At 41.7% G+C, this 120,110-nt stretch overlaps 1 protein-coding gene across 5 annotated transcripts; it reads left to right on the forward strand.

Moving 5' to 3' along the window:
* Positions 1-749: 749 nt before the first annotated feature.
* On the forward strand, positions 750-113,394 carry LOC125452355 (WD repeat-containing protein 26). Of its 5 annotated transcripts, none has more exons than XM_048530626.2 (15): positions 750-2,185; positions 7,012-7,111; positions 7,204-7,260; positions 26,177-26,313; positions 36,774-36,871; positions 46,275-46,431; positions 68,352-68,490; positions 72,793-72,933; positions 73,534-73,653; positions 81,648-81,793; positions 84,743-84,821; positions 89,051-89,098; positions 93,547-93,676; positions 96,392-96,577; positions 101,866-107,589. In XM_048530626.2, exons 1-15 carry the CDS (start codon positions 1,848-1,850, stop codon positions 101,889-101,891), a joined length of 1,902 nt encoding a protein of 633 aa, XP_048386583.1. In that variant the 5' UTR covers positions 750-1,847; the 3' UTR covers positions 101,892-107,589. The 5 variants fall into 5 exon arrangements, with proteins under 5 accessions (XP_048386583.1, XP_048386584.1, XP_048386585.1 ...); XM_048530627.2 differs by having other exon boundaries at positions 101,869-107,589; XM_048530628.2 differs by lacking the exons at positions 89,051-89,098; positions 101,866-107,589 and adding an exon at positions 113,269-113,394.
* Positions 113,395-120,110: the final 6,716 nt, after the last annotated feature.

Genomic DNA, 120,110 nt, shown 5'->3' on the forward strand with positions numbered 1-120,110 from the left:
TACAGTAAACTTATGTATAACCATTGGAGAAAACCCACGTGGTTTACTAAAATCTTTTGGGATGGAAATTGTCATTCTTATATAAAACAAAGAACTGTACATGCTGGAGACTGAAATAAACAATAACAGAAATTGCTGGAGAAACTCAGCGATCTGGCAGCATTTGTGAGGAGAAAACAGTAACCATTTCGAACTTAGTGGCCCTACGTCATTACCTGTTTTCCTCACCTTGTCTGTCTTAGGTGCATCTCCAGACCCGGAGCAATGTGGAGGACTAGTAATTGACCAATGGACAAATTTGGCATGGGCAATAAATACTCGTCCAGTCGATCATGCCCACCCCGCAAATGAATAAAAAGTGGTCTGAATTGATAGGTATTTCTTTCATGCTGTGTCTTTTGCAGCCAGATGTGATACAGTTCAGATTTAGGTCATGGGATCCATCCTTATTCTTGCTATATAATATATATAATTCTCTCATGCACTTTATGAGAAGACTCAAGTTTCCAGCATACAGTTTTCCACGCTGCAGTTTGCAATGTAAATGTAGACATATTTATATTTTTTTAAAAATCTTTTCATGAACGATCTATTATGGATATAACATATTGATATAGAGCAGTGCAAGCGAAAAGAGACAGGCTGTGGGGTGGAGAACAACATGCTGGGGCGGGGCTACAATACGTTATGACGTACGGCGAAGACGTGCCTACAGGCCCCGCCCCACGGCTCAGCGGAAGTCTGGAGTGTGGGAATTTGCGCTGACATCAGGCTTGCTTGGTGTGAGGACTCCATTAGCGGCGGCAGGAGCGACAACAACAAAAAAAAACACAAGGGAGCTGGCTAGAGACAGAAACCACCGGCACCAGAAAGGGAGTGGCAGACTTGAAGGATGTACCTATGAGGAGAAAGAGGTGGCGGCGGCGGCGGTGGGACGGTTAGATTAAGACACTGACCTGAGGGATACCAGCGGCGACTGCCCGAGCCCCCAGAAGGGGAGACGGACCTCGCGAGTGTCCGGCGCCAAGGGGCGCAGCCGCGGTCACTTCAGCCACGCGAGGCAGGCGGCAGGGAGTAGCCCGAGAAACCCCGCTTTGGGTGACCGTTAGGAACCCGCTCGCGCCCGAACCCAACTGTCGACCGGAATCAACCGATATCTCCCAACCCCCACACAGACAGACAGCCGGATACCTTCCTACCCCCTCCCCCACTCCCCACCGATACCCCCCTCCCCCCAACCAACAACCCCTTCCGCTTTCCCCCCTCCCCGTCACCAAATCTACCCCCTCCCCGAGCCCTCCAACAGATAATTCCCCCATCCGTACCGAAACATTGCGTCTCCCTCCTCTTCTATCCACCCCTTCCCGCCCCCAGTACCACTGGACATCCATCTTTCATTCTCTTCCATCATTCTCCTTCCCCCAACACACCGGACACCCATCCGTTTCTCTCGCCACCCCAACCACCTAACAGTTCTCCAGGACTCCAGAAGCCCGCCCCTCCTACTCCGCCCGGTTTGGGCAGAAGAGGAGGCCCCGAGGCCCTTGTGGCGACTCGTCCCAGTGTACGGGGAAGGGAGAAAGCACCGAGCTACAAGCACCACCACGGCGGCAGCTGCGGCCGGAGACACGCCGTTCACTCTGGCCTCCTCCTCTTCCTCCGACTCGGAGACCGGCGGAGTGTCTCCGCCACCGCGGAAGAAGCAGCGAGCGGCGGAGGGCGAGGGTGAGCCCGGGACGGCGGCGGCACTCGGAGGAACTTCACTAGGCCCCAGCAGCAACAATCCCCCGGGCAGTTTCAGCGGCCTTCTTCTTCTGGGCGGCATCGGGCGCCAGGCTCCTGGCGTCATGCAGGCCAACGGGAACCAGGCCGGCGGAGGCGAGATCCCCTCCGTAGGGGCCCAAAACGGAGATGTGACAGGCCGGGATTCGAGCCAAGCCGAGCCCGGAGATGAGCCGACTTCCCACGGTACCGGCGGATTCACTTTCTCCCCATCTGCCCAGAACCCGGCCGCTCATTCCAACGGACTGCCGTCGTCGTCTGCTGCCACAGCTATTTCTCTGGTTCCTGGGCCTGGAGGCATTAATCCAGAGCAGAGCTCGCTCAAGAAGAAAAAGCGCCTGTCGCCGAGCGACGAGGATGTCATCCGCCTGATTGGACAGCACCTGCACGGCCTGGGCCTGAAGTGAGTGAAACTCTGGCCTGGTGCTATAGTCAGGGATGGGCAACAAGGCATAAAGAAATTTGAGTAATCTGAAACTTGGGGTGTAAAGCGGAGTTGTGGTGGAGCTACGGTCGGTGGGGGCTGGTCTGGCGATGAAGTCAAGGGCTTGGGGGTAAAATTTATTATTATTATTATAGAACATTACAGCTCAGTACAGGCCCTTCGGCCCTCGGTGTTGTGCCGACCTGTCATACCGATCTCAAGCCCATCTAACCTACACTATTCCATGTACGCCCATATGCTTATCCAATGACGACTTAAATGTACCTAAAGTTGGCGAATCTACTACCGTTGCAGGCAAAGCGTTCCATTCCCTTACCACTCTCTGAGTAAAGAAACTACCTGACATCTGTCCTATATCTTTCACCCCTCAATTTAAAGCTATGCCCCCTCGTGCTCGCCATCACCATCCTAGGAAAAAGGCTCTCCTTATCTAACCCTCAGCTGAGGTATTGGATTAAATCGGGATACATCTAGAATTTTCTGAAGGGTCCAGACCCGAAACGTCAGCTTTCCTGCTCCTCTGCTATTTGGCCTGCTGTGTTCATCCAGCTCTACACCTTGTTATCTTATAAAACTAGAATGTTTGTTTAGGTTGCATAGCATTGTGAAGTGCTTGTTGTGAGGAAACTGAAAGAGACTGACATTATTAAGACTCATTGCAGCGTGCAATGTGGGTTCACTGAGTCATTTAATGATCAGTGAATAATGTAAACAAAGGAAAAGTATTTATAATTTGAAGAGCGGCGAGGTGCTGAACCTATTGGGAACGTTAAGTATGAGTAAATATTAGTAGATGAAATGTTTGTAACAGGTCTTTAAGATGTTGAGAGCAAACCCAAGATTTAACTGCGACGTTTGATATCGGCCGAAGTGGAGTAATGTCAGAAAAGTTGTTGCATGACTGGGAGTAAAAGCAGGAAAATGTTAGTGAAGAGAAAAACAAATGTAAGCATGTCGTCACCATACCGTGCACCACGATGAAATGTACTTATTTTGAATTCAGGGATCCCTTTTTATTATCGAGTGGTGGTCTTTCAAATTGACGTGTTCTTTGGCGCAGTATAACTACAAGTTCAGAAGAACTTCATGTACTGCATATGGTTAGGGAGTAATTGGAGACTGGTGATGCCTCACGGAATTTACAAATTCCCTATTCAACCTGTTTAACCTTTGCTTGTGAGTCAGTCCCTCCATACCAGGGATCATCCATGTAGAATAAAATAATGTGGGTGCTGAAGAACTGAAACAAAAACAGCACTTGCTGAAGAAAGTTAGCGGTCTGGCAGCATATATGGAGAGAAAGCAGAATTAACATTTCAAGGCCAGTTACCCTTAAATTCCGAGTGAATCTTCTCTGAACTGCCCCCAGTGAAATGGTGTCTTTCCTTAAGGGGACCAAAACACTATCACCACTTCAGGTGTGTCTCACCAGCACCTTGTACGGTTGCCATAAAATTTCCCCACTCTTATACTCCAAACCCCTTGAAATAAAGTCCAACATTCCATTGGCCTTCTTGATTACCCGCTGCACATTTGCCAGCTTTGTGTTTCATGCACAATTACCTCCAAATTCCTTTGTGTTGCAACTTTCTTTTCTCAATTTAAATAATATTGCTGTTTTGTTCTCCCTTCCAAAATGAATAACTTAATTGTCTCACTTGTTCTGTTTGCTAACTTTTTGTCCACTTAATCTATCAGTGTATCTGTAAACTGTTGGTACCCCTCTTGCAACTTGCCTTTCCACCAGCTTGTCATCTGCAAATTTGGCTACAATAAATTTACTTCTTATCTCTGGGTCATGAACATATATTGGAAACAGTTGTGATCCCAGCACTGTCCCTGTAGAATCCCACGGTTACAGGTTGCCAACCTGAAAAGAATCTATTACTTCTACTTGCCATCTCCTACCCATTTGCCAGTTCTCTTTCCTTGCTAAGATACTACCTCCACCATGAGTTCATATCTTATGACGTGACAGCACGTCTGGTATCCCTCCACCATGGCTGAGACTTCCTCAAAAACTAACTAACTAGTCAGTCACTATTTCACTTCCATGCAGCCATGCTGACACTGCTTGATTAGATTATGCTTTTCCAAATGTGCTATTGTTACTACCTTAAATGATTCCAATATTTTTACAACAATCAATGTTAGTCTAATCTGCCTCCCCACCCCCCACTTTTTTTGAACAGTGTCATACTGGCAGATTTCCAGTCCTCCAGTATTTCTCCAGAATCCAAGGATTTTTGGAAAATTACAACCAATACATTTTCTATCTCTGTAGCTATGACCTTTGGGTTTCTTGGATGCAAGACACCAAGGCTAGAGAACTTATCTGCCTTTAGCACCATTAGTTTGTTTAATACTACTTATTCACTGGTGATGATACTTAATTCCTTCCCTGTATTCTTTAATATTAAGATGTTTATAGTAGCTTCCACAATAAGGACTGGTACGAAATGTCAGTATAACTGTCATTTTCTTTGTTCCCCATAACTATCTCGTCAGAGACATTTTCTGAGGGGTCTCTGTTCACTTTGCTAACTCTCATCCTTCGTTATTTATGTTAGGAAGCCCTAATTGTCAGTTTTTATATTCCTTGCTTGTTTTCTCGTATTTATTTTCTCTTTTGTTTTAGTCCCCTTTGCTAGATTCTGAATTTATCCCAGTCTTTAGGGCTGTCACTGACCTTTCTCTTTTAACTTAATACTCTCCTTAATTTCTGTGGTTAGCCATGGTTGGTTTTTCCTATTTTTCCTCCTTCCTAGGATATATTTTGCTGAGTCATGAATTACCTCCTTAAATGTCTGCCACTACTTTTTTGCTTTCTTTTTGCTAATCTGCCTGCCAGTCCAATCTAGCTAACCCTGTCCTCATTTCATTGTTAATTCCCCTTCATTAAATTAATGATGACAGTAGGGTTCACAGCCACAAGATTTTTGGAACAGGCTTGAGAGATTTGCTCAGGGAACCTGCTGCACATTTGTAATGGCCGGGTAACTAGTTTTTTTTAGATCAACCTGTCCAGAGATGTTATTACCTACATCTGGAGTAGGTGTGATTTGAACCTGGACCTCCTGGTCCATAGGTTAGCACACCAACACTGTACCAGAAGTGCCCTGGTCATGCATTGTGCACAGCTGGATATAATTTCACATCAATATAAACAATATGAATTCTAGGAAATCTACATCCTCACCCATTATAACTTCAATACTGTCAGCCGTAGGATCTTACCTGTGTAGAATAGGAAATATGGATAAGTGATTGTCCCAGATTTTCTATATCATCATCTTTAGGCTTCAGAAAAATGTTAATTTTCTGTTCCTTTAAAGTTATTGCATATGGTTTCTCAGCTGAATGTTGAGTTAGTATTCAAGTCCAGATGGAAGGTGGTGGCCTGGTGTTATTATCACTGGATTGTTGATTCAGAGACTCAGTTAATGTTCTAGGAACCTGGGTTTGAATCCTGCTATGACAGATAGTGGAGTCCTTACCTGGTCTGGCCGACATATGATTCCAGAACAACTGTGGTTGACTTTGAGATGAACAATAAACGTTGGGGTAATCAACCTAACCACCTAGTCAGTGACACTTTTATCTCGTGAATGAATTTCTAAAACCAAAGCTGTCTGTACTTGATTTCTTAATGTCAACACTGGTATCTTAGAGTGTGATTTTAACACTATATATTGATATAGGGAGCCATTTTGGTTAGTGAATCCCATCTTTTTATTTCTTTATTCATTCATGGGGTGAGGGTGTGGCTGACCAGGCAGCACTTATTGCCCATCCCTAATTGCCCAGAGAGCAGTTCAGAGTCAACCACATTGCTGTGGGTCTGGAGTCACAAATTGGTCAACTGCAAAGGTTGCAGTTTCCTTCCCTAAACCAGAGGGGTTTTTCCAAACAATTGACAATGGATTCATGGTCACCATTAGACTGTCAATTCCAGATATTTAATGAATTTAAATTCCATCATGGAATTCGAACCTGGATTCCCAGAACATTATCTGGGCTTCTGGATTAACAGTCCAACAATAATACCACTAAGCCATTGCCTCTCTATCGATAGCTCATTATTTCGAAAATTGATATGTTTAACTTTTTAAAAAGTAGATTCTGCAATAGTATATTGTAGAAAATTGCCATGTACTCAGCTTTAAAGATTCAAACCATTTGGTTTGATTCCCTCTTTGTATTGTAATGATTCTGTTTAATTGATAGAGCACTTGGAATTGGGGAAATAGCTGAGGTTTCATATCTGGGAAATTCTGGCATGGTTTTTTTTCCTCAATGTTCATAGGGACCCTTGGGATGCACATTTTGTGTTCAGTCTATTGATGGAATTAAACAGTGGCCTATTGATGGTTTATTTATAAGAGAATGAATGTAAGATTTATGGCTATGTGTCCACACATTATAAGGGCTGTAAGTTGGATGTAATGATGCCTTCATACTTTTAAAGGAACAGATTTAATACAACTGTCATGTGTGTGGAGCTAACATATGGAGCTGGATGAACACAGTAGGCCAAGCAGCATCTTAGGAGCACAAAAGCTGGCATTTCGGGTCTAGGCCAGAAACGTCAGCTTTTGTACTCCGAAGATGCTGTTTGGCCTGCTTTGTTCATCCAGCTCCACACTTTGTTGTCTCGGATTCTCCAGCATCTGCAGTTCCATTATCTCTGTGTGAAGTTTTGTGGTTAGGTTGTCATTATGAGAACTGTTCCAGATTTCCCCTCCAATACCATTGTTAGGCTTCAATTGTTTCTCCTCTTGCAGCCAAACAGTTGACCTTTTGATGCAGGAATCGGGCTGCCGCTTGGAACATCCTTCTGCAACGAAATTCCGCAATCATGTAATGGAGGGAGAATGGGAAAAGGTAACCTTCTGTCAGATCTGTATTTTGTGAAAACAGTTTGTTTGTTACAGTAGTGCCTGTACTGAGCTAATTATTCCTGTCTTTGTTAATAGGCTGAAAATGATCTTAATGAATTGAAGTCTTTGGTGCATTCGCCTCATGTGATTGTGGTAAGGAACAATGAATGCTGCAGGGTGAACTTTTGTTTTGCTTTTTTCTGTCCATTTAAAATACATTTGATAGTATAAAACCTAATAGACATATCAGGAGGGTAGGCTGGTGGTTGATAAATGATCTGTGCAATTTGTTTGTGGGGTGAAGGGTATAGGAAAGGAATGGAAAAGGCCTGTGTAATGGATTAGAAGGGAGAATAAACAAAGATGATCAGCTGCTTGCATGTTCCAGCTGATTCATTTGTTTTGCAGAGGGTTCAGAGAGCTTCCTGTTTACGTGGGGGAGGTTTGGGTTGGATTCTGAACAGGAGCTGACGTCTTAAGCACACTCCCATCTCTGTAACTTAACCCTTTAAGGACTTTTGTGGTTGGCATTAAAACTAGATTATTTATTTTGTATAGATTTTGTGAACCTGGAATTGTGTTGGCAATGTACAGCATTTACCATAAGAAATGTGAATTGTGCTGTATAATTCCATTAAGTCTTAATTGTAAAATTAAGATTTTCATGGTGCTGTGAAATTTTTGTTATGCAGCGTGCTTGGCAGGGGGTGGTGTCTGTTCACCAAACATTCTCTTCATTCTTACATGGGATGTGGGCATTTTTGGATAGGTCATTATTAATTACCCTTGAAGGTGGTAGTGAGCTGTGTTCTTGAACTGCTACAGTCAAATTGTTGCAGGTAAATCCACAATGCTGTTGGAGTTTCAATATTTTGGCTTGGAAGGGAACTTGCGGGTCATGGCTTTTTCTGTATCTGATGTTCCTGTCCCTTCTAAATTGTCGTGGTTCTGGGCTTGGAAGATGGTGTTTAAGGAATCTTGGTGAATATCCACAGTGCATCTTGCAAATGGTCCACACTGCTGCTATCAGGTGTAGTGATGAATGCAGTGAATTTTGTGTATGTGATGCAAATCAAGCAGGCTTCTTTGTCATGGATGGCGTCAGGCTTCTCGGACAGAGCTCCAATCACAGACAACAGGTTCATATTCTCTTACTTCTGAGGTGTGAATTGTCAATGGGTCGGCTTTTGGGGAGTCAGGAGGTGAGTTACTCCCTGCAGAATTCCTAACCTCAGACCCGCTCTTGAGCTACAGTATTTGCATAACTTGTTGAGGGATTCAGTGATTTGTAATGACATTGAATGTCAAAGTGCAATAGTTAGATATTGTTGGAGACGGTTATATGCTGGCACTTCTGCGGAATGAATGTTATTTGCCAACCTAAATCTGGATGTTGTCTAGGTTTTGCTAGTTTGCATGTGTATCATTTTAGTATCTGGGGAGTCCTGAATGAATGAAAAACCAAACAACTGTGGATATTGGAAATTGGAAACAAAATCAGAAATTGTTGGAAGAATTCAACTGATCTGGCAGGACCTACGGAGAGAAAGCAGAGTTAATGTTTTGGGTGCAAGGACCCTTCTTCAGACCTGCTTGTAGCTAGGAAAATGTTCGTGTATACGCTGAAGATGGCTTGGGGGGTAAATGACAAGTGAAGATGTACCCCAGAGATAGAAAAACAGGTCAGTCTTGGAGAATAAGTAGCTGCTAATGGGGACCATTAGTGGCAGATGATGAGTTGTTTGTGCTAACTGCTGTGATGAAAATACACAATAGGTGCGGGAGTAGTCCATTCCACCCTTCGAGCCAGCATCACCATTCGTTATGATCATGGCTGATCATCCATCATCAGTATCCTGTTCCTGCCTTATCCCAATAACCCTTGATTCCACTATCTTTGAGCTCTATCCATTTCTTTCTTGAAAGTATCCAGAGACTTGACCTCCACCGCCTTCTGGGGCAGAGCATTCCATATATCCACCACTCTCTGGATGAAGAAGTTTTTCCTCAACTCTGTTCTAAATGGCCTAACTCTTACTTTTAAACTGTGTCCTCTGGTTCTGGACTCACCCATCAGCGGAAACATGTTTCCTGCCTCCAGAGTGTCCTGTCCCTGAACAATCTTATACGTCTCAATCAGATCCCCTCTCATCCTTCTAAACTTGTGTATACGAGCCCAGTTGCTCCAATCTTTCAACATTTGATAGTCCTGCCATTCCTGGAATTGACCCCATGAACCTACACTGCACTCCCTCAATAGCAAGAATATCCTTCCTCAAATTTGGAGACCAAAACTGCGCACACTTCTCCAGGTGCAGTCTCACCAGAGTCCTGTACCGCTGCAGAAGGACCTCTTTGCTCCTGTATTCAATTCCTCTTGTTATGAAGGCCAGCATGCCATTAGCTTTCTTCACTGCCTGCTGTACCTGCATGCTTGCTTTCATTGACTGATGTACAAGAACACCTAGATCTCGTTGCACATCCCCTTTACCTAACTTGACTCCATTGAGATAGTAATCTGCCTTCCTGTTCTTGTCAAAGTGGATAACCATATATTTATCCACAGTAAACGGCACCTGCCATGCATCCATCCACTCTCCTAGTCTGTCCGAGTCACCCTGTATTCTCATAATGTCCTCCTCACATGTCATACTGCCACCCAGCTTTGTGTCATCGCAAATTTGCTAATATTACTTTCAATGCCTTCATCTATATCATTAGTGTATATTGTAAACAGCAGCGGTCCCAGCACCGAACCTTGTGGTACCCCACTGGCCACTGCCTGCCATTCCGAAAGGGACCCATTTATCCCGACTCTTACCTTCCTGTCAGCCAGCCAATTTTCAATCCAAGTCAGTATTTTGTCCCCAGTACCATGTGCCCTAATTTTGCTCACCAATCTCCTATGCGAGACTTTATCAGAGGCTTTCTGAAAGTCCAGGTACACTACATCCACTGGCTCTCCCTTGTCCATCTTCATAGATACATTCCTCAAAAAATTCCAGAAGATTAGTCAAGTACGATTTCCCCTTTGTAAATCCATGCTGACTCTGACCTATCCTGTTACTGCTATCCAAATGAGTCGTAATTTCATCTTTTATAATTGACTCCAGCATCTTTCCCACCACTGTCAGGCTAACCGGTCTAGAATTCCATTTTCTCTCTCCCTCCTTTCTTGAAAAGTGGGACAACATTAGCCACCCTCCAATCTGCAGGAACTGATCCTGAATCTATAGAACATTGGAAAATGATTACCAACGCGTCCACGATTTCTAGAGCCACCTCCTTAAGTATTCAGGGATGCCGACCATCAGGTCCCAGGGACTTACAAGCCTTCAGTCTGAACAGTCTATCCAACACAATTTCCTGCCTAATATAAATTCCCTTCAGCTCATCCATTACCCTAGGTCCTTCAGCCACTATTACTTCTGGGAGATTGCTTGTGTCTTCCCTAGTGAAGACAGATCCAAAGTACCTATTCAACTCTTCTGCCATTTCCTTGCTCCCCATAATAAATTCACCCGTTTCTGTCTTCAGGGGCCCAATTTTAGTCTTAACCGTTTTTTCCTTTTCACATACCTAAACATGCTTTTACTATCCTCCTTTATATTTTTGGCCAGTTTGCCTTTGTACCTTTTTGTTTTCCTCTGCATATTGCCTTTTTAGTTATCTTCTGTTGCTCTTTAAAAGCTTCCCAGACCTCCGGCTTCCTGCTCATCTTTGCTATGTTATACTTCTCTTTTATTTTTATACAGTCCTTAACTTCCATCGTCAGCCATGGCCACCCCTGCCTCCCCTTACAATCTTTCTTCCTCTTTGGAATGAGCTGGTCCTGCACCTTCTGCATTATATCCAGAAATACCCGCCATTGTTGTTCCACTGCCATCCCTGATAGGGTATTGCACCATTGAACTATGGCCAGCTCCTCCCTCATAGCTCCATAGTTCCCTTTGTTCAACTGCAATACTGACACTTCCGATTCTCCCTTCTCCCTCTCAAACTGCAGATTAAAACTTATCATATTATGGTCACTACCTCCTAATGGCTCCTTTACTTCGAGGTTCCTGATTAAATCCGGTTCGTTGCACAACACAAGATCCAGAATTGCCTCCTCCCTGGTAGGCTCCAGTACAAGCTGTTCTAAGAATTCTAAGAATCCATCTCGGAGGCACTCCACAAACTCCCTTTCTTGGGGTCCAGTACCATCCTGACTCTCCCAGTCTACCCGCAAGTTGAAATCTCCCATAACAACTGTAGTGATACCTTTGTGACAGGCCAATTTCAACTCCTGATTCAACTTACACCCTACATCCTGACTACTGTTTGGGGGCAAGTCATCGTGTGTAGGATTTGGGGTAAGGACATGGGAGAAGGTGCTCAGGCCCTAAAATTACTGACTTCAATATTGATTACTAAAGGCCGCAGGATACCGAAGCAGAAAATAAACTGTTCTTCCAGCTTGCGCTGAGTATCACTGGAGCACTCCAGCAAGCCCAATGTGCTGACCAAAGAACATAGGTGATGTGTCGAAATAGGAGGCAGTAAGAAGCAGACAATGTAGGTGTTCGGCTAAGCGAATGCCCACTGTGCTTCATCTTCCCCCATGTACAGGAGACCACACTGTAAGCAGCAAATACAGTAGACTAGTTTAAGTGAAGTGCAGGTAAATCACTCCTTCACCTGGAAGGTATGTTTGGGTTGCTGGACAGTGAGGATTGAAGAAGTAACTGGGCAGGTGTTACATCTTGTACGATTGCATGGAAGGTGGTGCAGGAAAATGTTGGGAGTGGATGAGAAGTGGACCAAGGTGTCCTGGAAGAGGTGGTCCCTGAGGAGGTGAGGGAAATATGTCTGGTAGTGGCATTCACTTGAAAGTAGCAGAAATGGCAGTTCATGATTCTTTGGAAGTGGATGTTATTGGGATGATAAGTGAGGACAAATGGAACTCTGCAGATGTGGGAGGGAAGAGAGGGAGTGAGGGCTAGAGTTCTGGAGATGGGTCTGACATGGCTGTGGGTCCATCAATCACATCTGAAGTTTTTGAGGATCTAAGCTATTGAATTGTTAAGGGAGATCCAATATTTGAATTTTTAGAGAGCTTTTTATTAAAGTGTCACAAGAGATTGGAGTGCAAAATAAAAGTATGTGGGTTTGTTGGAGAAATACTGGCATGGATTGAGAATTGGATGGTAGACAGGAAACAATAAGGAATGAATTGGTCTCTTTCAGAGCAGAACATGGTAACTAGTGAACTTGAAATCGCGGCACGGTGGGTCAGTGGTTAGCACTGCAGCCTCACAGGGTCAGGGACCCGGGTTCGATTCCAGATTCGGGTAACTGTGCAAACTCTGCACATTCTCCCCATGTCTGCCTGGGTTGATGTACAAAGCTACCTGACTGTCCTTGTACATTAATCACTGCAGGTGCTGCAAGTACTAGGAGGGAATGTAGTATGTTGGCGTTCGTTGTAAGACAGCTGAGTACATGAACAAGGAAGTCTTATTGCAGCTGCATGGGAGCCATACCTGAAGTTTTAAATACTATTTGGGTCTCTTTTAACCAAGAAAGTATATACTTGCTGTAGAGGGTGTGCAGAGAAGGTTCTCCAGATTGTTTCCTAGGATGGCACACTTGTCATATGAGTGATTTGGCCATCTGGGCCTGTATTCATTGGAGTTTAGAAGAATGAGAGGTGATCTCATTGAAACATACTGGATTCTTAAGCGGTTTGATGGGGTAAGTGCTGAGAAGATGATTCCCTTGATGAGCGCAGAAGGCACATTTTAAGAATAAAGAGGTGCCAGTTTTAGATTGTGATGAGGAAAATCATTTTTGTGGGTTGAGCATCTTTTGAACTCCTTGCCGTAGGGAACTGTGGTGGGAGGAGTTCTTGTACATATTCAAGGCTGAAATAAGTTTTTTGATCACGGATAACAGGAAAAATGAAAGAAAGTGAACGTGGCGATTGTTGGATCAGCCATGATCCTTTTAAATGAGGGCATATTCTTGGTTCTGTTTCTTATTGCCTTATTAAAATCTAAAGATATGATGTCTCCTGCTTTCCCTTTATTCTGCTTGTTGCCACCTCCAGAGATTTCTAGTAAATTTTTCAGGCTTCATTTTCCCCTTCTTGAAGCCATGCTGATTGTGTTTGCTGCCAGCTTTGACAAGGGACCCTTCAGAATGTCAACCTTCTTCCTGAACTGAGGATACCCCAGCACTGTGGTTGGTATGTCCCTCAGTCGTGTCCAAGCTGTCTCCTGAACCTCGGCTCTCACTCTCTTTCTTCTTTCGATAGCGATAGCATTCCCTTGTCCTCACCTACCATCCATATTCACATCCAAAGGATTGTTAATTCCTTCTGTTTCTGCTCTACTGTCTCCTATGCTCAGCTTGCTTTCCAATCAACTCTGGCCAGCTCTTCCCTCGTCTTTGATACTTACCTTTTTATTTAATTGTAATGCCATTACGTCTGATTCAAACTACTCTCCTTCAGACAGCAGGGTAAAATCTACCTTGTGGCCACTGCCCCTTCACCTTCAGCTCCCTAATTAAGTCTGCCTCATTTCATATCACTACGTTCAGAATTGCCTGATAACAAAGTGTGCAGCTGGATGAACACAGCAGGCCAAGCAGCATCTCAGGAGCACAAAAGCTGACGTTTCGGGCCTAGACCCTTCATCGGAGAGGGGGATGGGGAGAGGGTTCTGAAATAAATAGAGAGAGAGGGGGAGGCGGACTGAAGATGGATAGAGGTGAAGATCAGTGGAGAGGAGAGTATAGGTGTGGAGGGGATAGGTCAAGGAGGCGGGATGAGGTTGGTAGGTGGGAAATAGAGGAGCTACTTGAGGTGGGAGGAGAGGATAGGTGAGAGGAAGAACTGGTTAGGGAGGCAGGGATGAGCTGGGCTGGTGTTGTGATGCAGTGGGGGGAGGGGGCAAGCTGGTCTGGTTTTAGGATGCAGTGGGGGAGGGGGAGTTTTTGAAGCTGGTGAAGTCCACATTGATACCATTGGGCTGCAGGGTTCCCAAGCGGAATATGAGTTGCTTTTTCTGCAACTTTTGGGTGGCATCATTGTGGCACTGCAGGAGGCCCATGATGGACATGTCATCTAAGGAATGGGAGTAGGAGTTAGTGGTTCGCAATTGGGAGGTGCAGTTGTTTATTGCGAACCAAGCGGAGGTGTTCCGCAAAGCGGTCCCCAAGCCTCCGCTTGGTTTTCCAATACAGAGGAAGCCACACCAGGTACAGTGGATACATTGGCAGATGTGCAGGTGAACATCTTAATATGGAAAGTCATGTTGGGGCCTGGGATGGGGGTGAGGGAGGTGATGTGGGGGCAAGTGTAGCACTTCCTGCGGTTGCAGGGGAAGGTGCCCGCACACCTAGAATCATCTCCCTCTCTGATGAAGGGCCTAGGCCCGAAACGTCAGCTTTTATGCTCCTGAGATGCTGCTTGGCCTGCTGTGTTCATCCACCTACACACTGTTATCTTGGATTCTCCAGCATCTGCAGTTCCCATTATCACCGTTCAGAATTGCCTGTTCTCTTCTGAACTGTACCATATGCAACTCCAAAAAAATTCTTAGATGTTCCACAGATTTCTTTTTTGATCTGCGACTGACTTGATTTTCCCAGTTCGCCCATGATAATTGTAATAGTGTTTTCCTTGTATATCTTTTCTATCTCTCCATTTATTTTCTTCCCCACATCCTGCCTACTAATAGAAAGTCTGTATGTGACTCCTAAAGAAGGTCTGTCTTTTCCCTTTATGGTTGTTCAGCTCTACTCACAGATTCTACATCTTCTCACCTTCTTTTCTTGCTATTGATCTAATTTCATTTGTTACTAACAAATCAACTCTGCTCCTTTTGCCCATCTGCCAATGTTTCCAACAGAATGCGTATCTTTGCATGCAGCCATGTCTGTGATACCCACAGATCATGTTTGCCAATTTCAATATGCACTATGAGCTCATTTACCTTGTTTCTTATACTGCATGCCCCTAAATACATCCTGTGTTGACCCTTTCTATAATCTCTCCCCTATTGCTTGTTTTGGAAACTTTAAACTCTGTCAAGCCCACTCCCAATTTAAGTTATTCCATAATTTCCCATGCAGCTGCGCCCCATCGCCACCCCCCCCCCCCCCCACCCAAACTCTTTTAGGCCCTATCCACAGCCAGTTCACCAGGACTATGATCCCAGCATGATTCAGGTGGAGCCCATCCCACCGGGACAGCTCCATCCTTCCCCAGGACTGGTACCAATGTCCCATGAATTGGAATCCCTTTCTCCCATGCCAGCCTTTGAGCCATGCATTCACCTCTTCATCTTGTTGACCATATGACAATTAGCTTGTGGCTCGCATAGTAATCCATAGTAAACCTTTTAGTTTCTTTGTAATCTAGCTTCAGGCTGCACATATTCCCTCAGCAGAACCTCTTCCGTCTTTCTACCTTCATCATTCAATACCTAAGTGGATCATGACAACTGGATCTTGCCCTTCCCACTCCAAGTTCCTATGCAGCTTAGATGATATTTCCCGAACCTGGGCATTGGCAGACAGCACAGCCTTCTGGACTCGAGCATGAGCAAAGAGGACAGTGTCTATTCCCTGACTACATTATCTCTGACTGCAACTATAGTTCTCTTTCCCCCACTGTCCCTTGTGTAACTCTGTTTCACGGTGCTGTGCTCAGTTTGCTCATCCTGCAGCACCCTCTCTCATCCATATAGACAGCAAGAATCTCAAACTTGTTAGACAGAAAAAAGGGCTGAGGCCCTTTCAGCACTACCTCCTAGATTCCTCTGGCTGCCTGGCTTATAGTCAAACTCTCATATTTCTGATCACTGACCAAATTTAACATACATAGGATACAGAACTGTACGGCACAGGAAGGCCCATGATGTTGTGCTGAACATGACGCCAAATTAAACTTCTGCCTGCTCTTGGTCCATATCCCTCTGTTCCTTGCGTATTTATTTGCTTATCTTGCTTCTATCAAGTTTTAAAAAACGAAGTAGACAAAAAGCAGGTAACTATAGGCCAGTTAACTTCAGTAGTGGAGAAAATGCTTGAATCTAGCATTAAGGAAGAAATAGCAAGACATTTGGATGTAAATTGTCCCATTGGGAACACCCAGCATGGGTTCATGAAGGGTAGGTCATGTTTAACTAATTTGGTGGAGTTCTTTGAGGACATTACTTGCATGGTGGACAGTGGGGAACCTGTGGATATAGTGTATCTGGATTTTCAGAAGACATTTAACAAGGTGCCAAACCAAAGGCTGCGACATAAGATAAAGTTGCACGGTATTACAGGTAATGTATTGGCATGGATAGAGGATCGGTTGACCAGTAGAATGCAAAGAATAGGGTTAATGGGTGTTTTTCTGGTTGGCGGTCAGTGGCTAGTGGTGTGCCTCAAGGATCAGTGTTGGGACCACAATTGTTTACAATTTACATAGATGATTTGGAGTTGGAGACTAAGCATGGTGTGTCAAAATTTGCAGATGCCACGAAGGTGAGTGGTAGAGCAAAGTGTGCAGAAGACATTGAAAGTTTGCAGAGGGATATAGATAGTCTAAGTGAGTGGGCAAAGGCCTGGCAGATGGAGTATAATGTTGATAAGTGTGAAGCCATCCATTTTGGTAGGAATAACAACAAAATGGACTATGTTTTAAATCATAAAAAATAATTGCAGCATGCTGCTGTGCAGAGGGACTTGGTTGTCCTTGCCTGTGAATCGCTACAAGTAGGATTGCAAGTGCAGCAGGTAATTAAAAAAGCAAATGGAATTCTGTCTGCCATTGCTAGAAGGATAGAGTTTAAAAACAGGGAGGCTATGCTGCAGCTGTATCAGGTCCTGGTGAGGCCACGCCTGGAGGACTGTGTGCAGTTTTGGCCTCCTTACTTGAGAAGAGAAATACTAGCTCTGGAGGGGGTGCAGAAGAGATTCACTTGGTTGATTCCAGAGTTGAGTGGATTGGATTATGAGGAGAGACTGCGTAGACTGGGATTATACTCATTGGAATTCAGAAGAATGAGGGGAGATTTTATGGAAACATAAGATTATGAAGGGGTGATAATGGGAACTGCAGATACTTAGAACCCAAGACAACAAAGTGTGGAGCTGGATGAACACAGCGGGCCAAGCAGCATCTCAGGAGCACAAAAGCTGACGTTTCGGGCCTAGACCCTTCATGGGTCTAGGCCCAAAACGTCAGCTTTTGTGCTCCAGAGATGCTGCTTGGCCCGCTGTGTTCATCCAGCTCCACACTTTGTTGTCTAAGATTATGAAGGGAATAGATAAGGTGGAGGCAGGAAGGTTGTTTCCGCTAGCAGGTGAAACTAGGACTAGAGGGCAGTGCCTCAAAATAAAGGGAAGCAGATGTGGGACTGAGGTCAGGAGGAACTTCACCCAAGGGGTTGTGAATCTGTGGAATTTCTTGCCCAGTGAAGTGGTTGAAGCTACCTCGCTGAATGTGTTTAAGGCAAGACATGATAAATTTTTGAACAATAAAGGAACTAAGGGTTACGGTGAGTGGGTGGGTAAGTGGAGCTGAGTCTCCAAAAGATCAGCTATGATCTTATTAAATGGCAGGGCCGGCTTGAGGGGCCAGATGGCCTACTCCTGCTCCTAGTTCTTATGTTCTTATCTTCTAAGTGTCCTGTCAGCCTCCACCATATCCTTCCAGTAATGTGGCAACCAGAATTGAACGCAATATTCTGAGGTCTAACCAAAATCGTATAAAGTTGCCTTCTAGATGAAATCCTGTATCTTGTACTCACTTCCCTGACCAATATATGGCATGCTTGACTTTTATCACCTTTACCACCCTATCTACTTACTTAGCCACTTTCAGGCTGCTATGGACTTGAACCCCAAGATTCCTCCGTACATCAATGCTGCGCAGAGTCCTGGCATTAACTGTATACTTTTCTATAACATTTGATCTCAAAGTGCTGCACCTCTCACTTACCTGGATTAAACGCCATCTGCCATTTGTTCACCCATATCTGCAACTGATCTATTTCCTGCCATATACTTTGACAACCTTCTCCACTATCCACAAATCCACCAATCTTTGCCTTGCTGCAAACTACTAACCCACCCATTTATGTTTTCATCCAAGTCATTTATATTTCAGAAATAGCACATATCCCAGTTGGGATTCCTGTGAAAGTCCACGAGTCACGGACCCGGACCTCCAACCAGGAAATCATCCTTTTATCACGATCCTCTGCCTTCTTTAAGAAAGTCGATTCTGAATCCATCGAGCGTAGTTTATCTAAGGGATGTGACTGCCTTCTGAAAGTATGCAGATAACTCTTTCCTTCCCTGATGTGTCAGTGTTCAAAACTCAACTGATCAACTCTGGGATGAAGTTCCTCAAGTAACCAAGACTTGCTACAGATATGGTCAATACAACCAATGTGGCCTGGCCCAGCATTCAATGTTAATTATTTGGTTCTTAATTTGGCTTCAAAAAATTTTTCGTACTGGTGTTTTGTTTGTACCCTGTAAATATTTCCCCTGTTTGCCTTCAGTGTGAAAGTAACCACTGTCATCAAATTAATAGCTATCACCAATCACTGATCTTACAGTTTACCTGTGTCACACTTTTGTGCTGGGCACTGATCCTGAGCTTCAATTTATCCTGTTTTTAAAAAAAAAATACAAACTGTGAGCCTAAAAAAAAGCAAAAAGCACTTCTTTCCCTGTGCACTAAAATTCCCACGTTGCCTCCAAATTTCCCAAACTCTCTACTCTCACTAGATGGGATCTCTTCTCCCTGAGGTCCCTTTTCTAAACTGGTTTTCCTAATCAGGCTGTTCAGAGATTTTATTACACACCTCTGGAACAGATGAGACCTGAATCTAGGGACACTGCCACTGTATCTCAAAAGTTCCTAGCAGGCCCTTCGAGTTGAGCTAAGATGACTTGTGCTATGGGGCGGCATGGTGGCTCAGTGGTTAGCACTCCTGCCTGTGTCAGGAACCTGGGTTCGATTTGGGCAGCTCAGTACTTGACGCTGTTGCCTCTCAGTGCCTGAGATCTAGGTTCATTTCATAGAACATAGAAAAGTACAGCACAGTACAGGCCCTTCGGCCCACGATGTTGTGCCGTGGAATAACCCTAATCCAAAAATAAAATAACCTAAACTACATTCCCCTCAATTCACTGCTTCAATTGTGCATGTCCAGCAGTCGCTTAAATGTCACTAATGACTCTGCTTCCACGACTACCACTGGTAAACTATTCCATGCGCTCACAACTCTCTGGGTGAAGAACCTCCCTCTGACATCTCTATACCTTCCTCCTAACACCTTAAACTATGACCCCTCGTGGCAGTCAGTCCTGCCCTGGGGAAAAGTCTCTGGCTATCGACTCTATAGGCCAGGGAAACAGACCCTTTGTTCCAGCTTGTCCATGCTGACTGGATATCCAAAGTAAATCTAGTTCCATTTGTCAGCATTTGGCCCATATCCCCCTCAACCCTTCTATTCATGTACTCCTCCAAATGCCTTTTAAGTATTCTCATTGTATCAGCCTGGCATTTCATACATGCAGCACCCTCTGCATGAAAATGTTGCCTCTTGGGTCCCTTTTAAATCTTTCCCCTCCCACCTCAAACCAATGCCCTCTAGTTTTAGATCCCCTCCCCTCACCCCAAAAAAAAATCAGGGAACAGTCCTTGCCTACTTACCCTATTTATGCCTCTCATTATTTCATAAACCTCTATAAAATCACTACTCAATCTCCGATGCAGCAGGAAAAATAGTCCCAGTCTATTCAGCCTCTCCCTATGACTCAAACCTTCCAACCATGTCTCCATCCTTGTAAATCTTTTCTGAACCCTTTCAGGTTTCACAACATCTTCCTTCTAGCAGGGAGACTAGTATTTCAATAGTGGCCTAACCAATGTCCTATAGAGCTGCAAGTCCTATACTCCATGCGCTGACCAATAAAGGTAAGCGCTGTCTTCACTGTTCTATCTACCTATGGCTCCACTTTCAAAGAATTATGAACCTGCATTCCAAAGTCGCTTTGTTCAGCAGAACCTTAATTAACTTTTTTAATAGACTACCGAATTTCAAACTTTTTAAAATAGAGAAGGATGGATACATTTACTAGTTCTATTCCTACACTACTTCGAACTAGATACTCATAGAATTATGGAATTGCTGCAGTGTGGAAAGAGGCCATTTGGCCCACTGAGTATGCTTCAACTCTCGGAATATCCTGCCAGGACCCAACCCCTGATCCTATCCCTGAAACACTGTATTTATCCTGGCTAATCCACCTACGCTGGACACTAGGGCAATTTAGTCTGTTAATCCACCTGACCTGCACATCTTTAGACTGTGGGAGGAAACTGGAGCACCTGGAGGAAAAGCGCCCACACAGGAAGAATATGTAAACTGGTAGTTGCCCAAGGGTGAAATCAACCCCAGATTCCTGATGCTTTGAGACAGCAGTGCTAACCACTGAGCCACTTGGGCTGTCTCATTCCAGATAGGATCGCTGTTCCTGACTATGCAATGCTCACTGATTATATTGGATTTTGGAAGTATAGGCTGGTTAAGAACAGCCTGTATTGTACTTACTAAGAACAAATGAAGAAACCTGCTGTTTGGTTTAACCAACCAGTCAAAGGAGTGTGGTCTAACCTTACGCTCACCTGGACTATCTTCAACACATCCCTCGCTTCCTGGACCCCTCAGTCTCCATCTCAGGCAACCACCTACAAACCGATGTCCATTTCAAGCCCAGTGACTCCCACAGCTATCTGGAATACACCTCCTCCCACCCATCCTCCTGCAAAAATTCCATCCCCTATTCCCAATTCCTTCGCCTCCGCCACATCTGCTCCCAGGATGAGGCATTCCGCTCCCGTACATCCCAGATGTCCTTGTGCTTCAAGGACCACAACTTCCTCCCCGCAGTGGTTGAGAGCACACTCGACCATGACTCCTGCATTTCCCACACCTCATCCCTCACACCCCGCAATAACCGCCAAAAGAGAATCCCCCTAGTCCTCGCATACCACCCTACCAACCTCCGGATACAACACATCATCCTCCGACACTTGCGCCATCTACAATCCAACCCCACCACCAAAGACATTTTTCCAACCCCTCCCTTGTCTGCCTTCCGGAGAGACCACTCTCTCCGTGACTCCCTTGTCCCCTCCACACTCCCCTCTGATCCCACCACACCTGGCACTTAACCCTGCAACCGCAGGAAGTGTTGCACTTGCCCCCACACCACCTCCCTCTCCCCCATCCCAGGCCCCAAGATGACTTTCCACATCAAGCAGATGTTCACCTGCACATCCGCCAATGTGGTATACTGCATCCGCTGTACCCGGTGTGGCTTCCTGTACATTGGGGAAACCAAACGGAGGCTTGGAGACTGCTTTGCAGAGCACCTACGCTCGGTTCGCAATAAATAACTGCACCTCCCAGTCGCAAACCATTTCAACTCCCCTTCCTATTCCTTTGACGACATGTCCGTGCTGGGCCTCCTGCAGTGCCATAATGATGCCACCCGTAGGTTGCAGGAACAGCAACTCATATTCTGCTTGGGAACCCTGCAGCCCAATGGTATCAATGTGGATTTCACCAGCTTCAAAATCTCCCCTCCCGCCACTGCATCCCAAAACCAGCCCAGCTCGTCCCCACCTGCCTAACCTGTTCTTCCTCTGACCTATCCCCCCCTCCCGCCTCAAGCCGCACCTCCATTTCCTGCCTACCGCCCCCTTGACCTGTCCGTCCTCCCAGGACTGACCTATCCCCTCCCTACCTCCCCACCCACGTCTCCTCTCCACCTATCTTCTCCTCTATCCATCTTTGGTCTGCCTCCTCCTTCCTATTTATTTCAGAATCCTCTCCCCATCCCCCTTTTCTGATGAAGGGTCTAAGCCTGAAATGTCAGCTTTTGTGCTCGTAAGATGCTGCTTGGCCTGCTGTGTTCATCCATCTCCACACTTTGTTATCACATGCGTGTGGTCTGTTTGCTTAGTATTGCACGTCGTCTGAAATACATACACGGTATTGTTCAATTTTGTCACAGGTAGCACTTTTTGGACTGATAGTGGAAGGTGCAACTGGTCTAGCTACTGAATGGCAGCCACGTGAAGTTACTTGTTTAATCTATTGATGAAAGTTTTGAGGCATTTATGAACATATGAGTTAGAGACTTGGCAAAGCCTCTTGGACCCCTGAACCTGATCCAGCATTCAGCACAATCATGTGATCTGATTGGAATCTCAAAATTCGCATTCCCAACCACCCAGATACATTTCACTCTTTTGCTTCTCAAGAATCCATGCACCTCTGACTTATAAATGTTCAAAGACTGCCTCCTTTATGTTTTAATTGAGGGAGTCGCAACACGCGCACACACAGGCATACCATATAAATACCCCCTACAAAGCAGACACATACACCTATGAACATGTTTGGAAATGGACAGTGGGGAAATAATGGGCATGATGGACAGCGAGAACACTGAGAAAGCAGTTCACTGATCATGTTCTATGGGATCTAATGATACTATTTTAATGCTGGTAAGAACACTACTCAATCATCCTTCTCCAGATGCTTCAATTTTTCCCAGAGACATAGGGTGACTGATTCATTTATTAAAAATATATCTCACTTAGCAGTTAAAAGTCTCATCTAACAGTAACTTGAAAGGAAATTAATTTTTTTCAGGCCTGAAATGGCTTGCTGCTGAGAACAGAGGAAGAGCTCCTAAACAAGTCAGTCTGAAAGCTTCTCTGTCTTCGCAATCCTGTGCTGTTCAGCTACCTCCCTGAGAACCAAACAATAATCTACAAACAAGTGCATTGCTTGTTGCCAACCAAAATTTGTAGTTGTACTCAACCCTTTGGCTGTACACTAACTGTTACCCCTAGCTGTACAAACAATGTTCACAACGTGTATCCAGTTACTTGTTTTCAATCATGCAGCAATCCTTCCAGTCCCTGGTTTTAAAATAATTCTCATTTCACATTTCAAACAAAAAACAATGAGAAAGTCTGTCTGAGAGCATAGATTGAGCAGTTAGCATTGCATCCAGTAGTCAGCATTTCCAAGAATGTTCGTCTGGCACTAAATTAGTCTAGAATGTTTATTTGTTTGATTAATCAGGCGGTGTTGCTATTGTATTAACTTTTATATTAACTTGAGTATTTCAACATGTTCCCTTTGTAGTGGTTTGATGCAACTAAGTGGTTTTTTAAGGGCTTTCAGACACTGGTTAATCAACCATATTGCTGAGAGCCTAGTTACATAAAAGCCAGCCTGGGTAGCAGTATTAGCTTTCTTCACTTAATTGCATTTTTAATTACAACGTGAGAGTCTTCATGGTTATTCCAGATTTGTGAATTTAATGGTGGGCCTGAACTGTGCCCAGATTCTTGATCTCCAAGCCTCTGGAATGATCGTACAATAGCGTATTCATTCAATTGTCCATCTAAACAAGATCTGCACTAGACAATCAACCATTAGCATCTGAAGGGGTGAAAATAAAAGCACACCAAATATACCAGACTTTTCGGTTAGGTTTCAGTATAATTTTGTGGTAAATGTGTGAAACTTAATTCGAATGGATTCATATTTTATCTATGAAAACAAAGTGCAAGTATTTATATTTTGTGTATAAAGATGGTAGATGATTCTTGACCTATTTCAGTTGTGATCTTGAATAGAAAATGTCAAGGCTTTGACTCTGACACATCGTAGACAATGTATGCGTTCGAAATCAGGATAGTTTACAAAAGTCCATTAAATTTGGGTGTTCGTGGCTAGGTCATTATTTGTTGCCCACCCTTAATTGCTTTTGATGGTGTTGAGCTGTCACTTGAATCCCTGCAATTCTTGCCACATAGGGATGTCAGCTTTGCTGTTAAGGAGAGTGTTCCTGGATTTTGACATGACACTGAAGGAACAACACAGTTCCAGGTCAAAATGATGCATGACTGGAAGAAGAGCGTGCAGTTAGTAATGTTTCCATGCTTGTGCCTTTATCCATTTAGATGTTAGCAGTTTCAGTTTGGAAGCTTTTGTTGGAGTAGCCTTTGAATTTTTGCAGTGTATCTTATAGTTCGTTCACTCCCTTCACCACCACCAGCGGCAGCAGTGTATGGTGTGCCAATTGGGTGGGCTGCTTTATCGTGGATGTTTCAAGCTGCTTCTGTTATTGGAGCTGTGCTCATCTAGGCAAAATTAGAATTCTCTTGTGATGCCAGGTTACAGTCCAATAGGATTATTTGAAACCACAAGCTTCCTCAGCACTGCTCTTTCATCAGGTAAAGTAGAGGGGAACTCACAGGCACATAATTTATAGGTGGAGAGATAATTGGAAGAGCATTCCTGGTAATTAAGAATGTCAATGTGAGTAAAGTGTCAACAGCTGAATAGCAAGTGAGGGATGACCTATGATTTGATCAGGTCAAAAGTCAAATGACCCTTCACTTGACAAAGGGGCAGCACTCCCAGAGCTTTGTGATTTCAGATGAACCTGTTGGATTGTAACCTGGTGAAGGGTCACCAGAGTTGAAACGTTTATTGTTTTTTCATTCACAAATGCTGCCAGACCTGCCAAGCTTTTCCAGCAAATTCTGTTTTTGGTTGTCACTTTTGACCTTGTCCACCCCAGCCAATACCAACACCTCCACACCACACTATGATCTGATTAATTAAAGGCAGAGAGATAAATACAAAAATCCAAAAATAAGATGGTGCTAGAGACAGACCAAATGGCTGATATAACATGATAGGTATGATTCACATGAGCGACTAGCCAAAGTAACAAGTAATCCAAACTGTACAAAATAATCAAGGTAGAGAGATCGTAAGTTGTCAGGGTGATGGTGTCAACAGAACACGGACAGTATGGTGAGGTTACATGTAGCGCAACACGAACCTGAGATCATGGTTGAGGCTGCTCTTATGGCTACACTAGTTGGCTGTCTGTTTATGCTCGGTGATTCTGTGTTGTTGTGTATCTCTCATGCTGCCTTCAAGGACATTTACCTGAAGATCAGAAGCTGAATGTCCTTGAGTTTCTGGTTCAATGTTAAACCCCAGCCCCCACCTGAATGTTGACAGTGGGGTTTTCAACAGTACTGCTGTTGAATGTCATGCGGAGATGATTAGTTCCTCTTGATGTTTCACTTAACAGTTGTTTAGCACAGATGTTCATGATTGCAAAAGGGCAGGACTTGCACAGTTAATGTTAGAGTTGCAGGGAGTGTGTCGAACAGAGACCTAGGAGTGCAGCTGCTAGTTCCTTGAAAGTGGTGTCACGGGTAGCCTGGATGGAGATGAAGGCATTTGGGACACTTGCCTTCGTTGGTCAGAACATTGAGTATAGGACTTAGGACGTCGTGTGGTGTTGAGAGTGGTTCATGTGTGGATGAATCTCCAGGGGAAATGATGGATGCTGGGACAGTTAAATTGTTTAAAAGATGTTTGGATAAGTACATGAATAAGAAATTTTTGGCCAAGCTAGGACTAGTGTAGTTTGGCATGCAATTGTAATGGACTGGTTGGACCCACGGGTCTGATTTCATGCTGTATGACTCTGACTTCGATCCAAGCCAAGAAACTATCCAGGTTTTGCAGCATTTTTCAAGGACTTATGGGAGCCCACGTATAGTTTTTTAAGGTTCCTCCTTTATGCCATATTTGGTCAAAGATAGTAGCCCTCTCTTAACCTGTGGAGTTCAGCGCTTTTATCTATGTTTGAACCAAAATTCTGAGGTCCATCCCACAGGCTTTGATTTTGATTGTGTTCAGCTGCTTTTTGAACTCGCATGAAATTATTTATGTAAAATCTGGCAACTGTGATGCTGTGGTCCTCAGAAGGAGGCTGAGACTTTAATTGTTAAACCATGTAGTTCTGAAAATTAGATATAGAAGACTGGAGAGAAGCTATGTGATCTAACTCTACCATAACTCAACATAAAAATCAAAGCTCAATATAACCTAAATTTACAGATTAATTGTCATATTCCTGGTCTTTGTTTAATGCCAAATGTCTTTTTCTTTAGAAGATGAAGTTCTTGCTTCTGCAGCAGAAGTACCTGGAATATCTGGAAGACGGCAAAGTTCTGGAAGCTCTTCAGGTCCTGCGCTGCGAACTGACTCCTCTGAAATACAACACAGAGCGAATCCACATCTTGAGTGGGTAAGAGAAAAGCAATTCCTGATAGCTGCAAACATTTTTTTTTATTGACTCATTGGATGTGAACATCACTGGCTGGATGTAAGTTTATTATCCATCCCTAATTGTTAAGATTTACATATAGATCAGACCAGGTAAGGGTGGCAGTTTCCCTCACTAGGGGACATTGTGAACCAGGTAGGTTTTTCTGACAATCGACAATGGATTTGTGGTCATGAGACTCTCAATTCCAGATTTTTTAATTGAATTCAAGTTCAACCATTTGTGATGGTTGATTTTGAACCAGAACCTCCAGAACATGCCATGCATGTCTGAATGAATAGTCTAGCGATTATAAATCTAGGCAACCACTTTCCTGTTAAATCACGTTGCTCAAAACTCAAATTGTGCTGTTTTTGGTACTTTACCATTAGTTCACACCTTGTTGAGCACTGTGAGGAGCCGTACAATCATTGCTTTATCTTTGCTTGGAGCAAATAACAATGCTGTTAATAAAATTTGTGACATCATTCTATTGAAGAATGGTTATTGGTGGGCTCCTCAATTCATTTCTAAAAGGCAATTAAAATTTAGGGATTTTTGAATTAATCTTTGGTGTGACTGATGTGTTGTTGATTTTGAAATTCCTCAGTGATAAAGATGATGCTTGTTTTAGATATTTTTAATTTAGCTGGGCAGGTGTAACTTGATCCCAGAACTTGTGGGTGAGAAGTAGGAACACTACAAGAAGAACCCTGTATGCTGAATAATTATTTTTAGTTGACACTTTCATCTAAATGGCCTGACGTGTGTTGGTTGTAATGGGTGTTATCCATTCTGTTTTTCTTTCCGTGGTGAGACTAGCTCAGTATTTCTGAGAAAATGTGGAAGACTTGACTTCCATGTCCTTTGCATATGGACTTGCTGAATAACAAGCAGAAACCTCATTTTCTGCACCTTGTGGGATCGTGCTCAATAACACCTGAAATTGGTGAGTGGTGAAGGCCGCCTCTTTATTGACCATCAGCACTAGCATAGTTCAGCGGCGATTGAATCCAAAGTGCAGTTTTTCACTAGCCTCCCTTTATATGCTGTTTTTACATACAGTAAAATTTTAGCACTTTGGCGTCACGTAGTTGTATCTATTGTAAACAAGTTTGCATGACATCTCTCCTAGGGAAAACAGGAGATAATTTAAGCACTTCTGAATGCTGGCTGCTACTCCTGATTAGATTAGAATGTCTGAGGTAACAAAGTGTGAAGCTGGATGAACACAGCGGGCCAAACAGCATCTTAAGAGCACAAAAGCTGACGTTTCGGGCCTAGACCCTTCTTCAGAGAGGGGGAGCCCTCTCTGATGAAGGGTCTAGGCCTGAAACGTCAGCTTAGACCATAAGACACAGGAGTGGAAGTAAGGCCGTAAGGCCATTCGGCCCATCAAGTCCACTCCACCATTTAAATCATGGCTGATGGGTATTTCAACACCACTTACCTGCACTCTCCCTGTAGCCCTTGATTCGTTTTGAGATCAAGAATTTGTCGATCTCTGCCTTCAAGGCATCCAATGTCCCGGACTCCACTGCACTCTGTGGCAATGAATTCCACAAGCCCACCGCTCTCTGACTGAAGAAATGTTGTCTCATTTCAGTTTTAAATTTACCCCCTCTAATTTTAAGGCTGTGCCCACAGGTCCTAGTCTCCCCGCCTAATGGAAACAACTTCCTAGCGTCCACCCCTTTTGTGCTCCTAAGATGCTGCTTGGCCTGCTGTGTTCATCCAACTTCACACTTTGCTATCTTGGATTCTCCAGCATCTGCAGTTCCCATCATCCTACATTAGAATATCTGTGTGGTCTGAGCTTACATAATTAAGAGGTGTTGGTCCTTTTGTCTTTAAAGTTAGTAATGTTGGATAAAAACACCAGACCTCTATGATCTAAGTAAGTGAGAAATTATACATGTACTAAATAAAAGTATAGAGGATATTAAACTGATCTCCCACGGCTGGGTCATGAGATTTTATCTACTGTTGCCTCTTTGTGCTATCTCCTACGCATTCATTCGTGCAGCTTCATGGAAGTGCTGTTTTGTAAGTGAGTTTCTTAAAGAGGAAGTGGCCCTGTTTAATATGCATTTAAAAGGCATAAATCTGTGCGTTAGTATAAGATGGTAGTCCTAAGTAAATGTTAGAAATAGGTAGTGTATACGGAAATTTCAGAGATAAAAGTCAGCAGACAGTAGGGACGTGCTGATGGAGGAAACTGATGTCCTGTAGACTTTTCACGTCCCAGGAGATGGTTGCTGAGGGCTAATTAATATTGTAATCTTTCCATAGTTTTGAGTGAGTTATGGAGACATGATGGCAGGGATGGCGTTGTTCTGAGTAGATTTCAGTATTAACACTTATTCAGGGGTAGCCTTTGTTACAGAAACAAGTCTAAGCACTGCTTGCAGCATGGGGCTGATAAGAATTGAAAGTTGTAAAGAAACAGTAATGGGTTGGCAGCCTAAGAAGGGATGTTAGTTTCATGGATCTTATAAGAGTAAAATGTACTATAAAAATGCAGTTTTATAAATGAATGGAAACGTGGTATAGTAAACATAGTGCTTGTGAGTGAGTTAGTAAAGAGAATCATAATACAATATCTCAATCTGTTATTACCCTATTGGGAGGAGTGCACTAGTTATCAAGCATCCCAAAGGTGTATATTTTACGTAATCACCAAAATACTACCTTTTTGATTCTCTTAATTTCTTTTATTCTGATCAGTAATAATCACCAGTTTGTTCAATAAACTCAAATTTCTTAAACACAAACATCATTACAAACATTGTCAGTGATCACTCACTAACGAGTATGATTGTCCACTTGGGAAATTTCTTGTCATTGGTCATGGGTTGTGTGGGTCCTCACGTGATTACTGAGTCTGATCCTAGAGCAGCATCTCTGACCACACAGTTGGCAGATGTTTCTGGGAGATGGAATTAGTCCTTGGACTTGATCGCTAAGAAAAGGTCCTTTCTCAGGCTCCTTTGTACCTTGTATCACCAATAGGTATTCTCAAAGAATTGTCCTTTCAGAAATGAGGTTCCTCCAAGTGTGTTTATTCTGAACAAGAGTGGTCCAGGCATTGGTGTCATCGTTGTATTTCTTGAGGCAAGCTTTCAGGTAGTGCTTCTCAAGCTGGGCCAAGAAGATTTGCTTTGGGAGTCAGAACTTGAACGTTCTAACCTCGTGGCCAGCACAGTGATTTTGAATAATCGGGGCCTTGATACTGGTGCTGTTGGTTCCTTCAGGGATGCTGATATTAGTATGCCTGTCTTCCCAGCTGATGCGGAGAACCTGTCTGTGTTGTTGATACTTCTCCAGGGCCTTGAGATGATGTCTGTACATAGTCCAACCTTTTGAACCATATAGAAGAGTTGGAATGATGACTGCGTTGTATACAACGATCTTAGTACCAGCACATTATCCTGGACGTCGAAGACTTTCATCCGTGGGTGTCTGAAGGTGGCACTGGCGGATTGGATTCAGTGTTGGATCTCTGCATTAATGTCAACTTTGAATGAGATGTGGCTCCTCAGGTAGGAAAATTGTTCCATTTTTGAGAGGATTTCTTTGTTCTTAATGGCTGGATAAACTGGAACTTGCCCAGGCATGGGTTGGCAAAGGACTTGAATCATCTTGATATCAAGGCTGAGACCAATTCTTTGGTATACTCCTTCAAAGGTGTTAAGCAAGACTTAACAGTTCTGTTGGAAGAGAGCAGAGACGATGTTGTAATCACTTGCTGCAGTTCCACAAACAATGTCAGTGTTGTTTTCTTGGATTTCCACTGGTTAAAGTTGAGTTTTCCATTCCCCTTGTAGACAATGTCTGCACCCTTGGGAAGCTTCATTCTGACAAGATGAAGGATGGTGTTGATGGAGAAAAGGTAGTGAAGGTGATGACGAATCCTTACTTCACTCCAGTCAAGGCCTCAAAGCTTTTGTCACATTTCCATCGATGAGGGCTATCACCAATATCTTAAAGGAGATGGAGAATGTTGATGAATTTCTCTGGGCAGCCAAAATTTGACAGGGTTTCAGTAGCGCTTCCTAGTCGACGGAGTTAAAATCCTTGGTCTTAGTGTTGGTGATCCTGCAGTTCTTTTTGTGTGGAATTGTCGAGCAATTAAAGTAGTTCCATGGTTTGATCAGAGACCACAGAGGCTTTCTGGAAGGGTTTCTTTAGAGACAGAGGATGGCTACTGAGGATTCAGACATTCAATCTTCATAGAAATGGACAGAAGGGAGATTGCTCAGTAGTTTCTGCAGTCCACTTTGTCTCCTTTTATGAAGATTAGCGATGGTGGAGATTTTCAGCAACAGTTGATGGATCTGATGGGTGTGCTCTGCTTCCCCAAGTTTGAAATCTCTCCTGGAATCCTGTCTAGCCCTGCAGTATTTACATTCTTCATGTGTTTAATGGTGACTTTGACTTATTACATGTGCCTGGGAGTCTGAGATCATCTTTGGATTGTTGGAAGTTTCCCTTGAACATGTCCTCATCTGCGATTGTATTGTGATTTACAATATATGGTTACCAAACAAGCTGTTATGGAGTGAAACTGTCCCATTAATTGCAGATATTCAGAACCATGAGGTGATAGTAAAATTCTGCAGAAATGATGTAGGTTTAAGTTTTTAAAAAAAGAACACCCACAGAGTGTCGGAGTAGAAGGCCTTGGGCTTGACCATCAACATACTGGGTGTTACCATTGACCCAAAACTCAACTGGATTCTCCATATAAATACAGTCACAATGAACAGTTTAGAGGCTAAGAATACTGCAGTGAATAACTGCCTCATGAACCCCCAAAGCCTGTCCTCCATCTACAAGCAAACATCAGGAGTGTGATGGAATACTCCCCACTTGCAGAGATCACTGCAACAATGGCACTCAAGCTTGACCCTGTCCAGGACAAAGCAGCGACCCCACATCTATGAACGTTCGTTTCGTCCACCGCCAACGTATGACATGCGCTGTTGCTCCTATTTGCACTGCTTTTTCACCATCTTAAATGGGTGGCTTCTTATCCTGAGATTATGCCCTGTGTTCTGACTTTACCCTGCCCCCCGCAAAAGAAAGGGGAATATCCTCTCCCTTTCTATCCTGTTAAGACCCCAAGAATCTGTTAAGTTTCAGTGGAATCTCTCATTCTACTCAACTCCAATGATTACGAGCCAATCTACTAAACCTCATCTCGTAGGAACCCCCTCCATGCTCAGAATCATCCAGTTGAAACTGTTGTGGGCTAACTCCAAAGCCACTATGTCTTAAGGCAACAGTGTAGTCTAACTTAAGATAATAAAATGTGAGGCTGGATGAACACAGCAGGCCAAGCAGCATCTCAGGAGCACAAAAGCTGACGTTTTGGGCCTAGACCCTTCATCATAGGCCCGAAATGTCAGCTTTTGTGCTCCTGAGATGCTGCTTGGCCTGCTGTGTTCATCCAGCCTCACATTTTATTATCTTGGATTCTCCAGCATCTGCAGTTCCCATTATCTCAGTATAGTCTAACTAGTGCTTTATATAATTATAGCAAGACCTCCACAATTTTATTCTCTGTTCCATTTGAAATGTGCCTGCCCTCTTATCCAACCCTATTAGAAAAGTTGAGTGGCATTTTTGTTTATGATTTATGGTTGAAGACCCCCAAATCTCTTGACCTGCAAGTTTCTGCAGTCTTTCAACATTTAGATATTATTCCTGCCAAAGCGCACATCCTCTTAATTTCCCACAGTATATTGTATCTGCCAACTTTTAGTCTATTCCATGGAGCTTTATAAACCTTAATAGACTCTCTTTATCCTTGCAACTTGCCCTTCTGCCTATTTTTGTGTCATCTGCAAACCTGATAGTACAACTTACTGTATCATCCAAGTCATTGATATGAATTGCAGGTACTTATGGTCCCAGCACTGAACCCTGTGGTGCTCCAATTGTTACAGTTTATCATCTTGAAAATACCTTCTTATCCCAAGTCTATCTTATTAGTTCGCCAGTCCCCTCTCTGTGCTAATATACTGCACCAGTTCCATGGGCTGTTGTCTCAAATATCCTTATGTTCAGTACATACATGAGTGGCTTTAAAATGCTATTTTTGTCTTCTACTGTGAAGACACAGGGTATTTATTGAACTCCGCTGCATTTCCTGGCTCCCTTAATATTTCCTCACACTCTAAATGTTCTGTTTTGTTACTTGCTATTTCCTACACCAAGGGGCGCCTCTTCCTTTTTATATACAATTAAGAAACTGTTTTAGTTTTTATTTTGCATTGTAGTGTATCTTCTTGCATGCTAATATATCTGATTTTTCTGGCCATCTTCTGGTGGCTTTTATAAATCCTCAAGCTAATCATAAACAACAGGGAAAATGCTCTGCTGGGGCCAAGCATCTGAATTCAAAGAATTAAAATGGAGTTGTCATTGTCTGGTTGATTTCCTGTTGTCAAAGCCTCAATGCTGGCAGCTATAGTATCAATGGGAGATACTTAAATCCAACTTCAGTTTTGATGAGGGTCAAACTTATAAGTTGGAATGCCAGTACCTGTTGAGCTTTCAGAGTTGAAGTATTTAAAATCCTGATTTCTGGAACTTTACTTGTACCTAGAAGTTATTTTGACGTCTGTGCAGCTTGTTCTAATTTAATGTTTCTTCTTCCAACTGACACCCAGGACTTTTTTTAAAAATGCTGTTGTGGGACATGGGTACAGCTGGCTGGCAGTATTTATTGCCCATCCCTAATTTGCCCTTGAGAACATGTTAGTTAGCTGCTGCCTTGAACTGCTGAAGCCCAGATGCTGCAGGAATACCCCCAGTGCCGTTAGGGTGGGAATTTCAGGAATTTTACCCAGTTATGCTAAAGGAACAGAAATATATTTCCAAGTCAGGATGGTGAGTAGCTTGGAGGGGATATTGCAGGTGATGATGTTCCCACATATGTACTGCCCTTGTCCTTCTAAACAGAAGTGGTTGTGGGTTTGGAAGATGCTATCTAAGGATCATTAGTGAATTTCTGTATTGAATCTTGTAGATAGTATTTTGTTAAGAAAGCATATGGTGTTTTGGCTTTCATTAGCAGGGGGATTGAGTTTAAGAGTCGTGAGATCTTGTTGCAGCTCTATAAAACTTTGGTTAGACCGCACTTGGAATATTGCGTCCAGTTCTGGTCGCCCTATTATAGGAAAGATGTGGATGCTTTGGAGAGGGTTCAGAGGAGGTTTACCAGGATGCTGCCTGGACTGGAGGGCTTATTTTATGAAGAGAGGTTGACTGAGCTCGGACTCTTTTCATTGGAGAAGAGAGGAGGAGAGGGGACCTAACTGAGGTAGACAAGATAATGAGAGGCATAGATAGAGTTGATAGCCAGAGACTATTTCCCAGGGCAGAAATGGCTAACAGGAGGGTCATAGTTTTAAGCTGGTTGGAGGAAAGTATAGAGGGGATGTCAAAGGTGGGTTCTTTACACAGAGTGTTGTGAGAGCATGGAATGCGTTGCCAGCAGCAGTTGTGGAAGCAAGGTCATTGGGGACATTTAAGAGACTACTGGACATGCATATGGTCACAGAAATTTGAGGTTGCATACATGAGGATCGATGGTCGGCACAACATCGTGGGCTGAAGGGCGTGTTCTGTGCTGTACTGTTCTATGTTCTATGTTTTATTGCTTCTGATCGTCTGTCGTGGAGGGAGTAGATGCTCATGGATAATGTTCCAGTCAAGCAAGCTGCTTTGTCCTGGATGATACGAAGCTGCTTGTGTTGTTGGAACTGCACCATTCTAAGCATGTGGGGGAGTATTCCTTCAAAGTCCTGACTTATGCCTTGTCGATGGTGGACAGGTTTTGGGGAGTCAGGAGGTTAGTTACTTGCAGCAGAGTTCCCAGCATCCGACCTGCTCTTGTAACCACTGATTAGGTTGAATCTAGTTGACTTTCCTCTGAATGGTAATCCGCAGGATGTCGATAGTGACAGATTCAGTGAGGGAATATCAAGGAATGGTCTTTTGACCGCTCCTATTAGAGGTGGTCATTGGCACAAATTACTTGAGTTTGAGCCCAAGAGTGGATACTGCCCCAAGTCTTGCTGCTTTTGGATATACTGCTTCAGTATCTGAGGAATTGTGAATCATACTGAACATTTGCATAATTATTGGCAAACTTCCCCAATTCTGACCTTTGTCAAGGAGGGGGCAGATCATTGAAGTAGTTCAAGATGGCTGAGATTAGGATGCTACCCTGAGGAACTCCAGAGATGACTGACCTTCAACAATCTCAGCCATCTTCCAATATGTGAGGTATGACTCCAACCAGCAGAGTGTTTGACCCCTGATTCTTGTTGATACCCATTTTGCTTGAGCTCCTTGATGCCACACTTGGTTTATGCACTCTTAATTCAGCTGTTTTCTGTTTGAATAAAGGCTGTAATAAGATAAGGAGTTGAGTGGCCCTGGCAGAATCCCAACTGAGTTTCACTGAACAGGTTATTGCTGAGGAGGTGCTGCTTGATAGCGCTGCTGATGACACCTTCCATCACTTTGCTGATGTTCAAGAGTACACTGATACAGTAGTAATTGGCTGGCTTGGATTCTTCCTGCTCTTAGTGTACAGACCTGGGCAATTTTCCATATTGTCAGGCAGATGATAGTGTTGTAACTGAACTGGAATAGCTTGGTTAGGCACGTGAGAAGTTTCAGAGCGCAAGTCTTCAGTACTATTGCTGGAATGTTGTCAGTGCCCATTGTTCTTGCAGTATCCTGTGTCTCCAACTAATTTTTCTATCACAGGGAGTTAATCTAATTTGCCTGCCTGTGTTTAAGGGACCATGAGTCAATGTTGATGACACCCAAGGCAACTCCCTGTCAGTTGTATAGCAGTGAGCTGCCACATCTGCTGGGTCTGTATTGCTGGAGGGACATGGCATGTCAGGGATGGGGATATCTGGGACATGGTCATACCCATGGAATCATATCTTGCAGGCAGTGTTGGAATTTAGCCTGTCTAGTTTGAAACAGCTCTCTCAATTTTGGCACAAGGCCCAGAATGTTAGTAAAGAGGACTTTGAGTGGGCTGACAGGGCTATTTTTGATATTGTTGTTGGATACCAAGATTGATGCCAGGTGATCTGTCTTTGTTAACACTTTGTAACAATTGATATGACCGACTTGCTGGGCCATTTCTGAGGGCATTTGAGATTCAGCCATATTGCCCTGACTCTAGTTTCAGATTTAGGCCAAATCAGGTGAAATGGCAGATTTCTTTCCCTGAAGGACATTAGTGAACCAGATCAACTTTTCTGACAAACAGCAATGGCTTCATAATCTGGAATTAAGAATTTAATGACTCTTTTTACGCAACTCAAATTCTACCATCTGCTTTGGTGAAATTCTAACCCAGGACCCAAACTGAGTCACTGGATTAATAGTCTAGAAGTAATACTGCTCGACCATTGCTTCCCCTACAATATATGTGCTGAAGCAGCAACTGTAGTTCAAAGGCTGTCGCTAGGCAAATTTCAGGACAGATCCCCAACTTTTTGAAGCTTGTAAATCCACATGACTCCTTAGTTGTCTCTCAAAAGCTTGTGGCTTACATTCTTTCCACACAGTCATTTGACTTTTAACGGCCAGTAGATGAACAACAACATGCCAACTTTAACTCTCTTTAGTTTCATGTTGTCGCTAATTTAAGTGTAGCAATTACCGAAATCCTTTCGTCTCTTTCAACTTCCTTCACCGTAACATTTGAACAGACTTTGTATTCGTAATACTGCTCATGATATTTTAATGTATGTATCTGGACTCATTGGCCCTTTTTTGAGCTCCTACTGTTTCTAGCTCTTCACCCTGTACTATTCATTTTAAGGCCAAAGTAAGTGTTTTCTCAGTTGCCTGCATAAAATCCATTTGTCACATTTTGCCCATTTACCTAAGCTACCAATATCTCTTTGCAATTCTGTTCTTCACTGTACATTGCTCACAATATTTTTATGTTATCCAAAAATGTGAAAATATGGCTCGAGTTCAACATTTGCATTGATAGGCTAAATAAATGATACCTCAACACTGATCCATGATGGCTACCATTAGTCACATCTTGTCAATTATGTTTCCTGATTGTTATTTCCCTACTTTTTCCTGTCCCAAAACCAACTTCCTAACCAGGTCAATACCTGACCTCAGTTTGAAATTGACAAATGTTCTCTTGTGAAGGATTTCAAATACTTATGAGATTTCATTTAAGTAATGGCTCTTTGCCTACAGGACTCAAGAAACTACAACTAAAGAGAAAACAAAACCAAAAGCAGAACTTACTTAATTTTAATTTCCAAAGAGTTCTTTTTATGCTACCTCCGTTGTGGTACTTCTCATCATCCATATTCACAAAATTTGACTATCAGTACAGCTGCTGAAAATCTCGTTTTTGTGTCATATCTCTACAGGTATCTAATGTGCAGTCATACAGATGACCTGAGAGCAAAGGCAGAGTGGGAAGGAAAAGGGACTGCTTCACGATCAAAATTACTTGACAAACTTCAGAGTAAGTTGATTCTTTTCATGAAGGTAATAGAACAATGTTGAAACAAATTCATAAATTCTAGATTATTAGATAAATTAGGTTTAGGTTTGAACAGTGGCTATGAAATAATAGCCATAGTGGCATTGTGTTAATTGACTGCTTAGCTCACTGTGCTGTGATATATTGATATTCTGGCAGATTGTGCTATGGATTACTTGGACATTGCAGCCACATGATGTATGGTTGCAGTGTTGACAAACAGTTAAAGGTAATGTGACCCTATTTTTATTTGGGGTTATGGGCTTTACTGGCTGAACTAGCATTTATTGCCTATCCCTTATTGCGTTTGAGAAGGTGGTGGTGAGTTTGAACCACTGCAGTTCATTTGGCATAGGCACACCCACAATGCTGTTCGAAAGGTAGCTTCAGGACTTCGACTTAGTGACACCAAAGGAGCAAGGATATATTTCCAACTACCTGTCGTTAGTGCCTTGGGCAACTTGGAGGTGGCATTCTAATGTAACTGTCGTCCTTATTTAAGATGCTATTCATGGGTTTGAAAGTGCTGTGTAAGGAGCAAGGTCCATATTGTAAATGATATACTCTGCTGCCGAATGTTGGTGTTGGAGGTAGTGAATGTTTTTGAATGTGGTGTTAATCAAGTGGGCTGATCTGTCTTGAATAGTGTCAAGTTTCTTGAGTGTTGTTGGAGTTACTCTCCACTTGCCTGGATGAGTACATTTCATCACACCTGATTTGTGCCTTGGACAGGTTACCTGAGCATTGAGGTTTATCAGGTAATAGAAATTGAAATGGATGATGTCCTTTATCTTAAAAGGAATGGATTATAACAATAAGGATGTCTTGCTAAAACTATACAAGGCACCAGTCAGATCATACCTGGAATGCTATGAACAGTTTTGGTGGCTAGTTATGAAAACATAGGTAAGAGAAAGTTGTTTGATTCTGGGTATAGAGGAATTCTTGCATGAAGAGAGATTGAGTAGATTGGGCTTGTACTCATTAACTGTCATTCTCCTTTGTGGGAGAGACCAGAATAAGCAAGTGCAAGCAGAGTCTAGTCTTGCCCATTTTAAGATTAAGGTGAGATGCTTACTACTTGGTGAAGAGGTAGTCAAATCTGTGGAATTCTTTACTGCAAAGGCCAGTGAGACTGGACAATTAAGTATATTCAAACTGTGATACTGACTTTTTAGAATAAAATCATAGTATGAAGGTTATGGGGCTATGGTAAGAAAGTAGACTTTAGGATTGTAGATCAGCAACTATCTCATTTAATGGTGGAGCTGACTTGATGGACCAGATAGGAGCAGAAGACTAATCTTATGGCTTTGGGAGCAGAAAGTATTACTGCAAGTCTCCTGAACATGACAGATGCAATATGATGTGAGAAAGTGTGAGGTTACTCATTTGAGTAAGAGGAATAGAGGAACCTACGTATTGTTTAAATAGGGAAAGACAGAGGATTTGGGGGCCCTAGTGTATGAACCACAAAAATGCTAGCATCCAAGTTTTAGGGGATAATAGTGAATGGAAATGGAAAGTTGGACTTCATTTCAAAGGAAATGGAGTCTTGTTAAGTTTCTGAAAAGTTGTAACCCCCGGAATGATAGTGTGGGATTCAGTGATGGTAATGCCACTGAATGTCAAGGGACAATGGTTTGATTCTCTTGATGTTCATTGCTTGACATTTGTGGCACAAATGTTACTTGCTGCATGTCAGGCCAAATCTGGATATTGTCTAAGTTTTGCTGACTTTTGGCATGGACTGCTTCAATATCTGAAAAGTTGCAAATGGTGCATTGGTTGAACAATGAGCATCTCTATTTCTACCCTTATGATGGAGGGAAAGTCGTTCGAAGCAGCTCAAGATGTTTGGTCCTTGGACACTACCCTAGCGAACTCTGCAAATGTCGTAGAGGGCTGACATCAGTGACCTGTAGCATCCAGAGCCATCTCCCTGTGTGCCAGTATGACTCCGACCAGCAAAACTTTTTTTTTTCCCTGATTACAATTCACTACACTTTTGCTAGAGATCCTTGATACCACACACAGTTGAATGCAGCCTTGATGTCAAGGACAGTACTCTCACTTTACCTCTGGAATTCAGCTCTTCTGTCCATGTTTGAACCAAGGCTGTAATGAGGTCAGGAGTTGAGTGACCCTGGCGGAACCCAAACTGGGCTTCGCTGAGCAGCTGCTGCTTGATTGCACTGTTGATGACATCTTCATCCCTTTACTGATCAAGACTCGACAGATGGGGCAGGAAATTGGCTGAGGTGTATTTGTCCTGCTTTTTATGTATAGGGCATACTGGGCTATTTTCCAATGCTAGTGTTGTAGCTGTTTAGGAATAGCTTGGCTTCGGGAGCCACAAGCTTTGGAATGCACATGTTCGGAGCTGTTGCTTCTTGTCAGAGTTCTTAACCTTTGCAGTTTATAGTGCCTGCTATCTATATGGAGTGAATCAAATTGACCTTTTCTGGTGGGAGAGTTGTCTTAAGGCATGGTAACGTAACTTTTCAATGCTTTAAAAATTCTCCTAATGAGGAAAGCCAGTTGATCAGTCAATTTACAAATTTCATTTGTAATCATTGCAGATTTGCTCCTGATATGCCTGGCAATGCTGAATACATCAGGCCTGTGCCCTTTTTAATTTCAAAGAATGCGAAGTGCTCTTGTTTCAAATTGCACCTTCAATAGGGCCTGTGTGCTACAGTAGTCAACCAGTCAGCCCATTCGACCTACTTTGTCATTTAATAAGGTTAGACTGTGTTCCAAGTTCTACGTTTCTGCATACCCCCAAAATAAACTTGGGTTCTTTGTTAGACAATGGAGTCATTCTATTTCTGCCTTGAGATTATTCAATGACCTTGATTCCACTGCTTTCTGAGGCAGCATTCCAAAGTTGCTCAACCTACTGATCAAAACAAATTCTCTTAATCTCTGAATGTGAACAAGAATGTCTGCGAGTTCAAAACCTTTGTTCTCTGCACTAAAAAGGCTGAATGTACCAATACTAGAACTTGCTTGCAATGCGGCACTTTTTAAATGCTCATCCAAACAGGAGTGGGGAAGATCAGGACTGAGGGAAACTGCATTCAGACCCAGAAGAAGCAGGAACAGCTTGGGGTAGTGTGGGAGAACAAGGACAAAGCACCTGGGTCCCCCTCATCGCTGTATCTCCAAGCTTTTGCGGGCCCCCGCCCCCCCCCAACCTCAAGTTCTAGGGATTTTCCCCCATCCCACATTGCCTCTCCTCAATGCACAACTCACTTCAAAATACATATAATTTTTATATAGTATTTTTATGTAGTATAATTATGTAGTATAAATTGTAACTCCATTTGAAATTTAAGATCAAAAGCTTCAACACCAAGTCTGATTTGCTAAGTATTATTCTCTGCCCAGCAACATCAGAGTATGCTTTGCATGAGTAGCTGGGAGAGCACATCCAGAGTGAGGCACAGTCTGCATGTGTTTTTCTGGGAATTTGGAGGACCCAAGGGAATTTGGTACAGAGGGGAAAAGGTGCTTCTTGCTTCTTTTGGTTCAATAGATTGGGGCCCAGCAGAAAACAGTGACATCACAGGAAAACCGTAAACTTGTTTGTTGGTAATAGCTGATAATCTGACTATTATAAACTGCTTTCATATAAAAGGTACACAGAATAAGTAGTTCACAGATTTTAAAAAAACAACTAATTGAAAATGTAAAAACTTGAGTAAATATAGCAGTGATGTGGGCCAGGTAATGTCTTGAACCTGCAAGTTGTGGGAGTTGGTGCGGGTAAGAGGAGTTGAAATGCCTATCAGCCATGATTAAATGGTGGAGTGGACGCGATGGGTCGAATGGCCTTACTTCCATTCCTGTGTCTTATGGTCTTACTGTGGACCCCATTGTGGTTCGTAGTGACTACATCTGTAGCAAGTGTTGGTTGCTTGATTAACTCTGGCTCAGAATTGATGAGCTGGAGTTTGATCTTTGAATACAGTAACACAGCAGGTATGGGCAGAGTTACATGAATGCTGTATTTAGGAGGCAGTCACACTCAGATCAACTACTTTAAATTCAGTCAGTGGACAGGGACAGAAGTTGTGACTGATGCGGTTAGAAGGATCCAGGAGGTAATATGACAGAAAACTCAGCAAGTTTGACATTCTTGGTCTCCAGATAAGAGGTGTGACTGGAGGGAAGATGAGCAGAGGACTGTGGTGCAGGAAGCCATTGAAGAAGGAGGAGATAAGATATGGTTGTATTAATATATGGTTGTAATAAGGTGGTGTACTGTCAGTGAGTGGATGCTGTTCTCTGGTCAGAATCAAGAGTTCTGAAGGCTGTGTTGTCCACCTGGTGACAATTGGGATGCAGAGGAACTTGGTTAGGAAGCTTCCTGTTGTTGAGGTCCACATAGCTACAAACCATGCAGGCAGAAAGAAGTTCTGCTAAGGCAATGAGTTTTTAGAGCTAAATGTAAAAATGCCACCAAAAAGGTGGTAATCTCTAGATTACCTGAGGCAAGAGCTAATGGTACATAGTAAGATTAAAGTGTGGCACAAAGATTGGTGTGAGGAGAAGTGGCTAGAATTCATAGAATATTGTCACCAGTAGTGGGAATCAGTAGGTGGGATTAAGGTGTTCTTTTTCAGGTTGGCAATCCGTAACCAATGACGTTCCACAGGGATCAGTATTGGCATTGTAACTATTTACAATGCCAATATTAATGACTTGGAAGAAGGAAGTAAGTATACTGCAGTCACACTCGCACATGATGGGAAAATAGGTGGATAGGCAAGTTGTGAGAAGGCTATGCGGTTTACAGAGCATCAGGTGGGAAAATGTGAGGTTCGTTTTGGAAGAGAACTAAAGATTACTGGGAGTGGTCCCTTTAATTTATGAAACTATCAGAGGAGGTTTTCTGGGAGGATCACAGGTATGGATGGATTATCTTGTGAGCAAAGGTTAAATGTGATCAAGTCTAGAATCAGAGGGCATAATCCCTGAATAAAGGAATGCCAATTTAAGACTGAAATATGGAATCTCTTTTCAGTTGTCTTTGGAGCCCCTTGCCCACAGAACTGTGAGGCAAAGTCCTCGTGTATATTTAAGGCTGAGAGATTCTTGATCAGTAGGAGAAATCAAGGGTTCCTGTGAAAAGGCAGGAAGATGGCTGTGAGAAATGTCTGATTAGCCATGATTCTTTTCATTGGAACAACAGCCTTAAAGGAGTGAATGGACTATCCCTGTACCTATTTCTTACAGCCTTATGGAAGGATAGGCAGGTAGGAAGGAAAATAGGTATAGTTATGTTAGTAACGGAAGAGATCGGTATTGTAATGAGAAATTATATCAGTACTGAAGATCTCGACATAGAATCAGCCTGGGTAGAAATAAGCTATAGCAAAGGAAAGATGACCTTGATGGTAGTAATCTACAGTTTCCCAAACAGTAGAGTCATAGAATTGTACAGCACAAAACAGACCCTTCATTTCAACTTGGCTCTGCTGACCAGAATTCTAAATTAATCCAGTCCCCTCTACCAGCATTTGGCCCATCTCCCTCTTAAACCCTTTCTATTCAAGTACCCATCCAGATGCCTTTTACATGTTGTAATTACACCAGTCTTCACCACTTCCTCTGGCAGCTCACTGCATACATGCACCACACTCTGGAAGAAGTTGCTCCTTAGGTCCCTTTCAAACATTTCCCCTCTCACCTTAAACCTATGCCCTCTAGTTTTGGACTCCCTTACCCTGAGAAAAAGACCCTTGTCCCCTCACCTTATCCAATTTTACAAATCTGTATGTAGACCAGCAGTTGGATGCAGTATAGGCCAGGAAATGCAGGACCTTGTCAGAAAGAAACAGCAATAATTATAGGTGATTTTAATATAAATGTAGACTGGATTCATTAAATTGGCAACAATAGCCTTGAGGGGAAAATTCATTGAATGTATTTGTGTTTTGTTTTTTTTTGGAGAAATATGTTGAGAATCCACCCAGAGAGCAGGCTGTTCTGGACTTGGTATTGTGGAATAAGGTGGGATTAAATGATCCATCTCGTGGTAGGAAAAATTATCCTTGAGGGAAAGGTGACAAGGCATGCTCGAACCTCAAATTCAATTTGCAGGAACTAGATTCAGTTTTAGAAACTGGGATCCCACACTTGGATTTTGGAGTTAAACAAAGTTATTACATCGGCTTGAAGACAAATCTGGCTGTCGTGGATGGGCAGGAAAACTAAAAGGTAGGACTGTTGAGGAGCAGCGGCCATTGTTTAAGGAGATAGTAGTTGCTGCTAACTAAAACATTGTAGAAAGGAAGATTGTAAGAGATGTGGGAGGGAAAACAAAAAGCAAGGGAGCTTTTGATCACATAGGCCAGTGTCTGCTGATACTGGCAGCTGCAGGTACCTGTTCATGCGCACTTATTGAGAATGCATGGTTCCCAGCATTGTCGTCATGTAGGCATCCCAATGATTGTATTGAATGACAAAGGATGCTGGAAGGGCCTGAATTATCTTGTACTGCTTCCAGTTCTTCTGTACTTAAATCTCTGGAATTGTTGAATGGATTCATGGTAATCATTGTTGATTGTTGGAAAAGCCCACCTGGTTCCCTAATGTCCTTTAGGGAAGGAAACTGCCATCCTTACCTGGTCTGGACTGCATGTGACTCCAGACGCACAGCAATGTGGTGGACTCTTAATTGCCTTCTGAGCACTTGTGTATGGGCAATATGTGTATGGGCAGGGAGATTGAAGAAAGCATACGTCGGCAGATTTTGGAAAAGTGTGGATGAAGTAGGGTTGTTGTAATGGGTGACTTTAACTTTCCTAATATTGATTGGAACCTCCTTCGAGCAGAAGATTTGAATGGAGCTGTTTTTGTAAGATGTGTTCAGGAGGGTTTCCTAACTCAGTACGTTGACAGGCCGACGAGGGGAGAGGCCATTCTAGACTTGGTGCTCGGAAACAAGCCGGGACAGGTATCAGATCTTGTGGTGGGAGAGCATTTTGGTGATAGTGACCATAACTGCCTCACATTCTACATAGCTATGGAGAAGGAGAGGATTGGGCAAAATGGGAGGATATTTAATTGGGGAAGAGGAAACTATGATGCGATTAGACATGAGTTAGGAAGCATGGACTGGGAGCAATTGTTCCATGGTAAAGGCACTTATAGACACGTGGAGACTGTTTAAGGAACAGTTGTTGCGAGTGATGAATAAATATGTCCCTCTGAGACAGGCAAGAAGGGGTAAGATAAAGGAACCTTGGATGACGAGAGCGGTGGAGCTTCTCGTCAAAAGGAAGAAGATAGCTTACATAAGGTGGAGGAAGCTCGGGTCAAGCTCAGCTCTGGAGGATTACAGGCAGGCGAGGAAGGACCTCAAAAATGGTCTGAGGAGAGCCAGGAGGGGGCACGAGAAAGTCTTGGTAGAACGGATTAGGGAGAACACAAAGGCATTTTACACTTGTGTGAGGAATAAGAGAATGGTCAAAGAAAGAGTAGGGCCGATCAGGGATAGCGTAGGGAACTTGTGTGTGGAGTCTGAGGAGGTAGGGAAGCCCTAAATGAGTTTTTTGCTTCTGTCTTTACGAAAGAAACGAACTTTGTAGTGAATGAAACCTTTGAAGAGCAGGTGTGCATGCTGGAATGGATAAAGATAGAGGAAGCTGATGTGCTGAAAGTGTTGTCAAACATTAAGATTGACAAGTCGCCAGGCCCGGACCAGATTTGTCCTCGGCTGCTTTGGGAAACGAGAAATGCAATTGCTTCGCCACTTGCGAAGATCGTTGCATCCTCGCTCTCCACTGGAGTCGTACCTGAGGACTGGAGAGAGGCACATGTAATTCCTCTCTTCAAGAAAGGAAATGGGGAAATCCCCGGCAATTACAGACCACTAAGTCTCACGTCTGCCGTCTGTAAGGTGTTAGAAAGGATTCTGAGGGATAGGATTTATGACCATCTGGAAGAGCATGGCTTGATTAAATGCAGTCAACACGGCTTTGAGAGGGGCAGGTCATGCCTCACAAACCTTTATCGAGTTCTTTGAGGATGTGACTAGAAAAGTTGATGAGGGCCGAGCTGTGGATGTGGTGTATATGGACTTCAGCAAGGCATTTGGATAAGGTTCCCCATGGTAGGCTCATTCAGAAGGTCAGGAGGAATGGGATACAGGGGAACTTAGCTGTCTGGATACAGAATTGGCTGGCCAACAGAAGACAGCGAGTGGTAGTAGAAGGAAAATATTCTGCCTGGAAGTCAGTGGTGAGTGGTGTTCTACAGGGCTCTGTCCTTGGGCCTCTACTGTTTGTAATTTTTATTAATGACTTGGCTGAGGGGATTGAAGGATGGGTCAGCAAGTTTTCAGACGACACGAAGGTTGGAGGTGTTGTTGACAGTGTAGAGGGCTGTTGTAGGCTGCAGCGGGACATTGACAGGATGCAGAGATGGGCTGAGAGGTGGCAGATGGAGTTCAACCTGGATAAATGCGAGGTGATGCATTTTGGAAGATCAAATTTGGAAGCTGAGTACAGGATTAAGGATAGGATTCTTGGCAGTGTGGAGGAAAAGAGGGATCTTGGTGTGCAGATACATAGATCCCTTAAAATGGCCACCCAAGTGGACAGGGTTGTTAAGAAAGCATATGGTGTTTTGGCTTTCATTAGCAGGGGGATTGAGTTTAAGAGTCGTGAGATCTTGTTGCAGCTCTATAAAACTTTGGTTAGACTGCACTTGGAATACTGCGTCCAGTTCTGGTCGCCCTATTATAGGAAAGATATGGATGCTTTGGAGAGGGTTCAGAGGAGGTTTACCAGGATGCTGCCTGGACTGGAGGGCTTATCTTATGAAGAGAGGTTGACTGAGCTCGGACTCTTTTCGTTGGAGAAAAGGAGGAGGAGAGGGAACCTAATTGAGGTAGACAAGGTAATGAGAGGCATAGATAGAGTTGATAGCCAGAGACTATTTCCCAGGGCAGAAATGGCTACCACGAGGGGTCATAGTTTTAAGCTGGTTGGAGGAAAGTATAGAGGGGATGTGAGAGGCGGGTTCTTTACACAGAGTTGTGAGAACATGGAATGCGTTGCCAGCAGCAGTTGTGGAAGCAAGGTCATTGGGGACATTTGAGACTACTGGACATGCATATGGTCACAGAAATTTGAGGGTGCATACATGAGGATCAATGGTCGGCATAACATCGTGGGCTGAAGGGCCTGTTCTGTGCTGTACTGTTCTATGTTCTATGTTCTAAATGCTGGCTTAGCCTGTGGTGCCCACATCCTGTGAATGACAAAAAAAAATCCAGGCATATAAAATTGTGTATAGCAGCATCAGCTGACATTTGAACAGATCAAGTGGATTTTTTTGTGAAATTGTTTATTTTGACTTATTTTGCTAGTGTACCTGCCCCCGTCAGTGATGCTACCTCCACGACGCTTACAGACACTATTACGCCAAGCAGTGGAACTTCAAAGGGATCGATGCCTGTATCACAATACTAAACTAGATGGCAACCTGGACTCGATGTCTCTACTTATAGACCATGTTTGCAGTAGGTAAGGAACAAATCAAACATTTGGTGATTTATTCAGAGCCTTGTTACATTCCTCAAATCTTCATACGCAGTCACTGAAAATACAGCTAAATATTCACCTTTTCAAAAAAGACCATTTTGTGAATAGTGGGTTTTTTCCTTGAAATGCTGGATGAACAAATAATGTTGGTTTGATGAAGGGTCTAGGCCTGAAACATCAGCTTTTGTGCTCCTAAGATGCTGCTTGGCCTGCTGTGTTCATCCAGCTCCCCGCTTTGTTATCTTGGATTCTCCAGCATCTGCAGTTCCCATTTTCTCTGAAATAAGGTTGGTGAAACCATTAGGAACAGTGCAGAAGCAATTTAGAATGATCCAAGAATGAGAAACATCAGAAAAAGTTGGGACTGTTCTCCTTGGCTGACAGGGAATTTGGTAAGAAGTTTTCTGTCTGGCTGGACACAGTAGATGGGGTTTCAGCTCAAAGGAAAAGATTGAGAGTAAAGATTGTAAGTGCTGATGAAGCAAGAGTATGAATTTCTTTTTCACAAGGCAACTAGCTAGGGGATAGAGAATAGTGCCTAAAAATGTGCTGGATAGAAATGGTATTTCGGGATATGGGGGAAAAGGCAGAAGACTGGCACAAGATGAACCAGTGCAGACACAAGGGCCAATTGACTACATAATAATTCTGTGCTTCTGCCCCTTGAATAGAGACTAGTTCGATTGCCAGAACATACTGACAAAATTGTAGGTAAAATCGTTATCTGAAACACAACAACAGTTCCATAGCCATGGAATGACCTTTTGGATTGTGAACAAGGAACTGGTGCTAAAGCCAACAGTCATCTGACTCTGAAACTTGGGGCAAGTTAACTGACTGGAAGAGATTTCTATATTCTCATCATGTCTGTTCTAATGTTTTAGTGTGCGCATTTGTGGCAGGTAACAACTGTGATTGCGATAGTAGGACAAGATGCAACTTTTCCTTAGCTTGAAGCCTCCCATTCACTGCCTGGGCCTTGAACTGTGGAAGCCACCACTTTACTGTTTAGTTGTGATGTCTTTGTTTTGATTTGGTTATTGCATACATTGACTTGTATTGTTTTGAAATATATTGATGAGCTCTAAACACCTGTCTGAATTTTCCTTGGGATGGCAATGTAGTCATGTATTATATGGAGCTCCTTGGTTTATGATCCCAGCTGATTTTATTCCTGGAAATGTTGGATCCCTGATTAAAATCTGGCTTTAAAGGTAACAAAGTGGTCTTTTACTGAAGTACAAACGCAACGCAAATTTGGGTTGAACAAGAAATTAAGGTAAAACTTTTGACGTAACACATGTTTAACGTTGAAAAAGCATTTATATTTTCCAATCTCGTCAATCCTAACAAGACTCCTCTCCATTACTCACATCAGAGAGAATTAGCTTCTACATCAATAGGGCTTAATTTAACTATCTTAAAATTCCATTTTGAAAGCCTGAGCCTTTTCCAGGACGCTTCATACAACTGAGCGTAGATTTTCTAAGCTTCGCATAAACTCCTGCATTTTAGCCATGCAATTCTGGCATGCAGGTTAAAAGCTACATTTCCTTGCACTGAGGTTACCTTTCTCTTAATCATCCTAAAACAACCTCCCTTCCTCAGGAGCAATTTTAATGTCCACCTTCAGGTATCTACAAATGATCCAGATGAAACTAAAAAGCATTTTTCCCCAAGCAAAATAAATTGCCGAAACACCTAGCTGGAAGCTTAATGCATTGCACTATATTGCTCGCTGAAATTCTCCCAAAGTAAACAAATCCCCTTGCTTTGCAAGAAATCTCTCTCTGGTACTGTGTTTTAAGATAAATCACCATGGCTGAAGCAATACTTTTTAATCATTAAAAACCTTCAGAGGCACATATAACCCATATGACATTGGTTCAAAACTCAAAAATCCAAAATAATTTACTTGTTCAAATACATTTTGTTAACTTAGTCTTTTGAAAATGAGGTATGGAAAAGCTCCCAACTACTTGGTATCCAAGCCAGATCCAAAATCTAACATTTTCCTTTGGTGAGAGTGTAAAGCTGACATATATCCTTTGTGATGTTGAGGGTATTTACTATCATTGATATTTATGCACTTGAAGTAGACTACCTGATGCAAGAACAATACTTGAATAGGAAATTGCTAATTAATTTGTGTTGATGAATCTGTAACATCCACTTGCCAACAGTCCTTGCACTTAAACATTACTTGCAGTGCCAGGCAGCAACTGTAGCTGCAGCAGGAATGCAGGCACACTTCCTCATACAATTTCTCTTCAAAAAAGCAGCAGATCTTCCATGAATCTGCAATTTTCTATTCCACCAAATTAATTCAGAATAATAAGAATTAAATCATGTTACCCGATCTCAGCAAAATATGACTTATTGGATGCTAGCTGGACATTGTCAGTCCTCAGATTCTGTAATTTCATTTTGAGCCTTTATAACATGATCAAATGTTTACATATCAGGTGACTATTTTCTTTGACTTCTGTATGCACACCAGTGGCCATGGCCAAAAGTTTCACATGAACTTTCCTCGTGAGCCTTGCTACTTACTTTTTTGTTCTTTCATTATTTCATTTTACGTGGATGTTCACAAGGTCAACATTTGCTGTGTATGCCAAACTGCACCTGAACTAAGTGGTTTGTTTGGGCCATTTTTTGGTATTCATTTTGATGGCCTATTACATTGTGGCCAGTACAAAGACTTGGTTGAGAGGGGGACAGGAGACAGGAGACAGGACTGGCTACTCAGTGTTCCAGGGTTTCATTCTTTTAGACAAGACAGAGAGGAAGGGAAAAGAGGTGGAGGAGTTGCATTACTAATAAGGGAGAATATTACACCTGCACTCAGAAGACATGTTGGAAGCCTCATCCACTGAGGCAATATGGGTAGAGTCCAAAAATAAGATGGGTGCAATCACTCTGATAGTATAATCCTATAGTATAGGCCCCTCAACAGCCACCAAGATATTGAAGAACAAATACAGGAAGATTACAGAAAGATGCAATAAGAATAGTTGTCATAGTGGGTGACTTTAACATCCCCAATTTTGACTGGAACTCCCTTATAGCAAGATGCTGAGATGGGGCAAAACTCAAGTGCATCCAGGAGGGTTTTTTGAAACAATATGTGGATAGTCCATCTTGAGGAGGACCATACTGAACCTTGTATTGGCTGATAAGCCTGGCTAGGTGACCAACCTTTTAATAGGAGAGGATTGTGGAAACGGTGATCACAATTCCTTAAGTTTCAAGATAGTTATGAATAAGGATAAGCCAGGACTGCGAGAAGGTACTAAATTAGGGGAGGGCAAGTTATGTCAGTATTAGGCAGAACCTAGGGAGTGTTAATTGGGAGGAGCTGTTATCGTTTAACATGGAGAACTGTTTAAAGACCTGCTAAGGAGACTTCAAGACTAGCATGTTCCAGTAAGAAAGGACAAGGATGAGGTGAGAGACAAGGTGAGAGACCCTGCAATAATGTGAATTTAGGCAAAATTTTTAAAAAAGCATATGCATGGCTTAGGAAGCCAAAATTGGACAGGGCACATGAGGAATGTAAGGAAAGCACTCTAGCAGGGCAAGAAGGGACTGTGAAATGATCTTGGCATGTCAGGTTAAAGTAAGTCCCAAAACATTCTATAGATACATCAAAAACAAGAGGATTCCTTGGGAGAAGCTAAGACCACTCCAGGATAAGTGAAGGAACTTGTGCTTAGAAGTAGAGATTGTGGGTGCAATCCTAAATTAGCACTTTGCATTGGTATTCACCCAAGAGAAGGATGTGTAGAATAGTGAGATTTGTGTGCAGCATGATAATATGCTTGGGCATTTTGTGGTCAAAAAGTGGTGTTGGATCTCCTTGAGCATTAAGGTGGATAAGTCCCTCGCGCCTGCTGGTATCTTACCCTAGGTTATTGAGAAAGGCAGGAGAGGAGATTGGTCTCGAGGCCTTGACCAAGACCTTTGTATTCTCACTAGTCACTGGAGAGATCCCAGAGGATTGATGAGCAGCTGATGTTATTCCTCCCTTCAAGATAAGTAGAGGTAATCCAGGAAACTATAAACCAGTGACTCATAAATTGAGAAGCTGTTGGAGAATTCTTAGGGATAGGATTTATGTGCATTTGGAAAAGCATGGCCTAATTAAGGACAGTCAGCATGGCTTTGTGCAGGGCAGGTCACTTCTTATTAACTTGTTTGAATTTTTCAAGAACGTGATCGATGAGGGTGGAGCAGTGGATGTTGCTTACGTGGATTCTACTAAGGTTTTCAACAAGAGCCCCTCGCGGTAGGCTCATCCAGAAGATTAAGATGCATGGGATCTTGATGACATGGCTACATGGATGCAGAATTGACTTGACCATCGAAGGCCGAGTGTAGAGGTGAAAGGGTGTCTTTCAGGCTAGAGGTCTGTGACTAGTGGTGTTCCATAGGGATCCGTACTGGGACTTCTGTTTAAATCAATAACTCCCTGAAAGTGGCTGCATAAATTCTGGCAAGGTGGCAGCAGGGTAAGTCTGTCCCTCCAAAGCTCCACTCTGCTGGGCAGTTCTCTCTCTCTCTTTGTCCTTTTTTTTCCCCCCCTCCTCCTCTCTCCCTCTGTAGTAATTCTATCACCCCAAACCCCTTTTAACTACTCGCCTAAGTAGTTAGAAAGGAGTCAGGTCATGACTGGGCACCACATGACCTGAGCTGAACGTACGGGTTGTGTGTCCTGCACCGTCGGTGGATCAAGAGTGGGCCAACGAGGCAGTCTGGAGCAGGGTGCTGTGGCCAGCATGGCACGTGCTGGAAAGCCTGGAGTGGGACTCTGGCAGAGGCATGGTGAGCACTAGAAAGCCCAGAGCAGATAAGGATGGCAGTTTCTTTCCCTTAATGACGTGGCTGAACCAGATGGTTTTTTCCGACGATGGATTCACAGTCATCATTAGACTCCTAATTCTAGATAGATAGTGAATTCAAGTTCCACCATCTGCCATGGCAGGATTCGAACCCAAGTCCCCAGGACGTTATCTGGGTCTCTGGATTAACAGTCCAATGATAATACATTAGGTCATTGCTTCGTATTGGATGGTGTCAAGCTTCTGGAGTTATGTTGGAATTGCGCCCATCCAGGTAAGTAGAAGGGTATTCCTGCACACACTCTTGACTTGTGCAGATTTTGGAGATACAGAAGATACTTGCTAGAAGATTCCTAGCCTAAGGCCAGCTCTTGTAAATATTGTATTTATATAGTGAATCCAGTCAGATTAATGGTAGCCCCCAGTTGTTAGTGGAGGATTCATTGAAGGCAACATCACTGAATGCCAAGCGATGATATTTGGATTGTCTGTCTCTTATTGGATTGTCTGTCTCTTATTGGAGATCATTGCCTGGCATTTGTGTGACACGAATGTTATGTGCCAGTTTCCAGCCCTAGCCTGGATTTTGTCCAGTCATTGTTGCATTTGGACGTGGACTGCTACAGTAACAGTAGTCTTGAATGCTGCTGAACATTTATAATCATTGGCGAACATCCCCACTTCTGACTTGATGACAAAGGGAAGGTCTTTGAAGCAGCTGGAATTACCTATCAAAATAGGGAAGACTTAATAAAACTATATAAAACGCAAGTCAGACTACAGTTGGAATACTGTTGTAGGCCAGAGAAGGTTTGTTCCTTTAATCCCGGGTAGAGATGGACTGTCGTATGAGAAGGGATTTTGTAGCTTGGACTGAGCCTTGTTTGAAAATAGAAGAAAAAGTGACCTTATTGAAGCATGCAGGATTGTTAGGGGACTTGATAGGATAGTTGTAGAATTTGTTGTTCCAGGACCAGTGGGCATAATCTGAGTAACTTCTGTTCCTGCATCTTATGGTCATTTCAGTCTTGAGTGAGAAATCTCTAACATCTAACATTTCCCCATCCTGTCAGCATTCATCCCATTGTTAATGGGGAGGGCAATCAAAGCAAGTGATCACATAATAAACTGGAAGGTTTTGAGATAACTGGAGGAAGTAAGAAACCTTGAAGTACAGGTCCACAGTTCCCTAAAGAAAAGACCTATAGATGAGGTAGCATTCAAGATAAGTGGTGTATTCCTTCATTGGCTGAATGTTGAATACAAGAGCAGGAATGTAATGTTGGAACTTTCGAGTCATTGGTTAGGTTGTAGCTGAAGTTCATGTACAGTTGTGATCATCACATTATGGAGAAGAGATTCTTCCAAAGAAGAGAATACAGAAGAGATGTACAAATATGTTGCCAGCTCTCAAATTACAGATGAGGAATGATTGGATTTGATTTGTTTTCCTTTGAAGAAGGAGGGCCCAGACCCGAAGCGTCAGCTTTCCTGCTCCTCTGATGCTGTCTGGGCTGCTGTGTTCATCCAGCTCTATACCCTGTTAGCTCAGATTCTCCAGCATAGGCAGTTTCTGCTATCTCTAAGTATCTCCCTCTATATCTAAATACTGAGGTGCTTTGGTTGAGTGAGCAGAAAACCTGTTTCCTGTAGAGGGGAGGTTAATTACATAGAACATTACAGCACAGTACAGGCCCTTCGGCCCTCGATGCTGTGCCGACCTGTCGTACCGATCTGAAGCCCATCTAACCTACATGATTCCATGTACGTCCATATGCTTATCCAATGACGACTTAAATGTACCAAAGGTTGGCGAATCTACTACCGTTGCAGGCAAAGCGTTCCATTCCCTTACTACTCTCTGAGTAAAGAAACTACCTCTGACATCTGTCCTATATCTTTCACCCATCAATTTAAAGCTATGCCCTCTCGTGCTCACCGTCACCATCCTAGGAAAAGGCTCTCCCTATCCACCCTATCTAACCCTCTGATTATTTTATGTCTCAATTAAGTCACCTCTCAACCTTCTCTCGAACGAAAACAGCCTCAAGTCCCTCAGCCTTTCCTCATAAGACCTTCCCTCCATACCAGGCAACATCCCAGTAAATCTGCTCAGTACCCTTTCCAAAGCTTCCACATCCTCCTTATAATACAGTGACCAGAACTGTACGCAATACTCCAAGTGTGGCTGCACCAGAGTTTTGTACAGCTGCAGCATAACGTCTTGGTTCTGGAACTCGATCCTTCTATTAATAAAACCTAAAACACTGTATGCCTTCTTAACAGCCCTATCAACCTGGGTGGCAACTTTCATGGATCTGTGTGCATGGACACCGAGATCTCTCTGCTCATCTACACTACCAAGAATCTTACCATTAGCCCAGTACTTTGCATTCTGGTTACTCCTACCAAAGTGCATCACCTCACACTTGTTTGCATTAAACTCCATTTGCCACCTCTCAGCCCAGCTCTGCAGCTTATCTATTTCTCTCTGCAACCTACAGCACTATCCACAACTCCAACGACCTTAGTGTCGTCTGCAAATTTACTAACCCATCCTTCTCCGCCCTCATCCAGGTCATTTATAAAAATGACAAACAGCAGTGGACCCAACACCGACCCTTGTGGTACACCACTAGTAACTGGTCTCCAGGATGAACATTTCCCATCAACTACCACCCTCTGTCTTCTTTCAGCAAGCCAATTTCCGATCCAAACTGCTATATCTCCCACAATTCTATGCCTCCGCATTTTGTACAATAGCCTACTGTGGGGAACCTTATCGAACGCCTTGCTAAAATCCACATACACCACACCAACCAGTTTACTCTCATCTACCTGTTTGGTCACCTTCTCAAAGAACTCAATAACGTTTGTGAGGCACGACCTTCCCTTCACAAAACCGTGCTGACTATCCCTAATCAATTTATTCTTTTCTAGACGATTATAAATCCTATCCCTTATAACCTTTTTCACCCCTTTGCCAACAACTGAGGTAAGGCTCACTGGTCTATAATTACCAGGGTTGTCTCTACCCCCTGCTTCTTGAACAGAGGAACCACATTTGCTATCCTCCAGTCATCTGGCACTATTCCTGTAGACAATGACGAGTTAAAGATCAATGCCAAAGGCTCGGCAATCTCCTCCCTGGCTTCCCAGAGGATCCTAGGATAGATCCCATTCGGCCCAGGGGACTTATCTTTCTTCACCCTCTTGTAGGATTTCTAATACCTCTTCCTTGTGAACCTCAATCCCACCTAGTCTAGTAGCCTGTATCTCAGTATTCTCCTCGACAACATTGTCGTTTTCTAGAGTGAATGCTGTCGAAAAATATTCATTTAGTGCCTCCCCTATCTCCTCTGACTCCACACACAACTTCCCACTACTATCCTTGATTGGCCCTAATCTTACTTTTGTCATTCTTTTATTCCTTAAATACCTATAGAACGCCTTAGGGTTTACCCTGATCCTATCCGCCAACAACTGCTCATGTCTCCTCCTGGCTCTTCTGAGCTCTCTCTTTAGGTCTTTCCTGGCTACCTCTTAGCACTCCAGCGCCCTAACTGAGCCTTCACATCTCATCCGAACATAAGCTGCCTTCTTCCTCTTGACCAGAGATTCCACCTGCTTCGTAAACCACGGCACCCATGCTGTACAGCTTCCTCCGTGCCTGACAGGTACATAGTTATCTAGGACACACAGGAGCTTTTCTTTGAATAGGCTCCACATTTCTAATGTGCCCATCCCCTGCAGTTTCCTTCCCCATCCTATGCTCCCTAAATCTTGCCTAATCTCATCGTAATTGCCTTGCCCCCAGCTATAACTCTTGCCCAGTGGTATACACCTATCCCTTTCCATCACTAAAGTAAACATAACAGAATTGTGATCGCTATCACCAAAGTGCTCACTACTTCCAAATCTAACACCTGGCCGGGCTCATTACCCAGTACCAAATCTAATGTGGCTTCGCCCCTTGTTGGCCTATCTACATACTGTGCCAGGAAGCCCTCCTGCGCACACTGGACAAAAACTGACCCATCTATAGTACTCGAACTATAGTGTTCCCAGTCAATATTTGGAAAGTTGAAGTCCCCCATTACAACTACCCTGTCTCTCTCACTCCTATTGAGAATCATCTTTGCTATCTTTTCCTCTACATCTCTGGAACTATTCGGAGGCCTATAGAAAACTCCCAACAGGGTGACCTCTCCTTTCCTGTTTCTAACCTCAGCCCGTACTACCTCAGTTGACGAGTACCAAAACATCCTTTCTGCAACTGTAATACTGTCCTTGACCAAGAATGGCACACCTCCCCCCATTTTACCATATTCTCTGTTCTTACTGAAACATCTAAATCCCGGAATCTGCAACAACCACTCCTGTCCCTGCTCTATCCATGTCTCTGAAATGGCCACAACATCGAAGTCCCAGGTACTAACCCATGCTGCAAGTTCACCCACCTTATTCCAGATGCTCCTGGCATTGAAGTAGACACACTTCAAACCAACTTCTTGCTTGCCGGTGCCATCTTGAGTCCCTGCAACTTTATTTCAGACTTCCCTACGCTCAACCTTTTCTATAGTTGAACTACAATTTTGGTTCCCATCCCCCTGCTGAATTAGTTTAAACCCACCTGAATAGCCTTAGCAAATTCCCCCCCCCCCAGGATATCGGTACCCCTCCGGTTCAGGTGAAGACCATTTTGCTTGTAGAGGTCCCACCTACCCCAGAAAGAGCCCCAATTATCCAAGAATCCAACACCCTTCCTCCTGCACCATCCCTGTAGCCACGTGTTCAACTCCTCTCTCCCTATTCCTCGCCTCACTACCACGTGGCACGGGCAACAAACCAGAGACGACAACTCTGTTCATCGTAGCTCTCAGCTTCCATCTGAGCTCCCTGAATTTCTGCCTTAAATCCCCATCTCTCTTCCTGCCTATGTCGTTGGTGCAAATGTGGACCATAACTTGGGGCTGCTCCCCCTCCCCCTTAAGTATCCCAAAAACACGATCAGAGACATCACGCACCCTGGCACCTGGGAGGCAACGCACCAACTGTGAGTCTCTCTCGTCCCCACAGAACCTCCTATCTGTCCCCCTAACTATGAAGTCCCCAATGACTACTGCTCTGCTCCTCTACCCCCTTCCCTTCTGAGCAGCAGGGACAGACTCTGTGCCAGAGACCTGTGCCCCACTGCCTTCCCCTGGTAAGTCATCTCTCTTCTCTTTCTCCCTCCCCCCTGCCCCTCCCAAACTGTGTCCAAAACGGTATACTTATTGTTGAGTGGAATGGCCACAGGGGATCCCTGCACTGCCTGTCGGTTCCCTTTCTGTCCCCTGACCGTAACCCATCTGCCTTTTTCTTGTACCTGAGGAGTGACTACCTCCCTGTAACTCCTCTCAATAACCCCTCTGCCTCCCGAATGATCCGAAGTTCATCCAGCTCCAGCTCCCGTTCCCTAACGCGGTTTTCGGAGCTGGAGTTGGGTACATTTCCCGCAGCTGTAGTCAGCAGGGAACACTAGTGGTGACCCTTACCTCCCACATTCTGCAGGAGGAACATCCAACTGCCCTGACCTCCATTCCCATTATTCTAAATTCCCCAGACTGTTAAAAAATAAAGAATAAAAAATAAACTATTACTTGGGGTACAGATATAAAGCGATTGGTAGAAGGATTAGGGGGACTTGAGGAAAAACCTTTGAGTGCAAAGGGTCTTGGGAGTCTGGAATTTGCTGATCTCTGGAGTCAGTGGTTGAGTTGGAGATCTCCAACTTCTTTACAAGGAAGTTGGACAGTACCTGAAACACTAACCTGTCCGTATATTTCTTGTGTTCTCTTCACAGCTTTGTCATCAGCAAATTTGGCATTCACTCTTGCTTTTCGCCGTAGTCAGTCATGTATATAAATTGTAAATGTTTGAAGTCCCAGTAATTTTTTGGCGCACTATTCATTACATCTTGCCAATTTGAAAAGGACCAATTTACATCTATTTGGTGCTTCCTGTTAGCCAACTAATCTTGTGTCCATGTTAATCTGCAGTCCTCTGCACCATGAGCTTTTAGTAACAACAATAATATTTTAATGTGTGACACCTGATCATATATCTTCTGGAAATCTAACTAAATAATATTCACAGAGTCATCTTTAACCACAGCACTACTGAAACCTCCTGAAAGAGCTCCATAGATTGGGAAATCCTGTTTAGACTCTGAGCATTGGTTGTACCAAGTTATCAAGAACTGCATTCATGGCAACCTACACGTCCTTAGAATTTACTGAGTACTACTCTGGTAATTGTAATTTTCTGAATTCCTTTCAATTTGTAATTTATTGCTGCTTCTTGGATATTAGTCATAATGAATGCTGACATGGAAAACCTGTACAATTCAGCTGTCATTTCGTACTTTCCATTATTAGTCCTCCACTCTGACTTTTTCTGTAGTGACTCCCTGTGTACTCTGAGCCAAACAGTTTTACTTCGGCCCGTTGTGCCTGTGCCAATCAAGCACCTCTTTATTGCAGTCCTGTTTTCCAGCAGTTGGTCTATTAGTCTTGTATGGTATGGTGCTACTTAAAAAAAAATTGATAGCTCTTGCCTCCACACCCTTATTTGCAGGAAGTTTGAGATGCTTACCATCCTCTGCATGAAACAAATTTGCCCTTCATATTTGATCTGTACCTCACGTTTTTGACCTGCTCAAAAGACAAGTTTTTGTCTTATCTACCGCTCATAATTTTGTACATCACAATCTTCTCTGAGGAAAACAATCCCAGCGTGCCTGGTCTCTTCATAGCTGAACCACTGCAGCCCAGGCAACATCCTGGTGAATCTCTCTGCACCCTGTACTGCAGTCACACCCTTCCTGTAATGTGGTAACTGTGCACAATACTCTAGTTGTAGTCTGACTAACATCTTGTGAAGCACCATCAAAAGCTCGTGAGCTTGTATTAAAATAACAATGGCCTGTATCCCGTATACCAGCTTAACCACCTTATCTGCCCGTTCTGTTGCATTCGAGGATCGGTGGACATGCATGCCATGGTCCATCTGCTATTTTGTTCCTAGGATCGTGCCATTCATTGTGGTACTCCCTTGCCTTGTTGGGCCTCCCAGAATACATCAGCCGGCACTTTTCATGATTAAGTTCAGTTTTCCACTTCTGTCCACCTGACCAGTCCATTCATATTATCTTGTCGGCTACAGCTTTCTGCTTGCTATTTATGTCAACAGTTGTTGTCATGTGCAAGCATATGGATCTGGATCCAAATCTAAGAGATGTGAACATTACTGTACACTACAAAATAGCCCAGCAAGAAACCCTATGCTACACCACTGGAAGTTATTCTCAAAACACTCATTGGCCATCACACACTCGGCTTCCTGCTACTAAAACAATTTTCCACATCTCCCTGGATCGCTTGAGCTATCAGTCTGCCACATTAGACCTTTTCAAAAGCTTTACTGAAGTCCATACAGACTACAACATGCACTGCATTGCATTTGCCCTCATCCACACATTATACACGCCAAAATCCACTTTTCAAATTCTGCCACCTGTCACAATGGAATTAGAACCTGGTTCCCAGAGTGATGTCTATATCACTAATCAGTAACAACACAATGATGACATTGTCTCTCCTTTTGAAAAACAATTCTAGAAATTGTTACTATCCTTTTAATGTATATTTCTGGCTAACTTCCTCTCCTACTGATTTCCCTCTCTACTAATTATTGCTCATCCTTAGTTGTTTTTAACATTCTGTGCAATCTTCTGACCTGCCTTTGCACAATTTTCTACCGCCTCCTCTTTTAGTTCAACACTTTTTTTAATTTTGTAGTGAACCACTGCGGTTTCAGACACATTTGCAGAGCCAAGGGGTTGGTTGCAAATTTTTCATCACCCTGCCAGGCATACTGATGATGTCACCTCCAATGATGCATCAGTGTTCTGTCCTGCTTGTTATTTACATGCCTGTGCTTGCTGGGGTGTTTGGTGTTACTTCTGGCTTTGTTTCTCAGTGGTTTGTACACAGGGTCTGATTCAAAGTGTTTGGAGTTCTGGTTGGAATACCAGGCCTCCAGGAATTCCCTGGCATGTCTCTGTTTGGCTTGTGAGATTATTGAAGTCTTGTCCCAGTTGAATTCATGTCCCTTGTCCATGCGTTGTGAGACAAGTGAGAATTGGTTGTGTCTCTTGGTGGCTAGTTGGTGTTCATGTATTTTTACGGTCAGTAATCTTCCAGTTTGGCCTATGCGTTGTTTCTCTCAGTCCTTGTGTCGTATTTTCTATATAACCCCAGTTTTTGCTGGTTTTGGGTGTGGGATCCTTTACATTGATCAGTTGCTGTCGTCAGGTGGTTGACGGTTTGTGGGCCACTCTGATAACTAGGGGTCTGAGTAGTCTTGTGGTTATCTGAAATATCCTTTATGTATGTTAGGGTGATTAGTGAGTCCGTTCCTGTTGTGGTCTGTTTCGGAGATAATGACGGGTTGTGCTTTTCGAGTATTCATTTCTTTTGAAGACTCCGTGTAAGTGTTACTGTTTGCATTGCATAGTTCCCTGTTGCTGTAATGTGTGTGACTCATTTAAATAGTGTCCTGATGAAGCACCACTTGTGGGTGTTGGGGTGGTTGCTAGTGGAATTGAGTATTTGGTTTGTTTGTGTAGTCTTTCTATATATTCTAGTCTGAAAATCCCTGTTTTTGCATTCTACCATTAGGCCCAGGAAGGGTAATAGGCTATTGTTCTCTTTCATGAATTTTATCCTGATAAGGATATTGTTTGTGTCAGGTTTCTTCTAGTTTTGAGTGATTAATAATCACAAAGGTGTCATCTATGTATTGGACCCGGAGTTTGGGTTGTGTAGTGGGCTGCACTGTCTGTTCTAACCTTTTTCATTACTGCTTCTGCAATCAATCCTGATATTGGAGATCCCATTGGTGTTTTGTTGATTTGTTTGTCTTGGCTGTCTTTGAAGGTGAAAGTGGGTCGTGAGGCACATATCTAGTAGTTTCATGGTGTCCCTATTGACGTTGGTGACCTGGATTGCCTGTTGACATAATTCATCTCACAGTTTGGCAATGTTGCTTTGGCTAGATTGATGTTTATGGATGTAAATCATGCAATTACTATAGCCACTGATGGCAGGTCCATCCCACAATTTTTCCTCAGGCAGTGTATTCTAAAATGACTCCGCTCTCAGAACAACTTTCTCTCAATCTGTCTTAAGGTCACACCAGGTTTTGAAATAGTACGTTCCCTTGTTCTAAAAACATCCCTCCTAAGTCTGCTTTGTGAAGGCCATTCAGGATCTTGTACACTTCAAGTTATCCCCTGTCTTTTAAATTCCAGTAGAAACAAGTCCAGCCTGTCTTACAAAAGACAGCCCACTAATTCCAGGTATCAACCTGTTAAACAATCTCCGAACTGCCTCTGCATCTGCATCCACCCTTAAAATACACCACAGTCATAAAGTAATGCAGCATAGACGTAGACCCTTCAGCCCAAACTGGTCCATTCTGATCATAGTGCACACTCAGCTAGGTCTGATTGGCTGCATTTAGCCCATATCCCCTTCAACCTTTCCCATTCGTGGACCCATCCAAATGTTTTTTTAAATATTGCTATTGTACCTAACTCAACCACTTTCTCTGGCAGCCTATTTCACATATGCACCACTCTGTGCGAAGTTGTTGCCCATCTAGTCCTTGTTAAAGCTATCCCCTGTCACCTTAAACCAATGCCATCTAGTTTTCAATTCTCCATCCTTGAGAAAAAGACTATACATGTCCATCCTATCTATGTCCTTCATGATCTTATGCACCTCAATGAGGTCACCCCTTATTCTCCTACGTTCCAAGGAATAAAGTCCTGTGCTAGCCAATTTCTCCCTATAATTCAGGCCTACTTATCCGAGCAATGTCCTTGTAAATAATCTTTGCACGTTTTCCAGTTTATCTGTCTTTGCTATAACAGGGTATCCAAAACTCTACACAGTACTCCATGCATGGCCTCTCCAACTTACCCCAACTGACTTGTAGAAGTGTAACATAACGTTCCGATTCCTATACTCAATGCCTTGACCGATGCTAAACGCCTTCATTACCCTATCCACCTGTGACGTCGCTTTCGACAAATCATGTACATGTACTCCTAGGTCCCTCTGTTCACAGCAGTCTTCAGATGCTCACCATTAATCCTCCAGTCCTACCTTGGTTTGACTTTCCAAAATGCAACATCTCAGGCTTATCTCTATTGAATTGCATTTGACAGTCCTCAGCCCACTTCCCCATCTGATCAAGATCTCTCTGTAATTTTTGATAACGTTCCTCGCTGTCATCAATACCTCCTCATTTTGTATCATCCACAAACTTACTCATCATGCCTTGTACATTCACGTCCAAATGATTTGTGTAAGTAACAAAAGCTCCGGCACCAACCCCTGTGGCACACCATTAGTCACAGGTCTCCAGTCTGAGAGACAACCTTCAACTATCACCGTCTGTTTCCTACCATTGAGCCAATTTTGAATCTAGTATACTAGCTCTCCCTGGATCCCATGCGATCTAACCTTCGTGACTAGCCTCCTATGTCCATATAAACAACATCCACTGCATTACCCATATCTATCCTCTTGGTTACCTCTTCGAAAAACTCTAAAAAGATTTGTCTGACATGACTTTCTGCGCACAAATCATGTTTACTATACTTAATCAGTCCTTGACTATCCATATGTTGGTTGATCCTATCCCTCTGTATCCTCTCCACTGACTTGTCTACCACTGATGTCGGGCTCACTGGCCTGTAGTCCCCTGCCGCCTTCTTGCTACATTCCTTAAACAATGGAACGACATTAGCCACCCTTCAGTCTTCCAGAACTTCAGTGGCTAAAGATGAAGCAAAAATCTCTGCGAGGGCCTCTGCACTTTCTTTCCTACCTTCCCACAATGCCTGAGCATGGACTTATTTAAGTCCAGGGAATTTATCCACCTTAATATGCTTTAAGGCTGCAAACATCACCTCTCAAGAAATATCTCGTGTGTAATATCTAGTGTGGTCCAAAACCTTCACTCTTGTTTTCCTTAATTTCTTAGCATTCATGATTCTTTCTTCGGTAAACACTGAGGAGAAACATTCAATTAAAATCTCCCCATCTCCTGTGGCTCCACACATAGACAGATATGCTGATCTTTATGGGGATCTGTTCTCTCCATGACCACCCTTTCACTCTTAATATAGCTATAGAATCTCTTGGAATTATCTTTAACCTTACCTGTCAGATCCATCTCATACTCTATTTTTGCTCTTATGATTTCCATTTTAAGTGTGCTGCTACACATTTTATAGCCATCTGCCCAAACCTGAATGTTCTCCAGATCTTCCTACACATGTACAGAGTTCTTCAGTACCTGAAGGGTTGAAAATGACACTGAATATTGTGTGGACATGACCGCTTCAGACCTTATGATGGAGAGGTCTTGAAGCAGGTTAAGATTGCCAAGCCAGAACACTCACTGAGGAGCTCCTGCTGTGATCTCCTGAGCTGAGATGATTTTAATCATCATCCTTTTGTTCTAGGTATGACTCCAGATAGCAGAGTTTTCCCTCATTTCCCATTGACTCTGGTTTTTCTTCTTGATGTCATACCCAGTCAAATGCTGCCCCAATGTCAAGGGCAGACCCTCTCACTTCCCCCTCAGGAGCTTCATTTTTTTTCATGATTGGACCAAGGCTGTAATGATATCAAGAGACGTCTATACCTCAACCCCCACAAACCAGGCATTGTTATCACAGTCAACTATTTTACACCACCCATCGTTGGCCACTAACAGTCCCCATTAAAAGCTGTTCACACTCTAGCCAGATTTGTTATCCACTCCCCTTGTCCAATTGCTCTTCTCTCTCTGGATTCTATGCCCATGTTCTGTTCACTGCTTACCCCCTCCTCCCTACCCCTCCTTAGGCATATAAACCGGCATTTTCCTAGCTACCATTAGTTCTGAGGAAAGGTCACTTGACCTGAAATGTTAACTCTGATTTCTGTCCTCAGATGCTGCCAGACCTGCTGAGTTTTAACAACAATTTCTGTTTTTTGTCTCTGATTTACAGCATCCGTAGTTCTATCAGTCTTTATTTTGTCTGTTGTAATCATGATCAAAAGAGTATTTGGAAATTTTGAAGGGATGTAATTTAAGTCGCACAATAGAATAGAAACCCTTGTCTTTTTGTTGAGTTTAAATGGGTTGCAATAAATAGACTTCCTTTCTATAATAAAAATCCCATGTGAATTGTGTCCTGATTAACAGCCAGTCAGTCAAATGGATCATTTTGACAGTTTTGTGGAATTTTATAATTTTATGATGGCTTGTAGAACAGTGTTGCACTGATCGTGACACACTCTTAACTTTCCAGTAAAGTCATGGTACTTGTTTTAAAATTTTAAAAATATGACACCTGTAGCTGACACATCCCTAAGTTCTATTCTGAAATCTCTGACTGGGATTAAAATCTTAGCAGTCTCACTTAAGTGAGAAAGTTACAACTGATCTACAGCTGCCTGCGTTGCTTTCATCAAAGGATTCAAAATACATTGAATGCAAAGAATGTGTCGGAAAATAGGGAATAGCGGATTGAGGTAGATGGTCAACCATAACTGTAGTAAATGACAGCAGGCTTGAAGGGCTGAATGGCCTACCTTTGCTGTTTTCTGTTTCCAAGTTTAACCTTGAAGCATGTGGGATTACCCAGCACTGCATCTCATGGTGAGCTATACTGGACTGTTCAAAGAACAAAGAAAATTACAGCACAGGAGCAGGCCCTTCGCCCGTCCAAGCCTGCGCTGATCAAGATCCTCTGTCTAACCTGTCATCTATTTTTTAACGGTCTGTGTCCATTTGCTCTCTGCCCATCCATGTACCTGTCCAAATATATCTTAAAAGACGCTAACGTGTCTGCGTCTACCACCTCGGCTGGCAACATGTTCCAGGCGCCCACCACCCTCTGTGTAAAGAACTTTCCACGCATATCTCCCTTAAACTTTCCTCCTCTCACTTTGAACTCATGACCCCTAGTAATTGACTCCCCCACTCTGGTTGGGGGGGCGGGGGCATGGTCGAGAGAAAGCTTTTTGCTATCCACCCTGTCTATACTCCTCATGATTTTGTAGACCTCAATCAGGTCCCCCCTCAATCTCCGTCTTTCTAATGAAAATAATCCTAATCTACTCAACCTCTCTTCATAGCTAGCACCCTCCATACCAGGCAACATCCTGGTGAACCTCCTCTGCACCCTCCAAAGCATCCACATCCTTTTGGTAATGTGGCAACGAGAACTACACACAGTACGCCAAATGTGGCCGAACCAAAGTCCTGTACAACTGCAACATGACCTGCCAACTCTTGTACTCAATACCCCGTCCAATGAAGGAAAGCATGCCATATGCCTTCTTGACCACCCTATTGACCTGCGTTGTCACCTTCAGGGAACAATGGACCTGAACACCCAGACCCCTCTGTTCATCAATTTTCCCTAGGACTTTTCCATTTACTGTATAGTTCGCCCTTGAATTTGATCTTCCAAATTGCATCACCTCGCATTTGCCCGGATTGAACTCCATCTGCCATTTATCTGTCTAACTCTCCAGTCTATCTATATTCTGCTGTAATTTCTGACCATCCCCTTCTCTATCAGCTACTCCACCAATCTTGGTGTCATCTGCAAACTTGTTGATCAGACCACCTACACCTTCCTCCAAATCACTTACATATATCACAAACAACAGTGGTCCCAGCACAGATCCCTGTGGAACACCACTGGTCACAGGTCTCCAATTTGAGAAACTCCCTTCTACTACTACTGTCTGTCTCCTGTTGCCTAGCCAGTTTTTTTATCCATCTAGCTAGCACACCCTGGACCCCATGTGACTTCACTTTCTACATCAGCCTGCCATGGGGAACCTTCTTCAAAAGCAATGGAGCAACAAAGCTCCATGCTTGGTGAGAAATGGACATGCTTCAGGCAAAATCAGATTAACATTTCTCAGATACTAGTGAATTGTATAATTCTTGAATGTTGGAGGGTGATGTGAGACCTGCCTTTTCAAGGCTTACTTCTCTGTTTTCAATTCACCTCGTCAGTGGTAAACTACAACCTGACCAATCCTGAACCCAGAACAGATGATACTAGTTTACATTGATGCATTGTCCTCAAAATGTAATATTGTCTCAAATGAATCAGTTGACTTTACTTGTTCTTCCAAGCTGCAAGGAACTCTTTGTTATTCTGCTCTTTTTTTAAAATCTTGTGTCCACTTTTCTTTTTAGTTCATGGTCTGAAAATGATTTATTTTAGTTTGCATTTTGAACTAGTGGCATGTGGGTTTTGGTCTTGCATGAGGGAGTTTAATGCTTAACTCGTGCTGGGCCTGGTGTTCTAGTGAATCGAATCTTTATGACTGTAGAGAGCATTAAACTAATGAAGCATTAAGGGGTGGTCATGGGTAGAGGGAAGTGCTTGGAAGTGGAAAAATATAGGCTCACAAAGCAAGAGGGTATGTCAACATGACAGGGCAGCTATTTGGATGACAGTAACCAGAGTGGGACAGGAAGGGACAAAGTGTACAAACTTAGGGAAAAAAAGTGGTTAATAGAGTATAAGAGGGAAAGAAAAATGGTGAAAAGGAAAAATTAATAGCTCTTACATGTATATAGTATGCAGAACAAAATAGATGAATTAACAGCCCAAAGTAGGTTAATGTATATGATGTTATAGCTATTAGAGACATGGCTACAAGGAATCTAAAGGTGGAAATTAAAATTTCATGGTTATGTGACTTTCCGAAAGGACAGGTAAAAACTAAAAGGTGGTGGGGTAGCATTCTTAATATTGGATGGAATAAGTATTGAGATTGGTTGCTTTGCCGAGCTGGTTTATTGCTCCGCACACGTTTCGTTACTGTGCTTGGTAACATCCTCAGTGCAGCCTCTGATGAAGCATCGGTGTGTTTTCCTGCCTGGTTTTTAAACTCTGGGGTCCGTTGCGATGGATACCAAGCATGGTAACGAAATGTCTGCGGAACAACCAACCAGCTTGGTGAGCCAACCAACATCAACACCCACAACCCGAGCTACAAATCTACTCTAAAACCTTGGAATAAACGTGATAACAACAAGAAATAATTTTGGATCAGAGGATATAGAATTCGTTTGGCTGTAGGGAAAAAAGGAAAAGCTGATCATGATAGAAGGCGTCTATAGGCTCCCTAACTGTATCAACTCGGTTGACTCAGTTGGGCAGAGAATGAATCATAATCTAGAGGCCATGTGACAAAGGCAGTATATTAGTCATCAGTGTCTTTAATCTTTAGATTGGATAGGCAAAGGAAGCCATGAAGAAAAATTCCTAGTGATTTGGGACCATTTCAAAGAATAACATGGATCCAACCACTGATCAGGCTTCTTGCATCTGGTAATATAAAATGCGATGTCTGAAATAAACGATTTCAGAAAGGATCTTAGAGGGAACGGTGACCCATAAAATGGTAGAATTTAGATCAAAATTGGAAATGGCAAAACTCACTGCAACGGACAGGACAGAATAAATTGCAAGCAGAGTAGAACAACATTGCTTCATTGGATGCCTCACGTGATGTTGCCTAGCATGGTGACGAAACGTCTGAACAAAAACAAATCAGATTAGCGAGCAAGTCAACAACCTCAAAAACTTTATTAAAATGTTATATGTATAATGTAAAAGAAGATATAAACGTAATTTTAGAATTTGGATTTCAAAGTAGTAGCATATAGTGCTGGTTACATTTGTGGAGAACTTTTTTAGAAAGCGGGGTCAATTGGTCCATCTGGAAGTGACTTAAGCTTGTATCTGGCAGAGGACAAGTGACTGTGAGCCCCTTAAGTATTAATGAAATAAGATGTTTATATTGTGATTTATGACAGTAAACGGGCCAGTAGCTCGGTTTCAGTTCAGAATAATCAACGATTGATTTTAGTATAGAAAATCCAGAGACTGAGTTTTAATGGCAGCTTGGTTGGACACCTGACTGCTGCCAGAAACACGTTTTGTTTCCTCTCCATACATCAGTGTAGGGGATATTTCGGGGAGAGCACTGTCAACCCAATAGACAAATGAACCTTCCAGGCCAGGGGTATTTGGTCAGAAATCCGCAGATTCTTAAAACCTGAGAAAATTGCAAGTCTGTTTTGTGATATAAAAAGACTCCATAGTTCACAGCGCAGAAACTGGGGTGAATCAATTAAGTAAACTCAACAATTTTGTTGTAAAGCGGCAATTTCTCTAGATTTGTTTCTGCAAAGAATTGTGCCAGGAAACCATTTGTTTTTCTAACTATGTTCTGTGTTGCCTGTGTAGCTTGGTTTTTGTTTTGTATTCATTTTTTTTGTGAAATTAATTTCTGATCTATACTAACAGGACATCCGCAGCTTTGTGAATGTCTCAGTCACTAACTACATATGTAAAAAAGAAAAATCAAGCCAGGTTTGTTTTGGGATCTGACTCATCCAGAATATCATAACTGGAATTATAACCAGCATTCCCTCTAATTTTCACACTGGCTGTGCAGGCCTTTCTCGCTTCGGCGTGGCAGTTACTTACAGAACCAAAGGTCAATGCTACGATCAGCATGCTGACACTGATTACCGTTGCGTGGAATATTGGAGTGCTATGCATGCACGCGGCTACACGGCTTAGGAGGAATGTTGATCATAACAGTGTAGATGTTAAAAAATCTCAAAAATCTGTACCAACTGTAGGCAGTCTAATGTTTCTTAACAGAAGTGGAATACTGCAGATGTTGCAAATCTGAAATAAAAATTTTAAAATGCTGGAAATACTGATCAGGCCAGAAACATGAGAATTTTTCTGAGCTTTCATTAGAACTTTAATCAGGTGAGTATTTCCAGAATTTCTTTTTTGTTGTAGTACTGGATATGTCAGTGTCATAGTTAAAAGATACGGTGAAAAGCTTTTAAAAGACAAAAAGGCAAGTGTTTTAATTTTCGTTTTTCCTTTTTTTTAAGGAAGCAGTTCCCTTGCTATACACAGCAGATTCTCACAGAACATTGCAATGAGGTGTGGTTCTGCAAGTTCGCTAATGATGGCACTAAATTAGCAACAGGATCCAAGGACACCACAGTTATTATTTGGCAGGTTGATTTAGTAAGTATGATGGAAATCCTGGGCTTTACTTGGCCTTTATTTAGATCATTGTATTTTCAATTTGTGGTAAATTGTTTGCATTAACTCAACATGCCTATCTTTTCCAAGGAATTGCATTGTTTCAACTACAGTACTACAAGTCCCCTTTTTAACATTACCTTGTTTAGCATTGTTGCATTTTAATGTTGGGCAAAAAAATTTGGATGAGTACTTGAAATATCGTAATATTCAAAAATATGGACAATGGATAGTGGAGTCAGCATTCTTCTAGTGGTAGTTACGTTGGTGCAGACTTGATGGGTCGAAGGGCTTTTTCTGTGCCGTAATGAATCTAAGTTACTAGTGCCAGTGGTATTGTTGCACATTGCAAAGTTCATTTTGCTGTGGTTCCTTGATATGTGGGTTATGTAGCTGCATTGGCCTCATTTTAGAGTGGCCTATCCCACTCTTTAGTCTGACTTGCAACCTCTCCTTGTGACTAAATCCTTTGTCTTATTACATTTCAGAGTGTCTGGCCCTCTGTCTTGCCAAGCTTCCACTCCCTGACTTTTCCTCTACTACTTCCCTCTCCTGAATCTATGGTTTTGCTAAAGAGCCAGTTCCAATCTAAAGACCAAACATCAGGATTATGGGAGTGCAGATTTATGCAGTACAGTACAGCACAGGAACAGGCCCTTGTGCCCACCAAGCCTGTACCAATTCCTGATGCTTATTTAGATCAACTACTTATTGCCCAAATGTGGCTTCCATCCCTTTGTTCGCTTACCATTCATGTGTCTATCAAGATGTGCCTTAAACATTGCTAATACCTCCACCACTTCTGCTGACCGTGCTTTCCAGGCAGCCACCACCCTGAAAAATTTTCCGTGTCTTTCTCTCTTAAACTTCCCCCTCTTGCCCTCAATCTCCGCACTGTTATAGTTGATTTTCCACTCTGGGAACAATAATCTGACTATCCATCTTCTCTTTGCCTGTCATAATTTTGCAGACCTCTATCAGATCACCCCCTCAGCCGCTTCATTTCCAGTGGGGAAAAATCCAAGTTTATCCAACCTCTCTTCATAATTAAAACCCTCCAAACTAGGAAACATGCTGTTAAACCTTCTCTGCACCCTCCGAAGCATCCATATCCTTCTGGTAGTGCAGTGACCAGAACTGCGCGCACTAATTGAAAAGCTTTGTATGGCTGTAACATAACTTGCCAATTTTTGCATTTGATGCCCCAGCCAATGAAGGCAAGTGTGCTGTATTTGAATGGTGCAGAAGTGTCAAGCTAGGCTGTTTATAATCCATGCACTACTTTTCCCAATATTCCCACTGCTGCCTCTCTCTCCTTCATACTCACTGAACGACCTCTGGAGATTAGTCAAAGTGACAGGAGGAGCAACTTCAAATTTTTATGTAAGCACAGTCATGACAATACCAGCATGATACTTCTGCACCATTGCAGCTTACACTTCTACAATCTTGATGCTTGGGTTTGGTTCTTAATCTTGAACAGGAATGCAGGTACAGGAGAAGGAAGCAGTGAAAGGATGAGTCAGGGAGCAGTTAGCTTGTCAAAAGGCTTAGGAATGGAAAGAGGCTGCAAAGTGGGGGTTGGGTACAGTGAGATGATCTGCAGCAACCAAATGGCTTGCATTTTTCAAATTTATTTAATTTTGAAGTAATTTAGTTTAGCAATGTTAAATATTCAACTTAGTGGTGGTATTTTAATTTTGCTGATGACGAAGATCTGACTGAACCTAACTGCAACTTTTACATTGATTATAATGGGAAAGTACGATATACTTGGTCATGACGTTTGGAAATACAACAACTTACTGTACAGTACTTAAAATATATACCTTACAGCATACCTTACATAAGGCTATTCAACAATGTTGTATGCAGTGTAGCACTTTCACATTTCTTTTCTCACACCCTTTTCTCACATTAATGTGGGCAGCATTGTAGTACTTTGCGCGAACACAATGCTCATTATTTATACCTGAATTGTTTATAATGGAAGCCCATTCATTCGTAGTCAGTTGTCAGTTTAGTTCTCGACTAAATGTGATCCAGAGGAATTTTAAGTTTTTTTTCTGGGAAAGCAGAATGCAAATTTCCTACACAACCAAAGTATTAAACTCCAAATAATGGGCTTTTTAACGATGTTGGGCTCATTCTTGAGAAACCAAAAAGGTGTGGGAAAACAGTGCTCGTGCTTGGTGCTTAAATTCCAAAGTGTTTCAGTTCCACAGCATTGATATACCTCATTGAGATTCTACAGAAATAATGAAGGTATAATAGGATTTAAACATAGAATCCCTAGTGCTGAATTTATAAGATCTTCAGTACTGGGTTCACTGCAGCATTTTGCTCACAATTCTCCATCAAAATGGCCTCAAGACAATAGTGCAGGAGCCCTGATCTAAGAAAATAACCAACTATGGGCCACAGTAAGCTTGCAAAATAGTATGTCAAAAATCAGACATTAGTAATGTCATGCACTGCCTGAACAGGTGGTTGAGGCAGGTATTGTTGTAACATTTAAGCATTTGAATGAATACTTAAAATGCCAGGGTATGGGGTATGGACCAAGTGCAGGTGAAGTGTAGTTTAGTGAAAACAAATGCTGGAGATCAGAGCGGATCAGGCAGCACTCGTGAAGAGAAGGTAAGCTAATGTTTCAAGTCTTTTTGAACAGCAACACGCCTTCATTGGCTGGGGCATCAAATGCAAAATTGGCATTGTATAGACAGAAATTCTTTAACAGACAAAGTTAATAAAGGGGAACCGGTAGGTATAGTGTATCTGGATTTCCAGAAGGTATTCGATGAGATACCATGTAAAAGATTATTGCACAAGATAAGAATTCACAAAATTGCAAGTAATGTATTAGCATGGTTTGAAGATTGGTTTACACACAAGAATCCAGAGTTGTGATGAATAGGTTTTTTCAGGTCAGAAAGACATGACTGGTTGAGTGCCACAGGATCAGTCCGAGGACATCAATTGGGATAACAAGGTGTAGAGCGGGATGAACATAGCAAGCCAAGCAGCATCAGAGGAGAAGGAAGGCTGACATTTCAGGCCTAGACCCTTCTTGCCTAGGCCTGAAACATCAGCCTTCCTACTCCTCTGCGGCTTGGCCTGCTGTGTTTGTCCAGCTCTACACCTTGTTATCTCAGATTCTGCAGAATCTACAGTTCCTACTATCTCTAGAACATCAATTGTTTGCACTCAGTCCCTTCCTCCAAGTCATTAAGATAGTGTATTCAAATTTTATGATACAAAAATGGATTGGAGAGCTTGTGAAGAGGGCGCAAGAAATCGACAAGGCAATGTAGGTTGAGGTGAGAGGGAAAAAGAAATTGGTAGGTGGAGTTTAATGTGGGAAAGTGAGAGATCATTTACTTTGATAGGAAGAGTCAAAAAGCAGCTACTAATTTAATAGAGGCACTCCACAAACGCGCAGCTTAGTGGTTTGAGTGTTCTTTGCATTAAACACAAAGTTAACATGCAGGTGCAACAAGTAATTCAGGCAGCAAACAGAATTTAGCCCTTTATTGCAAGGAAGTTTGACTTTAAAAATAGGAAATTTCTGTTACAGCTGTATAGGATGATTTTGCACCTGGAGTTTTGTGCGCAATTTTGGTCCTCTCATTTGAGAAGATGTACTGGCATTGGAGGCAGGTTAAGAGTCACACTGGGTAGTCACAGAATAAGAACGCTCCCATTTAAAATTCAGATGTGAAGGAGTTTCTTATGAGGGTAGTGAAAGCCTGGAATTCTTTACCCCAGAGTGTTGTGAAAGCCAGATCACTGGAAGTATTTCAAGAGGAGGTAAATAGATTCATTTGAAGTATCGAGAACTTGGGGTCTTTGAACAGAAGTGAATTTGAGGCCTGGTGCAGATCAGACATCTTGTAGAATGGAAGTGTAGGCTATAGGAGTTGATCTACTTCCATTCTTATTTTTTACGTTATTAACATCTCATCTGAAAGATGGTGTATCCAACTTTGAGTGTTCCCTCAACGTTGCACGGGACTTTAAGCCTACATTTTTGTCCTCAAATCTCTGGAATAGGAATTTAATCTGCAGTCACTTGAGCCATAGCAAATTTAGTGGTGAAACAGTGGTAAAAATTACACTGAAGCAGAATATGGGGCTGTTTTACAGAGAAGAAACTGAAGTTGAGGCTAGAGGAACAAAGCACCAGGGTCCAAATTCCACAACTGTGTGATGTAGCACAATGCCAGTTGTCCAAAGGTAGCATTGTAGCATGGATTACTAATGGATCTTTTTTTCCTCTCTTAGGATACTCACCAACTTAGATTGCTTAAAACTTTAGAAGGCCATGCTTATGGAGTATCATACTTAGCTTGGAGTCCAGATGATACTTACCTTCTAGCCTGTGGCCCTGATGACTGCTCTGAATTATGGCTTTGGAATGTACAGGTAAACATGAATGAGAATGCAATAGCCATGCATATTATTAGCGTAGATAGTATTCCTAAGTGACTGGTGCACAGAGTTCAGTCTTTGTTCAAAGAGATAATTTGCAGGAATCAAAAGCAATAGTAAGTCTCCTAAATCTCCAGGTTTTCTTCACTGTTTAGAGTACTACTAATCTATTTAGAGTACTACTAATGGCTCTCATTCATACCGAGTATTTCTTTGGCTGGACTGTTATGTTCAAAATTGCTGATATCCAAGATCCTTGGAGTGTCTTTGCAAGTCAGAGACCTAAATAACTTCCAAGTTCCTGTTATCTGTTAACCTGAGGGAATAGCACTTGTGCTGGTAGGAGGAGAAGGTCAAAGTGATAGCCGTAGAACATAGAACAGTAAAATTGCACATTTTTCTTATTAAAGCTTATTTATTGCAACAGTAAGTTCTATGACAAGACAAGTTGATCACCTGTAAATAGATCTGCTGCTCCAAATTTGTAGCACTTAAAGCTGACATCCAAATTGAAGAAACCTTGACTGTGCATTATTGTTACTTTTGATGCCAGAATACATTGCAATCGGTGGGTTAAACTTTTCCCCTCTCCAGACAGGAGAGCTAAGAACCAAGATGAGTCAGTCTCATGAGGACAGTCTAACAAGTGTGGCTTGGAACCCAGATGGGAAACGCTTTGTGACGGGTGGACAACGTGGGCAATTTTATCAGTGTGTAAGTTGCTATATTTCCTTCTGGTCTTTGAACAAAAGAAAAGTTGCTGGAAAATCAGCGGGCCTGGTAGCATCTGTGGAGGAGAAAACGATGTTAACATTTCGGATCTGGTAACCCTTCCTCAGAACTGACCCTTCCTTCTGGTCTTTACCTTGTATATCTATTTATCTTAATAATCAAAATTTTCATTTTTGAAAATGACTGTAATTAGACTAACTGGCAAGCACACCTACAAACAAAACATGTTAATTTAGCAACTAAAATATTTGCATCATCTCCATACTTTGGAATATTATGTAAAATATCCTCCACTCCTGGGTTTCCCTGTAGGGAAATGGTATCCTTGGCTTTCTTACCTCTGACAAAGTTTGCTTAAGCTCCTATATCCCCAACCACTGGTTCAAGGACCGAGAGAACGCCTTTGGATCATCTCAATCTTTGTAAATGTTTCTGTTGCTCCTTACCCTTGCTCACCATGTCAAGCCCTTCTTTCGACTAAACATGAACCAAACCCCTGCTAAATAAACACTAAACTAGCACTAATCATGATCTTAAGTAACTTTATCTGAGGCTGTAACCATGAAAAATATATCCTACTTGACACATTATAACCTTTGATGCAATTTATCACACCATCTTTCTGCTATGCTTCGCCATTATCCATTTAAATTGGCTGTCTACAGAAACACTTGACTATGAGAATAAAATATCTCCAGCAACAGCTCATCTTGTAATCCTTGCATCTTTCCCTTTTAGAATTCTCTGAAGATGTGCTTCATTCCCTCCATGTTGCACCTTAGAAAGGTAGGAAGTAGGAGCAGGAATAGACCATTTTGGCCCATCTGTCTGGCAGCATGCTGTGCCATTCTAGATCATAACTGACCACTACCTATCTGAATGCCAATTTCCTCACTGTCCTCACGATCTTCATGGACATTTATAGCATTTAAGGAGACCAGTTGGCCCATCACACCCACACCAGCTTTTAAAGATCTGACTAACTATCCTTTCAGGCAGCGAGTTCCAAACTTCCTCCACACTCTGGTTGAAACAAATTCACCTCATCCCTGTTAGAAACATCCCTATATAATCAACTCATTATCGATTACAGTACTGAGTTTGATCCTTTTAGATGCTCCCAATGACTAGAGCACATGCATCTAGTTGCATAGTGTGTGTCATTTTGTAGTTAAGAAGCAGAAAATAGCTCTGGATACACACTCCTGACCAAGCATGAATCTGCTTTTCTCTCTATTGTGATGTGTCAGAGGATTTGGAGTTCACTCATAAATCTTTTAATATATTTTGGGTGTTGATCCTGTGAAATGTCCTATATTTGAAAATTTCTAGCTCCAACATGCTCTCTCTTCAGTCAACTGAGCAGAAGCCTACGGTTACTGTAATATCAAATACCAAACTATGACTATTTTGTCTTCAGTTTATTAGCTGGATAGGTATGTTGACCTATATCTGCAAACCATGATGCTTGTCTATAACAGGCATGGGCAACACTCTGTAAGAACACTGCCTAGCTAATGTTGGGAACCTTTTGTTTAGGGAATATTTTAATTGATGCAGTTACCAAAAGTTGCAAAGTTCACTGACCTTAATTGGATCAAACTGTATGGCATGTTTTGTTGCAGTCTGTTCTATTCGCAATGTTCTTCACTGCACATCCCCAGATAAACTGTTTCTGTTCATATCTCTCGTAGATTTATTCCTACATTTTCAAACAAAGCATCACAAGAACAATAGCATAGCTATGGGTTAACAGTGTGAACCTGGAGGAATACAGCAGGCCAGGCAGCATTAGAGGAGCAGGAAAGTTGACATTTCTGGGAGGGATCCTCCTTCAGAAACGGCCAGCTGATGCTGCCTGGCCTACCATGTTCCTCCAGCTCCACGCTGTTATCTCTGACTCCAACATCTGCAGTTCTTGCTATGTCTGAGCACATTTATGGTGCAGGATTAGTAGCCCAGAGCAGAAATTTAAATTTAATTTTTAGTTGTTTATTCATGGGATGTGAACACGCCTGGATCAGCCATCATTTATTGCATTTCCTAATTGCCTGAAAGAAGAAGGCCCTTGAGCTGTGCAGTATATGGTTTGACATATCCAGAGTTGTTAAGGAAAGATTTCAGGATTTTGCCCCAGTGGCAATCAAGGGACAACGATGTAATTCTAAGTTAGGAGGCTGTATGACTTGGAGGGGAATGATGTTCACTTCAATCTACTCCTGTTCTTTCAAGTGGTAGAGATCTCTGTTTTGGAGGGTGAAGTTATAGGCACCTTAAGTTGCCGCAGTAAATCTTGAGAATGATGCACATTTTTGTGGGAGCAATGCCATTCAAACTGGATGTTTTTATCTGGATTGTATTGTTTTTTGAAGCTGCATTCATCCAGTTAGGTGGGGTCATTGCACTGTTGGTGCACACTCTGTAGATGAGGGAAAGTTTTTAGAGAGGCAGGAGTTGACTTAGTGACTTTTTTGTGGAGGATCCAATGAAATGTTTAGCTAATGGTAATCCTAGAATGATAGTGGATGATTTTCCTGTTGAATATCAAAGGAAGATGGATAGAGACCCTCTTCAGGGCCCTTGTGGATCAGTTGTAGCACCCCTACCTCTGAACCAGATGGCCTGAATTCAAGTCCGATAACCATACGCAATACTGCAACTGAGATCTAACAACTGTCTTGAACGTGTTCAACGTCACCTCTCTGCTCTTTTACACTACACCTCTATTAATAAAGCCTAGAACACTGTTTGCTTAATTAACTGTTGTACCTGTCCTGTCATCTTCAATAATCGCATCCAGATCCTGTTGCTGCTGTACCCCCTTTAGAATTATACACCCTATCTAATTGTCTTACAATTTTTTAAACAAACAGTGATCATTTTTCTGCATTGAAACTCAACTGCAACCTATCCACTCACTCGCTCCAAGTTGCTGGTATCCTTGTGTAGTTCCACACTGTTCTCCTCAGTTTGCAGTTCTACAAGTTTAGCATCATCTGCAAACTTTGAAATTGTCTCCCCTGCACACTTAAGATCCAGATCATTAAAATGTGTCAGGAGAAGCATAAGACCAGAAGATAAAAGAGCAGAATTAGGCTATTCAGCCATTGAGTCCGCTTCACTATTCAGTGGTGACTGTAATGTTTCTCATCCTCATTCTGCTCCCTTCTCCCTGTAACCCTTTATCCCAATACTGATCCCTGGGGGAATCCATTACAAACCTTCCTTCATCCTGTAAAATATCCATTGACCATTACTGTGTCACACCCAGAAACAAAGGTGCATGGTGCAGTTGGTCCAATACAGTCATCTTAGAAACATCTAGGGACTTGCACCACAAATGAGAGAGTAGCCCCATTGTCTAGTTATGGAGCAGCCTGATGTAATACTCTCTAATAACTTTTAGGCAATGACTCAGACCCAGTCACCATCACCAGTCCAACCCCAAGTGTAGGTATAGTGATGTACGGTTCCGAGGGAGTGGCCCTGTATTTCTTAATGTTGATTCCGTACTTCGTGCATTATTCTAGCCTAAGAATGTAAATAGGCCATTTGGCCCTCAACCTTGATCTGATCCATGGCTTTAACTCTTTGTCTATCCCTTACCCAGTAACCCTTGGCTTCAATGTCACTCGAATAACCAACGAAATTAACCTTGAACGTATTTAATCACCCTTGACGGTCCAAAGAAAATCCTCCTCAACACACAACCTCCCATTCAAGATCGATTTCTAGATTCCTTCAAGGGAAAATATTCTCTCAGCATCCATTCCATCAAGCCCTTTTCAATCCTTAATTTTAATAAGGTCACCCCATGGAAACTCATGCATATAGATCTAACCTGTTCAATTTTGCTCATTTAAAAACTCTCAACCCAGTGAACAGTCTCAACTCTTTTCACTGCGAGTAGAGATCCATTTTTGTAATGGTCTTAAATGTAGTCTGAGCAATACCCTGTACAGTTCCAGCAAAACTTGACTACCTTTATGATACACCTCTCTTGTAGTGAAGTCAAATTTTTCATTTACCTTCCTATTAACTTACTGCACCAGCATGCTAACATTTATTAATCGATGTACACCCAGATTTGTCAGTTTTTCTTTCTCTCTTTGAATAATATTCTGCTTTTCTATTCTTCCTACCAAAGTGAACTATTTCACATTTTCCAACATTTTATTCCAGCTGTCAATTCTTCAGCCTTTCATTTTATTCAGTTGCAGGCTCTTTGCATCCTTCTAGTGATGTGCTTTCCTATTCACTTCTGAACAAACAGCAAATTTGGCTGTAATTCAATTAGGCTTTTCTTCCAAGTAATTAATGCAGGTTGTAAGTCTTATTGAAACGTGGATTCTGAAGGGCTCACAAAGGTAGATGAAGAATGAATGGCCCTGTTGCAAGGGGATCTAGCACTAAGGTACGGAGATTGAAAATGAAGATTCTCCTATTCAAGATGGAGATGAGGAATTGCTCCTGTCTGGGTCAATAGACGAAGAGCACTGGAGGCTGGTTTATTAAATATATTCAAGACAGTGTTGGACTGTTTTGATTGACTGGCAAATTGAGTGATTGGGGATTGTCAATAAAATGAATTTTCCATTAAGACCACAAACAGATCTGCCTGATCTTATTACATGGGGGAATACTCAGTGGCCTGGTTTCTTATGATTTTTACATAGCAATTGCTTTCAGCCCACAAAAACAAATTCTAGCAGCAAAACTAAGGACTTCTGAGCATCAGCTAACTGTGCCCCTAACTAGTCTATTCCAGGAATGCCTGAGCAATGCCCTAAGCCTAACTATCTTTGACTACCTCATCAATAATATTCACTCCATTATATGACCAGAATTGGGAACTTTTGCTGAATATAAATGTTCAGTCTCATCCATGACTCTTCAGGTAATGAAGCAGTCCATGCCCAAATTTAGCAATATGAGGAATATGTTCAAGTTTGACCTAAGTAACTTGGTGCCACACAAATATTGGGTAATGGTCTCCAGCAAGCGAAAGTTTAACTCCCTCTCCTCAGTATTACCATTGCCAAGCCCCCCCTCTATCAACATGCTGGAGGGTAACCGTTAGCCAGACACTGAATTGAAGCAGCTATTTAAATAGACTCCAACATCAGTTCAGGGACTGAATTTTATGACACACAATTCACATCCTGACTGTTTAATCCTGTCCACCATGTATGAGGTACAAGTCAGAAGTGTGATGAAAAATTCATTATTTGCCTCATTAAGTGCAGCTCTGACGATATTTGGGAAACTTGACACCATCCAAGATGAGCCACCCACTTAATTGAATCCCTATCACATTCAACTTTTGCATGGTGGCAGCTGTGTACCATTTACAAAATGCAATTCAGCAACTTCCCACAGTTTCTTGCAAATTCATGATCCAGACTACCTAGAAGCACATGGACAGTAGGCAGATAGAAATCACCATCAAAATCTCCACATTCCTCAATTTTGACTAAGATTCTGTCTTTGGAGAAGTTGCCTCTGGGGTTAGAAGTGCACTGAAAATAAAACCCCATTTCGCCACTAGCCGTACCAAAAGTCTTATTTAATCACCAGAATTGGTTTCTTTCTCTCTTTGTTCAGGTAGTCAATTATAAACTTTTACCAGGTTTTTCAACAAACTCAAAACTAATGTGCTTATTACAGGCAGACTTATTTTCAAATACATGGCAAGCTCATTATCTCGCAAACTACTGCACCATTTACTATGAATTAACTTGATTGTGCCTTAATTCTAAACACACACACATGCACAGATAGGAAGAAGAGACAGTTGACTCTAGAGAGCTATGGATGGGGTAAAATATTAGATGAAGAGGAGGAGGAAGAAACCCTATAGGTCATGTGGTGAATTCTGATGGCAAAAAGTGGGTTGACCTCTTTGTTTTTGAATTCCTTTCCATGCCCTCTGATTGCTGATAGTTGCAAAATAATATGAGCAAAAACAAAAAATGGAAAATCTTCAAACTAAATTTTAGCTCCACTTAGGAAACAGGAGCCTTGATATTTGAATTTTTCAGATCTTTTCAAATTGCTTAACGGTAGTGGTTTGGGTGTAGGGGAGGGAAGGAGAGAGAGAGAGACACCATCAGAGATAATAGGAACGGCACATGCTGGAGAGTCAGAGATAACAAGGTGTGGAGTTGAATAAACGCAGCAGGGCAACAGCATCTTAGGAGCAAGAAAGCTGACTCTTCAGCTATAGGCCTGAAAGGTCAGCTTTCCTGCTCCTCTGCTGCTTGGCCTGCTGTGTTCATCCAGCTCCACACCTTGTTATCTGAGAGAGAGAGAGACCATGTTGTTTTTAACTCCAAGCTCTGATTCTACCTGACAAAAACAATTCTGCATCCGTGCAATCTACTGCCTACAACTTCTAGGTGTATACTGAGAAGAAAGCAGATTACCTCAGTCCAGAGACTATTGCTGGGCAATGGCAGCATAAAACCAGTAATGGTTTTCCAGATCTGTTTGCGCACTCTTTTTAAAGTAATAAAATTTCATCCTTATCTCCTTAAAAAAATTGATAAACCATAGTCTAATCTCTAACTTTCCAATTCCAAACAATCCAATGAATCTTTTGCAACCCATCAGAGTCCATCCATGTCTATATTCCAATTCCTATCTGTAATTTTGCCCCAACAATTGTATTCCTATTTCTTTATTGTTAAATCAAAGTCCTGGAAACACCCTCCCTAATGGCAGTGTTTATGTTCTTACACTAAATGCATTGCAGTTTGTGGGGTGGGTGAGGCCTTCGAATTCCACTTAACAAACACAGTTTTGAGTGAATATCGTTTTTGTTCTTTTTTGTGTTGTGTCGCGCATTAAAATAAATCAACATTTATTTTGTCAAGTCTTTGGGGTTGATTTTTCAACTCTTGGCTCTTGCAAAATATCAAGATATGAGCAAAAGCAAAATACTGCAGATTTCGAAGTCTGAAATTAAAAAAATGTTTGGGCCAGTCAGTAACTGTGGAGAGATGTATAGAGTGTTTCAGGCCAATGACCTTTTGTAAAAACTGAAACATTGTGTCAATGTGATACATTAACTCTTTCACTCTCCAGGTTGCTACTGAGTATTTCCAGCATTTTCTCTGGCTTCAAACGGTAATTTGTTCTTGACTTTTGTGTCTAATCTAGGTAAAGTTTTAGCTGTTCTAAATTATTACATTTGAAAATTCCAATATGCACAGCAATTAGAATATCTGGAAAAAGGATAGGTTCACTGCACAGATGTAATCTGATTCCAGTGCAGGGCTGAATTGAAGCAACAGGCATCAGTGGTGCCGATTCCGAGCTTTAAAGCTGGGTACTGAATAATTAAAATAATAAATTGATTAAGATTATAACTTCCTTAATTGTTTGGAATACAAAAGTAGACTTAGTAATGGTATTCATGGTAACTGTCATCTGTAATAAAAACCTATCACTGATGTCCCTCAGGGAGGAAGTTTCTCATCCTTACTTGGTGTGACTTGCATTTGACCCCAGACCCCTAATTGCTATCTGAAATGACACCGCAAGTTGCTCAGTTCAAATGTATTCAGGAATAGGCAACAACTGCCTGGCCTTGCTGTGGGCGCCACACCATATAAAAGAATTAAAACAGTTTGGAAGTTGGTGACTGGGCTTGGCAGAGAAATTTCAAAGCGCCTGACCAATAACCCTTAGGTGAACGGTCTCAATAGTGAATGTTGAGTAAGAGAAAGACCACGAAGGTGGTGATGCCTTCCCAAGGAAAATACTACCAGTAGTTTACATTCCTGTAGATTATCTCAATTAGATGCAATACCAGAAAACTTGAATTGCATGTGGAATTAAATCTAGCATCCAACCTTCAGAACAGGAAGGGAAAATGTGAGAGGCAGGAGAAGAGAATTGTGTGTGGAAAGTTGGGCTATTTTTACTGATCTTCATTGTTTCACTTGTGTAACAGTTCTTTGTGTCTGGGCTAGGATTTGGAAGGAAATTTGCTGGATTCATGGGAAGGTGTGAGAGTGCAGTGCCTTTGGTGTCTAAACGATGGGAAAACAGTCCTTGCCTCGGACACGCATCAGCGGATAAGAGGGTACAACTTCGAGGACCTGACTGATAGGAATATGTAAGCCACTTTGTAATTATTTGTTTGTACTGAGATTAAAGTTCCATTTTGACTATTTGATTTGACAGGAGAGGATACAATTAATTCTGAAAGTGCTTTACCATTCCTAGTGCACTTGTTGTGCACTGACATTTACTCTGAAGCTCCTGCTGCTTAGATTGATGTGCTGAGATTAATATCTCACCTATCAGAGCTATCTTTGTTTTTTTCCTTTTCCAGTAAATGTTTTCCTTATGTCCTTTTTTGAGGTCTTCCACCCTTGCCGTACAGATTGATCTGGAACTGTGCCAGTAAACCGTTCATGAACTGCATCTAATAAAGAATATAAGTGAGAGTAGGGAGTAATGCACCATTCTATTGTTGATATATGAAATGTGGCAGAATGATTAGAAGGTTGAAGGTTGGTTGACAAGACACTAAATAGTATTAGGAAGCACTTCTATGCACAGGGCAGTAGAAGTTTGGACATCTTTTTCACAAACAGCAGTGATTGCTGCATCAGTTGTTAGCTTTAAATCTTTGATATCTTTGCTTAAAAAATTCTAAGGATATAGGCCCACAAATGAGCCTTGATCTCATTGAATTGTGGAACTTGATGTGGATGGAGTAGATTTAAATTAGCTGCGTGAGTGAGACCATCACTAACATTTTGGATATTTTGAAATATGAAAGTGAAAATCGGAGGCAGGAGTAGGCTGTTCAGCCCTTTTAAATCTGCTGTGCCATTCAGCACAATCATTGATCTGATCGTTATCTCAAATTTACATTTCTGTTTACCCTGGTTAACCTTTCAGCCCTCTGCCCTCAAAATATTTAAACTCTGATTCCATCATATTTCAGGATGAGCTTGAAAGGCGCACAACCCTCGGAGGCAAATAGTTTCATTTAAACTCAGTTTTAAATGGGCAGCCCCTGATTTTTTTTTTTGAAAAAGTAGTGGTCTAAGTTCTAGATTCTCCCGTAAGATGAAATCTCCTCCTCCTTCACATCGATCAGCCTGAGACCCCTCAGGGATTTTAATCGAGTTGTCTCCAGCATGTACAAATCTATTCTGTCCAATCTTTCCTCATAAGACAACTGTCCATTCCAGTTATTCTTGTAAATCTCTGAACTGTGCCTGTGCATTTACATACTTATGGTGACCAGTTCTGTCCACAGTACTCCCAACACCCTGAATAACTAAATCATAGTATCTTTATGTATCCAATTCTCCTTGTATTAACGGTAGCATTCAATAAACTTTTTCTAATTACTTGCCTTTCTAATTACCCTTACACTAACCTTTTGTGATTTGTGCAGGAGGGCACACAGATCCATCTGCATTCCAGAGCACAACAGTCTCACCATTTTGATAAGATACTTCATTTTATTCTTGCTGTTAAAATGAACAATTTCACATCTTCCCATATTATGGACTCAATTTGCCATATCTTCACCCACTTGCTCAACTTAACAGTTTCTTTTTGTTACCGCTTGAATCCTCTGCGCTGCTTACTTTCATCCCTATCTTTGTGTGATCAGATTTGGCAACATTACCTTCTGTCCCCTCTGAGTATTTTTCTAATCAACCTGTTCAGAGATGTTATTACACACCACTGGACCAGGTAGGACTTGAACCCAGGCCTCTCAGTCCAAGGGTAGGGGCGCTACCACTTAGCTACACTTTCCCCTCATCTAAGTCTGTTGTATAAATTGGAAACAGTTGTGGTCTGAAGCAGTGATCTCTGTGCTACCCGTTATATCTCGTCATCTTCAAAAACCTATTGAGACCACCTGTCCGCTTCTAGACTAGAAGTCAGGAGTTATCAAATCTGATTAATTTATTCAAAGTGTTGTTTAGAATATGTGCACCTTTCTAGATGGAGTATTAAAATATCTATCATATCGACCAGGAAGGTGAGGAAAAGTGTCAAGTTTCGCAAATGACTGGTAAAGTTTTTCCTTTGGTTGTGGAAGTTGTTGATGAGGTCGCAAACGTAAGATGAATGTATGGAGTTTGAAGAGGGATTTCTGGGAAGCAATATTATCAGAATATGTGAAGGTTGTGTGTTACAAATTACACTTGTTATAGTTTGAAGTGGTTGAGTTCTAATTAGGTTTCAGGCTGATTAGATGTTCTAAATATCAAATTCCGTACTGGGTATTTTATCAATTTTTAATATTTTGTTCAAACAGACTGCTTACCTCGTGGTGAAGTTCCCAAGTGGAATGTGGAAGCAACCTAAATTGAATACGTAACCAATGAAGAAACTTACAGTTTAACATTATATTAGATTAACAGTCTTTAAATTTCAGCATTAACTGTTGAATTGGGCAGCATGGTGGTTAGCATTGCTGCCTTTCAGCGCTAGGGACCCGGTTTCATTTCCAGCCTTAGATGATTGTCTGTGTGGAGTTTGCAGATTCCAGTTGTGCCTGCATGGATTTCTGCCGGGTGGTCCAGTTTCCTCCGAAGGTCCAACGATGTGCAGTTTGGGTGGATTAACTGTGCCCTGTAGCACCCAGGAATATGCTGGATCAGTGGATTATCTGTGGTGAATGTGGGGTTATGGGGATAGAGTTGGGGATGGTTGGTCTGAATGGGTTGCTATTCGGAGGTTAGAATGGCCACTTTCTGCACTGTAAAGATTCAATGATTCTATTTCGTCATACACTTGAATTCAGTAGCCTCTCTTAATTCCTGTTATCTCCCATGCTGGTGATGCTGCAAAAGAAATGTTTGGAAAGATTTCAAATGTGCATCCGTTGGATTTTTTTTCTATGTTTTAATTAAAGACAAATTTCTTCGTGAGACCTTCCTGCCCACTACTGTCATGACTTCTTGAAATTAGAAACACCAGCTAGTTTATCAGAGTTGTTTCAACACATTGCTGTGCAAGTTGTTAAAATAAATCCAGTGCATTGAGGTAGATTTTTGCTCTACTTGATTCACTTCTGATTCTATTACAGTGTGCAAGAGGATCATCCTATAATGTCTTTCACAGTTTCGAAGAATGGAAGGTTAGCCTTGTTAAATGTCGCGACTCAGGTATGTATAAAGCAATCAGTTTGTTTTACTTTTGACTTGAATTTCACTACAGCATTTTTGAGTGCATGGCTGAATAGGGACAATTTTAGCTTCTGTTTTCAAGTATTGACTGTAACAGGAGAATTTGACAGTATATTATGACTCACTTTAACTCAATAGGTAAATACAACATATAGTTCGTTGAGACATGTGCATCAGATTAGTCCTTGATAAGCTCCCTGGCCTGTTAATCTGGTCTCAGATGGAACAGTTGTGTGGTTGGTTTTATTTCTGGGTGTAGAAGTCACTTACTGTGGGGCAGAAAGTCAGCTGGGGTTTCCCACTTGTTCCTTAAAAGTGGAGACCACAAGTGTTCTTGAGTTTCCCCCCTCAGCTCCTTTCTTTTCCATATTTATGTATCGCCTTTTTGACATTCAGAAGTATTTGGCTATTTTTTTACATGCATTCTGGTAACACCAAACCTTTCCTCCACCAAATCATGTTAACTTTATTGTTATGCTGTTTGATGCCTGTAAGACACTAGCCAGAAGCTGTAAAACCATTGGCATCATCCTTGATTATCTCGAGCTAAAACCTACTGTTCTGTTTAAACTTGTATTTCATAGCTCAGATCCTCTCTTTACATTAAGACTTACTTCCACTTTTAAAATATTACCTGCTAGTATCTCTCTCCTTACTTATACTGAAACTTCTTCATTGCACAACTAGGCTTGACTTCCTCAGCTTTTCCTAACTGTCTTTTCAAGCTCTTAAACCTAAACCTAAACCTAACCTGAAAAGACTGAGCAAATTCTATAATACTTCAAGGTCCTCTGAACTATTTTCAGCTGTGGTTCAGTTGGTGATGCTATGTCTGTCAGGCACAAGGCTACCAGGATTTGAACCAAGTAACCACAGCAGAAACCTGAGAGAGTGTTGCACTGTTGACAATCTTGGCCAATCAATCGATATCATAAAGATGTTCTAGCCATTGTCAAATTGCTCTTTTTGGGAGTTGGCTGTGTATTTTTTAACTGCTTTACCTACAACAGTGACAACATTCTATAGTATTTCATTAATTACAAGGCAGTTTTGAAGTTTCCAGTAGTTGTGAAAAGCATTATATAAATGCAAGTCTTTTTTTCATGACTGTTATTGGTACTCTTTTTTTTTCCCCCAGCACATTCAATCTTAAACTATTATTCTCCGTTCCAAATCCCTCAGATTTCCTCAATCCTAATCCAGCTTCAACACTCCACCCCTTGAATCAGGGCTTTAGTGCTTTTTAATTCATTCTGCCTTGCGACACTACTCCCCACCGTCAAAAGCCTTCTTGAGATTTGTCTTTGACTACTTTGATACTTTTTTAACGTCTTAACTTGTGGAAAGTAAAGATTAAAATGTGTTTGTCAGAGGGACTTTGTTCAATTTACTAATTCTTCCTTGAAACTGCTTAATCTAATTGCCCTATTCTTGATCAATATCCTTTGCTGAAAGAATCTTGAAATTATAGTGAAGAAATTTCCATGTTCTAATAAATCATCTAGCCTATGAGGATAGATTTATAAATATATATTTCATGAAGTGTGAATTAACGCCACCTCATGTTTGCTGTTGACACTGAAATGTGTTCAGAGTAATCTTTCGGGTTGAACTTACTGTAGTTTACTCCGTCTTTCTACATTTATGGTGTGTGGAGACATTGTCATGGATGTCTTGGCAAAATTCTGCTTTTTAATTGGTTTTTGAACAATGTTGTGGCTTGTCCAAGCGGACAAGAACATACCCTTCTATAATTTGTCTTCCTGGTATTCATTTTGGAAGTAACAATTTTTATTATAATTGTGAAACTATTTCCTTTTGCTGCCAAACTGGTAACTTGCTTCAGTTCATTGTACTTCATAGTCCCTTCTGAGATTGCTGAGATTCATGCGTAACTATATGGAACTTTAGTTAAGGTTAAAAGTTTCAGACCAGATCTAATCGGTTTATCTAGACTGTCATTCAGTATGATGGCTGATTGTTCTACATTGTTAGATGTGCCCCATTTTGGTTGAGTGTTACCAGAGGTCTCAGCTGTCTAAGTAAGTAGCCAGCTAAGATGAACATTTCAAAGTTAAACTAGAGATCTACAACATTATTTGAATAGTTCTGTCAGTATACTAGTAAAATATATCCCCAGCGAATGGTACCACAAATAGATTAATTGTCCTAAATGTATCCTTAATCTTTATGCAGCAGAGCTGCTGTATTTGCCTAATAGATATCATGATACTTGAGTGGAATTCAATTAATGTGAATGTTTCAAGTGGGTGTCATACAATTTTTTTTTAATTGATTAATGTCTATCTGCTTTGTCAGGTGATGTGAGAAATGTTCCTCTTTCAAATCTGTCACTAATCCTTTCAAAAAAACTGTCCATCTCCATCTTCCTGCCTTCTCTCAATTTTGAAGCCTCCCAGATAGATGTCTTTCTCTTTCTCGACATACCATATTTTAATCCTACTGATTAGCTCTCTCTTTCTGCCATAATAATGATTTTTCTCAACCAGATTCTCGAATGGCATCCTATGCAACTGTGGCCGAGGTAAATTATCATTCCTTGTTCTCCTTGACTTAGCAACAGTTTTGACACAGTTAAATGTCCAAAATCAGCCAGATTTCCCTGCAATTAATTTTATTCCTGTTTCTATATCATTAGCTATTTGTTCTTACTCTTGCTGTCCCAAAGAATCTGTCATTGGCCATGTTCCCACTTACCACCATCTACAGGGTGTCCTCCACAAATGTGAGGTACCATGTGTATGCTGACAGTATCCAACTCTGCTACATTTCTTCAATGTCAATAAACTCTCAGGTTAGTCTGAATTCATGCACTGTTTGTTGGAAGTTTCCTCATTTAAATATTGGCAAGCCATTTCTTTAGTGCCTTTCATAAACTCTTTTCCGTCGCCATCAACTTCATCCCTCTTTCTGGCAGAAAGGTGAACTTGAAACAGACTGTTAACAATCATGGTGTTAAACCCATCTGAGATACCTACTACATGTCTGTACCATCACCAGGGCAATCTATTTTCTTCTCTGTAAATAAAACTGTTTCTATCCTGGCCTGAGCTTATCTATTGAGATCATGTGACATTGTTACAACTAAACATGAAATCCAGTATTTTCCTATCAAGCCACCCTAATGCCATCTTCTGCAAGCTTGAAGTTATTGAAACTTGCTGGTGTCCTAATTTTCACTGAGTTTTACTTGCTGCTTTGAGGTGCTGTGCAATAATTTCCTGGGTATCTATTTCCCCTATTTCCTTGTCTAAATGGGCATTCTTCTGATGAGATTGGAAGGAGTATTTCAAAAACTACAACATAGTGTTTGTGACAGGATTATTTATCCAGGAGTCTGGACTAATGATCTTCAGACATGAGTTCTAATCTGACAGCAATTTAAAAATTTTAATTCCGTTCATTCAACCGGGAATTTTAAAGGAAAGCCAATGTCATTGACGGTCTGCAGGTATACAATGGGTTTGTCTTAGAAAGCTACTTGGTTCACACATGTCCTTCGTAGAAAGAAACCTTAATGGTCTGGGCTGAATGTGATTCTGGAGTAATGTAGTTTACTCTTAGCAGTTCTCCAAAAATGCCTAGCAAGCTATTTGATTGTCAAGGCAGCTCACCATCTTAAGAACTTTGTGGAGGAAAGTAAAAGCTGACTTTGAGAGTGATGGCATATCTATATGTGGCAAAAATATGCTTGCCAGGTACAAAAATGTGAAAATTCTCAGTACTATCAATATGTACTGTACAGCTTTTGATTTGAATAGATGGGATTTATCAGCTGTTACTTCTAGGCCTTGACCAATGTAATGATGGTCATTTAATTAAAATAGCCAGTTGAATGCTGGTAATTAATGTCTCAATTTGTACAGGAAGCACTTGTTAGTTCTTGATGCTTTCCCACAATATTATCACTACATTCACTGCACTAAAGCCAGCTGTCTTTTTTGCTTCTGATGGAACTGATCACGTTAATCGGGAGGGGGTGCATTTATCACTTGATGGCAGCTTTGTGTTTTTTTTGTCTTTTTTATGTGCTTTCCCTCCAACTTCTACTGCAAGACCTCTCCGTTATATCTACCTGCAAGCACATTGATCTCTCTGGGATACCTGAAGAAGCAGACAGCTATTTGGAATTGACTTTTTAACAAGACTCATATGTTTCCCTCTGCATGGTGAAAATGTAACTGAAGATAGTAGAAGATGGAGAGAGAGGGCAGGAGAAGTCGATTCGCTCCAGAGTGAGTAGAAAGTCTACACAAAACAACCAGAAACTGATTTAAGCTTGTACTGCTTTTGACACTAAGTGGTGATGGTGACTTAGGGTCCCTGATCCAACTCCCTTTAATTATCTTTAGTAGTTACACCCAGTATGGTGGAATAAAGCTATAGATTTCACCAGCCATCTGAATTTTGGTTAATGCTAATAACCTGGCTGTTTAAGCTGAAGCACTCTGACTTGAGTGGTGCAACTTTTGAATGACTTTACCTAGCTGAAAGTAGACTTGCCTTGGTTGTTCTAGGTCCATTTTGAAGTTTAATTGCAGAAATGGGAATGTGAGATAAGAGGAAGGGGAAAACCCACTGCTGGTCATCTTAGGACAAAATGGAGCTTTTTGACCTTGGATAATGACACTGAATCTCTGCCTCTTTGACCCGTACACTCTGCTCTCAATGTTTAAACCACCAATGAAGAAGATTGGAACAATGGTGAATCCACTTCCTGGGACTGACAAACCAGATCCCCTCAAATCATTGCTGACTGACTTTATACAATTAAAACAGATCTCAATTTTTGCCCTCAATCTGTGTCACCTTGACTTCTTGTTTCAGGCATGGAAAGATGCCTCCAGTTGGTGAAATAAAAATTCATGATGCTATTTTCTTTGGAGTTCAGAAACTCCATGTTTCTTATGGTGACAATATGATGGATGTTGTCTTAAGCTGAGAGTGGCAAGGTCATGTTGCAACAATCTGATTACTGCATCACTTTAACTCTTCATAACCTGTGAGCATTGCAGGTGAATTAATTACTGCATCTGTAAGATCAGTGTTTTTCTTAAAAAAGACACTTGGCAGTGGTGTTCACTTATAAACAAGAACATGACCAGTATGCATCAATAATTAAAAAAGTGAAGAAGAGAGATCCTCAGTGACTTACTAAACACTTCAACCTCCCAAATGTTGAATATCTCCAAGTCCATGAGCAACGAAATCTATTTGAGTGAAACTGAAGTCTGCAATTGAAGATGATGCATAATTTCTGTATAGCCAGCTGCATCTTGCAGCTCAATGGACGTTACATTTCCAACAATTTGGGAATTCTACAGATGTTTGACTTTTGTCTACACTGGAGTAACAATTTAAGAAATGGCTGGATTATGGGATTTCCCAGTTAGGATTGAAACAATGCTATTTGCGATGGTAACAAGGTGTAGAGCTGGATGAATGAGATGAGTTGTTTTAATAACTTATTGAATTATTTTTTGGTACTTTTATGATTGCATTTTAGAAAGTCACGTTTCCCATGTAAAATAATACAAGGCTCAAGACAATCAAATTGATTTTGCACTTAAAATTTACACATCTACAAAATGGTAGAAGTAGACCATTTAATCCCTCAAGACTGTTCCTCCACTTGATAAGATTGTTGCTGGTCTGTTGTTCTGAATTGCACATTTCCACTTTCCACTGATTCTCTTTCTTAGCAAGAATCCATCCACTTATGTCTTAAAATTATTCAAGGACCCTGCCTCCATCACTTTCCGAGTTCGGTCTGTTCCAAGTTTAGTCATGATATGTTTATTCCCTCATCTAAGTCGTTGATACTAATTGTCAGAAAAGAAGTTGGAATCCCAGTAAGACCCCTGTGGGATTTCACTCGTCCTACCAGTTGAACACAACTTATTTGTGGGTACTTTTTAGTTTGATCAGCCAGCCAATCTTCCATCTGTGCTAGTAGGTTGCCCTTACACCATGAGCTTTTAATGCACAAAATATCTCTGATGTGGTAGGTGACAGTCCTTCTAATTTTCTTTTGTGCGAACCACCAAGGTCTGTATGCAGCAGTGACTTCAGGAACTGAAAATCAATGCTGTGATCTGTATAGTTATACCAGTTGTTGTGTGCAGAATGTCAGCACAGCCATGCAGCTTAGAGGGACTATTGGTGTTCTTCATCAAATGCTTTCTGCTCCCATTTATCCTCTGTACTTGTTACTTCAAAGGACTACAACAAAATAGTTAAAAATTGTTTCTCTTGAACATGCTAATGCTCCCTGATTACCTGTCTGTTTTGAAGTGTACAGCTGTAATCTCTTTCCTGATTGATTCCAACATCTTTCCCACATAGCGTCAAACTAACCAACCTGTAGTTTCCTGTTTTCTGCCTACCCTTGAATAGAACACTATACTTGCTGCTTCTCAGATGTATGGAACCTTTCCTATCACTAGGAAATTTTGGAAAATTAATGTTAAATTTTGTAAAATGAACAAAAATTAAACTAAATTAGTGCATCATTAGCAACTTCTTTTAAAACCTTAGGGAAAATCCATCAGTTTTCTGAGTACCATTTCCCTCATGCTTGTAACTTTGCTAAGTTCCCCTCTCCCTTCCTCCTCTTGATTTGATTTACAGCATTTATTGATGTCTTTTGTATCCTTCCTTGTTAAGAGGACCAACACTCACTTTTTTCCTTTTTAAGTACGTCGAAACTCTTGCTGTCTGTTTTTACAATCTTTGCTTCCCCTTATTTTAATTTCTTCCTTCCTGATTAACATCTTGATCATCTCTGCTGTTGCATATATTGTGATTAGACATCTGACCTGACACCTATCTTTACATCGTTTGCCCTAAGTTTGATGTTTTCCCTAACTAACTGAGATGGTGGGTCATATCTTTAGAATTTTTCTTTTATAGTGGGAATTTACTTAGTCTAGTTATTCTGAAATGGTTGCCATTGTCTCTGTTTATTGTTCTAGCTCCTAGTCTAGGGCTTTAGTTTACTTTGAAGTTTGTAAAGTTTGACAATCAAATGTACTGCAATCCTGGTCAACATTCACAGGGTCCTTAACTGAGCAAGAACACCAAGTGTTCAAAACCAAGAAATAATTTGTACAGGGGATTCCTGAATCCAGATGCTTGTACTTCTGAATGTAGCCCTGAACAAGTGTGTAATTTTAAAGATCTGACATACAAATATTTCCTGTAACTTAGGAATGGCTATATGATATTGTGCTGCATTATGTTCTGATTTGCATACAAATCGACTTGCGAACAGACTTCTATGGAATCTGTTTGCAATTCAGGGAACTGCCTTTGCCTGTTCTGATGGAAGGTTAGTTGTTTCTATCCACATATGATGACTGACTTGCTGAATATTTCCAGCACTTATTGCTTCTCAGTTGTTTTGTCTGAACTTTATCATACTACTTGTGATGCAATGCTGTCATGTGGTTTTCTAGTGACTGGCTTATGGATGCTTGGGGAGCTTTATGATAAACCCAATATTACACACTGAGTTATCCTCATCTTGAGCTGAGCTAAATTGTTGCATTAGCTTTGTTACACCCAGTTGCTGTATTGGAAGTGTGCCATTTGACAATGCTAACTTGGAATCTTATAGCATTGAGAGAGATAATGGGAATCAGCTTTTGTGCTCCTGAGATGCTGCTTGGCCTGCTGTGTTCATCCAGCTTCGCACTTTATTATCTTACAGCATTGAATCAGGTTATGAGTCTGACCTGTTTTATCCTCCTTTTTGCCTCACTGCTAACCATGCTTTCAGTCACTGGTGTCCCACAATCTTAAAATACTTTCTTAAGCCACCTTCTTGCTTTAATAGATGTTACAAGTCCACTTTTTTCATTCGGTGTTCGTTACTCTAGTAATATTTCATTCTTGAGTTCTGTGTCTGTCTATTGTGATTGACGAATAGAGAAGTAAAATCAGATGTGGTAGCTGCATGTGGTGAAAAACACAAAATTGAGTGATTCTAATCCATTGTTTGCCTAGCTGTATAATACCACACAATGTGGAAAGCCATCCATTGGGGTATGCAGCAAAATACAAAATGAGAATAAATGACAGCCTGATTTGAGGAAATAGTGCTTTATGAAGGTCTTAAAAAGTCATGGTGTAGCTGAATTATGAATATTGCTGCCTGCGAATGAGTCTGAAGTGTTATCATGGTTTGGAAGAAAAATGGGTGTATATAGCAGATTACATACAAACCTCTTAGCCACAGAGTTGGTGTGGTTCAGTGATTTTAAACCCATTGATGGGAAGATTGTGAACCACTGGTAAGCACTAAATTGAACATTTAAGCGCAGTGGTAGTTCAAGCTATTAGTGCTGAATGTGATATGTTTTCTGTGTAGTTCCTTGCAAATGTTACAAATTCAAAAAGTAAAAAGAAGTGAAGGTACTGAAAAAATGGAGCAGACTTGCCTGTATCTGTAAAGATAAGGGGTAGGGAATTGAGCACTTCTCAGAATGTGAAATTTTAATTGTTTCAGATGCTTTCTCAACCAAGATAGTTCTCCTAATCAGTTTCATGTTCAGCCATCTGGGTATCATTCCTTACTGTTTAGAGCATTTGAATTTTAATTGCATTTTTTCAGAGGCTATTTTATTTAAAAATGCAAAGAAAGAAAACCAAGTTCTGTATGACTGTCTCTCTGTGTTGTTAGGGAGTTCACCTATGGGACCTGCAGGACCGTGTTTTAGTGAGAAAGTATCAAGGTGTCACCCAAGGATTTTACACCATTCATTCATGTTTTGGAGGGAACAATGAAGACTTTATAGCCAGTGGAAGTGAAGGTAAGAAATCGGTGTATACAGCATCATAGACTCTAATATTAGTGTTGATGAAGCCAATTTGGTGTATGGATAGCAAGAATTCTCCACAATTCTGTTTGCCTGCCTCTGGTAGGCCTTGATACAAGTGTGAGGGTAAAATGATCAAAAACAGTAAATGTCTGGATACTTTGGAACTTACTGACGGAAATCCACTATGTAATCGGGACATAGAAAATGCAGAGGCATGTGTCAACAGTATTTACTGCTTCACTTCAGACACTTCAATGACTCCACCATATTGTGGTCTGCTTTTTCTATTTATCATAAACTTTTACTAACTAAAAGTTTTATTTGTGTGTAAATGCCTTCAGTTTATTCCCCAGAAGTCTGACCACATCCTGGGGGAATGTGGTGCAAGTGTGGCATCTGCTCCATTTGTTTCTGCGTTGGGGCTCTCCTTATGTGGAGGACCATCTAGAATCATTGAAATCAAAGCTGAGGAGGAGTGCACTCTGTGCCTATCAAGTCTCTGTCAGCTGTCAGAAGAGCAATCCAGTCAGTTCTGTTCGTCTACTCTAACCCCTTAGCCTTGCGAGTGTACTTTCCTCAAGTTCCCATCTAATTTCTTTATGTAATCATTAACCATTTCTGATTCTTCTACCCTTGTAGGCAGTTAGTTCCATGTCATTGCTACAGACTGCATGAAAAGATTCTTCACACCATTAACTCTAGGATCATAATCATAGAAATTTACAGCAGAGAAAAAGGCCCATCAAGTTTGTGCTGGTTTAAAAAAACCACCATCTAACTATTTAAATCCAGTTTCCCAGCACTAGGTCCATACTGTTGTAGCCATAGCATCACAAACTAACATCTAGGTATTACTTGAAAGCTATGAGGGTTTCTACTACTTGCTGTTACTGGCAGTGCTTTCCGGATTCCCATCTGGGTGGTGAAGAAAAAGTTTCCTCTCAAAACCTCTGAACCTCCTGCCCCGATCTTAAATCTACGCCCTGGTTGTTGATCTCTTCACCAAGGGGTAAAGCTCCTTTCAGTCTACGCTATCCATGCCCCTCATAATGTTACATTTCTCAATCATAGCCCCCCTCCTCTGTCTCCCCTGCTGCAAGGAAACCAGTCCCAGCCTATCCAATCTCCCTTCATAACGCAAACTCTTCAGCCCTGGAAACATCTAGTTCTGAAGAAGGGTCACCAGACCTGAAACATTAATTCTGCTTTCTGTCCACGGATGCTGTCGCACCAGAGTTTCTCCAGCATTTTCTGTTTTTGTTTCAAACATCCTGGTAGATCTTCTCTGCACCCTTCCAGTGCAACCACATCCCTCCTACGCCCTGAATTCTAGACCTGCACTCAACGCTCTAGCCATAAACTAACCAATTCTTCACAGTTCCAGCATAACCTTCCTGGCCTTAAACTCTATTCCTTGGTTAATATACACATATATCTCACTTGCCCCTCAACTATTTTATCTACCTGCTCTGCTGCCTTCAAGGATCTATGGACGTGCGCACCCAGGTTTCTCTGATCCTTGGCAGTTCCCAGGGTCCTACAGCTCATCCTATATTCACTTGCCTTGTTTGTCTTGCCCAAGTGCATCACGTCACACTTACCTGCATTGAATTACATTATCAATGATCACCCCATTTGACCAACCTGCCTGTATCCTCCTGTAAGTCAAAAGCTATCCTCACTATTTACCACCTCACCAATTTTTGTATCATCTGCAAACTTACTGATCATCCCTCCTGTACTCAATTTAAGTCACTTATATGCACCACAAACAGTAAGAGCTCCAATATGACTCCTTGGACACAGTCACACACATATTCCTCGATTGGCACCCTTTTGGTTCTTGCTGCTGAGCCAATTCTGGATCCAATTTGCCAAATGTCCTTGGATTCCATGGGCACTTACCTTTGCTATCAGTCTCCTATGAAGGACCTTCTCAAAAGCTTTGCTGAAATACAAGTAGTCTTTGAATGCATTGCTGCACTACATACCTGTTAGAAAAACTCATCCAAGTTATTCAGGTGTGATGTTCCATTTAAAACCATGCTGACTGATCTTGATTAATCAGTGCCTCTCCAGGTGCAGAATATTTCAACTAGTAGAGGTTAGCAGTTTGGAAACCAATCTCTTGCTAAAATACAAACTTTAGCTTGTGATTTTTTTTTAATATTGTCATTTGCACTTTAATTGTGATAAAGGTTGATGGAGTGCATTCAGCTCCCATTCTGTTGGTACTGGTTGTTATTGGCTAGAAAGGAGGTCTAAGATTTGGAACTTGACAAAAGTGAATGGTGATAATTGCCTGAAGGCAGCTACATAAGTGAGATAATTGTTCTATCGTGACACGTAGGGTCAATCCTATTGCATGCTATCTCCGAATTCCCTGCATTTGCTGGTACTAGGCACATTTTTCATGAGTTGATAAGGGGAAGACAAAATCTTTCAACGTGGAAAAATCACTGAAACATTGCCCTAACTTGCACTTTTGGTAGGTTGTATATAATACTATTACATATTTGCCTCTTTTAAAGATCATTGAGAGGGAAGTGGCTGAGGAGATTACTGACTGCTCAGCCTGGAAACTGCAGTGGGGTGTTAATGAGAAAACAACTGTCTTTTACATTTAACTTGAGTTAACTTGGATCTGCATGTAAGGAACTGAAATAGATTGCTTTAATTGTATGTTAACAAAAAAATCTCTTGTAGATCACAAGGTTTATATTTGGCACAAGCGGAGTGAATTGCCAATAGCAGAACTGACAGGACACACTCGTACTGTAAACTGTGTAAGCTGGAACCCACAAGTCCCGTCCATGATGGCTAGTGCTTCAGATGATGGTACAGTTAGGATATGGGGACCAGCACCTTTTTTAGACAACCAGGAGTCTGAAGGTAATGAATTTCATTAATTGTTGAAGTTAACTATCTGTTACAAAGCTTGCTAGAAAATAAGCAAAGTGTCTGTTGCAAAGAGACTGCAAAAGTTAAGGACTATTTCAGCATAGAAACGGGAATGGGCTGTGTAAAATCCGAGTTCTACAACATGGAAATAGACCCTTCTGTCCAACTAGTCCACAATGACCATGTTCCCAGACTAAACTTGTACCACTTTCCACCATTTGCTCCATGTCAATGCAAATCTTTCTGGTTCACACATGTATCCAAATGTCTTTTAAATGTTGTAACTTTACCTGAATCCACCACTTCCTCTGGCATATTCCACACAAACTGCTGTGTAATTTTAAAAAAAACAAACTTGCCCCCCACATTTCAGCAAGGCGTTTGATAAGGTTCCCCGCAGAAGGCTATTATACAAAATGCGGAGGAATGGAATTGAGAGATATAGCAGTTTGGATCGGAAATTGGCTTGCTGAAAGAAGACAAAGGGTGGTAGTTGATGGGAAATGTTCATCCTGGAGACCAGTTACTAGTGGTGTACCGCAAGGGTCGGTGTTGGGTCCACTGCTGTTTGTCATTTTTATAAATGACCTGGATGAGGGCGGAGAAGGATGGGTTAGTAAATTTGCAGACGACACTAAGGTCGGTGGAGTTGTGGATAGTGACAAAGGATGCTGTAGGTTGCAGAGAGACCTAGATAAGCTGCAGAACTGGGCTGAGAGGTGGCAAATGGAGTTTAATGCAGACAAGTGTGAGGTGATGCACTTTGGTAGGAGTAACCGGAAGGCAAAGTACAGGGCTAATGGTAAGATTCTTAGTAGTGTAGATGAGCAGAGAGATCTCTGTGTCCATGTACACAGATCCATGAAAGTTGCCACCCAGGTTGACAGGGCTGTTAAGGCATAGTGTTTTAGCTTTTATTAATAGAGGGATCGAGTTCCGGAACCATGAGGTTATGCTGCAGCTGTACAAAACTCTGGTGCAGCCGCACTTGGAGTATTGCGTACAGTTGTGGTCACCGTGTTATAAGAAGGATGTGGAAGCTTTGGAAAGGCTGCAGAGGAGATTTACTGGGATGTTGCCTGGTATGGAGGGAATGTCTTACGAGGAAAGGCTGAGGGACCTTGAGGCTGTTTTCATTAGAGAAGAAGGTTGAGAGGTGACTTAATTGAGACGTATAAAATAATCAGAGGGGTGGATAGGGAGAGCCTTTTTCCTAGGATGGTGACGGCGAGCACGAGGGGGCATACCTTTAAATTGAGGGGTAAAAGATCTAGGACAGATGTCAGAGGTGGTTTCTTCACTCGGAGAGTAGTAAGGGAATGGAATGCTTTTCCTGCAACGGTAGTAGATTCGCCAACTTCAGGTACGTTTAAGTCGTCATTGGATAAGCATATGGACGTACATGGAATAGTGTAGGTTAGATGGGCTTCAGTTCGGTATGACGAGTCGGCACAACATCGAGGACCGAAGGGCCTGTACGGTGCTGTTATGTTCATATGTTCTATGTCCTTTTTTAAAATTTTCTCCTCTCAGTTTAAAAATATGTGCCCTAGTTTTGAACTCGCCCATCCCAGGGAAAAGCCCTTGCTATTCACGTTATATATGCCCCTCATGATTTTATAAACCTCTGAGGTCACCCATCAACCTCCTACACTCCAGACGGGGAGAAAGGTCCCAGCCTATCCGGCCACTCCTTATAGCTCAGTCTCGAATCCCAGCAAATCTTTTCTGAACCCTCTCCAGTTTAATGATAACCTTCCTACAGCAGGGCAGCCAGAACTGAACAGAGTACTCCAGAAGCGGGCTCACCATCTTGTACAGCCTCAATATAAGGTCCCAACTCCTATATTCAAAGGCCTGTACGATGAAGGAAAACATGCTAAATGTCTACATGTGACTCAAATTTCAAAGAATTATGTATCTGAACCCTGGGGTGCCTCTATTCAACAACACTAACCAGGACCCATTGTATAAGTCCTGTGTTTGTTTGTCTTAGCAAAATGCAGTACCCCTCATTTATTCAAATTAAACTCCGTTTGCCATTTCTCAGCCCCTTCACCCAATTGATCAAAATCTCTTTGTAGTCTTGGGTAACATTGTTCACTGTCCAATATACGACCAATTTTGTTGTCATCCCCAAACTTACTAACCATGACTGTTATATTCTCATACAAATCGTTTATATAAATGACAAGCAAAAGTGGACACAATACCAACCTCTGTGGGAACACCGCTGGCCACAGCCTCCAGTCCAAAAACCCCCCTCCATCACTGTCTCCTGCTATAAAGCTGATTGGCAAGCTCAGGCTGAATCCCATGTGATCTTAACTTTACTCTTTAGTCTACCATGCTGAATCTTGTCAAAAACCTTTACTGAAGTTCATGTACAAAGCCTTACTACTCTGCCTTCATCAATCTTTTTGATTATTTCCTCAAAAAATTCTCAAGTTTGAGAGACATGATTTCCCTCACACAACTGCGCTGACTATCCCTGATCAATCCATACCTCCAAGTGCATCTAAATCCTTTCAGAATTACTTCTAACACTTACCCACCACCAATGTCAGTCACATGGGTCTGTACTTCCTAGGCTTTTCCTTGCAGCCTTTACTAAACAAAGGCACAACATTAGCCACCCTCCAGTCCTCCATTTACTGCTTGTCTGTTATATTCACTGTTCACAACATAATCTGCTGTGTACTGATGACTTGGCCCATCAAGCCCACTGCCATTCAACACAGTCATGGCTGATCCTCTATCTCAGTACTTTGCTCCCTCCCCATATCTTTTGAGACTTTAGCCTTTATAAATTATTTATTTCTTGGCTAAATATATTCAGCGACTTGGCCGTCTCTGCCTTCAGTGATAGAGAATTCCATGTGTCCCACCCTCTGAAGAAATTTCTCATCTCAATACAAAATAAACAATTGTATTTCCTGAGACCGTGACCAAGGGACAGTCTTTCCTGCATCTGACTTGTCCAGTTTGTCCGTAAATTTACATGTTTCAATGTGATGCACACTCATGCATCTGAACTGCAGTAAATGACAGGCCCAGTCGACCAAATGCCTCCTTGTATGGGAAATCTACCATCTCACGAATCAGCCTGGTGAACCTTCACTTCACTTGCTCTGTAACCATATTGTGTGTAAGGAGAGCAAAACCAAAAGGAATATTTCAGGTTTGCGTGCTCAGTATACAGTTGCAGTGATATCTTGCTTCTGTACACACACCCCCTCTTGCAATGAAGGCAGCGTACATTCCCACACCATCCCACATAAAAACTCTTTGTTGCGCTTGCATGCTTGCTTTCAGTGAGTAGCGTACAAAAACATTAAGGTCCCTTTGTACATCAATGGTTCCCAATTTGTCACGTTTTAAGTAATATTCTGCCATTCTATTTCTCGCTCCCAAAATGCACAAGTTCACACACAACCATATTATACAGCATCTGTCGTGTACTTTCCCATTCAAATTGTTTAAATTGTCCAGAAAACCCTTTTACATCCCCTTCACCACTCAATCCCACTTAGTTTTGCCATCACCAAATTTGTCAGTGTTAAGTTTGATTCCCTCATTGAAATGTATCATGAATAACTGGCAACAATTGGAGGCAAATGTTGACAGATGAATGTAATATAGGGAAGAATAGAATTATCTAATTTGGTAGGGAGGATGAAAAAATCATTTTTAGTAAGGTACAAGAGTTGGGGATTTGGGAATCTTTGTACACAAATTACTGGAAGTTGTTATGAAGCTACAAGCAATTTTAAAAAGGAAAACCGTATTTTGACTTTTTAATTGCAAGGGAGTTCAAGAACATACAATCTTGCTGCAATCGCCTAGATTGAGATCATGTCTAAAATGAAATTTTGATTTTTCTTACCCAAGAATGGATGTGCTCACCTTAGAATAGGTACCGTTAAGGTTCAGTAGATTTTATTCCTGAGGCCGTCTTGTGGGAGACAGTGTGATGGGATACTTGCTGAAAAGTTCTGTTGTCATCTTACTGAATGATAGCATAGGCTCAGTGGGCCATGTGGCTTACTTCTACTCTTGTTTCTTACTGCTGTGACCTGGGTGTAGTATGATAGAACAGCACAGGCCCTTTGGCCCATGATGTTCGATAGCTGAGTATTGTTTACAGGTGAAATAGTTCAAGGTGAACAGTTCACTGGTAGGATGTTTGTTCTAGGATAAATTACTGCAGTTCAGACTGCATGAACAAAGTCAAAACTGCAGAGTTCAGTGTTCATGTTAGGAATTTACTTGAAGGCAAAAATTACTATCTGCGGAAATTGTTTTTCCTGATTTTGATGCATTCTTTCTACATTAAAGTTGCTATAGAAAAGCAAGTTTTTGATTTGATTTCAATTTCTTTGCACTTCACAACTTCTTGTGAAGTTAGCAGACTATATAACCAAAATGTTTATACCTTATTCCTTAAATTTGTGTCTTCAGTATAAATAATTACTTGATAGTACAGAACTTAAACATCACTCAAAGTATTCAAGAAGTTGAAACTTTTGTATTGCACTCAGACTAGGGTACAGGAAACCAACTTTGCTGGGGTGGAGATAAGGGACACAGATTTGCACAACATGAGAAGATGGTTCTAATTTGGATCATTATTGTCAAAGGGTGCAGTGGGAATAGTTGACTCTTTGTCTTGGTTCTCAGACCAGATAGGTAGACTGATCTGTCTAGCAGGATATTGCCACAGGAGTGCAGTGGAGGTTGGCAGTCAGTTTTTCCTGGTGAAAATAATGCAGTGTTTGTATTGAATTCCTTTTGACTGGATGAAACAGGGTCCTGTGTGTTATAGATACCACTGTGTAGAGCTGGATGAACACAGCAGGCCAAGCAGCATCAGAGGAGCAGGAAATCTGACGTTTTGGGGTCAAGACCCTTCAGAAATGGAGGAGGGGAAGGGGTTTCTGAAATAAATAGGGAGGGGGGGGAAGCGGCTAGAAGATGGATAAAGGAGAAGATTGGTGGAGACCATTTGGGCCCTGGTGCATTTTTGTGTGCTAGTTTGCACTGATTGTTAAGATTTGAAACTGACTCCTGGGTTTTAAATATAATTGCAACATTTTAAAGAAAATCTAAATTTAGTTCTGTTATCTTTTGGACAGACTTTTGGGGGACTCTGGGACATCTGGAGTTTGAAACAGTTTATTTGAACAGATCAAAAAATATTGTTCCATACAGTTACTCAAAGTAGTGGGTAGGCTGTAAATGATTTTATCCTGTTAATATTGTGTTCCTCCTCTTCTCAGAAGCTTGCAGCAGTATGGATAGTTGACGGTGACTTTACAACAGACAGCTTCAAACTGAAACTAGTCATGGAACAAAACTACTTGGGTTGTGGCACAAACCAGCTGCGGTTGATCACTGGATAAGACGTGTGTGTGATGAAAAACTCATTCCCAGTCCTCTCGAGTGCCAGCATTTGATCACCTTGCTTCATAGTTACAAATTCAAGAGAAGTGATCTCCTTAGACCCCAGTGAAACGTCATTTTGAATTTTACTCATTGGTCTTGAAGAACCGTGTTACATTAAGACTCCGTGGAACTCAAGATTCTTTTCTGCCATTTTTGCTCCTACGTCATGGAATTTTAAGTGCTTGTTTGGAGTCTAACATATTTGCTAGGAAGAGAAAAGCTTTAGTCTGGAACAAACATGCATTAAAATAGAAGATTGTTTTCATTCTGGTAGCCTGAATTAGTAGAAATGATTACAGCTCAGCTCATGGACTTTCACCTTGGGTCATGCTGCCCTGAAATGTTTTCAGTGATCTTTGGGGAGGGGAAGATCTAGAAGTTCATGTATAAAATTTAAGGGTTTTTTTAAAAAAAAACCCTCATTGATAGCTGAATCGTTTAAAGCTCATTCCTGTATTCATTCCTTTATCATGGTCTTCCATTTGTTTTATGATAAATTCATTTCAGCATTTTTGAAACTATCACAAGAGACATTTTAAACCATGCTGTGGGGTGCCACAAAGTTTGCTTAAGGGAGATTTTAAACCCAAGTTGACACTGACTGAAAGAATGTACATGGTCCTGCTAACTGTATGTTAGTACATGTCCTTTCACTCAGACTTGTAACTGCACCTGTTTGACTTGAAGATGGAATCAGTGCCAGGTGATGTGGCATGGCCAGTGTGTTAACAGGCTGTGGCAGGGTTTTATATTATTGATTCAAATTTGGCAAATTCTTGATCTCAGCTGGATTGGTACCAGGTGTTGTTCCAAATTTTTTGGGGGGTGGGGGGGTTGCAGGATTGACATAGTGAACTGGGAGAAATCACCGAATGACCCCACAATATTTTCACCATGTTCAGGTGGGCGATTATAAAGCAAAGCAGGAATTTGCAAGTAGGCTATATACCTGCTTTCCTTTCTATCGGGGAAATGCTGCTGAGAATGGGAGGTTTAAACCGGAGAAATTGAAATGAAAATGTAAACGTTAATTGAGGAGGAAACTCAGTGCACCTTTTACTTGTGCAATATACTATTGTTCTTTACTATGTTCTTTACCATTTTGCCTATTTTTAATCACTACTTAATTCCTGTTCACGTAAGATTTGTCATCCCAGCTTTTTTAAATATGTCACCAACATAATTTCAACATTCTTTCTCTTTGTCCTCCTCTCCTGTCTCTTCCCCTCTTTCACTTTCTCTACCCCCTGCCCCCCAACCCCCATGCTCCAAAATAAAAACCAGCACTAATAATCACTGGCAATTGTCTAGTCACCAGGTTTTGCACTGCTGCCAGAATGGGAAGGGCAGAAGTGCTATCTCTACTCGTGAACCAACCTCCAACATAGAGTCTGTTCCTCTTCGGGATAAGTGACTTCAAAGGGAAAGGTGTCTGGGTTCTTAAGGGGTCAGTAGAAAAGGTGTAACAATGTGGCCTAAATGCCTTTATATTGTGGGTAGCCAGAACTTGACCTCTCTGGGTTTGATCTGGGGTGGAGAGGACAGTGCAGGGAAAACAGCAAAGCAATCTGATCAATTGAATAGTGACTTCATCGATCAAGTACCTAACTGATCGATTACAAATTTGTACTTTGCCAATTTATTTGTACATTCTTTTAGAGTCCATGATTTATTTTTTTGTGTACAATTGCTATTAGAATGAAGATTAAATTCTCTTCCAAATTTGGGTTTGTGTTGTTTGGAAGTTTGCTTTTTGCACTGGCAAAGAGAGAAAACGAAAAACAAAGATCACTTTGCAGATATGAGGTAGTAAATGATTTCTATTAATAAAAGTTGTAGTTTGTATTTAAACTGTTAAACTCAGTGTTGGAAGAAAAGACTTTGGAGGGAAAGTTGCATTCCTAGGAGACTGTAGAAGGCAACCGCCAAATATAATGTTTTCATCAAATTAGAGATTGGCAGCAATGCTGCTTCTGGTGTGCAATACAGCACGCCCAACCTAAAGCCAATGAATTTGTACAAATGCCATCTAGGCCCAAGTGAGGAATTGCTTCCTTAGCTTTGATTCATAGCTGGACAAACACCATAACTGGAAGTATCATGAAATTGCAGCTGTGTTAATTTTTCCATGTATGGATATGTATGACTGGGGAAATTTGATCTCCTTTAGCTCTGCACTGAGTTTGTATTATTGTACTGGATCTCCAACACAGAATTGAATGTTCATATGGATTAAGGACATTCTTTTATTTCTAGTTAGTCAATGCATTTTATAGGATTTATCCCTGCTTTAATTTATACTGTGTTTTCTGGTGCATGACTTGTGCCTTTGGCAACATACTTCCTGCCCTAAATCTAATAACCTGGGGTTAGAAAGATGGTGGAAAGGTTCCATGCGAGTGCTAGTTTTTTGCTGTCTCCTGGTTTGCTGTCTCCTGGTGAAGTAGGAATTATAGATTGATGTTAATTCTCTGAAATGCTTTAAATTTCTAATGATTTACTATGCCACAATTTTAATTTCTAACACTTTGCCCCTTAATGAACAGTGGTGATTGGGTTAATGATTTATTTATAAGTTCATTTTCAATATTATGAGACCACTTAACACAGTAATAAAAGACAAGAGTTGAGTCTTCTCATGCCCCCACAAAACTTTTATATTTTAAAAAAATCCTGTCACAAGTGGACGTGTTCCAGATAGGGTATTGTTTTTACTCTCAAAAAAGTGACGTTCAAAACAGACAACATTCAACAATATTACAATATTCCTGAAAGTGTCAGTGCCAAGCATTGAGTAGAGCCCATTTACTGTGCCCATTCAAGGTAGGAGCTTGATAAAGAGGAGCATTAGATTATTCAACAAAGTCAACAGTAACATTAGGGAGTATTTTGGACAATGTTACTTTAGGCTGCTTTTAAATACAGTGCGCTGCATAAATGAGTATTTCTAATGAGTTTTTGGTATTGTACACCATGGAATGGAATAGAAAGTTTTTACCAGTCAAGTTGAAAAAATGGTCCGTTTTTACAGTTATGGTCAGGATTACTCCAGGAATGTTTGTTCATAATTTTTTTTCTTTATTCAATCATGGGATGAGGGCATCACTGGCTAGGCAGCATTTACTGCCCGTCCCTAATTGCCCAGAAAGCAGTCAAGAGTCAGCCACATTGCTGTGGGTCTGGAGTCACGTGAAGGCCAGACCAGATAGGGATGGTAGTTTCCTTCCCTAAAGGTCATTAGTGAGCCAGATGGGTTTTTCCAGTAATCAAAAATGGATGCATGGACTCTTAATCCCAGATATTTATTGAATTCAAATTCTACCATCTGCCACGGCATGCTTTGAATCCAGGTCCCCAGGACATTATTTGGATCTCTGGATTAACAATCCAGTTTTCCTACCACTAGGCCATTGCCTCCCCTAAATCTCTTGTATAATTGTATACAGTTAAAGCAGAGTTTCAACATCATCCCTGTTGAGTTTCCGTGTCTCCGTACCTGCACTCCAATCACTTGTGTGTCGCAATGAATAGGATCCCTTCTCTGAAATCCAAATCAGGATATGCTCATCGATTAATGCATTCAGAAACTGATTTAAACATATTTTGTGATAATATACTTTTGTGCGAATTCATATCCATCTTAATATTCACATTGGTACTTAAATATGATGCAACTTTGGTGTTCTGACCTTTGAAATATGCTGTGCAATTTGTGGAGTGGAGTTTGAACTGAACAGCCTTCAGTAAACCACTCAATTCACTGCATGGTGTCTACCAATCCAATCAAAGATTTGCTTAATTTAGAGATGGTGACCTTCTGATGTGCCTATCCTGATCTGAAGTGGCTGATTAACTCTAATCACTCTCAGTGCAAAGATAATAGACAGCTAGGGTTGTTTTGCTTTCCCATTTTTGCCTTAGGGCCTAAAGGCTAAATGTAGCATATCCTGTTTCTGAATGTGGCATCACCAACTCTGCACAAATGAAGTTTTCCTATCTTATGGTCATGATTTAAACTTTATCTGGCCTGATGACACGGGCGCTGTATTAAAAAGTAGTAGTCGGACACCAGACATGAACATTGAGAATCCAGGCCTCTGACAACTTCTTATAGTCTTTGTTTTTGGGTTACAAAGGGATAGATATTTCTTATGTTTGACTTGAGCATCACTTTTTTGGTGAAATGTGCCTTGAAGTAAAAGTTAATATCCTGTGAAGACAAACATTTAGAAGTTTAAAAGTAAGGTAAACTCAGGGCTACACTGACACCACCATAACTTGAGATCACCGAAACTAGTTATTTAATCGGCATTTTTATTAATCAGTACCATAATGGTATTCTGAGCCACTGCCTAGTTTGATACAGAATATATTAATTTCTATTCTGGATTTAGTGCCTTGTGTAGATATTTCCTATTATTTACAGAAAAAGTGGATCGGTATTTTGATAATCTTTGATCTCAATACATTATTCCAAGGAAATAGCTTGGAACTATAAACTGAAGTTTCCCAAAATTATACTTAACAATGTTTGACAGGAGTCTGGCTATAAATTTGCAAAATAAAAGTTGCAGATGCTGAAAATCAAACAAAAATGGATTGCTGGATAAACTCCCCAGGCCTGGCTATATCTGTGGAGAGAAAGCATACTAGCTCTCCATAGATGCTGCCAGATTTTAGTTTTTCCAGTAATTTCTGTTTTTGTTTATAATTTTTGCAAAGTTCATTTTGCTCGACAGCATTTTGGTTGCTTTTCTTTTCAGGGATTTTCTTGCATCCACACTAAAATTTCTGAATCTCAGTTGCATTCAAATACTTCCTACTGAAAAGGATATTAGTTGAAATAGTTTACCTTTTTATGATAAATCAGCTAATGTTTTGCTTGCAAGGGTACCTTGGATAATTTCAGAAAAAGTTTGATTAATTCAGAGGATGTGTACTTCACTGCTGGGCCAGTATTTATTCCAATACCTAAGCTCCCTTGAGAAGCTGGTCGTGCGCTGTCTTCTGAAACCGCTGCAGTCCATTTGGTCCATTCACCGTGCTGTTAGGGTGGGAGTAGGATTTTGACCTACTGAGCAAAAGACTGGTAATATATTCCCAAATCATAGTGGAGTGTGGCTTGGAAGGGAACTTGCAGGTGGTGGTTATCTTATGTACTTGCTGGCCCTGTCCTTCTAGATGATGAAGATCATGAATTTTGAAGGTACTGTCTGAGAAACCTTGGGCCTTGTTGAATCTTTTCAAGAAATGTCCTTTGTAAAACATAGCAACACAGTTTTGAAGAGGCAAGAGACATGTAAAAGTTAGGCCCTCTCTGGTAATGAAATTTATAGTGAATACAATATTCTTTGATGTCATCAGTGCCCTTGTGGGGATTTTTTCTTTAGGTGTCACCACCATTCAACCTGTTGGATAAGGATGATATTACCCACATTGCAAGGACCTTTATTAGAGTTTCATTTCTGGCATTCAATAACAGTAAGCTAAATGAACCAGTTTATAATGGGAGCTGCAGATGCTGGAGAATCCAAGATAATAAAGTGTGAAGCTGGATGAACACAGCAGGCCAAGCAGCATCTCGGGAGCACAAAACCAGACGTTTCGGGCCTAGACCCTTCATCAGATGATGATCAGATCATCTCTGATGAAGGGTCTAGGCCTGCAATGTCAGCTTTTGTGCTCCCGAGATGCTGCTCTGCCTGCTGTGTTCATCCAGCCTCACACTTTATTAGCTAAATGAACCATCTGTCTTGTATGTTAGTCAGACGTGAGCACTTGATTAAAGGGTTTTGACCAAAGATTTCAGTTCCTTCCTGTAATCTAGAATTGGGAAATTTATTAGACAGCTTAAATTGATTTTTCTTTGATTTTTTAAAAATCTCAATTGTGCGGAATACTCAAAAGTGAACTCCATAATTTAGTTCCAACTTGTTGCCATATCAGTGAGGATAGATACAACAAAGGATAAAACTTCTGGTGGGATGCCCACAATTACATCTGTACCTAGGTTCTAGAATGTTGGAAAGTCCTCTGGATTTATTATGTTGGCACTTTAGTTGAGGGTTAGGAAATTCTCACCAGAAAATAATCATTCTGGGCTTCTTTGTTTTTAAATAATGCCAGTGAGAGTTAGTGTTATTTAGTGAAACTTCTGTGTTTATGATTTAGTCTTACAATGAAAGCCACCTGCACTATTACAACTTCAGTTGTAATCATTTTAATTTTACTTACCAGCCTTAAGATGTCCCATATCCAGTCCAGTTTCAATTGTACAGTATTAGCATATTACCTACAGCATCTCCTTACTATTCACACCCCTTGATACAGTCAGCCCTTCAAATTAAGCATCTATTAACACTGTTTCACTGTCTTTCCTCTATGTCTGGTCATCCCTGTTCTTTAACTCTTTATGGTTCAACTTTTGTAGAGCTCACTACTGAAGTCTAGTGGTCATTGAATAAATTTGAGGAAAGAGATTTTTAATTAGTAATGAGTTAAGAGTTATGGAGAGCAGGCAGGCAAGTGGAGTTGAGGCAGGTATGAAATTAGCCAAGATTGCATTAAATAGCAGAACAGGCCCAAGGGTCTGAATTGCCTATTCTGCTTCTAGTTTCCATGTTGATCCAGTTGCAGTGTATGCAATCACTTTCAATCTGAGATGAGGAATTTCTTCGCCAGAGGATGGTGGATCTGTGGAACTCATTGCCACAGAAGGCTGTGAAGGTGAAATCATTGAGTGTAATTAAGACAAAGAGGCTCTTGATCAGTAAGGGAATCAAATGCTTTTGGGGAGAAGGCAGGAGAATAGACCTGAGAAATACATCAGCCATGATCAAATAGTGGAGCAGACTTGATGGACAAATGGTTTAATTCTATTCCTGTATCTTGAAATATTCTAGTTTGCCTGTGGTTCCTTCTCAGGCTGTTATTTTGAAAGACAACATTAAAACTTCCCAGAATGGGTTAGTTTTTGTGGGCTAGCCACATATTAGGCTATGACCAAGAACAGCTATAAAACTTCATGGATAGCTTGGGAACCGCATACAAGTCGGCTAGCAGCCTTGCCCCATGGCACTCCTCAATTTGCTTTGGATAGAACAGTTCTTAGCTTACAATGAAAGATTTTACGTTAGTCACTTCACCCTGTCCTGTATTTCCCATTGTCAGATATTTCACAAAGTAGGATGTATGTGACTGTGGTCCTCCATCTAGAAATCTGGTCACTGTATAATTTCCTGAAGTCAGACCTCAGTGTTTCTCAAGATCGAAACAAATAAGAATGAGCCATTCAATCCGTCAAACTGCTCTGCCTTTTCAATAAAATCTAGCTAATCTGATTATGACGGTTTCCTGCCTGCTCTCCATAACCCTTTACACCTTTTGTGGGACAAAAATCTGTTTTTAAATAGAGAGTCTAACACAGCCTTCACTGCTGTCTGGAAAAGAAAGCTCCAAATATTGACAACTTCCTCAGGGCAAAAGTTGCATTTTGTTTCCAGTTTGAGACCCTAAGTGTGCTAGTTTCCTCCTTCGTTATTTTGGCTGTTTTCATGGATAATTTTGTCATTTTCTTTCCACTGTGCTGGTTATTACAATGCTTATGTTAAATTTCATAGTTTGTTTTCACTATTGTTCCGAGGTCCCTCTTCTGCTTTCACTGCACCTCCTAACTTGACTTTTGCAGATCTGGCTCTTGAGTTTCTAAATCCAGATCATTGTAAATAAGAAACTCTAGCAGTCCCAGCATCAATGGACGAATGCTTTCCTCAGTGTTTTTCCTCAGTGTTTTTCCTGAGTGCCCATTTTCTACCTGGTGGCCATTATCCAGCCTTTACCCTGAATTTTCAAACTGAGTTAATTGCCTCTTCACTGGAACCTCAGGTGTCTTTCTGCAGCTGTTGCTTTAATGAATGGAAAAATCACCTTTACTGAATCTTGAGCTGAGATATTTTAAGTGAAATGTGTGCCTCTGCAATACTCTTAATGAACAAATGATCCAGAACACATTACCACAAGAGGTCCTATTGAAGAGAAAATTATTAAATTCAGATTCTCAAAAGTAGGTTAAATTGTTTATGCAGTTGGAGTTTGGGGCTTTAGTACAACCTAATTATGTTTTTCAAAAATTCAGCAAAGATTTGCATTGACCCTACATCTTGCTATATTGTAGCCCACTCAAGGTGCTTCACATAGGGGATACTTTGAAGTGCTGTCCATGCTTGTCTGGTCAGTGTAGTTACTATTTACTGAAGGAAGCAATACAGTAATAATAGTGACATGAATGGCTTTGTAGTCTGCTACTGTAATTTGCTGAGACTTGTGTTGTGCAATTGAATTGCTGGTTTGTGTGATGCTATGTCTCGGCTCCTTTCTGATTGCACAAGTCAGAAATTGAAAAGTAGAAATCAGTGAAACAAGCAGGTTGTTTATTCCCAATGTTGATATTCAAGGTGAAAATGTGAACCATAATAGGAATCTTTTAGGTTTTAAAATGTGTGCCATTTCTGAGGTTAAAGTATCCTACGACTGCTCTATCAGATTATATTTCTCTACTGGATCAGGTTTTCACCTTGAAAAGAAAGTAGCAGGGGTAGGCTAGTTGGCCCTTTTTGAGTTTGCGTGGCCATTCAAAGTGATCGTGATTGATCATCCAACTCATTACCCTGTATCCATTTTGTCCCCATACCTCCCTTTAGCCCTGAGAACCAGATTTAACTCCTTCTTGAAAATGTACAATGTTTTGGCCCAGGCTGCTTTCTGTGGATTTTACAAGCTCACCACTCTCTCCTCATCTCATTCCTACCCAATATCTTTAGACTATGACCTTTACTTATGGATTCCCTGGTCATTGGGACAGACTTGATCATATCAGCTTCAGCATCCTTAGAGGTGCTTAATGAACACAAGACTCTGCAATGGAAATCATGGAATTGGAGACCCAGGTTTTGAACTTGAACCCCTTGAAACCTCTGATTCTGGACAAACTCATCTATTTGACATTGTCCAAAGTATCTTCAATATTGCCTAGAACAGTTGGTAGTTTGGGAGAGGTTGAAGAATGCAGCGATAAATATCAGTATCTTGAAATGATGCAGTAGTTTCCACTTTATAGATCACAACCTTGTACTGGGACTGTATAATGGTTACCTTTCTCCAAGGTTGGTGGCTTAAGCCATTGCTCGGATCTGGTCTGGATTAATCCTCAGTAGCAAGTTAGAATATACCTAACTCGGACAAAGGTGCTTTTTAACATCCTCTTTTTAATGAGCATTTGCTATTCCCTCTATCCACTCTTTTGCTATAGTAATAACGTTCTCATCCACTTTATAGCTATAATAATATCTTTCTCCCTCATGTCAAAGAAAAACCCATAGGATGGCAGATTGCAGGTATGAAGAAGAATAATGATGCATACAAAAGTTGGACTTGATCTACTGGACTCCTCTTTTCTTGGAGAGAAGGCACTTTCTTCCACAGGAATTGCATGAGGAATACTGTGATGCATCATGACCAGAAGCAGAGAACAGGCTATCACACTTCCTTCAAATTCATTGGAGTCTTGTGGTCATTTATTAAACTTTTTTTAAAGGCTGTGTTAGGATTCCCTAATCTGTTAGAATCAAACTAAACTAGTTCCCTATTAGGTGTGCTGCATGTGTTTTGCCTATAATTTGGCACTAATGCAAGCCCAAAGGATTGATAATCAGAGTGGAGAAATCACCCTGGTGCTGTTCCCTCTTGAAGCTTGATGCTAAGGCAAGTTATTTAAATTGTGTGTGGAGTAAGCTTTGCTTTTTATCAAGCCTGTGTGCTATATTGACGTTATATTCTTTGGATGTGGATGTCTATTGCCTGACCTTGATTGCCTAGAGGGCAGTTAAGAGTCAACCATATTTCGCTGGGTCTGGAGTCACATGTAGGACAGACCAGATAAGGAATGACTGATTTCCTTCCCTAAAAGACATTAGTGAACCTGATGGATTTTTCCCTGACAATCAGCAATGGTTTCATGGTTATCATTAGACTCTAAAAGTCAAAGATTGTTTGCTTTTTTTAATTGAATTCAAATTCCACCATCTACCATAACGGGATTTGAACCTTGGTCCCCTGAACAACAGGATTTATAGTCTACCAATAATACCATTAGGCCAACACCTCCCCATCCTGATGGGACCCCTATTTACATGTTTGATTCTCAGATTTGCTGCCAGTCACGAGAAAAGTAAAATTTCAGCCAAAAAGTACATGAAACGCAATCAGGTGTTACGATGTATTAGAAGAAAAGCAATTTCAATATCTCAACGGGAAAAGCTAGTCAGGTATTTATGTCCCATCCAGTAAAATGCAACTGCTCTCTTAAGTTACAATTACTTTCTTGAGTCCCATGATTCTGAAAAAAGATTTATATATTTTTTAATGACTTTAGTTTAGGTGTTTCGAAGAGTTGTTGCTAGGTTTCCTCCACAGTGAATAGACCTCTGCCTGGCCTCCATGGATTTCCTTGAAGACCTCTAGTTCTATCAGGAAAAAATAGTGAGTGGCAGGCAGGAAGCCTGTTTAAGACTAAGTTCCTTCTGCTTTTCTGACACTATGCACGGCAATGGTGGAGCCAGTTATCCAAAGCTTTTGGTATTTATATGAATGTTTGCAATGAGCCTGATACTATAATGTCAAAGCACATTCGTTGTCTAGCTTTTTTAGCTGTCCTTGTTTGGGAGTGTTTCTCATGTTGGCCTCTTATTTTTGAAACTTGTATAGTAGAACAATCTGTTACAACTGGGATCTCTGAAGTGTAATGTAGCATGTGGGAGTTTGTATCAACATGCTGATCAGTGTGTAGCTTCAGATTCTAAATGGAGGGCATTTGAACCTCATCACTCAGTAAAGTACTGGTTTCTGTTACACGGTGCAAAGAATGAGGGAGGAGTAACACAAGGTGTGTATCACACATGAAAGCAAGTGGGTTGTGGCAATTTTCTTTGCCTCTCCATTAAATCCTAGGAACAACATTCAACTAAAAAGTACTTGTTTTGAGTTAACTATAACCTTTCTGCATTTATTTTTGTTAATCCATTACACAATCTAATATCCAGCCTGTATTTTATGCTTATTTATTTTTCATTTTAGATTATTTTAAATCATTTAATTATTTTATTAGGGTTAGAGCATTTTAAACATTTGTAATTGGTAGAATATGTTAACTGCTTCCAATATTTCTCTTCCTGTTGTATTAGGTTTGAGAAAATCCAGTTTATGCGTCATCACTGCGATTCACGTGATGCTTCAAAAACAGGAGAAATAAAAAGGATGATTTGTACCCCTGTTTCTTGAAACTCAATAAAAAAGAAACTGCATCTTAATTAACTTCTAGCTTTTGTTCATATTTGAGAGGAGGTGGGAACCACGGTATGTTTGTCAGTGTTTCTGGTTCAACTACACAATTCTTTTGTATATGATAAACAATGTTAGGAAGAATCTGAGTAACAAGATTGCAAACTTCATCTCTGAAGCAAAAGATTCTAGATTTAGTCTCTGTTCTATGGACAGATAACGATGGTCTCAGTGCCATCCTGCCTACACACTAGGAAGGATATATTGGCCTTAGAAGGGTTTGCAGTATAGGTTTAGCAGATTGGTGCTAGAAATTTTTAATTCATTTTTGGGATGAAGGCATCACTGGCTAGGCCAGCACATATTGTCCATCCTTAACAGTTTCTGGGCAATTAGGAGTCAACCACGTTGTGTTGATCTGGAGTCACATGTAGGCCAGACCATGTAAGGATGACCCCACACACCAGGCCTTGTTACCACATAGCCTCATTACACACTACCTATTGTTAGTCACTAACAGTCGCCATTAACACCCTCCTAGCCAGATTGTTATCAACTGCTTTGTCTATCTAATTGTTCTTCTGTTTTTGGGCTCTATCCTATTGTTTACTCCCTTCCCCTCCCTATTTTCTGCAGATAAATGGATGTCTTCCCAGCTGCCATCAATTCTGTGGAAGGGTTACTAGACCCGAAACATTAACAGATTTTTTTCTTCTTCACGGATGCTGCCAGACCTGCTGAGCTTTACCAACAACTTCTGTTTTTGTTCCTGAATTACAGCATCCACGGTTGTTTTGGTTTTTATTTTGTGAAGGATGACAGTTTCCTTCTCTACTTTTCATCAGTGAAACAGATGGGGTTTTTTTTCCCAATAATCAACAGTGGTTTCATGGTCATCATTAGGTTCTTAATTCCAGACTTTTTAATATTGAATTCAGATTCTATTCACCTTGGCAGGATTCTCACCCCAGCCCTGAGAACATGACCTGGGTCTCTGGATTAACAGTCCAGCGATAATACCATTAGGCCATTGCCTCCTCCACTCTGAGGGATAAATCATAAGAGATTGCATTAAACTAGGGTTGTATTCTCTGCCATTTAGAAAGCTGAAGAGTGTTTTGATTGAAGTTATGGGAATAGAAGGCAGATTGAAGTCATCTCTGGTTGAATCGCCTAAAATTAGACACAGCCTAAAAATTGGATCACACCCATCAATAATGAAATTGGGAAATACCAAAGATCAGTAGATGCTGCTTCAATTGTTAATTTTAAATGAAAATTGATACAAAAGGAATGAGGGAAAATGGAAAAAAAAAGTGGGAATAGTATGTGGAATTGGATGTCCAGTCATATTGAGAAGTGAAACATAAATGGTCTTCCCATTCTCCCCAGATATAATGGTCTTCAGATGTAAGCCTGAACCATGATTGTGATGTGTCTCTGGATATAATGCTTCACTTGGGCAATCTATGGACACTCCTTGCGTTGGCTTATCCAAGCAGAGTATTGACTTGGATGACGTTTTAAAGTGTAGCTGCTGTATATGAACCTGGCCTTCATGCCATAGTTGTGCACCAACTTATCTTTCAAGGTTCTGTCCTCTCAGCAGGAACTCCTTTCCACACTTTTATAACATTTGCATTTTTGATCCTTCTCAGGATGAAGATTTGAAACAAACAGACTGTTTCCCAAACCAGCAATATTTTCTTTCCCCCTGCAGCCATAAGGCCAATAACTGATGGTGTTTCCAAGTAAGCAACAGTAATCAAGGATTCCACCTGCTCTGGATGTCAGTTTGCTCGCTGAGCTGGAAGGTTAGTTTTCAGACGTTTCGTCACCATTCTACGTAACATCATCATGAGTCTCTGGTGAAGCGCTGGTGTTATGTCCCGCTTTCTATTTATCTATTTAGGTTTCCTTGGGTTGGTGATGTCATCTCCTGCGTTGGTGATGTCATTTCCTGTTCTTTTTCTCAGGGGATGGTAGATTGGCTCCAAATCAATGTTTGCTGATGGGGTTCCGGTTGGACTGCCATGCTTCTAGGAATTCTCATGCGTGTCTCTGTTTGGCTTGCCCTAGGATGGATGTGTTGTCCCAATCAAAGTGGTGTCCTTCCTCATCTGTATGTAAGGATACTAGTGATAGTGGGTCATAGTGACAACATAGGGACAACACATCCATCTTAAGACAAGCCAAACAGAGACACGCAAGAGAATTCCTAGAAGCATGGCATTCCAACCGGAACTCCATCAACAAACATTGATTTGGAGCCAATCTACCATCCTCTGAGAAAAGGAACAGGAAATGACATCACCAACCCAAGGAAACCTAAACATATAAATAGAAAGCGGAACATAACACCAGCGCTTCATTGGAGGCTCACTGATGATGTTACCTAGAATGGTGACGCAACGTCTGAAAACTAACCTTCCAGCTCAGTGAGCAAACTCACATCCAGAACCTCAACCTGAGCTACAAATCCTCTCAAAACTCGATTCCACCTGCTGTGTGAGCCATTGTAGCAGATATTCACTTTTTGGCCCACTGCCTGGCTAGGTGCCAACCATTTAGTGGCCAATGCTCTCACGCTACACTGAAGAAGCACCCCATAACAGGAAATATTTCTGCTGGATGATGATATTTGTTTTGATTCCTTTAGTAATATAGATTTTGTTGACTGAGCAAGCATTTATTGTGCATTCTTAATTGTCCTTAAGGTAGTGCACTGCAGTCCATTTTGTGAAGGTACATCCTTAGTGCAGTTAGAGAGGATGTTCCAGGATTTTGAAGTAGTGACACTGAAAGATTGGTGATATAGCTCCAAATCAGGGTCACGAGTGGCTTGGTAAGAAACTTGGAGACAACTCGTACATCCATTTCTATTGTCTTTCTAGTTGATGGTAGTTATGGTTTTGGAATGTGCTGTCCAAGAAGCCTTGGTGAATTTCTGCAGTGCATCTTATAAATAGTATATTCTACTGCTACTGGTGTCAGTGGTGGAGGAAGTAAATGTTTGTGCATGTAGTGCTAATCAAGCAGGCTGCCTTCTCCTGGATGGTGTCAATCTGCTTGAGTGTAGTTGGAGCTGCAGTCATCAAGATAAGCAGGGAAAACGCCATTGCACTCCCGATGTGCCTCGAAGATAATGGTCAGGCTGTTGGGTGTTGTGACAATAGTTACACTGGTTAGCATTGCTACCTCTTGGTGCCAGGGACTGGGGTTCGATTCCAGCCTTGGGTGGCTGTCTGTGTGGAATCCACTGATACTCTAGTTTCCTACCACAATCTGAAGATGTGCAGGTTGGTTGGATTGACTGTGCTAAATTGCCCTGTGTGTGCGTGTGTGTAGACGTGAAGGTTTGGTGGGTTAGTCCATATTAAAAGCACACTTACAAGGATAGCAGTGGGGATTTTGGGATGCTCTTTGGAGTCAGCAGAATTGATGGGCTGAATGGCTTATATCTGCACTGTAAGGATTCTGAGTTGAGAAGTAAGTTATCACAGAAATTTGACTGTGTGACCTGGTCTTGTAGATGCATTACGTACATGAATAAAGGCTTATCAAGGGTAACAAGCTGCGTTACCTTGGTGGAAGCCAAACTGGGCATCAGAAAGCAGGTTATTTGTAAGCAGATGCTACTTGATAACACTGGTGATCCATCCATTACCTTACTGATGATCAAAAGTATTGGCTGCATTGGATTTGTGCTGCTTTTTGTGTGTACAGACAATTTTCAACATTGCCACTAAATACAGAATGTACAAGTTTGCCTTGTTTCGTGGAAATATTTGCAGAAAGGCCTCTAGCCTTTGCAGTTTTCAGTGTGTTTAGCCATTTCTAGAATAAATCAAATTAGTTCTAGACTGGCATCTGTGATGCTGGAGACCTCTAGAGGAGGCTGAGTTGGATCATCCACTCTACCTCTGGCTGAAGACTTGCAAATACTTCAGCCTTCTCTTTTTTTTTCAAACTGATGTGCGAGGCTATGGCCTCATTTTGAGGCTGGGGATATTTGTAGGGCACAAAAACAGAAATTGCTGGAAAAGCTGAGCAGATCTAGCAGCACCTGTGGAGAAAAATCAGAGTTAACATTTCGGGTTGAGTGACCCTTCCTCATAACTGGTAGCTGGGAAAATATTAGTTCATTTGCAGAAGTTAGGGTCGGAAAGGGGATAAGGAGTAAATAATAGGTGAGGATGGTGCCCAGAGAGAGAACAGAACACTTGGACTGACAAAGGAGTAGATAACAATCTTACTACGAGGGTGAATAGCTGTTAAAGAGGACTGTTAGTGGCTAACAATGGGTTGTGTTTAATGGCAGACTGTGTTAACAAGGTGTCATGTGGAGGGTTGGGGTAAGGACTTGATATGGAGACCAGAAGGTGGCAAGGTCCCCAAGCAGAAAATGAGGTGCTGTTTTACCAGCTTGTTGGTACACTGCAGCAAGCCTAAGACACATGTTGGAACAGGGAATGTGGTGGTGTTGAAATGGTAGGCAGCTGGAAGTTCAGGCTCCTTTCCATGCTCAAATGAATCAAGAGGCCTTGATAATAACTGGGTCTGGTCTGATGAGGGGCAAGTAATCTGTACCAAAAATGAGAGATGATAACCACCTCCAATAAGACAGATTCTGTCTTATGTCCTGGTCATTCAATGGCATTACTATCACTAAATTCCCCATTATCAACATCTTGGGCGATACTATTGACCAGATAGAGAACTGAACAGGCCAAAGAAAAAGTGGCTTCAATTAGCAGGTCAGAGGTTATGAATCTTCGAGTAACCTCCTGCCTCCCTATACCCTGTCCAATACCTAGATGGCACAAATCGAGTGTGACGGAATACTCCCCACTTGCCTGAATGAGTACACATCCAGCAGAACTCAAATTCTTGATGTATCCGGGATAAAGCAGTTGCATCACATCCACAAGCATTCACTCTTTCTGAAGCTCAGTGGCACCAGTGTGTACCATTTACAAGATACGGTGCAGAAATCTATTAATATGCCTTTGATGGTATCTTCCAAACTTTCATCTAGAATGACAAAAGTAGTAGATGTGTGGGAATGTCACCACCAGTGTCCCTCTAAGCCTCTCCTCCATCCTGACTTGGAAATATATCACTTTTTTTTTCTTCAGCGTTGTTTGGTCAAAATCCTGGAACTTGCTAACAGCACTGTGGCTCAACCTCTAACACGTGGATTGTAGGAATTTAAGAGCACCACCTCCAGGGCTACCAGGATGGACAATAAATGTTGATAGGGCCAGTGACGCCTACATCCTATGAATGAATAAAAGATGGGGAGAAATTTTTCTTTTGTTGGGGAGGGGGGGGGGAGAAGAGTGAGGGGTGGTGAATAATCAAGGGACAATGATTTAAGGTTTAAAAAGTTGGAGGTTTTGGGGGCATTGAAGGAATTGTTTTCATCCAGAGGGAGGCAGAGACAGGTGCCGTCACAACATTTCATAAGTATTTAGATTAATATTTGAAATGTCATAGTATATGTTGCAGTAGACCACATTTACTGGGTGTGCAGGTGAACCTCTGTCTGACGTGGAAGGTGTTTTTTTTTTTGGTTCTTTGAATGGAGGTGTGGGGGCAGGTGTTGCACTTCCTGTGGTTGCAGGGAAAGATGCTTGGGATGGCAGAGCAGACGAAGGAGTTATGGAAGGCAGATAGGGGTAGGGAGGAAAATATATCCTTGGTTGTGAGGTCAAATTGCAGGTGGCGGAAGTGGCAGAGAATGATACATTGAATTCAGAGGTTACTGGGGTGATATGTGAGGACGAGGTGAATTCTGTCTTTGTTTCTCTTGTGGGAAATGCAAGAGATGTGGTCGAGAGCATTTCCAACCACCAAAGTTGGGTGGGTAAGTTGCTGTCCTTGAAATAGGAGGGCATCAGGGATGTTTGGGAGTGGAATGCCCCATCATGGGAGCAGACATGGCAGAAGTGGAGGAATTGGGAGTAGGGGATCGCATTCTTGCAGCAAGGTGTGTGAGAGGAGATGTAGTCTTGGTAGCTGTGGTCGGCGGTGGGCTTGAAATAGATAGCGGTTTCAAGATGGGGACAGAGGGGTCCAGGAAGGAGAGGGAAGTATCGGAAATGGTCCAGGTGAATTTGAGGTTGCAGTGAAAAGTGTTAGTAAAGTTGATGAACCGTTCAAGCTCCTTGTGGGAGCACGAGGTGCCACCGATAGTCATCAATGTAGCAGAGGAAGAGGTGGCGGATCGTGCCAGTGTAGCAGCAGAAGAGGGACTGTTCCACGTATCCTATGAAGGGGTAGGCATAGCTTGGGCTCGTGCGGGTAGCCGTACCCACACCCCTTTGTCTGTAGGAAATGGTAGGAGTTGAAGGAGAGGCTGTTATGGGTAAGGACGAGTTCGGTTAAGCTCTATTCAATGAAGCAAAAAAAACTTCCACATTAGTCAAATGTTCATCTGCACGTCCACTAATGGGGGCTCTTGCATGCACCGCTCCTGATGTGGCATCCTCTACAGCAGTGAGACCAAGTGGAGGGTCAGAGACCGCTTTGTAGAGCATCTGTGCTCAGTTCGTGACAAACAACACCTTCCAGTCGTGAACCATTTCAACCCTCTCTCCCACTCACTGGGTGACATGTCCATCCTGGGCCTCCTCCAGTGTCACAATAATGCCACCCAGAAACTGGAGGAGCAGCATCTCATATTCTGTCTCGGGACCCTACAACCCAATGGTCTCAATGTGGACTTTACCAGTTTCAAAAT

Source organism: Stegostoma tigrinum, chromosome 4, assembly GCF_030684315.1.
Source record: "Stegostoma tigrinum isolate sSteTig4 chromosome 4, sSteTig4.hap1, whole genome shotgun sequence".
Lineage (NCBI taxonomy): Eukaryota > Metazoa > Chordata > Chondrichthyes > Orectolobiformes > Stegostomatidae > Stegostoma > Stegostoma tigrinum.

Bases quoted from the DNA above. Each gene is read 5' to 3' on its own strand.
- LOC125452355 (XM_048530626.2), top strand. From the start codon at position 1,848: ATGCAGGCCAACGGGAACCAGGCCGGCGGAGGCGAGATCCCCTCCGTA. The intron at 7,261-26,176 runs GTAAGGAACAAT...CTTTTTCTTTAG, and splicing joins ATTCGCCTCATGTGATTGTG to AAGATGAAGTTCTTGCTTCT. The intron at 36,872-46,274 runs GTAAGTTGATTC...TTATTTTGCTAG, and splicing joins ATTACTTGACAAACTTCAGA to TGTACCTGCCCCCGTCAGTG.